The sequence below is a fragment of the Cannabis sativa genome, chromosome 8, assembly GCF_029168945.1.
Source record: "Cannabis sativa cultivar Pink pepper isolate KNU-18-1 chromosome 8, ASM2916894v1, whole genome shotgun sequence".
Taxonomy (NCBI): domain Eukaryota; kingdom Viridiplantae; phylum Streptophyta; class Magnoliopsida; order Rosales; family Cannabaceae; genus Cannabis; species Cannabis sativa.
Genome location: NC_083608.1, coordinates 22,444,359 through 22,588,537, shown reverse-complemented (window position 1 = coordinate 22,588,537; position 144,179 = coordinate 22,444,359). Strand labels below are relative to the sequence as shown.

Genomic DNA, 144,179 nt, shown 5'->3' with positions numbered 1-144,179 from the left:
GTGTGCACTTATACACGTGATATATTTATATTTGTACACTTAATATTATTATTTTAAAATTAAATAAAATTATAAAAATAAAAAGATATTTAAAAAATAAAAAATGTTATAATTTTTTATATATAATTTTTAAATAATAATATTATGTGTATCAATATAAACGTGTTATACATAAGCAATCTAAGTTGGCAGTTAACTGAGAAATATATGGATGACACCTTAAATTTGTTAATGGTTCTGTAATTTAGAAGATTTTACCACTAAAATTGAGTTTAAAAAATTAGGTACAAGTGAAGTAATAGTTGAGAGAATTTAACCGAAAAAATCTATAATGTAGTTAAAAAATCATATAGCACGGTATATATTTTCTCAACTTTCTCAGCAAACAAAGCAACCAAGTCTTCATTGTAAATTCATATATTTTAATTGTACTCATTCTTCTATTTTATGCTTGGAAAAACGCGGATGTGGTACTTCATGCATGATTATTTATTAAATCCGTGTTCTAACTGGTAAATAGTGCGATGAAATCAATGATTATTTAAAATCTAGAAAATGTAATTATGAATGGAGTAATTTGCCACGATAATCGTATGTGAATTTTTCTATAATTCATACTCATTTTTCTGGGATTTTGTTGAGTGTTCATACTCATTTTTCTGGGATCTTGTTGAGTGTTCATACTCATTCATTTTATTTTTTTCAATGCATAATCATTTTAAATTATTTTGATTTAATTTTTAAATAATTAAACAATTTTTTTATATAAAAAATCAAATAAATGAAGTGGATCAACTTAAACTACTATGTATACATCTATTTGGCATTTTACAGAAAACTGAACATAAAGTATAGATAGATATTTTTTTTTTTGAATTAAATGAAGAATTTATTAAGAAAAATTTGTTATTACCGAAACACTTAAAAATCAAGGACAAGTATTTGTCCAAACACAATCTCATAAACTAGTAACACAGATTGTCAGTGTATGAGCAACACCATTCGCTGATCGCGAAATGACATTGCAAAAACCACCACCAACAGCAACTAATAAAGAATACATATCTAATAAAATATTGAAAACTAAAATTAATGTAAAGCTTATTAATCCAACTAATTGCACAGTAGAATCAATATTAATAATGGAGATATTGAAACTAAATTGATGAGCAAGAACCAAGCCGAGACGAATGGCAAGCAGCTCCGCCACATTAGCAGAGAAATCACCTAGCACATGGATAGAAGGAAACCAATCAAACCAAGCTTGATTACATACAAAGCGATCTAACCGTTCTTGGACATGTGAACTACCTTGTTTTCTATTCACCCAAGTGAAAATCGGCCCTTCGTACCCTAGGTCATCTAGCATACACTCGTCGAGAGCATTTTAAAACTCACTCATCCCCATCACATCGCAGTCCGTCCCACCCTTTTTTTCATTCATAGATAGAATCTCATTGACATTCTCCCCACAGATCGATCATATTTTAAAAAAAAATTACATAATAGATTAATATAAATTTTAAAAAAAATTGCAAAAATATATTAACACGGAATTTTTTTTTATTTTTACTCTTTGAATTTTTTTATTTACAAAAATAGCTCTTCAGTCAAAATAATAAATTTTTTTTTGGGTTCTATTATAGTTTATTTATAGTTGTCATGAGGTTATTGTTTTTCTGGTTGTTTTTTGTTATTTTATAGTTTATTATAGTTGTCATGAGGTTTCTTGTTGTTTTTTATTTGTTTGTTTTTTATTTTTTCTTGAGCAAAGTATATTTTTATAATTTTAAAACTTTATAAGAATATTTTTGTAATTAAAATTTTAGGCCGTAAAATTAAAAATAAAACATAAAAAAATATATTTTGAAAATTATTATTATACTATTATATTTCAAAAGGTACACATTCTATGATTAATTTTTAAACAGGTTCTTGTTTTCTTACTTAAAACATTTAAAATATTTTGTAAGAACATGTTTCATAAATTGTTTTTATCTTTTAAAATGAGAATAAAAAATTTGAAAACAAAAATAAGTTACTTTCAAAATTTATTTAAATAGTATTTTTTCAATTAAAATCTACTTATATTCTCTTTTATTAATATACCTCAACTCCAGACGTGAATTTGAATCTCGTCTCATGACCTCAGATACAATCTTCTATGGGAGTCCAAACTGACATATATGATGTTCTTGATGATAACAAAGTCAAGGATTTTCTTTGAAGTTATAACTGCCAATGGTTCAGTCTCTGTCCACTTAGTGAAATAGTCAGCTGCAACAACAGCATATTGTACTACTCCTTTTCCATTAGGAAGTTTTTCAATCAAGTCTATCCCTTATATAGCAAAGGGCCAGGGAGACTGCATTTGTGTCAGCTCATTTGGTGGAGCTCTCGAGATCTTTGAGAATCTTTGGCACTTGTCACATTTCTCAACATAGTCCATTAAATCCTTGATCATGGTAGGCCAAAAGTACCCTTGTCTAAGTATCTTCTTGGATAGGCTTTGCCCCCTTAGCGTGATTTCCATAGAAACATTCATGCACTTCAATCAATAGCCTTTTATCTTCTTCCTTGGTGACACATCTTAGAAGTGGCATTGAGAAGCCATGTCTATACGTAACCCCGTTCAAGATGAGGTACCGAGCAACTTTATTCCTTATTTTTCTTGCTTCATTCCTGTCCTATTGGAGGACTCCTATTTGGAGGTATGCTGTTATTGGTGTCATCCATGTAGGACTGTCATCTAACATGTCTATTTCTTCTAAAATAGTGATGCTTGGGTCTTTTAGGAACTGAATGGGCACCAAGTTGGTCTTGTTTCTCAAGGTACTACTGGCTAGTTTGGTGAGTGCATCCATTGTTGCGTTATCTTCTCTAGGGACTTGCCGAATGGTGTAACCTTTGAGCTGACTTAACAAGTCTTGTATCTTTCTCAAGTACGCCATCATTCTTTCTCCTCCGTAAGTGTACTCACCTAGGACATGGTTGATGACCAATTGAGAGTTACTATATATGTTCAGGAAGTCTGGCCGCACTTCATGTGCAAGCTTTAGTCCGAAAATTAGAGCTTCATATTCCTCCTCATTATTGGAGGCTTTGAAACTGAACTTGATTGCACCGTGCAACTGTTGCCCCCCAAGTGTAATTAGGTCAATACCTGCACTGGACAAGCGGTCTGTACAGCTTCCATTAATGTGCAACTTCCAGGTTGAATTCTCTTGCTCTCGCTTCTTCTCTAACTCTTACTTTTCTCCTAAATATTGAGAGGTCTTAAGAGATATGTTTGTACATTCAGCCATAAAGTTAGCAAGAGTTTGGCGTTTTATCGCCACTCTTGGCTGGTAGGTGATTTCATATAGACCAAGTTCTATTGCCCACTTGAGTAACCATCCAGATGCTTCAAGTTTTTGAAGTATGCGCCACAAGGGTTGGTCGGTGTACACTCTTATTGGATGAGCTTAGAAGTAAGGTCTTAGCTTTCTCGGAGCTAGGAGGAAGTAGTATGTCAACTTTTAAATAAGTGGGTATCGACTTTTAGCATCAATAAGTCTTTTGTTGACATAGTATATTGGGTGCCCAATGCCATTTTCTTCTCTAATGAGAACTGTAGTACAACAAACTCTATGACTGTCAGGTATATTCCCAATTCTTTATTGTCTAGATGCTTTGATAGGATAGGAGGTTGAGCTAGTTGTTTCTTTAGCTCTTGGAAGGCAGCTTCACACTCCTCTGTCCATTCAAATTTTTTATTTCCTCTAAGTATGTTGAAGAAAGGGACACACTTGTCTGTGGACTTTGACACTAATCTGCTTAGTGTTGTTATGCGGCCGATTAAGCTTTGCACTTCTTTTATCTTTGTGGGTAACTTCATGTCTGAAACAGCTTAGATATTCTCGAGATTTGCTTCTATTTCCTGGGGATTCACTATGAAGCCAAGGAACTTGCCTAAGCTTACTCCGAAAGAACACTTGAGGGGATTGAGTTTCATGTTGTACTCTTGAAGAATCTTGAAGCATTCATTTAGATCTTCCATATGCCCCTGGGCCTTTTTGGACTTGACAAGCATGTCGTCCACATAGACTTCCATGTTCTGACCGATCAGGTCTTTGAACATTTTGTTTACAAGCCTTTGATAAGTAGCCTCTGCATTTTTTAGTCCAAAGGGCATAGTAGTACAGGCCAACGTCTATCAAGAAGCTTGTATGTTCTTAGCCTGGTGGATGCATTTTGATTTGATCATAACCTAAATAAGTGTCCATGAAGCTTAGGATCTCATGACCAATTGTAGCATCTACCAGATGGTCGATCATTGGTAGTGGGAAACAGTCCTTTGGATAAGCCTTATTCAGGTCAGTAAAATCCATGCACACTTGCTACTTGTAGTTTAGTTTGGGCACCAAGATAGGATTGGATACCCAGAGTGGGTAGAAAGCTTTAATGATAAAGTCATTAGCGCGCAACCTTGTGACTTCCTCTTTTAGAGCTTATGCTTGCTCTTTATCCAGCAACCTCCTTATTTACTGTACAGGCAGGAAGTTTGGATCTATGTTTAGGGCATGAAAAATTACTGATGGATCGGTCCCCTCCATATCTTCATGCGACCAAGCAAGGATATCACGGTTTGTGTTTAAAAATTTGATCAATGCGGATTTTATTTCTAGTGCTAAACCTTGCCTGATCTTTAATTTCCTGGTCGGTGAGATCAATTTCTAAATCTTATAATTCCTCTGCTGGTCCAAAGCTTTTTGTAGGATCCCCAAAGAGAGGATTTAAGTCTGCCTCTCCGCTTTGGGCTGAACTTCATTGCCCTTGGTCAGACTCTTGGTTAGAGATCTTGGAAAGCATCTTTTCTTTCTTAGCTTTGGACAAAGCCAAGTTGTAGAAGTGTTGCAGATTGTTGATCTCCCTTTAGGCACCCTACCCCATGGGTTGTTGGGAACTTTAGGCATAGGTGTTAAATTGACATCATTACTTTTAGGTCATACAGAGCTGGCTGACCTATCATTGCATTGAACGTTGATGGCACATCGATCACTATGAACTGAGCCATCGGCATCTTTGTTGTGGGACTTTCTCCAACTGTCAAAAGTAGCAAGATGTATCGGAAGGGTGCAAGACCTTAGCCAAAGAACCCGTACATCAGTTGTGTACAGGGTGCTAGATCTATTAATTGGAGCCCCATCTTTTCATAAGTTGACTTGAAAGGTATGTTTGAAGAGGCTCCATTGTCAATCATGCACCTAGCAACTGTCATGTTCCTTATTTGTGTTGTTATGACCAAGGGGTCATTATGAGGGAACTTGGCCTGAGCAGCATCTCCTTCTGTGAAGGATATGGCAGGCTCTCCAACCTTAAGTTGCTTGAAATCTCATTCCTCTATAGCTAGGACGTCGTTTTTTTTACTCATGATGAAGGGTCTGAGCATAGCGCTCCATAGCTTTGCTTATTTTACCCATTATATGGGATCTGCCAATTATGACCCCTAAGTGACCCACCACTGGTGGTGGTATTGTGTAATACCCGGAATTAAGGAAAATGATTAGCAAAGTCCTAACTAGATAATTATGAGTAATTTAGGAATTATATTATTATATAGTTCAATATATGTGAATTTATATGAATTTTAATATGTTGAAGACCCCGTTGGTGAGCCAGGGGCATTTTGGTAATTATGACCTGAGAAGGGTAAATTGATGAAATTAATTTAATTACGTGCTTAATAGAACTATATTATTATATAGTATGCCTGTGTTGTCTTTTTAGGTGTGTTCTGACAGGTTGGCGCGGTATAGTCACAACCGGGTATTTCGGGCTGAACGGGGTTCGGGCCCGAAATGCAATTTGAATTGAATTATTTGGCATTTTATTTGATAATATGAAATCTGAAATTTATTTGGAAATAAATGAGTGTGGAATGACATAAATACCCTTGTGTGGGTGAATAAGTGTGCATTAGCCCTAAGGGCACTTTGGTCATTTGACCTTTATTTTCTATGGTGGATAAAGATGATTTTTTGGAAAAAAAAAAATGGGATTAATTTCTGGTGTTATCCCTTTCTCTTACCCGACCCTCTCTCCCTCTCTTGCTCTCTTGATTTTCAATTTTAAGAATTGAAGAAAATTGCTTGGTGTTACTTGATTTTGGAGCTTGATTTGGAAGGATTTTAAGCTTGGGATTGAGGTAGTTTCTTGCTGAAATTATTTGAAATTGATTGTTGAATTCTTGCTGAAATTCTTGGGGTAAAAGCATGTTTTAAGTTTTGAATGTTCTATGTTGCATGTTAAGTGGATTAGTGTTAATCTTGTTAAAATTGAGCTTGTTGCTGTATGCTTCTTTGATGAGTTTGGGCAGAGATTTTATGGTATTTTCTAGCTTGAAATCATGTGTTTCTAAGATGTGTTATTGCTGGAAAATTATTTGAGTTGTTGAAGATGAAGCTCTTGTTCAAGAGCTTGAAGTTCTTTAGTTAAACATGATTTTGTGATATATATGCAATCTGGTTTTGGGGGTTTTATGTTGGAATTGATGCATGAAATATGTTATTTTGACCCCTTAATAATTGCTAGCAACCCTATATGTTGATTTGAGAGTTTGGTTGTGAATTGGGGTGATTTGGATGAATTTTGGGCATGAAAATCGTTGCTGGTTTTTGAGTTTTCTGGATTTTGAACCCAGGTGCCGCGGCATGGTATTTAGCATGCCGCGGCGCGCCCATTTCTTTCTGGGCAGACCCTTTTTGCAAACTTCTAATGGCCATAACTTTGTGATCCGGACTCTGATTTGGGAGTTCTATATACCGTTGGAAAGCTCTTTTTGAGCTCTATCTGAATATGTGAATTTTAAATGCCATGTGAATATTTTATGAAAATAAAATCAGGGGTTAACCCTATTTGTGAAATCCCGAATTGTGTGACTAGGATTATCGGCACCTGATCAGGAGCACCTGGGGATTTGGAATTTCTATCATTGCAGGACATCAGGTAAGACAGTGATTAGCACGTAAAGTATGCGCAGTGGCGCTTATGTTGTGAATGATATGCCTGAAAGTTTAGTAACCGGGATTAGGGTTATTACCCTAACATGAGCGGTTTAATAGCCTAGGGTTATTACCCTAGTGATATTTGTTGTATAAATACTATGTCATGCTGAATAAATGTATATATTGAGATTATGAATTATGCGCTTAAGGCATAATTAAGCTAGACTCGGTAGTTGGTACCTTGAGTTAATTTTAATGCGGTCTAGGGTTATTACCCTAGAATATTAAGAATCCAGTGAAAGCATGAGTTAGGGTTAACATTCTTAGTAAATGTTATCTGAATATATAGAAGTGTATTGTATGAGTGATTACTTGTTTGTAAGTTAGGGTTATTACCCTAAGATTATATATGTTGTAGTAAATGTTGAATACATGCATGTATGTTAAAAGTTATGTGAATGAGACATAACTGGATTAGACCTGGTATATATCACTAGGATAAACCATTGAAAGAACGTAATGTATGAATTACGTATATATAAGAATAGGGTTATGCGAGCAAGGCATAACCAGGTTAGGCTCGGTAATCAAAACTGAGGTAAACCCTACTAAGGCCTTATTGTATATAGACGTGTGAGAGCAACACGTAGGTCTACGCCACGTAGACAGAAATAGGCATGTGAGTGTAACATGCAAGTCTATAGCAAATTGACAAATAGCGCAGTGGCACTAATAATTATGTGTTTCACATATTGAAATTAAGGGTTATGCGTCAAGGCATAATCAAGTTTGACTCGGTAACCAGAACCCAGATGAACTATTCTAGGGCCTTATTGTAATTAGACGTGTGAGAGCAACACGTAGGTCTACGCCACGTAGATATAAAGAGATGTGTGAGCGCAACGCATAGGTCTACGCCACGTAGACATAAATAGGCATGTGAGTGTGACATGCAGGTCTATGACACACAGACATATATGAATGGCATCATTGTTTAAACAGTATGATGAGCATATTATTATTGTTATGTGATATACTGTCTTGCTGGGCTTGGCTCACGGGTGCTCTACTGTGCAGGAAAGGGTAAGGCATTAGCTGATCAGCCATGAGTTTCAGGATCAGGGCGAAGAATGTACATGTTCATGCCATTTCAGACCAAGCGGGTTGTGGGTCTATCAGTGTTGAATTTTTGTATTCTGTTTTGCCGCTTAGGTCGACTAGAAAGAAAAAAATGACTTGTAATAAAGTTTATAAATATTTTTGGGATCCCAACCGTTTAAAAGTTTAAATATATTACAAGTTTCATTTTCACTCCGTTTAATTTAAAAGTTTAAATTCTGCGCTATTATGATTAGTAATCCCGATTTTAGGGGATTAGGTTTCCATAACCATTTTGGGTAGCGTGCCTAATTATTTAGGGCGTTACATAATGGGTCTCTGTTTTGAGCACCTCTTGCTTGTGTTTAGTCGTCTTTCACATAATGACCTAGATGGGGATTATTTTTCCTGATCAAGAACTCAATTTCTATCTTTAAGTTCTTGCACTCATTGGTATCATGGCAAAAATCATAGTGAAATTGACAGAATTTACAGGTGTCCCTCTTACTCATTTCTTTCCTTATGGGAGGAGGCTTTCTGTGCGAAATTATTGACTCTATAGCCGAGTAAACTATTTCAAGAGTTGTTGTTAGGAGGGTAAAGCATGTAAAGCTCCTTTCCTTGTCCTTTGAGTCTTATGGCGTGGGGGAATTATTAAATTTCCCATTTTTGCCTTTTAATTGGCTAGAGTTGTTGTTGTCACACTTGCCTTCATTATTTCGGCCTTTAGGGGGCTGGCCGCCTATGCTGATAGGTGTGCTGGGCAGAACTGAGGGCTATCCACCACTCAAGGTCTGTCTAGCACCTGCATGTCTCCTACTTTGGGCTGTCAGTCAACTCCTTCAAGCTTGACAAAGCCTTTTGCCTAATCAAGGAAATCAGCCATGTTTTGAGTTGAGTGTCGGCGGATGACCATCCACAACTCACTCAAAGGTAGTATGCCACTCATGATTATTGTGTACCTTCCTTTTTCTGTCAGATTTTTGACCTTCGTAGCCTCAATCATGAGTCTTTAGAGAATGTCTTAAATAGGTTCAAATGGCCTCTGTTTGACCTCAATTAACTATTCCAGCCTATAAGGTAATTATTGGGAAAACAAAAATTGTTTGTAGAATTCTCTTGGGAAAGAGTTCTATGAATCGAACCTTCCGGCAGCAAGTTTGAAAAAATACTGCTGTGCGATTTCAGACCAGGTTTTGAGGAAGATTTAGCAACGGGTATCAACCTCAAAATTTTTCAAATCCATTTGGATTTCATAATATTTAATGTGAGCTAAGGGATCTTGTTTCCCTGTGTACATCCTCCAAGTAGGCATCTTAGACTTGGTAGGCAAAGGTAGTGTATTAATGCACGCAGAGAAAGGTGACCCTCAGGTCCTATTCAACTCTAAGTCAGACAACTTTGGGCCAAACATGCCTTGTATCATGTTCTTGAGTTGATATAGATGTGCTTGCACTAAAAGATCAACTTCAGCTTGTGTTTACCCAGTCAATTTTTGACCTGGCAGCACACGGCTGGCCACGCTGGCCAATGGATGGACAAGAAGTTGGTCGGCCCCCTGCTGGGTTGGTTGGGTTTTTTCTGTTCTTCCATGTTGGTCGAGTGTTCAGGGGTGGAATGTACCGATCTTGATCACTCCTTCTTCGGTTCAAGCCAACCCAAAGATCTACCCTGACATGAGGGCCCATTTTGGCAAACACAAATACTCTAGGCCTCGGGTCAGAATGTGTCTGACCATTCTAGGGAAAAACATCGTTTTTGTGCCCAGAACTTTGAGCTCTCCAATTAGTGCGCTTACCCCTTGGGTGACTAGTGGTACTATCATCATTAGGAATGAGGTAAGACTCTCCACTATAAGACCTGCTCTAGCCTTGCATTGGTGGGATGTCCTCCACTTCTATTTTTCCTCTAGGCAGGCCTTGAAATTGGCCAGCCCTGCCATATGATCTTTCAGGCAAGACCTGGCCATTATTAGGCTGATAAGATGGCCTTATTCAAGACACAATTGGCCCTCCTAGCCTTCAGGTCTGTCCATGATCCCTTGGGCACTGAGTTTCCTTTGGGACATAGGGACCTTTTCCCCGGTGAGGATCTTTTACGAGGGAGGACTCTTCAACTTGAGATAACTCTCTCGTTGAATGACCTAATCAGGTGGCTTCTTCCTTATTTTGGCGGTTCAGCTTTGCATGTTGGGCTTGGAGGATCGTGGCTTGCCAATCCATCCACTCCCAAAATTTGTGTCTCTGCTGGGTGAAAGCATCGCCCATAGTAGCACATGTTTCTTATTGGTCATGGTGCAGAAGATTAATATGACCTTGAACTTGACCTATAGCCTCTCTCAGCCTGGAAAGTTCTGTATCATCCCCCAAGTCAATGTGGGGTTTGTCAATGCTCGGGTCGCCGACCCTAGGTCCAGTCTCACCAGCATAAACTGAGGTCCCACTCCTATGCTAGGAATTTCAGTTGTGGGATGGACAGTGGGTCTAGCAGAGAATTGTTCTCCTGACCGAACTGTGGTGGAAGCTTTGGGAAGGTGGTCGAAATGCGCGTGGTGGCCTGCCACCCAAGGTTGGATTGGTCACGTTAAGTGGCACTTGGATATTAGGGTCCATGGCCATAAGGTCTCGTGATTCAGTCAAATTTCCATGCCTTGTGAAAGCCACTCTGAAGATGAGAGCTTCTTGAATGAGAATTTTAGACTCTCAATGAAAGCATCAAAATGTTGATTGTGGATTTATCCAACCGATGTGGAGTTTGACTAGGATTGTTGCTTATGACCACCACATGTAGAACGATAATAAATGTAAAGACACCAGAATTTATAGAGGTTAGGTCCCTTTTGTTTAGGTAATGACCTACTCCCCTTTTAGTTGTATTTACTCTTGAGATAATACCAAGCAGATTATAGGCTAAGACCTCAGAATTTTTGGCAAGACTCTCTTTAGTATTACAATGTGTTTTGCATGTGAGAAGTATGAGAAAAGAGAGAGGACTTATTGCTATAGTGCTTCTGAGTGCAAGTGAAAACTTAGAACATGAGCATGTCTATCTTGCCCTTTATATAGTTGTAAGGCTTACAAGTTGCACATAGAGATATCCTTGAAAAATAGGGAAGTTACGTACATTTGAAATACAAAGTAAATAATAATAATCCATAAAGAATAGGGTTATTATTTATTGATGGAGAGTTCCTATCTTTGTGGGTAGTTTGAACTGTTTTGAAGTCGTGGGAATACTGACGGTGAGTTGGAAGGCTCGTGAGAAAACACAAGTGCTCAAGTGTTTTTGCACCTTTGACCAGCCAACCTTGTTGAAGGCTGCTCGGTGCTTGGAAGTTAGCACTCCTAGCCAGCCAACTATAGGTCCGGCCAAGACCTTACTGGCAGGTTCATACATCCCATTCTTTTTGTGTGTACAGTGTAGCATGGAATCTCAAAGGTTGAGAGGCTGCTTGGCACTAATCTTGGTAGGTTAGTGTTGACCTGTCTTCAATGTATTTTCTACTTTTTGCCACGTCAAGTGAATAAAATTTAAGATAACATGTTTTATTGTTGATGAGGGTCCTGTTATTGGAGACATTCCGTTGTGGAAGATGTCATTCAAAATAATGATCAATAAATAGAAGATATTTTAAAAGCACCTCTTTAAGAAGATCTCAATGACAATAAGTAAATAAGGTGTGATGGTAATTTTATTTACCTTGGAAAAGAAGAATATGATATTAGTCATTTTGTGAATGCTCTCACTTATAGTGAAGCACTTAATAGTCCATATTTTTCAAAATGGATTAAAGCTATCGATGATGAGATTGAGTCTATGGAAAAAAATAATGTATGGGAGTTAGTTATATTTACCTTATGTTTTAAACCAATAGGCTGCAAGTAAATTTTTAAGAGCTAAAAAGGATAAAATGGGATAAATTGAAAGGTATAAAGCACATTTAGTGATAAAAGTCTTTACCCAAAGATAAGGTATTGATTATACCATAACTTTCTCGCTAGTTTCACTAAATATTCATTCAGACTTTTTATAGCTTCAATTGCACATTTTGTTTTAGAGTTACATCAAATGGATGTTAAAACTACTTTTCTAAGTGAAAAATTGAGAGAGTAAGTCTATATGTCAAAACCTGAAGGCTTCAAGCAAAATGGAGAAGGAAATTTGTTTGCAAATTGAAACGATTCATTTATGGTTTCAAACAGGAATCTCGCCAATGGTACTTGAAGTTTGATAATGTTGTGACATCGTTTGGTTTCTTGTCCTTTATGTGCGTGAAATTTTACTTACTAGTAGTGATTTGTCATTACAATATGTTATTCTTCCATATATGTGAATACAATGTTAGACTTTTATTTGGGCTTACATTAATTTTTATTGGTTTTAATAAAACTTGGGTTGCTTGTTTAGTTATTTGATGTGTTAGCCCATAATGTTGGTAATCAATAGTTAATGAGCATGGCATATGTATGTGTAAAGTCTAAGTGAAGCAAAGTGTGGATTTTTCTAGTTAACTAAAGCTTTTAATGAGCAAGCCCAGACCAGCTAGAGTTATGTAGCTAAGTCCGCTCCCTAACTCTATAAATACATATTGTCTCATCATAATTGTATACTCTTTTAATAATCAAATGAATAAAACTACTTCTTATTTAGAGATTTAGGGAGGAAGACTTAGTTAATAGTATTGCACTATGGATCAATTACGTACGCAAGCTTAATTATTATTTATTATTATTGTGTTCTATATTATTATTATGTGCAAACTTGTATCTTGAGTTTATTATTAATTTTTCTAACATACACTAGTACTAATTTACTTTATATTTTAGTGTAATAAGAAATATTATTTTGATTGTTTAAAGAAACATAAAATAACACATTGTGAATGATTATTCATGTACTTTATTTTGCTAAACCAATTATATGAACATGATGGTAGTTATGTAGAATAATGCATATACATATAAGAAAAATACAATAATAAAAAATAATAACAAATAATAGAATAATTGCCAATAATAAAATTTGTAAAATATATGTGAAAATATATAATTTTTGTCAAATAAAAATTAAACTAATAAACTAATTTAACAAGATAATAATATTATAAAAAAAAAAACACCCTTAAAATTATAGAGATTATAACTATTACTAAAAATGTGGCATAATTATATTTTTTTAACAAATTTATAGATAAGTGATCCTATATCATTAACTTTTTAAGAATAAAAAGTGATAAATAAAGAAAAAAAAATTCTTCTGATAATGCATAAAGTTATAAAAAAGATGATAATTATATAAGGTACTATTTTTTCTAAAAAATTATATTTTTATGTTTAAAGAATTGCTATTATATTTTTACAGTTTTTCATAGAAATAACACGAAAAGAACAATAAAACTACATAAAAGTAACATGAAAATAATATTAAAATAACAATAAAAAATATCATACAGATAACAGAAAATCAACAATAAATTAACAAGAGTATAACATAAAAAGACCGTATTTTATATAAATAAAATTATAAAAAATAATTAAAATCTCGTACAATTGTATTTTCTTGTAATTTATTTTTGTTATTTTTATGTATTTCTGAAATAATTCCAAGAAAAAAATCCATATTTTATATAATTTTCATTTTTTTAAGTAGTGGGCTGAAAAACAGTTATGGGCCTTAAAAAAAATAAGGAAACTTTTACCTTCACAATCTGACAAGTGGGGTCTAACTAACTCGTCCTACTTTTTCCAAGTTTCTAAATATAGTAAGTCTTCATTTGTGTTTGGGAACACTTCCCTAGGGCCTTTCTTTCAGCTGTAAACCACATCAAACTCATTATTGTATTTGTGGGGTTTTCATTCTGTTTTGCCTTGACTTGTTCCTTTTCTCTTACCCATGTTGTCTTCTGCCTTTCATTTTTCTTTACTTTTATTTTCACATTTGAACTATGAAATTCTAGTGGAGTAGTTTTACATGACACAAAATATGGTTGTCATGAATTGTATACACCAATTATTGTTCTAATTTATAAATTCAAGTACCTTGTATATATAACCAAAGTGGTTTTATTTATGTGGTATTGGACTAAGTAGACAAACTGGCAAAATTGAATGTAAATGTATTCATTAACTTATAAAGAAAAGAAAGCATAAACCGTCAAGTGTTTTCATTAATTTCTTGTATAGTTTCAATTCATTTGTTGAATATAGTTAATGACCACTACTAGGTAACAAGTATTATAAATTCAACTTCATACACCAAGTCAAGTCCTTTGTCATCTATCTCTCTGAATTTTTTGGGCTGTATATTACTTTTGAAAAGAAATTAAAATCAAAATATTGTGTGATAAAAAAAATTACCAAATTATTATTTATTTTGATGTTAACACTTGTACCACGTATAAACTAAAACCTATTCTTTCAACAGTTTAAAGTTTACTAATATGTAAATTGACTCATTCTCATTGTAAATTAAATTGTTTAATTAGGACACTAAGGGCTCGTTTGGAACGCCGTATTAGGTCGTATTGTATTGTATTGTATTATATTGAATTATATTTTATGCAATATTTTTATGTAAAACTATATGTGACATTAACTTTTATGGACACCTAAATATATAATATTTTAGTATAACTTAAAGTTTGACATAGTATTATATAAAAATATAATGTATAATCCAATTCAATATAATACAATACAATACAATACGATCTAATACGGCATTCCAAACGAGCTCAGTGTAGATTTAAAGCATAAGATCAATGCACCAAACAGCATAATTGGCCGAATGCAACCTCAACAACCTCCGCAAGTTACACCAGATACTCACATTAATATCTAATTATGTATAAACATCCCATTTAATAATGTAACATTGTCTCTCAATCACGATTAGACCTATCATCTAATATAACTCATTATGTAAACTTACAAATATAGGAGACTAAATATCTCATTATTTCACGCCTAATTTATTATTCTTACATTCTGCTAGTTTGCAATCTCTCTTTGAACCTTTAAGAAACTCATTTAAACGATGTTCTTGTCTTTTGTTTTAGACAAGTTATCAAAAACAACTAGAAGTGGAATATAGATGGTTACCACACATTGCAACTCAACCACAATAAATTCTTCTGTTGGTCATTTATTTTCAACTCTCTTCATTTATTATCATAAAAATATTTAAAATATCCAATAAAAAAAAATTAGATAACAAAATAAAGGAAAATAATAAAATTTAAATATTTGTAATAATTTAATTAAATAATATTTAATATTTTTTAAAAAAATAATATATGTATACTGAATATTTAAATGCACGAAATAATTGTGAATTTTCTAACAAAATTATTTGTAAAAACTATTGCAGACTTTGATCTTTGTTATAATAATAAAAATTAAATCAACTAGTACACTGAGACTCAACTAGAGCTAAAAATAATAATTTGATTTATCAATATGTATGTTTTATTTTATTTTTCTTATTACATTATCAACATATTTATTTTCATTGTTATAAAGCTTTTTCACATTTAAACTAAAAAGTTTAAAAAATACCTAATTTGTACTGTAAATAATCTTTTTCCTAACATTGCAAGCCTCGTCTTTGTCCGATTTCGTAAAAGAATATTAGACTCAATAATCTCCACTTGAATTATGGTATGTATCTACTTCTTTATATATTTCTTTAACTTTTTTTTAATTGATCGTTTTGTTTTGTTTTTCTCTTTTTTAAGTTTGGTCTCAATCATTTGTTGATTTTATAGTATTATAATATTATGTAAGCGATAGAAACATTTATTTAGATTATTATTGTACAGCATTTCAATAATCTCCATATATACATATATTAAATTTGAAATAAAAAGATAAAAATAAATATATTTACCTTTTGAAGTGAATCGGGATATCTTCGAATCTTTTCACAAGTTATATCCTAGACAGTACGTCAAACTCACACATTGCTCTTCCAAATCTACCACCACACACAAGGTTTAGTGTGAGCTAATAGGATATAAATATATAATGTATTCTTGAGTTTATCTCAACATACACTATAGGCAGAATTCACGACGGTCCCAAGGACATTTTTTTAAGGACCGACATCGCTATAAAAATTATCTGAGTAGTGAAAACCGTCGCCTATAGTATACTACTGGCACGGTTTTCAACACTAATATAGATTAGGCGTCGGTTTATAAGTGTGCATTAAAACTTAAAAAAAAATGCACTATTTTTGACAATTTAGAACCGTCAAGAATCGTGGCCCATTATAAAACCTCAATTTGACCGAGTCAAAAAGAGAAAAATATATATGTCTATATAAAAAAAAAAACTCCTTGTGTATCCTCTCTCTCTCTCTCTCTCTCTCTCTCTCTCTCTCTCTCTCTCTCTCTCTCTCTCTCTCTCTCTCTCTCTCTCTCTCTCTCTCTCTCTCTCTCTCTCTCTCTCTCTCTCTCTCTCTCTCTCTCTCTCTCTCTCTCTCTCTCTCTCTCTCTCTATCGTGGCCCATTATAAAACCTCAATTTGACCGAGTCAAAAAGAAAAAAATATATATGTCTATATGAAAAAAAAACTCCTTGTGTATCCTCTCTCTCTCTCTCTCTCTCTCTCTCTCTCTCTCTCTCTCTCTCTCTCTCTCTCTCTCTCTCTCTCTCTCTCTCTCTCTCTCTCTCTCTCTCTCTCTCTCTCTCTCTCTCTCTCTAGACCACAAGAGAAAACCACAAACCCATCACCGGCGTAGCTTTGGCGACCATTCTCCAGCCACCGTCCAGCCCCACATGCCAGACCATTCGAATCCCTAGGTGTCGGCGACCTCAACCCCCAAGCGGTGGCGCTCCTTTCGCCGTCGTTAGCCCGGGATTGTAAGTCAAAGTTTGGAGATTCAAACTTTGAGCGGATTTTCCTGCCACCTCTGGTGTCTGTTTGACGAGTCGTCTTCACCAGTAAACTCAGCTTGTCGAGGAGAACAACATAAACTAAGCCATTTTGCCCAGCCCACTACTTTTTCCAGTAACGATTTTGTAGCTTTGCCTCTTTCCAGCGACTTTCTAAGGATGTTGTGTACTACTTTGACAAACAGTTGGCATGGTTGTGATCCATTCGTTGAGGTGGTCGTTTTGATATATACTACCCCTATTTTTGGCGGTGTTTTCAGTACACTAATTTTTACCCCCACCGATAGTTATTGTGCACTGCTTAGGTGAGGTTTCGAAACTCCAAACTTTAAATATATATAGTCATATCATATGTCGTTGGATTCGGTTTTGAATGTAGAATGCAATGATGATAATTTAGCTATTTGATGGTATAGGTGAGAGTAATATCTAAGATTGGACAAAACAATTGGAGCTTGGGACTTGAAAGCTTAAGATCATCTTTTGAAAAAAGTTTAACGACTTGGGAGAGGTAGGGACTCAACTTGATTATTGGACTTCACTTTTATATGTGTTGAATAACATTAGACATATTTCAAGTTTTTTATGATTTGCAAATTGTTTGAAAAATTAAAAAAACTTAATCTGCATATTTTTTTGGACAGTTCTAGGACATTGAGTGCCAAATATATTTGTGTACAAATAATTATACAGGTTATAATTTTTGGATTTATTCAAAATATAGCCATTATGCTGTCGAATTTTTTAGAAAAATAAAAAGGGAATATGTTCATTTGTTATTCTTATTACTTTGCGACGTGCTTTTGGTTATATTGATGAGAGCCATGTTGATCATGATTTGTGCATATTGTTGTTCCACGACCTAGTCTATGTGTCATCATATATAGATTAGTTGTGCACTCACCTGTAGGTGAAAGACCTAGATCTGTACAGGGAGTGAATTGAATCTGAGCCCCGGTATAATGGTGGTTATCAGGTGTGACTAAACCCAGTTTTGGATGTCATTTTCTATGATTGGTATCGAGAGCTAAGGGTCTAGTGGACGGTGTGATATGCATTTGAGCTTGATTTTGTGATTATTTGTGGTCTTTCTACTTTGTTTATAAATTTTGATAATGGTGATGAGATATTTTATTTTTAAAAGCTAACCATGCAAGAATTTTATTGAACCAATGGTCCTTTGATATTAGTTGTTTTCCTATTGGGCTTTATAAGCTCACCCCTTATTTTCTCCCATTCTAGGAACTCAGTTTGATACTAGTGGATGAAGATGATACCGTTGAGGAAGAAAGTCGATCGTTATTAGTTTAGTCTTGTTCTACTTATTAAACTTCCAATGAAACTTATTTTGTATTTAAGCTGGAATGAATGGTCTGGATGACTTAAATTAGCTTTGTTCTAGTTAGAAATGAGGAGTGATGGATGCTAGACATTATTTTGGTATTTTATTGACTTATTAAATCTATCTATTCGGTGACTACATAACTGTGGGGATATTATTGTTCTTTTATATGAATGAGTGGTCCTGATTTTATTACTAATATTTTCTTATCGATATAGGAGTTAAATCTATTATTTTTAAATAAGTATTTTGTGATATAAATTAAAAGATCATTTATAAGCGTCATCTTCCTACAAGGGTCAAAGTGTGACTTTTGACCGCCCAAGTTATGGATATTACATATCTGCTACGGCCTAGGGCTCGGGTCGTGACAGAAATATAGTATCAGAGCACCGGGTTTAATTACCTCGAAGTGTGTCACCAAATAGTTTAGATTTATTTTAAATGATGATAGTAATAAGTATCTTGATATATATGTATAAGACATATTATATTATTAGCATCCAACTCTTACTAATTGATTAGCCTTTGGTTCTCAAACCTAAGAAAATGCCTCCAAAAGGAAGGAAGACAAGGAGAACGGTTGGAGAAGATGCCCCTCCAGCTAATGTCTAACCTCCACAAGCTGAATTCCCTAGGAACGCTCTTCTCGAGGCCTTAAGAGCAGTTCCTGCTCAACAGATGGATCCTGCCACTCGATAGAGTCATCATTTTCAGATCTTTCATCGGATCCAAGTGCCTGAGTTTGAGGGTGGACAAGATTACATGGTAGATGAAAGGTGGTTGAGGCGAATAAAGAAAATTTTCAACACAATAGGAACACTTGAGGAATATTAAGTTATTTTTGTTGTGTCCAAGTTAGATGATGGTGTAGTAGATTGGTGGGAGACCTTGTCCAGGACAATGAAAACTGATGGGATGACTTGGTGAGATTTTGATAAGTTTTCAGGGAGCAATATTTTAGTCTATCTCACATGAGGGCTCTAATTAGAGTATTATATGATTTAAGACAAGGGGATATGACTGTGAATGAGTTTCACATGAAGTTTGTAGAGTTATCTCCTCTTATGCATATCCTGGTGTTGTTGGCCAACCCTTGGTGATTGAACAATTCATGCGTCGTTTAAGGCCTGCGATACGTGGTTCAATAGCCCCTTTCACCTTTAACAACCTAACTGAGTGTGTGACAGCAGCCTTGCAAACTGAGGCTCATTTAAAAGGGAATGAGAAGAAGAACACAAGCAGAGAAAAAGGAAATGACCGAAAGATGACCAAGAAGAATCAAGGGCAGTGGTCCCAAGGACAACAATTTAGTGGGGGTAGCACTAGTAGTGGTTCATCTAGAAATGCTCGTAGTGGACCATACGGGTGTTTCAATTGTGGTCAATAAGGTCATAAGAAGAAAGATTGCCCACAATGACAATAAAGATTTCAAGCATTTCACGGAGGACACATAGGGAGCTATGTAGGGTCTACTCATTTTCATGGACAGCCCAAGACCAACCAGTCTCGGTCTTCCTCCTACTGTTTCACACCCCAATTAGGCCAACAGTCTCAGTATCAATATCATTTTAGGCCACAAGGTTCAGGGTTCAACATGGGGTACTCACAATGTTTCTAAACTCCTACTCCTAGTGGGAGTCAAAGAAGGTACTGTTGGGTTGTCTACCCTAAATAAAATCCATTTCAATATGATCAGATTTACTAATTAATAAAATATCAGAAATCATTTATGTTGCATGGTTCACATGATTTATTTCATGATTATATGGGGATGTATAAATTCTATTAAGTCCAAAACATATATATTTGCTCATGATTATAGTGTCGTTAGCATAGTGAAATATAATCATGATTATATGTTCAAAAGTTTAATTCTCATGATTTTTCAGTTCACTGAATTTAGACTAACATGATAATCGGCAATAAGGTATACACATTGAATAAGTGTTATGTCCTTTCCAAGACATTGGTAAAGTTTACCAGTATTGGATGTATGGAGTATACATTAGAAGGGACCGATATTGAACTTGGATAAGATATCATAAACTTATTGTTATATCTTTCTAAGTCAATATCACTGGTTGATCTTAGGTCTATGAATCTTAATCCTGATATGGTTAGGTTCAGCTTAGTTGTATTATTTATGTTCTTCAAGTTGTTCGTGAAAGCTAACTAATGGTTCTGGTAGATATTTACATCTTGGGAACATGATAGTTCAATTGAGTGGGAACGCTGATCATAGATATGGAATCTATAGCTTCTATAAGTATTTAGAAGTGAAACGATAATTTCCTTTGAGCTTGGCTTAATAGAGATAAATGCTTGGGGCCTCATTTCAGTAACTATATTAGTTTACTGAAATATCATCTATAAGTAGCTAAGTGTTTAAAGGATAAAATACATTGAAGGGTGGAGCAGTAAATTTGTCCCTATTCAGTGTAGATCGTCTATAGATGATCTTTGACTATTAGGATTGTAACAATGGATAATTATAATGTATCTATATCTTCGTACATATAGAGCATTCTATATAATTAAGAGTGATATTCAATTCAAAATCTATAGTGGCACAAGGCAGAATTAATAAGTTAGGGAATTTACTTGATAAATTCTAGATCTACTTATTGGAAGCTCGGGTATATAGGCCCATGGTCCCCTCACTAGTTGAGATAATACGCTTGCAGACTCAGTTAATTGATTTTAATTAATCAATTAAAATTCTAAAATTAGACTATATCTTATTTATGAATTTTCACTTAACAAGGGCTTAATTGTGAAGAAAAGAGGTTTTGGGGTCTATTTATTAATTAAGAGACTTTGTATGGTCTAATTAATAAATAATATAAATGGTAATTTTATTTGATAATTAATTATAATTATTAAATAAATAATTTTGGCATTTATAGGATTGAATTAGAAAATATGGTATTATTGAAAGAAGAATAAGTGGTTGAAATAAAGTGGCAAAATTGTAACTAGAGATTGGTCCATTATATGGCCGGCCTTAATGTGAATTTTTGCCCAATATTTTATTCTTTTTAATCCATATAATTCAACCCTAAGTCCTAGTTGAAACACTATAAAAGGAACATGATGCTCTCATATCATCCAACACTTGACTTTTCAATCTACCAAATCTAGTTTTCATTCTTTGACAGACTCCGTAAAGCCTGTAGGAGTACTGAAGAATTATAGTGAGTTGTGGTTGGTTGTTGACCAACGGAAAGATGCACAAACAAAAAAGGCCAACTTCACCTTTCTCCAAGATTGAAGTTGTAATGCCCTGATCTGCCATGCCACTGCCACTGAACCGGTGAAGACCCATTACTATTCACCGAAGGTTAAGGCTTTTTTAGAGAAGGCGGGCCGTTGAAATGATGACTTCTGGTGTAACCAAGTTTGAAGGGCGAAATGCTAACGAATCGGGGCTACAGCACCTGTTTATCCCGAATCCTCCGAATCAGATGTGGGGAAAGGATGAAACATCTGGACGGGGTTTGAATTCGAAGGTGGGTTGGACCCTTTACTGGAGAAAGGAATGGTTTTCTCACTCTGGGAAAAAAGAGATTGCATTCCTTCCCACTAATAGATGAGAGACACCTTCTATAGTGATTTTTGAGCCTCTTTCATTGTTCTTCGTAGTCAGCCTATAGTGATGGAGTGTCATGCCCACACATAGCAAGTCAAGTACTCAATCATAGTGGGTAAGACAATGGTAACCAAACCCGAAGAAGAGATAGAGATCAAGGCTTAAATCTTGATAATACTCTACGATGGAAAGGAACAAGGGTTAGAGATCTGAGTGGAAAGAGTCATATTATTCCGCTGCAATCAATGTAAGGTTTTCTAAACTTTTATGTGATTAATTTCATTATTTTAGAGATATTCATATTTACAATGTTAATCAACATACTTGTTAGTAAATCTAGATCCTGGTAAAATATTCCGAACAACTGGCCTCAAAGCCATGGTAATGATTTACTTTCATGAAATATGGATTTAAAACGATGAATATTGTTTATTGTGTTGATTTGGATGTGTTCATGATGGTTTATGTCTTATTTGATGAATGTATGTGATTTACGAAATTTTTCCATGAAAATAATTTATTTAGATTTCGTGTTAAAAATTAAGTAATTTTGATTTTTACGAAACTCCATTCCGATAAAAATTGAAGGAGATATGTTGATTTGAAAAATCGGGTCCAAGTGGTTCGAGCATGGTGCTCGCACGCACCAGAAACTCGGACAAGAAGGGAGCTTGTGCGCGCGGACTGGGACAAAACCGTGTATGAAGACACGGTATCACCCGTTCAAACAGGAGAGCCTCGCCTAGGAGGTTACAACTCGTGCACGTAAACCCTGTAGGCGCCGAGAAATGCCGGCCATCCCACCCTGCTGCTTCTCTAGGCGCAGACAGGGCTGCATGCAGCCTGTCGCTCGGCCAAGGGTGATTTTTTCATCCAAATTCGATTTTTGTGATATTTTTTTCACAAATTTCGAATTTTTATTTTTCAAATCAATGAATATCAATATAAAATATTATTTTTATATTTAAACCAAAATATCAATATTTTAAATTAATAATATTTAATTTTTAATAGATTATTATTAATTTCTGATATTTTGAGGTTTAAATTTAAAAATTTGATTATTTTATTTTTTAAATTATGGTCAGATTTTAAAATTTATTAATTTTTTTAATATTTATATATTATTTAATTATAAGGTTAGATATTTTAATATTAGGTATATTTTAAATTAAAAGATATCATTATCTTTTTAATTTAAAATATTATATTAAAATTATCTTATATTGAATTTGTATTTTGTAAGGGAAAAGATGTGCAAAGGTCCAAACTGTTGTCAAGCATGTTCACTCACACGATTGATTTGCATATAGAATTGCAGATATATTCACAAAGGCTCTGTCTAGTACTCAGTTTCTTCTAATCATGAGCCAACTTAGAGTTCAGCTTCACTCTCCTATAAGTTTGAAAGGGGATGTTAGGACATAGTTAGTTATTAGTGCCTAATGTGATTGGCTCCTCAGTGTATATATGTTGAGCTAAGCTCATTAATCAATAATATAACAGATTTATTTCTTTATCTAAATTCTCTCAATTTTATTTTTCAAATTAGAGCACTCACAATAGGGTCCTTTAAAATTAGAGATCTTTTAAAAAAAATAGCTAAAAAGAGAAGAGTATGTGAGTTTATTGTGGGTGAGAGTGAGGAAGAAGCAAATGGTGTATTGGGATTTGGGTGGACAGATTGAGATAGAGAGTATATGTAATTTTGAAGTGATAAGTGAAATTTATCGCTCTTTGTAGGTTTGGTAGTTTCAGCAAACTGAGTAAATTGTTTTACTTTGTTTCTTTGTTATTTCACCGTGCTTGAAGTTTATCGTTTTTCTCAACAAGTGGTATCAAAGCCAAAGGTTTAGAAACACTGGGATAGTGAGATGCATTTGTGATGTGTGGAAGAAGCTCTCAATGTGATGACCTTGCGATTGAAGATCTCATGGTGCCTTGTATCGAAAGTCTACTTAATATTAAGGTAGTCAAGTGGCGTGTTTCGTTAATGATTACGGCGGTATAAGATGGAGATCGGTGTTAGAACTTGTGTCGAAAGTCCTCCTTATAAAGGTGATAATCAGGTGACGAGTTCTGTTGGTGATAGTAGCGGCATAAGGTGTGGTTTCGCTGGAGGGGAGGCCACGAGTATGTGTTCTTTGATTTGAGGAGAGGATTGTTGGAGTATCAACCCAAGTCCCATATTAGAAGAATACAATAGTTGTCTTGGATATAAGTGTTCCATCTACTTCATTTGTATGAGGCTTTTTGGGAAGGTGTCCAAAAATAAAATCGTAAGAGCTTAGGCCCAAAGTGAATAATATCATACTAATGTGGGAGTCAAGGTGAGGTAGCGGGCCGACAAAGTGAAAGAATAGAGCCCAACAAATACCTTCGATCAACTTCTCTAGATTGCATATCTCATATATAATACATATGCACTACTAAAACCAATACAACTTGATTTAAATATAGAGAATCAATAGTTGTTACTCTAAATTTATTTTAATTATATATATAATATTTATTTATTTGTATTATATATGTGTTAGCAAATTATTATTTTAATTGTGTAGAAAATAAAAATAATATAATTTTAATGATATAGAAAAAAAAATATAAAAAAATTGATATATAGTATAATGTAAAATAAAATAGAGTAAAAATTTAATGATATATTTTAAAAGAAGGAGAAGAGTTGGGAGTGCTCAATAAAATATACGTTAATTAGGATTTTTTTTTCCCCGAACTTTGACGGGTACCAAATCATGTCCCCTAAACTTTTTTGGTCGTTAAAAATTTCCCTTCAACTATTGAGATTGTTAGATTTAAGGACTTTTATATAATTTCATTCAATATTATTGTTTCATTGATTGTTTATGTACTAAACCATGCTCCCCAGACTTTAATATTTACTAAATTATGTCCCTCGAACTTTGATATGTACTAAATCATGCCCTCTGAACTTTCATCCATGTTAGAATTGTTTTACTAAAATTGGACAAAAGTCCTTAAATTTAACAATCTCAATAGTTGAGGGAGAATTTTTAACGACTAAAAAAGTTGAGAGGGCATGATTTGGTACATGTCAAAGTTCAGGAGGAAAAATCTTAATTAGCCTATAATATATTCAATAGTTTATTTATACTAATGTACTTAACAATTTTTTTATTTTTTCTTTATATAATTTTTATTTTTATTCATTCATCATGGATATATTTATATCATACTTTTATGTGTTATGTGTTATTGACTTTTGCATATAAATAAATATACAATATTTGAATATAAATTAAAGTATTATCCTCAAGGATAAAAATTGAAACAAGTTCAAAAAAATAAAATAAAATAAAAGGCAACTTCTTGTTTGTGTCACTGTCCAAATACCCACCCACACGAATCCCCTAGCATTCAATGAAGCATGAGTTAGTTAAGTAACATACTATCAAATCACTCTCTTTCATCCCAAAATAAAAAATAAAAGAAATCACTGTCACCAAATTATACATGAACATTGTCATATAATAAATAACAGGTCACATTAGATCACACTGAGAGGTAACCAACATAGAAGAAATTAAATGAAGAGCTTTAGAGTAGCTGAAAATATAGTTTTGGTGGTTTATCAGTTTCAAGAATAAGCACAATAATGAATAATGTGAGAATAAATATATATATATCATCTCTTATTTATATTTAATATAATTTAATATAAATTAGGCAAAATTATGTGCATCTTTAATTTAATCTAAATAAACAAGTGAAGCCTCAATAAATTAATAACACTAGGACAGTGAAAATAATTATTAATTTATTAATTTATAATAAAATATTGATAAAATTGAAAAGAGGAGTGCTAATCACACCCTATTTTACACTCTCTTTTGCACTCTCTCTATATTCTAATGACAAGTGTCATTTTTTAAGCAATGTTTATTTATAGCTAATATTTAGTCATATTATTATAACTTTATTACATTTGTGCCATTTTAATTAAACTACTCTACTAGTTAAATAATTTGTTCATTTATAGAACAATAAATATTTTTAAATGAAATAATATTTACACCCTAAAATATATAAATACATTTGGCATAAAATACATATATATATATCAATATATTTAATTCATACTTCTTTTTTTCTTTCCCACGTTATAAAAAATAAAACAGAATATATTTTGAATATTAATACGAAAAAATTAGAAAATAATATAGAAAAATATTAGAGTAAAAATAAAATAAAGTTATTATTTTAAAAAATATATGAAAATAAAATTTAAAAAATTACTAAAAATTAACGTAGAACAAATATATATAAAAAGTAATAAGTGTAAATTTAAAAATAATTTAAGTTGATTTATTCTATTGGGGTGTGTAAATAAATTTTTGGAGTATATATATATAAAGTTTTTTAGTTTATTTTAGTTCTCCCATTTTAAATTAAATAAAATTATTTATCACTATATATTCTTGTTTAACATTAACAAATTATTCATATGATACATACAATTAAAGTAAAATTAATTTTAACTCAATATATAAATATCTTAGAACTTATTTTTGTTTATAAGTAATGACTAAAAATTTAATTAGTTCAATAAATATTAATTTATTATTATAACATTATAATGAAAATAATTTGATTATTTTCTTTAATTAGCTCAATTAACACAATATATAATTGTGAATAAAAAATAAAAACTTAAAATTATTTATCTTCTCGAAAATAGTTCTAATCTATTAGTAAATCAAAAATAATAAATTATTAAATTCAATGTTAAGAAAGAATAAGATCATTAATTAATTGAAATAATTTACATAACGAAAATTAAAGTATTCATAAAAATATAATAAAATTTATTAATTAATTAAAAAATGAAAAGAAAAACAATAATATATATACTAACACCATTATAATATTAGTAACTTTAAATTTAAAAGAGTATTAATATAAAACATTAAGAAAAAAAATTGCATGTACTCGTGTTATAACTCTCCTACAAATGATATGCAAACTTTATAAAAATTATAATTTACAAGAATACATAATTATAATCATAGTTTTTGTTTAAATGATGAAAAAACTAAACAATTAAAAATATATTTATTCTCCTATAGAGAACAAATTGCTAAATTAGTAGAATAGTAGACAATTTAATTAGAATGGCACAAATGTAATTAAATTATAATGTTAAGACTAATTATTAGGCATAAGTAAGCATTGCTTATAAAGTGACACTTGTCATTAAAATATAAAGAGAGTGCAAAAGAGAGTGTAAAATAGAGTGTGATTAGCACTCCTCAATTGAAAATAATTAATAGTTTGGTAAAATTTTGCTTATCAAGATTCAAAGAGTAATAATTGTGAAAATGCATTGATAGCGTGCATTATAAAATAATAATGATACAAATTAATTGTCCCACAAACTAAAAGGGAGATAAACATTTTAAGACAAAACAAGTAATATTAAAATTATCTATTAACCGAGACATGTGATTTATTATTTAAAATATGGGTTCTTTTATTTTTACATTTCAAAACAGTTCTTTTTATTTTATTTTTTTTACATTTTTACGAAATTGTACATAAAAACTCCTATTGCAACTAGCACTGTAACTTAAATTGCAACAAAAAATTGTATAGAAACCCCTATTGCAACTAGGGCTGCAACCACTTAGAAACTCAAACTGTAAATTTGAAAAAAAAAAAAAATTAAAAAAATAGTATATGAAATAGGGAAATTCTACAATACACCCCCTTAAAATAGATATATTGATGCACCCTTATCTGTTTTAGCACCCGAAATAATTTTTTAGTCATTTTTTTTCATGGTCATACACGTTATAGTTATTTAAGACATCCAGCAAAATTTTAAGAAATTTGGAAAAGTTTAACATGTCAAAAAATATGTTCAAACAGTGTGTTGCACGCGTGACTACTTTATTTTATACGCGTGTAAAATAGACAGTTTGAACATTATTTTCTATATTGTAAATTATTCAGAATTTTTCAAAATTTTGTAAGTTATCTTCAATAGCTATAACGTACACGAATATGAAAAAAATTAAACTAAAATATTTTTCTGGATGCCGAAATAAGTCAAGGGTGCATCAGTACATCTCTTTTAAGAGAGTGCATTGTAGAATCACCCTATGAAATAATTCCCCTTTAAAATATTAATATCATTAATCTACACGTTAAAAAGCTACTAGTATGGAGTTTTCTACTATGTATCACCCAACTTTTCTAATCGTTAAAAATTTCCCTGAACCAATGAGATTATCAAATTTAAGGACTTTTGTCCAATTTCATTCAATTGTACTAATTTAGTGATTATTTATGTACTAAATCATGCTCTCCAAATTTTAATTTCTACCAAATCACGCTCTTCGAACTTTGACATGTGTCAAATCATACCTCCTAAACTTTTATCCATGTTATACTTTTCTTATTAAAATTGAACAAAAGTCCCTAAATCTAACAATCTCAATAGTTCAACAAGAATTTTTAACGACAAAAATTCAGAGAGCATAATTTAGTACATGTTAAAGTTCATAAGCAAAAATCCTAATTAGCCAAAATTAAATAAGGTTAACTTATATGTAAAAGAGAATCTAAATAAAGATCACAAATAGATGGAATGTGGATTGTAGACCAGGTTTTATATCACATGGTACAGAACTCAAAAAAGGTTCAAATAATCATTCTGAAGAAAACTTTGTCAAAATCTAATTAAGCACATAGAGATTCAGAATAAACTAATTCCAATCACAGCCTACAAGATTACAAATAACATAAATAATTAACATAATAAGGTCAAGTCCAAAAACGAAAAAGGAAGGAAGGGGGCAAAAGAAAAATCATGCAGCTGACATGATGAACTGAAAATTCATGGAAAAAACTACTACCTTCAAGTGAAGGGTCCATACATCATCAGCTGCTAAAACACTGGGAATAAATAAGCTCTTTTTGTTTCTGCTCCTTCCATGATTGTTAAACATTGAAAATAAACAAAGGTTTATATATTACTAGATCTTCTTCACTTTTGTCACCACAATGGAGAAGGTTCTTGTGACAGAAAACTCAATGGCAATTTGCAGTGAACTGGCCCTGATCACAACATGCAGTCAGTTCTTGCAGGCAACCTCCTGAAGAAATTCAGAGGCACAGCAGGAAGCTTATGACGGAATCTCGGATGTCTCAAAACGTAGAATCCAGTGAGAAGTGCCACAACTTGGAATGGTGTAACATACAGGACAATGGCAGCAATCAGACAGAAGAGCACAAATAGAGCAGTTGCTCTTGGGTCCCTCCAGCTCAAGAGAGATTGCAGCCTCTCCCCTTGAGTGGCCAAGTCGCCAACCACTGTTTGGATTCTCCCGGCAATACTCCTCAACCGATCGTATCTCATCCTTACAATGTCGGTAGGTCGGGAAGTTGGGAATGTGTCAAATTCTTCATCGAGTTCATCGGGGTGTGCAGAGTCAGCATGTGAGAGCCGAGTGTCCATGTGAGGAGGATGCCTCGGCCTCCATCTATAGTACCAGACTCCAATCAAGAAGAGGTAGAGGAAAATTGTAGGCAATATAAGCTCAGGGTACATAACCAATATTATAAACAGGATATGAATCAGAACAGTTGTAATGGGGTTTTTCCAGTTGCAGATCTGATCGAACCATTTTCCAACAGCAATAAGTCCACTCAAGACTCCCATAATTCGGAAAAAGTTGGCTTTGCTTCTCCTCATACTCCACATGTGAGAGCCCACATCAAGCATAAATTCAACCACTTCTTTCCTCAAGGGTGGTTCAGCCCTGCTCAATCTCATTGATACAATTTGAGTAGCCTGGTGCCTCAAGCTATCAAGTTGGCTAACTGTTAATGGATGAATATAATGCATTTTTGGTAACAGCGGTTGAGAGTACATGTGCATCATATTGAGCAAAGAAGAACAAGTGAACCTCACAGCCAAATGAATTTCACCCATCTTCTTCACCCCATTTGGGTGTAGAACAAGAAGAGGATACGAGTGTGTGTAAACCCTATCTGTTTCAAGGGTGGAAAGACGAATCCTTACCTTACCAATCCTAGAATCCTTTGCCCCACCACCCTTGTCTCCACCTTGCAAATGACAGTTATCAAAAACCCCAATTGTAATAACTGTACAGGGATCAGAGACTTCCCACGTATACTGCTCATTCCACTTGGGAGTAAAGCTATCAATAATAGTTCTGGTCCGAACCCACTTCTGCCCATATTTGGCCACACAATAAGCATCAGTAGTTCCCCTTCCATCTTTCGTCTTCATTGGCATCAATCCCTGAGCATTCAGAATTCCCACCTCAAGAACTCCTATGCTAGTCTTCCACAGCTGTTTTGCAGTAGGTCGGAGGTCACTACTATAATGTGTTGATTCATCAAGAACATGGTAACCACCTTCAAGACAGATCCTCATATGAATCCTGCTAGCAAACTTAATATCCTTCTTTTTTTCTCCGTCTATGATCACATGCTTTTCAAGATTAAACCACCTTGTATTTACAGGTTTATGATCTAACCTCCTGTCCACATACTGCAAAGGAATTCCACACCTTCCCAGAACTTCCTCCTTGTTTGGTGCAACTCTGTCCTCCACACTTAAAATCAAGGGCTCATCAAAAGGTTCTGATGCTACAAACATCAAATCTTCATTCCACATGGGATTGATACCCCTGTTTTGAGAAATTCTGGTCCTCAAAGCCTGATTTCCAAGTGTAGCCTTCACAAAAACTTCGGGATATCTACCCTTGTCGGTCGGTATCAAGTCCTGAGCTTCAATTACATTAACCCTCAAATACCAAAGCTTTGGAGAAAGATATACCTTTGACCGCATATTTGCAAGACCATCAGCCCCACTCACTGCTGCAGCATCAGAATGCCATGCTTCAGGGAAGGCTTCGTCAGCTTGGGTTCCCATCCAAACAGCTAACATAAGCTCTCCCTTAACCTTAACCCCATTTCTATCCTCTAACCTATACCATTGTGGAGCAAGAGGACTATCAGGTGGAACTCGTTTCGGAATCTCATTCATGTCGAAAAGAACACGACCCATGAAATCATCCTTCACAAAATCCTTGTCCTTGACAGTAACCTCAAGAACAGAAGACTGAATCCGATCTTTCGAGAAAGCAAACACCCGATTCCACTCTGGATTAGGTTTCTTCTCGAAATGTGGAGTTGTACCCTTATAGTTTCCGAGTTTAACTTCAACATAAGGGTCACAACTGCCAGTCACATCTTTTCCAGGTAAATCCTTGGCCTTAACGACTCGGACATAGAGATACTGCATTTGCTCAACGAGATCATAGGTGCTCGTAAGCTTGTCTCCAGTGATCTTTCCCCCACCAAGATGTGGGTTTGTCTCCTTCAAGGAGAAATCTTCCGGCGGAGGCCTCTGCATCTTTTTGGTTCAAACCAAAGATGCCCAGATGGCAAAATCCGATGTGGATGACGAACGGTAGGAAAATATCAACAAGGGAACTGAATTTGAATAAATTCAAAGGTTCCCAGAAACCTAGAAAATCGAAAGAAATAAAAACATGGTCAAGTAGCCGTTACCACACATATCAAAATAAAGCTATCTAAATATTCGCAAATTTATAACTATAAAAAGAATAAAGCGGATATACCTAAGACAAACAAGAATATATGCAACCGTTTAAAAAGGAAAACAAAACCATTATATGCAAGGATGGTAATCGAAACGACATGCTAATGTTAACAAAACGCAAACTACAAAAAACTATGGATGAGAAAAATCGTTGCAGGGAAAACCTAGATCATGAAGAATTTAAATGTAAGTACGAGAATGACCTTTAACAAAATATCATCTGAGAATTGAGAAACCCAAGCTTCAGATCTGAATGCTGAAAGCACTGAAAAGACTGAAATGGTAAAATTACAAAGTTAGTAAGGCAGAAAAGCTACCATCTGAGAAACCCAAGTAGCTTTAACACAAACATGTACATTGAAAAATTATGCAAAACTCGTTCGCCTGTTTGGTAACTGAGAAAATGTGGAGAAATAAATGGCTTAGTCACAAGAGGAAAACACTTCTTTTTCTTTTGTTTATGAGAACTTCGGTGACAATATGCAGACCAAAAAGAAGAACATCTAACGAGTAAACTTATTTTCATAATCCATAACATATAAATTCTCTTTCCAACCCTTTATTGAGTTTAGTTTCCTTAGTTTTACCAGAAACCAAACAGACCCAGCCAAAATATATGTGTTTATATATAAAATAAATAAAAAAAAAAGTAAAGGAGAGGATAAATATGGAGAAAAGTAAGTTGAATCTGACCTCAGAAACAAGGACACTGATAGATTTTAAACCCTCAGAGAAACCCTAATGAAGTCGGTGCAAAAGCCAGACCAGAGTAATGCAAAGCGGTGCATTAAGGAAAAAAAAAATCTTTAGAAACCGACGAACTTCCCAAATGATTTCACTAGAAACAATCCTAAACCCACTTTTGTCGTCCGCAAAACAGAACGAAAAAGCCGAAGATTGAACTCATACAAGAATGAGTTTCAATGGGTTTGTAGAAACACTGAACTGGAGAAAGAAAAACAAAAGTAAGGGTAGTAATATTAATGAAAGAAGAGGAACAAACAGAAACCCTTCTCAAAATAGAACCAGGAAAAAAAAAGTAAGAAACTGAGAAAAATGGAGAGAGATGTGGATGTTTTTGCTTTTAGGGTGGGATCTGATGAATCTGAGAGAAATATACAGAGAAGAAGCTCTTTTTCTTTTTGCTTTATTCCACCTTCTCTTTCTTTCTTTCTTTTCTTTCTGTTGGTGTACAGTGGTAGTGTGGGGTGAGGCGTAGAGTAATGGGGCCCGAGTCAAGCGTGTCAACGACTCTGGTCGGAACTCACACATGTGACCTCACAGAATTATCTGTTGTTATTCAGAGGAAGTTTGTAAGTTGTAACGCTCTCTTACCCAAAATTTCATTTCTTTATTATTTACAATATTTTTAGTTTATTTTATTTATTTATTTAGTATATTCACCATGGAGAATAATATCCACTAGTATAATAGTATACTATTTTATTCGATCTAGCTTTGTAATATTAATTTAATGTTTAATTTCGTCTTCGTTTTTAAAATTCACTAATTAATTTATATTTTAATTTCAATCATTCTTTTCAGATGTGAAACAATACATACAGTATAGTTCTCCGTATTAAATGGAAGTATATATGTACTGTATTGCCAATATTAAATTAAGGGTAATTAAGATTTTTGCCCTGAATTTTGATATGTATTAAATTATGTCTCTTAAACTTTTAAGGTGGTTAAAAATATCCTAAATGAGTGAGATTATTGGATTTAAGGACTTTTGTCTAATTTCATTCAATTTTACTATTTCATTGTTTATGTACTAAACTATGATCCTCAAACTTTGATATCTACCAAATCATGCCCTTCGAACTTTGACATGTACTAAATTATATCTTTTGAATTTTCATCCATGTTAAACTTTTTTACTAAAATTAGAAAAAAAGTCTTTAAATTCAATAATCTTAATAGTTCAAGGGCATTTTAATGACTTTAAAAATTCAGAGAGCATGATTTGATACATGTGAATGTTCAGAGGGCGAAAATCTTAATTAGCCTTAATTAAATTCTTAAGCACTGTAACCCATTAAAATTTTATTTTCGGCTCACCTTATGTTTTGTTTTTTAATTTTTTTTTGGGTGTTACATGATTCTTCCAGTTGCAGTGTTTGAGTGAATGAAAATTACGAAAATAACCTTGTGTACCAAAACTTTAGTGAAATGCATACCCATTGTTTTGTAGTAAAAATATCACTGGAATCGAAAACAATTTTATTGTAGGGGTGGGTGGAGGCGTGGAGCTGAGATGTCTTTTCAGAGTCTTTGGATTCTTCTTCTTTAGTTGGCATTGGCAAATAGGGTCCAGTTCAGAAGGAGGGTGTTTGTTTTGGACCATATTCATATTGATTTTCCTTAAATTTCATTTAAGTTTATTTTTGTTTTTCTTTATTTATAAATAAAAGCTAGTTTTGAATGAAGACAACTCCTTCAATGGGGCTTAACAGTAGAGAAGTACAAGCAAATGAATTTTTTGTTAATAGTTTCTTTACCCAAACAAGTTTTGTGTTTGAAAACAAATTAAAATTCTATGGTTTTAGTTGGTTTTGGGTGGACACATGCATTCAATTCATGTTTTTATCTTATACAAAGTTTTTTTTTTTACAGCAAATAAAGTTTGTTATTTCTATAAAGTTTAAATTAGATAAATAAATGAATGGTATGAGATTTGTTATGATAAAGTGTAGGAAGGTAGGTCATGATATTTCAATATTAGCATAAAACAAATTATTTATGCGATTTAACTTTTACAGATGTGTGATCACTTTATTTTATTGAATGGACAATGAAAATGTGATTTTGATGGTGTGCTATTTACAATAATGATATTATCTAAAGTCTTTTTAAAAAATGATATTAATAAGAGTAAAATAACATAGGATTATTTTCAAAAATATGAAAAAAAAAAGTTATTAAGGTTATTATAAATATGCCATATAAAGTAAATGTCACTAAATATGGCATTATCTAACCACTAAATATGCCATATAAAGAAAATTTGAATTTAAGATTTATAAAAAATAAATACTAAATTGAAGTACTATAAAAAATATTAAAATTCTCTTTATATTTATTTAAAAAAAAAAATAAAACAAATGAAACTACAGTGATCGCCGAAGTTGTCACTCGTATCAGAGAAGTCACCGGCGTTTGCTGCCGGCACCAGAAAAGTCGTAGGAGTAGCTGCCGGTGCTGGAAAAGTCACCGAAATTGTCGTTGGCACCAAAAAAATCGTCGAAATTAACATTGTTGCTGGAAAAATCACCAAGAAACTTATTTCTTTATTAAGAAACCAGTTTCTTGATGATTTTTCTGGCGACAATGCTAATTCCGATAACTATTTCGGAGTTTGCTGTCTGTGCCGAAAAAGTCGTCAAAGTAGCTGTCGGTGTCGGAAAAGTCGTCGGAGTTACTGCCGACGTCAAAAAAATCGTCATAATTGGCATTGTCGCCAGCAAAATTACCAAAAAAATCACCAAGAATGTGGTTTCTTCATCAAGAAACTAGTTTCGTCATACAACAATAATAAAAATTATGAAAACAAAACAAAAATGATATACAATGAAAAGAATTGAAACCAGTTTCATCAATCAACCAAACTGAGAAAAAAAAAACACAAAAATACTCATAAATATAAACAAAACAACACACAATGCACAACAATAATCTAAAACAAAATATAAGTGCGAAAACCATTTTCAAACCTAGAAACAAAATAATAAAAAGAAACTTAAAATAAAAAATATACAATAACATTATAAAATGGAGCAACCTCATTACAGAACCCTTAAAACTTGTAAAACCAGTTTCAAGCTTATGAACCCTGTGAAACCAAATTCGACACTATAAAAAATCATAACGAAATATAAATGCTAAACAATAAAGTTAACTAAAAAAGTCATCGAAATTGATATAGTCGCCGAATTTGTTGTTGGCATCGGGAAAGTCACTGAAGTTGCTGCCGGCGTCGAAAAAGTCATCGAAATCTGCATTATCGTTGGAATTGGGAAATTCCAGCGATAATGCCAATTCCGACGAATTTTCCAGAATTTGCTGTCGGTACCGAAAAAGCCACTGGAGTAGCTGCTGGTGTCAGAAAAGTCGTCGGAGTTGCTGTCAGCGCTAGAAAAGTTGTCAGAATTGGCATTGTCGTCAGAAAATCACCGGAAAAATCATCAAGAAACTGGTTTCTTCATCAAGTAACTGGTTTCTTCATCAAGAAACCAGTATCTTGGTAATTTTTTCGGCGACTATGCCAATTCCGACGACTTTTTCAAAGTTTGCTGTCGGTGCCGAAAAAATCGTTGGAGTAGCTGCCAGTGCCAGAAAAGTCGTCAGATTTGGCATTGTCATCGGAAAAATCACCAAGAAAGTGGTTTCTTCTTAGTTTCTTGGTGATTTTTTCAGTGATTTTTCCTGCGACAATGCCAATTCCGATGAATTTTCCGGCGTCGGTAGCAACTCCGACGACTTTTTCAGCACTGACCGCTACTCTAGTGATTTTTTCAGCACTGACAACAAACTCTAGCGACTTTTCCGGTATCAGTGACAAATAAAACTACCTAAACAAATGAAAACATTAAATATGAGATTTAAAAACCTAATTTACATATATATGATATATTAAATACCATAAAAAGACCTAAAAACAAAAAAAGAATACCATATAAATTAGTCAAACTTAAATGTGCCATATTTATCATAAGAACTTTTAAAATCTCATAATAAATGTAATTTCCTCATTACATAAATATATACATCCATGGAAAAGCTAGATTGAATTACCATTAGCAATTTAATTGATAAGAGTTTTTTTTTTTCATAGTTAGGGAAATTGTATTTACACCCTACAAAATAATTAATACACTCTAATATTTAAAAAAAATAAACTTAAGATAATTTTTAAAAAATCACTTAAAAATATTTTTTATTTTTTTTTCAAATTTTGATACTTATTTTAATTTATTTTCATAATTTTTAGTGACTCTACGGGGCTCAAGGCTAATAAATATAAATCTTTAGCCTACTTTGTGGTGTGAATAACTCTTATAAAGAATTCATTTTGGGGCTGATACAAATGAAGGAGGGTTCTTTTTCTCTCAACTATTTGGGAGTCTATCTAAGATGAACCAAATGGCAAGCCTCAGATTGTGGCATTATTCTTGATAAAATCCATAAGAACCTCCATAACTAGACTAGTAGGAACTTATCTTTTGTTGGAAGAGCGCAATTAATCCACTCTATACTGTTAGGGATAAGAAACTTCGCAATGAATATGTTTATTCTTCCTAAAAAAATAACTGTAGCTATTGATAAATGTTGTAGGTAGGTAATCAAAGCAAATTTCACCTCTCTTCTTGAAAGAAAGTGTGTCTTCCTAAGAATCTAGGTGGTTTATGCTTTCAGGATGGTAAGATATGGAACATTACTCTAATGGCCAAATTCATTTGGGCCATATCAAAAAAACAAGACACTCTGTGGGTAAGATGGGTTAATGCTACTTACTTGAAGAGGCAGGATTTTTGGCTTGTTGCTTTTAAGAACAATGCTAGTTGGTACTTCAAAAAGCTTTTAAGACTTAGAAGCACCATTGACAAAGAAGGGCTGCACACTGCAACTAAAAAGGATAAGTTCAAGGCTAAAAGCTTCTATTCTCATCTTGTTACTGCAGAGAAAGTGGAGTATGATGCTAGAGTGTGGCATAAAATGGTCATCCTGAAGCATAGATTCATTTGTTGGTAAGCAATTAACAGCCAATTGCTAACCAGAGACCATCTCAATAAGGTGTTTCCTCTCTCTTCTGTCAACTGCCCAGTTTGTGACAGCGATCAAGAATCGCATGGCTATCTTTTTGTGGATTGTCCTTTTACAAAGCAAGTCTTTGTTGAAATCAGCAAGTGGCTAGGAGTTTTTGAGTAGTCGAAGAGTTACAAAGATTGGATTGACTTGTTTTCGAACCCCCTCAGATCGATACAAGATAAAGTCATGAATGCAGTAGTCTCGACAACTATTTATAACAGCTGGATGAATAGAAATTACTGTGTCCTTGATTGTAATTATAAAACAGCGTGTTATATCAGTAAAAAATATTAAAAATGGTGTGAAGTATATAATCATGAGTTGTATGGGTGTTAGTAAGAACAGTCTTGAGACTCAAATTTGTAATGTATATCCAGGTAGTAGAGTTTTTAAGCCCCTGTTGGGTTGAGAAGCGGTTGTTTGTATTGGATTCTTGTAGGTTGCTTTCATTGGTTTTTTGAATAAAGTTTTTCTTTTTCAAAAAAAAAAGAAATTATTAAAGTCTAAACATCATAACATATATATTAATCATCAAATCATTATATTTGCTTATCTCTAAAAATTAATGTAATATACACATACATTACATATATTTGTTCTTATATTAAAGAAAGAATAAAAATCCTATTGAAAAAATAGTAACTTTGTAATATATAGTGCAATGTTGTTTAAACCGCAATTATTAAATTTGACACTGCCAACTGCACCGCACCGTGCGGTTTGGCAAAAATGCAAACTACAACCGCACCGCAAAAGATTTCAAACCGCATTTTTAAGCGGTGTGGACAGTTTGATGAACACCTCTAATGCACACATCACATAGTGACTATATTGGGCAAATACCAAAGTGACCCTAGTATGGATACTTAGGCAACCAAATGGGTCGTGAAGTAATTATAAAGAATAAATGATTATATGCTCACTTATCGGAGGTCAGAAAATTTGAAGATCATTTAGTATTCTGACACTAATGTTGTGGGTTGCCAAAAAAACTAAGAGATCCACTTCTGGTTATGTCTACTTGTTGTCTGGAGGAGCTATATCATGAAAAAGTACTAAGTAGACATTCATAGCTCATCCATCATGGCAACATAATTCATAGCTTGTTATGATACAACCAATAATACAATATGGCTGCGATATTTTATCACTTGACTGCAGGTTGTGTAAAGAATTAAAAGATCGCTAAAGGTATATTATGACAATCTATTAACAGTTCTATATTTAGATGACAATAGAAGCTTATCAAAGTCTAAACACATAGGCATTAAAGTTTATAGTTGTTAAAGATATAGTTCGGAGTAAGATAATGTCTATTGAGTACATAAGATCAAACTTATTGCTAGTAGACCCACTAACTAAACTTTTGACACCCAAGGTCTTTCATGAGCATATTGCTTACAGAGGTATTATTTTATTTGATAATGTTTTGTTTTAGTGGGAGTTTATTTTCAATATTAGTTATTTTATTGATTGACACTATTACACTACTTTAAGTAGATTCAGTTTTCTACAGAATAAAGTTGATGGTTTTATTATCTTTATTGCTCTGAATGTGTTATCTTCCAATTGTGGTTGACATAAAATTTGAAAGACTAAGGATTGATCTCACTAAGGAATAAAGGACCAATTGGAAATAGACATGATTAAGATCACATTGCATATAATTTCCAGTTACACATCCATATTTGATTTATGTCATTGAATATATTTGACATGGTGATCGTTGATGGGTCTAGTTACGATAAATGTAACGAAGGCTGCTTTGGTCTCATATTTGTATAGGAGATGGACTGGATTGTCTAAAGGAGATGTTTTGAGAATAATTAGGAAGTTTGTGCACACATCAGGTTATCAAATGTAATTACCATTGGTATTAATTTGTAGCCCAAGTGGGAGATTATTGTATTATTTTTTTAATAATTCAATATGCTGGTTTACAAATTAAGATAATTTATTTAAGTTAATATTCTAAATTGGGCTAAATAAGTGGTCTAAATAAATTAGTCCAATAAACATCTTATTTGGTATGAGCTTCATAATGTGTAGTACTTAATAGTAAACCTAATTATAGTTTATGAGACTTGAACATAAAGGTTTGGTCCCAAGACTAATCTCAACCACTTTTTTTTTCTATATTCTCATCAATTGAGTGAGAATCCATACTCGTATCTAATATCATGTAATCAGGTGTGTTTTCCATCTTATTAATTCATAAAATAATCTTGATTATTTGACATGAGTTTAAGATTAATGTGTATTTGTAGATTTAATTTCTAACGGAATATCCAACATAATGAAAAATATACTTGTAAAATTATGCGGTCATAACATTCATAGATCTAAATCTAAGTGACAACCAAGAAGATTTATGTGGTCATTACACTTAATTAGGGAATTTCAATGGTTTATAACACGAACTGATAGTTGAAGGTTAGATAGTTAGGTGAAGTGGGTTTCACATGAAATGGACAATATTCTTTTCTCACATAATTATATGTTGAAACTTCCTTTTCCAAAGTTTGTTTTGATACTTTTTATTTCTCGTAGAAGAACAAAAACTCACATGTGACTTTCTTTGTTTCTCATTCTACTTACTTTTCATATATGTAGATGACTAAACACTATATCGATTATACTATTAATAATCATCATTATATAAAATTTGACATCATTACTCTTGGTCAAGAGCTTATCAAGGAAAACTCAAAATCTATTATTCTTATTATAATTCAGTAAAATTATGGTTGAATGTTTTTTTCTTAGGGTAGAATGTGGCCTTTTTTCTTTTGGTAGGGAGGGTCGAAGTGGCTTTGATTACTTACCCAAATGATCCAAAGAAGTTGCTTTTGTAATTTTATATTTTATTTTCTGTTTACTTTTTATAAAGGTGCTAAAGGAGGTTACAATAATTTATGGGGAAATTATGACTTCTAAACAAAGCAAGCGAATTACTCTTAGATGATATTAGCAACGAATTGAGTTGCCTATAAATTCTTTTTTCCTTCTATTCATTCATAATTGAGATTCTTTTGTAATCAAATAATAATAATTAACAATTATTTAAGATCAATGAATCCAACGTAGAATAACGAAAATCAATCATTTATAATGGACAACAAGGCCCACTCAAACATGGTTTTATCTATTGGGCATATTGGAGGAACAAGTAGGAGGACAACACAAAAATGCTACCATGTAGTACTAATACTCACTATGAATACAGCTAATAATATGGCTGTAAATTAATGCAATTTCTTTTTCATCTAAATTTTAATCATTTTGGTTGAGTAAATTAGTGGATACTGGATAATATCACAGATCCGTACAAATGTAATGCCGTATGTTAGGATAATTAATTTAATATGGGACATTTTATCAAGTAAAACATTAGAAGTGAGGCTTAGTGTTCTCATTAGTTTCATTAAAAAAAAAAACAATTGCTTTTATAGTTAGGGCTTATGAATTAATGGTTGTATTAACATTTTTGTTCAGTGAATTTGTTGAAAATTGTTAATACATTTATTAAAATAGTTGCAAATTGACATTAAATTCTTACAGCAGTAAAAGAAATGTGTCAAGTGAACAAATTTATTGTTCAAGATGACTACGTAGATTATGTCTATAATTTTGCTTATTCAGCACATATTTTAGTGTATTTGACACAATTGTTTTAGTTCACTTGGTAGTACTAAAATAAAACATGTGTAGTTGACTACACCATATTCAAAACCTAAATTCTTATTGTGCTATGTAAAATATCAAAACTAAATAACATTGATTTAAGAAAGAACCGGTCGGGTTCATTCCTTTATGTATTTATAATAATAAAAAATAATAGAATGTCAAAATTATTGGCACTCGTACAAGTCCTAGATGATATAATCACACTTATTTGTTTGTTAATTAGTCTCCTTAGAATCGAATGTGTCCCGTTCATACAACTAGACAACTTACTCCAAAACTAATTTCAGGGAAATGTTAAGGGCTTGTTCGTGTAAATAAATGGGCTTTCGCCTCACTTATCTTGCAAATAAAATGGCCCAAAGATTGTGGTATATTTGTAGAAGGGGATTTTTTATGGGGTTATGGATTTTTTTTATATACTAGTGAGTTTCCACGTGCAATTGCACGTGTTAAACTTTTCATTTGAATTTTTTATCTTCATTTTTAATGCCTAATTAATTGTGATAAAATATAAAATGTGAAATTAAAATTTAATATTTTTAAATGAAGTTAAAAAGTGTAAATATATATTATATTATACAATAATAATTATAAGCTAGTTACTTAATGCTAAGCGTTTTAATTACATATATAACGTGTCCTACATAAGATGTTTATTATTTAAATATATTTTACATAGTATTTATAATATTTGTACATAATTTATATATTTATTTATATTATTTTGCAGATACTTCAAGTATCATTCGTAGTATTTGAAGTGCTTGATTCACTATCACTTTCGAGCAGTGAGATAACATTGTATTTGGTTTGACTTCCACCACTATATGCATCCGCTCTTGCTTTTAAGTAAATAAAAAATTTACTCACTGTAGAAAGCCTTGCAACCGATGATATGTTTTGATCCTGTTATTAATAATATCATTGAGAAAGATAATAATATTAATGTACGTTAATGAAGTAAATGAATTTAAGTAGTACAAATTACACTTGGGATGTGAATAAGCTCTTGTGCGGTACAATTTAACATCTTTTCTGCATTTTCGCCGAAGAACGTTGCTATTAGTGAGCCTGTGTGGTCTGTTAGTTGAGCTTGAAAGCGGCACCTAATAAATTCAAATACAAATAAATTTATTTAAATCACAAATTATGATAGTAAGATTTGTGCTTAATTGAGTTAATATGAACCTTGGAATTGTCTCAACAGATGATTCGTTGCAGTTGTAGCAGTTAAAACATGATGTTTGATTGTCAAGATCTGCTTTCTGGCGGCATTTTATGCAAGTCATGTACCAGAAGGGTTGTCTTAAATTCTTGATGGAGATTGATGCATTTATCCAAAAAGTAGTTTGCTAATAAAGCATAATATAGTTATTGAAATAAAGTATATAATATTATGTAAAGCCAAAAATAATTATAAGCACTATAAATACCGAGAAAAGAAACTAATTAGTTAATTAAAAGTTAAATAAAAATATTGTACGTACCTCTTGTGGAAGATTTTGAATGCCATTAATAGTAATGATATTATTATATTGAGGAGTTCTTAGAATAGTTTGACTTGGGAAGAGTCTTTTCTCATTGATAATGGCAAGAATGTATTCTTCATTGTTAATGCTCCTATTAATTTATAGGATTAAATTATCAGATATATAAGAATTATTTATAGATAGGTGTAATAAAGAATAATTTATAAAAAATAAGTATGAATTAGTTTACCATTGACGAAGCTCATTTATTTGTGGAATATTTGTAAGATTAATAATAAATGAACTTTGTTGTTTGGATGATAAAGATATACCTATTGAATTGTTAAAAAAAATATATTATAAGATGTCTTTTAATAATACTAAATAATTAGTTGAAATAATTCTAACCGTTGTGTGAAACAACTTTCAGGCGTGTTCCTATTATAATAGGATTTTGTGGAAGAATTTCACATATTGTTTTTCCAACGGTCTCAGTTAGTTCATCCCACATAGTTAAAGTTTTGGGTTGTAAGCTGCACAAATATATTTTGTTAAAAATTAACATAACATATGCAGTAATTTTTTAAAACTATAAAACATATTAGTTTTAAACCTTTGATCAACAAGGAGAAATTCTTGAATATTTGCAGGTCCAGACTTTGTGTGGATTTTTTTATTGGATCAGCACTTAATACAACTGCAACAATATCTGTAATTAACATTGAAAACAATATCATTAGTAATTTGACAATAATAATGATTATGAAAAATTAAAATTATATAAATATTACCAACAGAAGTTTTTGTATCAACGTAGGCATCTAGTTGATCAAGATAATACAAGCTGTAGAGATCTTCAAAATTCCATTGGTTTTCGTCAGTAGTTTCCTCAATTGATGTAGAAGTATTGAGGCTCCATTCAAATTGGTTGTCAACAATTCTAAACTCTTCTTGTACTGGCTTTATATAAGCATTGGAAATTAAGTAGACTTGTGAAACATTTAAGGTATCTCCGAAATGATGGATTGCATTGCCATACAAAGTAGCTTGTATACGATTTTTCTATTTATAATGAATCAGAAATATAGAGAATGATGTCAGAAAGTATTTTTTGTAGAGATTTTATAGCTAATTAATTAATAATCTTATATAGCTGAAACAAAATTTACATTCAATTTATATAGCTTATATAGATTTATGAGTTCTAATAAATATACCTCTGTTGGATATTATTTTACCAGGATCTTAGATCTACTCACAAGTATGTTTATTAACATCCTAAATATGAACTTTCTAAAACGATAAAATAAACACATATAAAGTTAAGAAAACCTTACATTGATGCAGCGGAATAAATGTCTCCTTCCACTCAGATCTCTAACCCTTGATTCCTTTCTGTAGTAGAGTATAATCAAGATCTGAGCCCGAATCCCCTTCTTCTTCAAGCTTTGATCCTTCACAGTCTTCCAATCTATGATTGAGTTACTGCTTACTGTGTGTGGGCACTTACTCTTTCACTAGGGTCACGAAAAAGATGAAGGAAAAGAGGGAGAGAGGTTTCGGCCAAGGTAGAGAGTGAGGGAAGGCTCAGTTTTTCTGAAGAGAGAAATTTCTGTCAGAAAGGCTTATGAAAACTTGTGATTTGACTGAGCCATCACTTTCTATTTATAGGCAACTTACTAGGTTTAAGTTTAGAATTATTTGGCATTAAAATAATAAAATAATAATTTGAAAAATCCTTTTAAATGGCCGGCCATAGGTGTTGTAATGGGCCCCACTTAATTTTGCAATTTTATCAAATTTTATCTCTATTTTCTCAAAAATGCCAATTTTCCAATTCTAACCTTTTAAATGCCAAAACTAATTATTTAATAATTAAAATACATTATTAAATAATATTGTCATTTAATTTAATTATTAATTAGACATATAAAGTCCATTAATAAATAAATAAACCCAGAAAACTCTTTTCCTTACAATTTCACCCCTGAATAGTGAAAATTCATAAAATCAGACATAGTCTAACTTTAGAATTATAATTGATCAATCACGAATCAATTAATGAGTCTTATAAGCAGAATGTTCTCAACTAGAATGGGGACCATGGATCTATATGCTGAGCTTCCAATAAGTGAACCAAATTTACCAAGTAAATTCCTACTTATTAATTCTTCGTTGAATCCACTCTTAGAACTTAGAATTGCACTCTCAGACTTATATAGAGCATATTGTATGTTTCACGATACCAGTATACTATCTCATTTAACCATTGTTATAATCTTATTGTGATTTAAAGATCCTCTATATAGATGATTTACATCGAGATGGGATTTCTTTACCGTTCTCACCCCTCAATGTATTTTGCCCCTTAAAACACTTAGCTACCTGTAAATGGTGTTTAGTGATCTAATAATTAGTCAGTTAAACAAGAGCTCATCCATTTACTTCTATTTGCTAAGCTCGAAGGGAATCATCACTTAACTTCTATACACCAGTAGAAGCTATAGATTCCATATTTATGTTCAGCACTCCCACTCAATCATACTATCATGTTCCCAAAATATACGTATCACCCTGACCCAAAAGTAGGCTTAACTAATAAATCAAAGAACATGATTAGCACTCCTGAGTTGAGCCCAAGCATATCAGGATTTAGATTCTTTTCAATCTTAAGATCAACTACTGATATTGACTTGGAAAGATATGTATAACGGTAAGTTTGTAATATCTTAACTTAGTTGCAATATCGGTCCAGTCCAATGTATACTCCATACATTCGAAACTAGTATACTTTGCTAATGTCCTGGAAAGAACATAACACTTACTCCAAGTGTAAGTACACATCATCGCTGATTATCACATTAGTGTAAATCCAATAACACTGATGAAACAGGGACCAAAACTTTTGATTCATATGATCACAATCACATTCCACTGTGTTGACGATACTGTAATTGTGAATAAACATATGATCTGGATTTAACTGATTTTGTGTGTATGAATGTAATAAACACATTAAACATATTAAACCATTAGCATGTAAAATTCATGCAAACATCAATCACTTCAAATTTCTTATATTGATAACTAATCAGATTGTAAAGAGTTTTATTTAGGGCATAAAACCTAACAACCTCAATATCAGCAAGAATTATACGTTGGTACAATACTCCATTGCGAGAGATACGTGGGATAAGTTTTTCAATAACAGTAACTTTTGCTATCCATCCTCTAGTAGATGGTGTAATTTCTCGTAGTAATTTATACTGAGGATTCATCTTTGATCTGTAAAAAGAAATAACAGTAATAAGTTAAATTAAAATATATAATCAATATTGATAATAAACAGTGAAAAGATGTATAAGAAGAGAATCATACATAAGAACTTTTATATAGTATTGCTTAATAATAAGATTTCTTCATAAACAATGTTCAAGGTATGATTATTGTCAGCTTCGTTGCCTGATGGTGGTCTAATGAGAACTCTTAAAGCTGATAAAGTTTTTGCTCTAGATAGAGCAACATATAATTGTCCATGAGAGAAAACAGGCTCTGGTAAGAATACACCAACAGAATCTAACGTTTGTCCTTGAACTTTGTTAATAGTCATAGCAAAACTTAATCTAATGGGAAACTGAGTGCGTTTAAATGGGAATATATTTTTTTCATTTTCCAATGGAGTAAAAGGTATTCTGGGTAAAAAAATTCTCTTTCCACAATGATCACCAGTAACTATTTCAGCATCAATAATATTAGAGCCAAATTGTCGACATATTAGACGTGTTCCATTACATAATCCTTCAGAAGTATTAATATTACGAAGTAATATAATTGGACAATTTAATTTTAGTGTTAATTCATGGGCAGGGAATCCACTTGGTGTTAAGCTATTCATGAAGTCTTCTTGTACTCCCTGTTCATTTTTATCTACGGTTTCATCAAAACTATAATATTTTATGGAGTTACCCGGAAATCGATTAATGAGAATTTTATTAATATGGTCAACATACTCGTTTTTCGGAGTTAAAATCACGCGATTGAGTATTGTATTCATATTTTCTGTGTAGTTATTAATATCTGGAAATACGAAATCTATTAAGTTATTTAGCGAAGTATCATCATCCTCATAAGGTAAAATCATCGATGAGAGTAGCTGTATCTTTCCATCTATAGTTGGCTCGGTTCCATTGCCAATATTTAATAAATAATTGCTAAATAAGGGATCTTGTTTGGCCCGCATATTGTCTGTTAATGTAATTTTAGTAAATAAGGGCCATAACTCAGATTTTACTAAACTTGCATTAATCATTTGTTCTCTTGTACCTTTAGGAACAACAGGTAATACTTGACGGAAATCACCTCCAAAAACTATAACTTTACCACCAAAAGGAAGAGTGGAATTATTTATGTCTTTTAACATATAGTTTAAAGCTTCAATAGCTTCTTTGTTTGACATTGGTGCCTCATCCCAAATAATAAGTTTTGTTAGTTGTAATAATTTACTTAAACCTGATTGTTTACTAACTGAACAAGAACTATAATTATCTAAGTGAAGGGGTATTTTAAATAGAGAATGAGCTGTTCGACCACCAGGTAAAATAGAAGCTGCAATACCTGAAGATGCAACAGCTAAAGCTATTATTTTTTTTGAACGAACTGCAGCCAAAATAGTCTTATATAAGAAAGTTTTTCCCGTTCCTCCAGGGCCATCAATGAAGAAAAGGCCAGTTTGATTGTTGAAAATTGTATTTAATATTAAGTCGAATGCATTTTTCTGTTTCAAATTTAATAAATTAGCAGCTAATATATCTTCTTTGCTAACAACAATTGCTAATTGTTCATTAATCTCTTTATATTGTTTATCAATTTCGTTATCAGTTATGTAATTATCAACTAAGTTATAATCATTGATATCTTTTCCCATTGATTCTAGAATAAATTTAATGTGATTTAGAACATGAGTTCTGATTGTAGATGGAGTGTTCGTTATAGTATAATAATCTTCAGACATTGGTTGTTCAAATTTTTCCCACAACTCTTTAGGGTTAGTAGGTTTACAGTATACTAAGATGGTAGCAAACAAACGACGTAAGCTATAGGGCATATTAAATGATGAGGCTTCTGATAAACATTGTTCTAGATTTGTGTCAGCCTCTAATAATCCACTAAGTAAAGCAGCTTCTCGAAAAGAGGTTACCTGTTTACCTTTAACTGTCTTTAAATAGTGAAATGAGGTTGGCCCACGAACATGATTTAATAATAAACGTAAAAAATACCTCTCACCTTCTATTGGGTTAACTGTAACAAGCCTACCAAAAGTTTCGAATCGCTTTCTAATGGTCCAAATTTTATATTGTTGGTTCCAAACAAAGTGTTCTGGAAACTCTCTGTAAAGTAATGTTTTAGCTTTTTCATCAATTTTATTCATTTTAAAAAATTCTGTCAACATAGATTTCGATATGTTATTATCACTTATAACATTATTTAAATAAGCTGTATCTTTAAAAGTAACAGATTGTTTATTTTCAAGATGAACTTGTAACACTTGTACATGTGGGTGCATCTCATTTAATGTAAATGCATATATTCTCCATGTAGCTTCAGGAGGAGAGACCCATCTACCAAGTTGGTAGAGATCTATTTCATTAATATCATTTTGATCATTTTCTCGAATTAATGTGGACAAAGAATACGATCATGTCCTTTATAGACATATTTGTATAAATATTTGACAGCTTTAATAGTTGAACAAATTTCTACATTAAGATGACAGTTATATTTTGCAAGTAGATAAGGATTATAAGGGATGACCCAACGATTATCTAGATTGCTACCTCGTATTTTAACTGATATGTTATTGTCTCTTCTTCTATAATTTGGATAAGAATCATTTCCATAAGTTGTTTGAGGGTAAAACGATTTCGAATAACGATTTCGACATTTTTTATTTTTCATCATGCATACATTTGTTGGATTAAGTTGACCACAAGGACCATGCATCATATGTTTAATGACAATGGAGAAAAGATATTGATTTATATTTTTATCGGGTAATTCAGCACAGACAAATCTGTCGAATGATTCTGGCGCTATAATTTTTGATTGTGGTTTTAAGATAATTAGAAAATGTGCATGTGGTAAGCCCCTTTTTTGAAATTCTATGACATAAATATAGGCAGCTACAAGTCCAAAAATTTGTCGTTTAAATAGATCTATTTTTAATTCTTCTAATTTTGCTCTAAAGATCCTTGCAACTAAATCTGGTCTATTTTGTACTTCTTCATTTGGAAGTAATTCTTCTTTAATTTCGGCCGCTTTGAATTACATGTTATTGTTAAAAAAATATCTGGTTTCCCAAATCTTTGAACTAATGACATTGCATCGACATATCGTTTTCTCATATCTCTAGGTCCACCTATAAAGGAAGCTGGTAAAATAATTCGTTTGCCAATTTGTGAACCTCGATTTTCTCCAAGTTGTATACTATCAATTACACCTTGATATAGTTCACACCTAATTTGATCTTGTTTTTTGCGAAGAAAATCTAGTCTAGACGTTTCAAGCTTCACATACATATCTACAACATATTGTTGTAACAGTCGACCTGCATGAAGTAGTATCCCTTTGTCGGTTGTTCGAATTTGTAATTTATAGCAATAGTATTCTCTACAAGAAACAACCAATCCTTTTTTATTCTTATTAGTTAATTTTTTCTCTTTTTCTAACAATTGTTCAGCAGAGGTGGCTCTAGTTGGATCAATAACTATTTCACTATCATGAGAAGTTTGATTTCTATTTTTATCAGCTCGATTAATTTTCTCATGCCAACCAGTTTCTCCATAAGGAAATAACAAAGGATATTGTAATGGATCGTAACAACCGTAATAATACTGTACTTTATGACTAAAGCCTGCATGGCTAAATACAACAATCTCACGATCTGTTGTTTCTCTAGAGGAGTTATCATCGATCCATACTGCAGCTACTTGTGAAGCTAAAGGAGCGTTGTATACTCTTTGATCTAATCCTACATTAGACTGTATGTGAATTGTGTAGTTCTGTAAGTTAGGAATGTTTCTTAGACTTCGGAAAAATAAAGAATAAGGATTCATATTTATGATTTCTATAAGTTTTGAAACTATTGTTTGATTCATTTTTGATGATATATTGATTCGGTTTTCTATTTCATGCTCTGTATCATAGAAGTACAATTGTAAAAAAGATGGTCGGCCATCGTGTGGAAGTAGTTCATTAATATAATGATAAACTTGTCCTTGTACTCTAAACGTGTATATTCCTTTGTTTCTTTTGCCTAAAGTTTTGTCATTTTTAGCGCCGAAAGAAGTGAAAGCAAAATGATTATTATAAGTGCGAACATACTTTCTAAAGTGTTCAGATTCTACTGTTGAAGATGTAAATAATTCATAAAGTGTAGTCGGACAATCATTTGATTTTAATGAGACTTTACCATCCAGGCAACAAAAGCCATTAGGTTCATGGGTAAATCGCTTTGCTTGGCAATGTTTGCAAGTAGAAGGTTGCGGTAATAATGCTGGTTCATTTGGTATGTCATTTAGAGTTTGGTGTATAATCAGATTGGTGTGTATTTTTGGTCCATTGTAAGATCTATTCTGTTCTTGTTGCAAAGAAGTAGATCCTATAATAGTTTATTTATTAAGTTAATATTTTTTGCAGATACATAAAAATTGAGTAAGAGATAAGGGTATATATAACTAACCGACTTCAAATACGGTATTCCTATATTGGTCACGATCATCAATTGTTGGTGTTTTATCTGAAAATAGGATTTTCAATTTAGCAGGGGTAACTTAGATTTTTTTTTTCTTCTATTTATTGATTGTGTAATATGAATTTTTTCAGAATATAAACTAACCTATTTGGTAACCACGAGCTTCTGTTTGTTTGAGTTTTTTTGTTCGATATGCAATTCGGTTTTTCTCATTTATTTCTTTTTTCCTAGCTTCCGATAGATTTGAGCGCCATTTTTTTGTAGCTAAATTTGCCCGTTTCCTTTTCTCTTCCTTATCGAGTGGCATGGTTATCTATTATTTTTAAGAGTATAGCAATAATATAATAAGTTTATGAATTTATTATAATTAAAAAGCAGAATACTATTTTATAATCGTGAATTATATATATACAGGTTTTTAAAAAAATAAACATTGTTGTAGTAAAAAAATAGGAAAAAAAAGTTAATTGATTATTTATGTAAATAATAAAAAGGCATACCTTTATTGAAGTTGAAATTGAAGAAACAGTAGAGAGTAAATATGTAGCTGGTTTTTTTTTCTTGTAATATCTACAAAAGGAAAATAAAATGTGATATTGATATTAATATATACACTAATGAAAAAATACCAATTTGAATATATACACTATTAGAGAATTGTAATAGATACACTGTTAGAGAATTGCACTAATAAAAGATAATTAATTATGTGTTTGTGTTGTTTTTTTAAAAAAAGCATAAATCACAATGATGCTATGCAGTTTGAAAATAGAGAAAATGAAGCATATATCCACCGTCCAAACCAAACTTATTTAAATATAATCATAATTCTAAGTTTTTAACAAACATAAAAAAACAATAAGAACGTTCCTAAAATTGTAAATAACCGAAATCATAACTATTGGGATAAATTTTAAAACTTAGAAATAGTAGTTGAAACTGATAAGTCAATCTTAGTTAATGTATATTTACAGAAAAGTTATTCATGCAAGCAGAAACTTATTCAGAGTTGAGACAGTTAAAGATATAACATCACAGTACATTATTATGTAAGGTTTAATTAAAAGATGATAATAATCTTTCGATGCTATAAATTCTAATATAATTTTGAGAAGATAAGTTACAGATTGAACAAAATACAATTTTTCTATTATTGTTATGGCTTTTATTCTATGTTTACTGTATCACTTGAATTTGATTTTTATTTATAACAGTATTTACTTTTGTTGCAAAATGTATTCTGTTTCTATATATCGATGCTATATTTTGTTGGTTTATCACTTATGAAATAATTTCATAATACACATAAAAGAATTTTTCGTAATACATAAATCTATAGTTTATCAATTGAATTTGATTTTTATCTAGAACATCATTTACTTTTCTTATAAAATGTATTCTGTTGGTACATATGCATGCTATATTTTTTTTGGCTTATCACTTATGAAAAAACATTCATCATGCACATAAAAGAATTTTTTGTAATACATATATCTATAAGACCTTGAAAATTAGTAAAGAACAACAATATTTAATCAAATTTTCCAATATGATGAATGTGTTTTTTTATGTGTAAAGATTCTATAGTCAGATTGTACTTTTTCTAATTTTCTATGTCTCTTACATAGACAAAGATATCTTCAGGTTTATGAAGCAAAAATTTTGGTCTGAAATGTTTATTAAAGTTAATAAAGTGCATGTTTCTCTCTCTCTCTGTCTCTCTCTCTCTCTCTCTTAGTCAAAAGATAATCTTGGACCTAAAGATCTCACAGGAAAGAACAGCTATCGGATGAGGCAGAGCTATAAAACATGGTTAATTCTCTCAGTTTCAGCTTAGAGGTTAATTCTCTCAGTTTTCCTAAACATGGTTATTTTAAAACATATACATATATGTATTTATATGATATTTGTATCATCCGTACACTTTAGGGATTTTGTTTTAATTGCAAACAGGCCAATATCTTTCGCTGTTACAATTAATAATTGTTTGAGAAAAATAACCAATAAAGAATAAAGAGATACAATTAATAAGAATTTGTATAAATAATTATTTTAACACCATCCTTAAAACTGATGGTAATGCTACAAGAAGCATTAAGCATTATGAGTTTATTTGAAAGAAAACGAAAACAAAAAATTGTATATTATTATTGTGTACCCTATACATCCACACTCTAACATCAAAAACAAGTACTGACTTTAAAAAAAAAAAAAAAATCAGCCAATAATTAAAAAAAATAATAAAAAAGAGAATTTTTTTTAAAGCTTTAAAAGTAAAAAATAGTAAAAAAAAAAATAGGTAGAGAAAGTATATATGTTAAAATTTTCTTTAATGATAAATTAAAATTTGGGAAAAAAAATTAATGTTTAATGTAAATATTTATTTTTATAAGCATTTCCTTTAAAAATTGAGAATGTTATTAACTACAGAAATCTATACTTGCTATAATAAGCTACAATCCATCTTTATTTTTCTTTAAAAGAATTTATTTTTTCATCAATAAGGCAGGTCTATAAGCAATCCTAATAGTGCAAGATCCTTAGCAACTACTAAAATCTTGAATTATTAGCAACTGCTTAATGTGCTTTATCTATGACAGTCAATGAAAAATTCACAATCAATTATTCTGATCCTTGTTAGAGAGATCCTAATGTCCTTTATCATTTTATGGTTTCATGTCATCTGAAAAACACTTTTTTTAATTTTTACTTGGTGACAGAAATAACTACAGGACATCCATGAATATGTATATAATAAAAATTTAGAACCCAATTAATTACAAAGTTATTTGGATGATAGCAGAGCAAACTAACAAAATAAATAAATGAACCCCTTAAAACAAAAATTTGAAATCTTTACCAATAATTGAAATAAAACAAGAACATCAGTTACTGTAAATATATTTTACAATTCAAAGAATTAACCTTTAAAGGTATGAGAGAATTTTGTAATACAAATCCACCAAAACAGAATTAGAACATGCCTGCAAAAGAGAAAAAGGAAACAGAGAGAGAGATGTTTAGCCTCATATGCAACTACACGAGTATATAAATAAGAAAAAATTCACAAAGATTCAATCACAAACTGAAAACATACACATATAATACTCATCAAAGCATAAAACTTAAATACATAATAATAAATTTCACCAAATAAAATCATATATACATGAAAGCATGATTTAAGTATACATCAAAACAAGTCTATATAATGATTCACTAAACCAAACCTGAGAGTTTGAAGAAGCAAACTTCTATTTCTTAAAACAATTTATTTGATAAGTTTGATCATGTTAGAATAGCATATTTATACTAACTTTTAAAGAGAGAGTAACTTTCACTCATATAACACGTATGTATAATGACTAAGCAGTGATATACCAATTAGCTCAACACGTAGCAAAATGTAAGATAAAACCCAAGATTTATCTTCAAATATTTTAAAAACTCTACCAACAGATAATCAGAAAAGTAAAAACTTGATATTATAAAAAATCAAAAATTTAATATTGTAACACGTATTTGATGAGTAAGCTAATAGTTGTATATTTTTTCTTTTTCTTTTTAAAGAAAAAAGAATAAAAAACGTTATCTAAATTTTTTTTAACTTTTTCTTTTAAGGGCAAAATTATCCATGCATCAGTCCAAGAAATTTGAAAACAAAAAAACTTACATTAAAGCAGATAAATTTCATCATATGTGACATTTATATCTACAGATAGAGAGAAAAAGGGGTAAAAAATTAGGGATTGGAAGAAAAAAGTGAGAAATACAAATAAAAAAATTAGGGATTTTATATTTTTGTGTGCAAATGGAGACAAAGAACGGTAAAAAACATTAGAGATTTTGAAATGAATAAACATACCTGGTGGAGGTCTGCATGTCGACAATATTGACCGCCGTGATGAATTCGGTGGTGCTGGTGGTGGTTGCTGCCATCGCAAGCCTTCTCTTGTCATTGATCTAATGGACGTTGTTATTTGTTGTCTTCATCATTTCCCAACTATACACAGTAATTGCAGAGAAACTGAGAGAGAGAAGAAGAGGAAGAGATAAATATTTAAAAGGAAACTTCCAGAAATATCAAAAGAGGATTAATATATTCACCTTCAAAATATTAGGAGAAAGAATTAAATATAATATAATATTAGAAAATAGGAATATGTGAGCTGTTAATATAATCTAATATTGACTCTTACACTTTTTTTACCTTGAAAATCTTAATTAAAAGCATTAAATATACCTTTACGCTTTGCTATCAATTGTTACACTTTTTGAATCTAATATTGACTCTTACACTTTTTTTACCTTGAAAATCTTAATTGAAAATCTTAATTAAAAGCATTAAATATACCTTTACGCTTTGCTGTCAATTGTTACACTTTTTGAGCTTTTGAATTTCTTAAAGGGTAAAATGGAAAATATTTAATATATTAAAAGCATTACATTAACCAAAACATGAGCTGTCAAATGACTATTACACTTTTTGAGATGAGTTGTCAATTAAGACAGATAATTATTAAAAGCATTACATTAACCAAAACATTAGCTGTCAATTGACTATTACACTTTTTGAGATGAGTTGTCAATTAAGACACAGAATTAAATAAAGGTGAAAAGGCAAAATTGTTAATATTGAATTTCTTAAAGGGTAAAATGGTCTTCAAACTATCACCTCATTACAACACTTTTATAATAGTAAGATATATTTATACGGACTTTTTTATGCCAATTACACTACATACAGAAATTTTTAACTTTTTTACGTGGAATTTTATTCAAAAATATTGTATTTTTTTTATAGAAATACTGTGTACTGTGTTAAGTTTTCACTATTGTTCTACGGTTGTTTTTTAATTGTTCTACTGTTGTTTTAATTGCTCTGTTTTGTGTTCCACTGTTATTTTATAAAAACACAGTATTTTTGAAAAGATTTTCGTGTGATAGTATTTTTGTAAAAATTAACCTAAATTCTAGTATTTTTATAAATTTCCCTATTTTTATATATTAAAAAAAAATATGGAAATTCTATATTTGTAAAAAATAATAAATTTCGCCGGAAGAGTCATCGGAAAAGTCACCGGTACTGAAATAGTCGCCGAAAAAGTTAGTGTCATCAGAAAAGTCACTGTCACCGAAAATGTCATCGTCAGCGGAAAAGTCACCGTCCCCGAAATTTTTTACTTGAAAAGTCACCAGAAGTAGATGTCTCAAATATAAACAAAAATATAACCGGTTCTATAACATAATGAATAAAAACAAATAACACAAAATAACTCAAACCGGTTATAACTGAAATATAACCGGTTCTGTAACATAATGAAAAATAACACAAAATAACTCAAAATCAGTTATAATTAAAATAGAATTTGTTCTATAACAATGTTATAATGAATAAAAACAAATAACATGAAATAACTCAAACCAGTTATAACTAAAATAGAACCGGTTATATAACATAATGAATGAGTATTTTTTGGGTAAATATGATATGTGTGTAATTATTTGGTGGGTTGGAGCATGTTGAATGGATGTTTTTATTTGAGTTATTATATTTAACTGATTTTTGTGTGTGAGATTTTATCTTAGTTGCTTTACGGAACTATTTTTTTATCTTAAATTTTAACTAGTTGATAAATATAACCAGTTTCTTTATATTATATTTGAGTTATTGTGTGTTATTATTTGTGTTTATTTATTTTGTTATGCAACCGATTCTTTTCATATTTATGCCTCAATATTTTTTAGAATTGATCTCCATTTTTTTTAAAAAAAAATTACAATCAGTTTTATGAGGTATTTTGTTGTGAAACTAGTTTTATTTTTATTTTATGTTTCAATGTTCTAGAAAACTGATTTCCTCTTTATTTTTTTAATTGTAATCAGTTTGAGTTATTGCGTGTTACTTGTTTGTATTTATTATATTATATAACCGGTTCTATTTTAGTTATAATCGGTTTGAGTTATCTCTTGTTATTTGTTTTTATTCATTATAACATTGTTATAGAACTGGTTCAATTTTAATTATAACTGGTTTGAGTTATTTTGTGTTATTTATTTTTATTCATTTTGTTATAGAACCGGTTATATTTCAATTATAACTGGTTTGAATTGTTTGTTTTTATTATGTTATAGAACCAGTTCTATTTTTAGTTATATTTGAGATATCTATTTCTGGTGATTAATCCGGCGATAGTGACTTTTCCGGTGATATTTTCGGCGGCTGTGACTTTTCCAGTGACAATAAGTTTTTCAGCACCGATGACTTTTTCGGCGTCTTCTCCGACACCGATAACTTTTCTGGTGAAACTTATTATTGTTTTACAAATACGAAATTTCTACTTTTTTTACAAAAATATGGCATAAAAAACTCATATAAATATAAAAAAATAATAAAAAAAACTCATAACCCCATGGTATTATTTATTTATGCCATATAAAATAAACTATACTATATTTTTCCATATTTATGAAAAAACCCCTTTTTCGTATGAAAAAAAAATTTAAAGTTTACTTTTACATGTCAAAGTCACCGGAGTTAGATATTTCAGATAAAAATTAAAATAGAACATCTTATATAGTATAAAATAAAAATAAGTAACACACAACAACTCAAACCAGTTATAATTAAAAAAACAAAGAAAAAATCAATTCTTAAAATACTAAAACATAAATTAAAAATAAAATTAGTTACACAATAAAATGAGTAAAAGTGAATAACACATAATACCTCATAAACCAGTTATAACTTTTATCTAAAAATGGTGGGGATCAATTCTAAAAACACGGAAGCATAAATCTAAACAAAGCCGGTTCCATGACAAAATAAATAAAAACAAGGAGAATTATCTTATATACCATTTTTTAAACTTTTTTTTTCTTTTCAAATTTATGGTTTTAATGTAGAAATTATAATAAATGTTCATTTGATTTGTCTTGAAGATGTTACATATAGAGGTACTCATAGAGATACCTTAATGTTATAAAGTATTAATAATTTAAAAATGATAATTGTGATGGAAACGGTACTCTAAAAGAGACTTCATATAGAAGTTAGAGATAACATATTTGATCATAATTGAATATTTGAAGTGATTCTATATAAGTACCTATAAATGATATAAAAAAAATATGTAACTTAAAGAGATCTCTATAAGTTATGTTAATATGGGAGGAAATTATCATATAATAAAATTTTTGTCGACAATAGATGTAAAATGTTTGCATATGCAATAAACTAACATGAGATAGAAAGGATCATGATATTAGATTTGTCAAAAAAATATGGACATACATTTTATTTTTTGCCAAAATATTATGACGCAGTCCACACAAGTTTACTCACATAAAGTGAAATAAGACATGTAGAGTATAAAAATAAATATTTCTAATGACAAATTTGCATACATGTATTTTTACACAAAATTAATTGTTGTATAAAATTTGCATAGACATGATATTGATTGAATAATGCTTAAATATTGAAAAAATATAATCATGATTTGATTATAGCCTGAAATATATATTATGAGGATTTATAAGTGTCACATAAATGTTGCAACAAAATATTATTAAAAAATTCTAGAAGAATTTAATACATGTCTTAAGTGATATAAATTCAAAGTCGGCGCACTATATGATAAAGATCTTTGTATGAAATAAAGACATATAAATAAAATATTATTTGAAAAACATGTATAGTTGTATATGCAATATAAATTCGTAAATTATACATTGTGATAGACTCTTAAAGAGTTTTTTATTCTATTATAAATGATTGAATAACAAACTTTTATTTCTTTTTGTATATTAAATGTATATAGTTTGTTCATAAGTATTAGTAGAAAAGTCCTGAAGTACTTTATATACATCAAGAATATATGGTATTGGAGTACTATCATTATTGTAAATAAAAATTTATGTAATCATTAATGTGTTATGTTCATATTACTTAAAATTTCAAACTTTGCTACGAACAACATTGTATATACACACAAATAATTCAATAAGTTGGATAAATGTTTACGTTTCAAGAACCACTCATCCATAATTTAGAAGTCCAACATACTCTAGAAGAGTTATAGTAGATATATGGTTATAGATAATATACGTTGATATTTTAAAAGTGATAACAATAATCTTATGAGGTATATTATCACCAAAATAATTATAGATCATATGTGCATAAGGGGAGACATATTCATGTTGCATTCTTTTTCTATTAGCTCAGGTTTTGTCTCACTGAGTTTTTCAGACAATGTTTTTAACGAGACACCTTGCAAATATCTATGAATATGAAATATATATATTGTACTCTTTTTCTCTTAGCTCAAGTTTTGTTCCACTGGGTTTTTCTGACAAAGTTTTTAACGAAGTAACTTGCAAATATTTATGAATATGAAATATATACATTGCAATCTTTTTTCCTTACCTCAAGTTTTGTCCCACTGGGTTTTTTGATAATATTTTTAACGAGGCAACTTTAAATCATGTTAACATACCTGCACTTTATGAATAAAGAATGTGTGGGAGTGAAATCATTGACATAACATGTTCAGAAAACATATAGATTACACTTAATAAAGCGATATCAACATTAACAATTCTTTATGAAGATAACTCGAAATGCATTGCTCAACTAAAGCTATAATAAAGGAGATAGAACCAAAGATATTTTCACCAAGTTTTTCTCACTACACGATCTTTAAGAAAATGACTATATTAGTGTCCAACATATTAAATCAAGTGTCAATCATGCATACTTATTCACAAAGTTATTATAGCATCAACATTTGAGAAGACGATATATATCATAGGAATTTGTCGATTAGATCTCCGCGAATGCCTAAATGAGGGAGAATTATTCACACGGCACTCTTTTTTCCTTGACTTAGTTTTTGTCCTACTAGTTTTTCTAGCAAGATTTTAATGATGCAGTTATTGTGGACATCCAAGGAGGAGTGTTATAAAATATTATTAATGTATATCTAAAATATCATTGTGGGAAATTTATGACTAACAATGCAGAATCAAATCAACTAAACTTTAAATAATTAAACAATTAGCAATGACAAGATTTAACAAATACAAACATTATTCGGAGAAAAATAGGGATGAACAGAGTATGAAAAATCCAAAACAATAACTACAGAAAATAAAGAAATCAATACCAAGATATATATTGGTTCAAGTTCGATAGATTGATGTGATCTATGACTCTACTCTAGTTCTGGAGCACCACCGAAATCCTCTTTATTGATTGAGCAAGAACATGTACATTACAGTCGAGACTGATTCTCTTTTGAGTTCTCTCGAAGTGTTTCAACTCTCACACTCTTACCCAAGAATCTTCTTCATCTATAGAAGATACAAATCCAAACCCAATCTCTGACTTTTCTCAATACCTCTCAATCTTTTCTCTCTCTAACTCTCAATCTCAATCTGGACCATATGAACTTCGACCTCTTGAAAATGCTTAAGTGTAGGTGGTATTTATAGGCTTAGGATTAAGATCTTAAAGCCGGTGGCTACAATAAACGAAGTTGTTTAGTTAGTTAGGAAATAACTCACTTAACCAACTCTCCTTTAAGCGAGATCTCCACGTCAACATAAGTCTTAGTGCATCCAGGAATGTATATGCACTTCCAGGATCAGGGACCAAAGGCACTCGCTAAAGAAGCTTCCAAATAGGATAGAGCTTGTTGGAATCGAATATTCAAAACTTCCTTTCCAAGAGGAATAACTAGCCAACTGAAACTCCATCCCAAATAGAGGCTAGTTATTCCTGAAGCCCTTTTCCGGAAGGACAAGGGAGCCTTCCAAGAAGAACAATTAGCTCTTCGAAACTCCCTTCCAAGAAGAACAACTAGCTTTCCTGAAGACCCTTTCCGGAAGGACAAGAAAGCTTTCTAGGATTGGCTTCCGCAAGTGAACAATTTTTCAAGAATGATATTAGAGACATTTTCATTTAGAAAAACTATACCACAATCACCAAATTAATCCATTGGAATACACGGTAAAAATTCTCATTCACCCTCTTATTTTCATTGTCTTTTGTCTTTTCTCATTTTTCATTTCTTTCTCTATTCTATATTATTTCTTTTAATTTTTTTCCTTTCTTTTTAACGCTTATTAAATAATTGCCACTTATCCAATATTTCTTAATATCATAAATAGCAATTAATGATCCGAAAGGGTAAAAAAATAAAAAAAAACCTTCTTGAAAGAAAATTACCCTTTTTCAAAACAATAAAAAATAAAGAAACAGGAGCTATTTTTCACGGATTTCAGGTGAAGCCTCTACATAAGAAATTCAGAAGAGCCAAAGCATCGAATACAATTCGGCCACGTAGTCAACTTCGATGGGTTCAATTACACCGGATTCCTCCCCAACTTCCTCTTCCTCCCTTCTCCTCTTTTTCTCATTATTCTTTCTGGAAGATCTGTAACTCACACAAATCATTTCTCTCTCTAAGCCAAAACTCCATAGAGTCTCTCTCTAGAAGCCATGAGCGACCTCGTTGAGGCCTCTACTACGACGTCGATTCCGAAGGACCCGACCTCTCTGATTCACCCGCGGCGGGAGCCATTCGAGCATGGCCTTCTCCCAATCCCCAAGCTGATCTTCACTGACCCGACCCAAACCCTAATCCCACTCAAACAAAAGCTCATCGAACAATCCTCGCCCGGCCACCGTGTTGGCTCGTCCGCCATATCCGAGGCTTTTCAGATCTCCATTGACCACGCCCGGCTCGTCCTTGACACACTCGGGTCGATTCTCCACTCCGACTCTGACCCGCTCGTAAAGGCCAATCCGGACGAGATTGACGCCGTCGGGGCTGATATCCATGATCTGGTTTTGTTCCTCTACATACAATCCTACAAGAGATTGCTTCCCAGGACGCACAAGGACTCAGCTGCTGTGGCTGATGTTTGGCCTTCCACCTCAGCTTTCGATGGGTACTTATCGGCTCTCTCGCCATTGCAGGTAATTTCATTTTGTTTAGGCTTTTCGTTTTACTCGTTGATGGGTTTGCATTAGTTTGAAATTTGTTTTTTTTAATCAGTGCTATTATTATTAGTTTTGAATTTTGCTTGGTCGGTTGGTAATTTTGAAGAATTTTCCAATTTGGTTAATTACGAAGATAGGATATATGTGTTTTTATGAAAAATTGACGCTCTGTTTCTAAATTTTGAAATGGTTCTCTTCCAATAAATTAACAAATAAATAAATAATTTTTTGAAATAGTAATTGGCTGGTTTGACAATGTGCTATGTATATTGCTATTGTAACTTGGAATTATGGATCTCTCTAGGGTCGTATTGCTAAGAACTTGGTTTGTTGAATTGATTTATGTAAAATATCATGTCTTGGGGATTCTAAACTTTAGTTGAACAATTTATTACTTGTGCTTCGTTCATTTTTATTTTCTATGAAGTAAATTTCGAAGTGTAATAGGTCTGGTTTTTCAAACATGGCAGCTTGTGCGTAGCAACAGCCGTCGGTTTGTGCCATCACAGGCTGATGAAGAGGCACATCAGTTATCCTATTTGCAGAAGCATTTGGCAAATATTCTCTCTCTGTTAGCGGAACCTGTGGAGGGGGAAGGAGAAGAATCCCTGGTTTGTGAATTTCTAGTTATTCTATACCTGCTCTTTGTATAATGATGTTCCGAGCTTTTTTACGTTTCCTTTCTTTTTGTACCAAGTAAATAGAAGATTTATTGTTTTCTGTTATATGAGTAATGGATGATGATAATAATAATTTCTCTTTTTCAAAAAGAAAAAAAGATGATAATAATAATTCCCTTGTAATTTTTAGTTTTCTGATATAATGCTGCTGCTGTAGGTTCTGACCATGGATAGGTTTGAGCATCTTGGATTTTTGATTCAATTTGGTGATAAGGGATCTGAGGAAAGCAACTTGAGCCAATCTGCTCCATTCTTTGCAAATTCAGATCCCGATATGCCTGCTGTTCCTGTTCCTGCTGCTCAAGTCCATGACTGGATTTTGCAGAATATAGCTTCTACCTTGGAACATATTTCAGAGAGGAATAATATGAAAGATAATGGACCCAGCAATGCCTCAGATCCAGATGTTGCCATGACTGATGCTTGCGCAAGTTCAGTCAAGGCCTCAGCAAATACCAGAGGTCCTAGTTTTATTGAAGGAATCTCTAAAACATCTCTTGTCAAGCAAGCATCTGATTTAAAAGGTTCATCTGTAAAGGTTTGTTTGTCTCACTGTTTTCTCATTTGATTACAGCATAATCTGTTGTCTGTTAAAAATATAGTTGTGCTTTTATCTATCTATATATATATGTTGTCATGTCATTGTCTTTTTCATGGGTATGATGATAACATGATTTTCATGACAATCCAATTTATACACCGTAACTGTTTGATGATCTGCATTATGTTAGTAACTCAATATACAACATTTGATAAATTAGCTTAAGACCGGGGAAGAGTCACATAGGATTCTATTTCTATTTCGTATGTAATTTGTTATTTGGATGATCCAAGAGGCATGTTGACAATGAGAGATAAGACCAAGGGTTTCTAAGTGGGATTTTAGCTTGAATGCCCCCTAAACTCTATTTTGAACTCTATTTTGGCAATTCAGTCCCTGAGAAGTTGGCAACGAAGTCCTTAACTTTTGAAAAACAGTAGCAATTCTTAAAAAAGTTAGGGATAAGTTTAATCTTTTTTTTTTTTTTTTAAAGAAATATCATACACCTCCAAATACTTTTACATTTTATATTGTATTGAATAATCTAAAAGTATTCATTCAATAACAAGGTTTTAAAAAATGGAATCGAGGTGTTTTCCTTTAGTCCTGCGAAGCGTAAATCGAGGTGTATGCCTCAACAATAAGAAGAAAAATGTCATAAAATAGGTTTACTCCTCAAAAATTAGAAGGAAGCTTTCATAAAATTCATAACAAACAACACAATCCATAACACAGTCATAGAATTTATGAAAAGTACTAATTAGGTCTTCAAATGATAATTTTTATTGTTTTCCTTTAGCCCCGTGAAGCGTAAATCGAGGTGTATGCCTCAACAATAAGAAGAAAAACTTCATAAAATAGGTTTACACCTCAAAAATTAGAAGAAAACCTTCATAAAATTCATAACAAACAACACATAATCCATAGTAAAGTCATAAAATTTATGAAAAGTACTAATTAGGTCTTCGAATGATAATTTTTATTCATAAAAAGGTTAGATTGCTTATGAAAATAGTAAAAGTTCTAAACATATATTGAAACATATTGCTCATTCCAACTCAAATGTCAAAGAAGTCATAATGATCATCATTGTTTTCATGATCATCATTATCTTCTTCTGAATGAGAGAGAGGAGGAAGGAGAGAGAGGGCTGCGTGAGATTGGGGGAAAGAGGAGTCGGAGAAGAAGAGAGCTTCTTAGGGTTTATTTTTTAGATCTATCTACTCTATTAAAATTATGTTAGAAAAGGCCCAAAATAACGCCCATAAAGTTAATTACAAATCAATAGAAGCTATTAAACAAGTCAGCCCAAAACAAACCCTAAAAGCACACTAACTAATTGTTAGCATCAACACGAATCGCCTCAGAGGCGTACACATCAAGACCGCCTCATCAGGGCAAAGCATATGTCTCAAGTCCAGCAGCTGAAAAACTGCAAAATCCGTTTTTTCACTGCCTCGCCTTGAGGCGCACCTCAAGGCGTACGCCTCAACTGATCAAACAATGTTCAATAACTAATTGAAATGCCTTAATTGCTACTGTTTCTAAAACTCAAGGACTTGAGTGCCAAATTTTTTTAGGGACTTAAATGCAAAACAAAGTAAAACGACATAAAAACCCTTTCTAAGCCGTTGAATTTGTGCTTTCGCCCTCGCATGATTGAAAAATTTAATTTCTCTTAACAGTGATAGAACACACTAATCAAGGTTATGCTTCCATGTGAGCTTATTTAATTAGTTTTTCAAATGATATGTAACAAGTGTAAGTGCATCTTCTATTGACACTGGTCAACATGTTGTGCCCTATGTATATAAATGTAAAATCATTCTCTTTTAGCTTTGTCTAATATATGTTACATACCCTTGCAGGTATTAAATTGTCATGATTCTGTCATTTATGTCTTAGCACCATTGAGATATGCCACCATCTATGGTTGCTCTGATGCTACTATAGTTATTGGAGCTGTTGGGAAGGTAAAATATATATTTTCTTTAGTCTTTCATGAATGATTATTAAAGTCGTGCATGGATAGATTGAGAAACCAGTGCATTCTCGTGAGCCCTTTTCAATTTTGGGAAGTGTCACTGATATGCTGTTCATGATTCTCTCAACTGACCACTCTTTAATTTATCTTACTTAGATGAATTTGAAGTTACCAAAATATATTTTGATTGGATGGTTCCCTTGGTGTTCTACAGGCTGTAAGAGTTGAGCACTGTGAGAGAGTTCATGTGATAACAGCTTCTAAACGGGTCTGCATTGCTAACTGTCGTGAGTGTGTATTCTTTCTTGGGGTGAACCAGCGACCACTTATGGTTGGTGATAACCATAAGTTACAGGTCAGTGTTACTGTTCTTGGCTATTGGTTATATAACTAGTTAATGTCTGAAGTTTCTAATATTTCAAAATTACTATTTTTTTTTTAATTTTCGAATGTATAACTGCAGAGCCCCTGAACCACAATGTTATTTGTAATTAACTTTTAAAAGTTTGGGTGTGCCATTCAATAAGCCTTGGCTCTCTTGTTTCTTTCCTTGCACCAGTGAACTTTTGTTTTTGGTTGAGTTAAACAAATTAGGTTTTCATTCTCAATGTTTGGTTACATTGTATCATGTAATGTGTCCTAAATTCAACTCAAATAGAATTTTATTCTTTGAAAGCTATCATTAAATGTTGGCATCTTATTTTGCAGTATATCATTAAATTAGGTTTTCATTCTCAATGATAGGTTCATTGAATTATGAAATCTGTGTTAAATTCAACTCCTTATGAAGTTGAAATGGAAATATGATTTTATTCTTCAAAAGCTATCATGAAGTGTTGGCATCTTATTTAGCAGTATATTTGTTTTGTTGTGATCAAATTGGGTATCATCATTCGTTTTAACTCTTGATTTTTATCAGGTAGCCCCATACAATACATTTTACTCTCAATTGGAGGAGCACATGTCTCAAGTTGGTATTGAGGCTACTATTAATCGATGGGACGAGCCTTTGGCCCTTGGAGTGGTTGATCCACATGATTCATTATCTCATCCAGCAGGTGTTTCTGATGCTCAGGCTGAGTCAGCAACACGCATAGACCCTGATCAGTTCACAAATTTTTTGGTATACTATTAGTTTTCAGCAGTGTGTAATGTGTTTGTTTTTGGTAAAGGTTGAAAGAGTAAAATATCTTCTAAACTAATAAACTATATTTTCTTTTGGGTTGTGGTGAGGGAATAGTTCTGGCTGCTGAGATTTTTGGTTATTTAAATTGAAATCCTATATCATAATATACCCTTGTTCTTTGATAAGCAGATTCCGCGCTGGTTTGGTGGTGAATCCCCGGGTTCCACGAAAGACAACCCATTTCCTTTACCAGATCCTTATTTGTCATCTCAGAGTAGAAATGTATGCCAGCTCAACATACTGAACCTTGTTGGATTATAATTTGTTGGAATTAGGTTGCATATTAACATTGTGGCAACAACTCTCCTCACAGTTTAACCTATTTCTTGAAAATTGTATTTTAAGTGTAAATTCTTCATGCACTTGCAGCTAAAGAATTTAGCAGAGATAAAGCAACAACTGAGAGAAGCACCTCTTGAAGAAAACCGGAAACGTGAATTGTCATGTGCACTCCATGTGTATTTTAAAGACTGGTTATACGGTAATGACTAATTACCATGATCGTCCTTGTATTGTTATTATTTCATTTAGATAGGAGATCTTATAAGTGGAAGATAGAAGTAAACACTGGTCTGTTCACTCTTGACTACGTATTTTTATTTTGTAGTAGATGTTATCTTCTGATTAGGATTTAGAGCTTGTGGTTTGTGGCTAATCTCCATACTTTAGACAAATCAATTAACTTATTATATATATATATATATGTATATTTATATATATTGTTGATATTTTCAGACCAAGCTGAGGAAATTTAACTAATTTTCTTGATATTTCAGCATCTGGAAATATTCGCCAGCTTTACTGCTTACAAGGAGACTAATAGGATTCAATGGCGGTGACACAGCTAGGATGGTACAGAAGTTTTCTGGTTTCATCTTTTTAGTCTCTTCTTAAAGTCGATCTTTCGCCGTAGCGCATTTAGATGAAAACCAACAACACATTTCAGAATGGTGCCATCTTTTAAAGCATTTGCAGTATTGCAACTTGCACAGAGTGGAATTAGAAGTACATTTCCTAATCTCGTTGTAATAATTTTTGGAAGAAGGTAATATACAGTAGTAATATGTTGTTAATTAATATTGATTCACAGCCTTGTGAAATTAATTTTTTTTTCTTTCTTTTTTTGGGGTCTAGAATGTTGGTTTTCAACTCTTGACTCTCCTCCACATTTGCGAGGTTTTATTCAAGTTAATATCCATGAGTACATTACTTTAAGATGTCATGAAAGGTTTGTTTGGTCTTTTTGAGGAAGAGTAACCTGATTAGGATTAGGAGCAAAAATCATAACTTTAAGACCACCTGCATTTTGTATGCTGAAATGAATTTTGTTTGTACATTATTAAATGTATTTTTTAAAATCACACTTCGCATAGCTATTTCAATGCAACAATTGATTTGGGATTCATTTATATGTTCAAAATGATTATCCATTAATCAGTAAAGATTTCTTCCCCACATATGATTATCATTATTTTTTACAAAGTAAGACGTGTACTTTGTTATGGAAACGCAACTAGGGATCTTCCTGTCACCAAATACCAATAAGAGCTACACTGTAATTTAAATTTTCTAATGAATGAGCCAAGCCACGACATTCTACTCTTCAGTCTTCATTTATGAGAAAACAATCGAGGATAAATGCACATTAACAAGAACAATTTAAGAGGGGAATTTAACTATTTTTATAAACAAGAACATTCTCAGATTTTCTTTGGTCGATGTTCAAAAAATCCAACTTCATGTCATTTGTCAGAGTGAGAAGATATCCTATACTAAAACACCTCAGCTTGATGGGGGAAAGAGTTTCTCTGCTTGATCTGGGAAGAATGTTATAAAAAGATATGCACCTGAGATTTGATTAAAGGAACAAGTAAGATTGAGAAAAACAAACGACCAGTCGTTTACAAAACTTAAAACATATAATTCTATACCGCTCTGGTTTAAAAGGACTTACAAACAAGTACAGTTCCAAGTACAGCTGAGATTTTGCCTTGAATAGTGATTAAACCAGCTTTACCAGCATCTTGCAACTCAGTGGTACCAACAGTATCAAATGTTCCTACAAGGCAAGAACTTATATCATTTCTAATGATTTTTACTAACATCAACACAGTTTAAACAAAATCGGTCGATCTAATTCTTACCCGGTTTGACAGTTTGAAGGCCGGATATTATGCATGCCACATTTTCAAACCCGGCTTGCTCTAGCTTATTAGCAGCAGCAGTAGACCTTGACATCAAAAACAAACAGTATCCTGTGTCAAATTCGGTTCCAAATTAGGCATAAAGACTACTAGTCATTTAGAAGAAATAAAAAGTAATTCAATTGTTTTCAAAATGAAAGACACAATACATGAAAATTTTCATGCCTACTTAACTACATCAGGAATGAATTCATTTTTTTTTGTCAAAATTGCTACCACTTATTTTGTTCTGCTTATTCATGAATCAAATTATCTAACATTGTACAGTAGTTTTTTTTTTGTCCTCTACTCTCTTTCCTGCTCATCAGGCAACAATTTTGTATCTCACAAAACACTCATTGGTATCTTTTTTCATTATTTCTATACATCAAGCATAAGAACTTATTATGGGCTAAATATTATATTTCAGAATTACAAGAAAAAGGAAGAGAATCAACATTTTCTTACCTCAATCCTTCTTGACACACTAACAAGAGTTTATTTCCAGGTTGAAATTTGCTTTTGACAGATTGCACAAACTCAGAATTGGGTTTAGTAAATGGTAACCCAAAGAAGAGACCTGAAAAGTTGTTGTGCAAAGTTCTTTTCACAATTGTACCTGCAAAAAAAAAAAAAAGAAGAAGCAGATTGTAATAACAAGTAATCTTTTAATATTATTTTAAGATACATAAAGGATACCAAGTGGAAAATATACCCAAGTCATTGTCTTTGTTTTCAATAAATAGAGGCACATGATAACATGATTTGATATGAGCTCTATCAAATTGAGACTTGTCTCGGACATCAAGGACTGTATATCCCTCAACTGCAATGAGTTTCTTAGCTTCATCAGCATTGACATAACTCACTTCTGCTCTAATCCTCAAAGCTCTTCGGCGAATCGGTTTCCCTAAGAAGATTCCTCCTCGAATAGTAAGAGACTCAAATTCCAATGGAGATGTCCTGAAACTGTCACATTCATTAATGTTAACCCAATATCAATCTCTATTGAACACATTTGAATGGCAAGTTTATAGTTCCAAATGAGAGCTACCAAATATTGTCCTAAAGCTTCAGTTTGAGAACTTTAAAAGACAAGGAAACATGACATTTTTCCAGTTTCGGGCAGCTAACACATAATTGTAAATGAATGTTCTTTGTCAAAGCTCAACAACCCTTTATTCTACTGAAAAAAGTTAGCTAATTGAAATAAGAACTTAGCTAGTTAGACTCAAAACCAAACCCCATCAATAACAACAGTGTTTCCAGATACTTAAATTAATTTTCTTCTTTAAAAGAGGCAGACTATATACAAGGCTGGAATTAAACAGAAAATAAACATTTGAAAACAGTTTACCTTGTGGAAGAAAGAGTTGTACAACAAGTGCCGATTCCTGCCATACTCAACTTGAAGTTTCTCTCTTTTTCTCTCACTCTCTGTGTCATTGTTGATATATAGCCACAAAGAATGGGCCCGGTAATTTGGAAGAGGGAATAGGTTTATGCCACGTGGCAATACAAGTGGATATATTTCTAGAATATGTTATTACTTGATACTGATCCTCATGTGGCATTTCAAAAAAATGTAAGAAAGTAATTGACTCTAATTTAGGATGAAAATTAAATGACATTTAAATGAATCCTTATGTATAGATAAAGAGATTAAAAATAGAAAATAAATACATAATTAAACAACTATTTGTATTTATATATATAAAAAGATATTACTTTAAATACAGTCCAAATATAAAAGGAAGACATTAACAAAGAAAAAAATATTTAATAAAACAATATATTAATTTAAAGAAAAAATAATTTCTTATAAATTTTTTTTTTTTGGCAAATTAGTTGACAAAATATTTATTAATTAATTTGTGCTTTTTTAGCAATTAAATTGATTTTAGTGTGTTAAATTTGTGCTTATAATTGCTCATTTCTTTTATAATTTTTTTTTTTCTCAGCTTGTTGCATTTGTTTGATAATCGTTTCTTGCTAGAGAAGAAATTCTTTTTATGAAAAATTGTCTATTTTTAAGAAACTTGAATTTTCTTTATTCTAATTAATGATTTTAATTTTGCCATGATTTTAGTAGATCAAATAATCTTTATTTGGCAGTTATTGAAGACCAAATCATAATCTTGGTTATTTTTGAGAAGTTTCCTTTTTGGTCTTAATCTGATGCAGCATAGTCCGATTTTGATGATGTAAATCAGGGAAATTTTAGGAAAATTTTGTATAGCTAGGAAATCGTGTTTGTGACTATCTCTAGGGTTGCTATGTTCTATAAATAAGACTTAGAGAGCAGCCAAACGATTCTCACCTCTTCTAGCTTTATTTTTCATATTTTCATCTTTGTGAAAAAAAATTTTCAAGTCTCATTTCGGGAGGAAGTGAGCATATATATTCGGGAGAAGATTTGTTTAAGCCTTACTTTGAGAAGAAGTAGACACACATTAATAGTTGGAGGGATTTCACTACTTAGTGTGGTTCAGAGATCAGATTAGCAAGGTGGATTGCAAAGGGTTGCGATAAATCACTAAAAGAGTCTAAATTTGTTTATGTTAATTGCTTTTATAATCTTTGATGCTTTATTAATTGATTTCATTCTCTGGGCGTGGCCCCGTGGACTAAGAGTGTTTGAAAGAACACTGATACCACGTATAATTCTCTTGTGTCAAGTTTTTAATTTTTGAACTATTTATTTTTGATTCCGTTTTGATTATGCGAATCTGTGTTCTGTTGTGACAGGATTCCAATTTGTTGCTATACATCGTTACTGCTGTTTTTTAATTACAAAAATTTAGTGGCATTTGCAAAAGCACAAATTTTCAATTGGTATCAAAATGGGACACTAAACTCTTAGTGTAGTCTTTTAACGTTTTCTTATATTTTTGCAATATGTTTCCCTTTACAGAAGGAAGTTATTGTTCCTCCACACTCTCCAATGATTCTAACTATCCTTATTGGAATGTTAGAATGAAAGCATTTATCAAGTCTCAAGATGAGAAAGCATGGAGAATAATTCTTTCAAGATGGTCCCATCCTGTTTTGGTAGATTCTAAAGGTAATTCTAAGTTAAAACCTGAATTTGAATGGTCTACTGAAGATGATAAGCTATCTACTTACAATAGTAAAATTTTACATGCTATATTTAATGGAATAGGTGAAGGATGTATTAAACTTATATCTTCTTGTGAATCTGCTAAAGATGCTTGACAAATTCCTCAAACCCAATTTGAAGGAACAACTAATGTTAAGCGATCTAAATTTATAATGCTTCAAACTAGGTTTGATGATCTTAGAATATATGATAACGAATCTTTGTTTGAATTTTATGAAAAATTATCTAATATTGCTACCAAATTTTGTATCTAGGGAGAAAAACTTGATGAATTAGTGATAGTGAGAAAAATTGTGAGAGTCCTTCCTAACAATTTTATTTCTTATTCTTTATATTTTGTTTAATTATTGATCATAATTGATTTTTAAGATCTTAATTATTTTTTTTTTTGAGAGATCTTGATTTAATTGCTTATTTGTTTACTTTTTATTGTATTTTTCGTGTGCTAAATAAGGGGGGGGGGGGGGGGGGGGGTGTTCTTTTCTAAAAAGGTTGGTTATTTATTTTAGTTTTCTTTTTTCAATTTCAAATTGGTTTCCTTTTATCTCATCAGTTATACCAATTTGTTTTCTCTTTATTTATTTCTCTTTTTGTGTTTTGTTAAACTTGCCTTGGTTAATTTTTTTTTTTTTGGCCCTTATAGATAAACAAAAAGGGAGAGTAATTTTGGTTTTAATTTGGATTGTATACTCAACTGTTCAAGGGGAGTTGAGATTTGTGTTTGTGTTAAACTTTGGTTAAAGTTAACTTTTATTTTGGTTTAATGTTGTACTTCTCATGGGGAGTTTATATGTTTTTTTTGCTAATTTTGTTTTGCAGGTTCTTGTTAATTAAAAATATTTTAATTATCTAAAATACTAAATAGGGAGATTGTAAAGTCTTTTTTTGACAAATTAGTTGATAAAATATTTATTAATTAATTTGTGTTTTTTTAGCAATTAAATTGATTTTAGTGTGTTAAATTTGTGCCTATAATTGCTCATTTCTTTAATGAAAAATTCTTTTCTCAGCTGGTTGCATTTGTTTGGGAATCTTTTCTTGTAAGAGAAGAAATTTTCTTTATAGAAAGTTGCCTATTTTTAGAAAATTTAACTTTCTCTTTTTCTAATTGATGATTTCAGTTTTGCCATGATTTTAGCAGATCAAATAATCTTGATTTGGTAGGCATTGAAGACCTAATCATAATCTTGGTCATTTTTGGAAAGTTTCTTTTATAGTTCTGATCTGATGCAGAGTTCGATTTAGATGCTGCAAATTAGAGAATTTTTTAGGAAAGTTTTGTACAATTGGGAAATTGCGTTTGTGGTTGTCTAGGGTTTCTATGTTCTATAAATAGGACCTAGAGAGCAGCCAAATAAATCTCACATCTTCTAGCTTCATTTTTCATATTTTCATCTTTGTTAGGAGATAGTTTCTTTTGTGAAAACCTAGAGTGTTCAACTAGGTTTTAGTGTTTATTTTGTTCTTATACTGTTCGTAGAATTTGTTGAAGAACTTGTTTAAACAAGCTTGGGTCTTGCCGACAACTTGCTAAGATTCCCTAAATTTTTTAACTTTAATAAACACCTACTGATGGACCACACCTACTTTTATTCTTGATCAACTAACCCACCACCAACCAAGATTATCATATAAAAGGGATCATTATTCTCCAACAGAAAACCCTAAAAATCAAAAGTAGGAGGAGTTAAGATAAACACTTACTGTAATCATGAGGTACATCATCCTTGTTCCGCCTTGTAAATTGGTTATTTATTTTAGTTTTCTTTTCTAAAGTTTCAAATTGGTTTCCTTTTATCTCATTATTTATACCAATTTGTTTTCTCTTTATTTATTTCTCTTTTTGTGTTTTGTTGAACTTGCCTTGGTTTATTTTAATCTTTGGCCATTATAGATAAACAAAAAGAGAGAGTAATTTTGGTTTTAATGTGGATTGTATACTCAACTGTTCAAGGGGAGTTGAGATTTGTGTTTGTGTTAAACTTTGGTTAAAGTTAACTTTTATTTTGGTTTAATATTGTACTTCTCATGGGGAGTTTATATGTTTTTTTTGCTATTTTTTTTTTTTACAGGTTGTTGTTAATTAAAAATATTTTAATTATCTAAAGTACTAAATAGAGAGATTGTAAAGTCCTTTTTTTGACAAATTAGTTGACAAAATATTTATTAATTAATTTGTGTTTTTTTAGCAATTAAATTGATTTTAGTGTGTTAAATTTGTGCCTATAATTGCTCATTTCTTTAATGAAAAATTCTTTTCTCAGCTAGTTGCATTTGTTTGGGAATCTTTTCTTGTAAGAGAAGAATTTTTCTTTATAGAAAGTTGCCTATTTTTAGAAAATTTAACTTTCTCTTTTTCTAATTGATGATTTCAGTTTTGCCATGATTTTAGCAAATCAAATAATCTTGATTTGGTAGGCATTGAAGACCTAATCATAATCTGGGTCATTTTTGGAAAGTTTCTTTTATAGTCCTGATTTGATGCAGAGTTCGATTTAGATGCTACAAATTAGAGAATTTTTTAGGAAAGTTTTGTACAATTGGGAAATTGCGTTTGTGGTTGTCTAGGGTTTCTATGTTCTATAAATAGGACCTAGAGAGCAGCCAAATAAATCTCACATCTTCTAGCTTCATTTTTCATATTTTCATCTTTGTTAGGAGATAGTTTCTTTTGTGAAAACCTAGAGTGTTCAACTAGGTTTTAGTGTTTATTTTGTTCTTATACTGTTCGTAGAATTTGTTGAAGAACTTGTTTAAACAAGCTTGGGTCTTGCCGACAACTTGCTAAGATTCCCTAAATTTTTTAACTTTAATAAACACCTACTGATGGACCACACCTACTTTTATTCTTGATCAACTAACCCACCACCAACCAAGATTATCATATAAAAGGGATCATTATTCTCCAACAGAAAACCCTAAAAATCAAAAGTAGGAGGAGTTAAGATGAACACTTACTGTAATCATGAGGTACATCATCCTTGTTCCGCCTTCGAAATGCCATTTCATCCCCCTTCCAGCTAGTTTCAAGCTTCGACCCTCACTCTCTCTTCCTCTCCTCTTCGTCTCGACTGTCTTCTTCTTCGTCTTTGGTTTCTTGCTTCTGATCTCCCAAACCTTCTTCTTTTCCTCGTTCGTCTCCTTCTTCTAATTATTTCATTTTGATTTGTGATTTTGAGTTTCACTTCTATTTTTTTAGTTTTAAGTTTTATTTATGAATTATGTTAATTAGATTTTTAGAGAAGAGTATCTAATTTATAATTTTTATTTATTTTAAGTATTTATTTTTTATTTTTATATATTACTTGCTAAATGTGGCCACATTGGCCAATAACTGGATAATTTGTCATTGCCACGTAGGCAAAATAGAGAGTTAACGAGGTTGGACAAACGACACCTTCAAAATACAAACGGAACAGTACTTTAAAAAATTTTCCCACCAAAATTTGAAGTTGGATAGTTATTTGTAAATGGTCTTTTTACACCACACACCAAAATTTAGTTAAACTTTACAATTATATTAGCAGAAAAAAAACTTTTACATTTACACTTTCTCATTTTTTCTTTTATACCTTTTTAAATTTTAACAATTACAAAAATACTGACATGCACATTTTTTTAGCTTTTAATTTCAGCCCCTCCTTCCTTCTCCTTCATTATCCAAAGAAAAAAAAAACTCCATTCCCTCCTTTGTCGAAGCTTCCTCGTCGTCTCTAGCACCTATTTGCCGAACGGAGATCATTGATTCCAGCCATTGCCATCGCACGCCTACAATATGAGTTCCTAACAGTTATTTACCCTCTTGTTTAACTATCTCTCTCTTTTCAAATTTTTTTTCTACTATTTTTGTTTGAGTAAGTTAACATTCTAAATTATTCTTCTTGAATTATATACTGTAAAATTTATAGGTAATTGATCAATTTGTAATAATATATATATAGGTGAAGTTGGTTGATGAAAATTTGAAAGATGCATCGTAAGGTATTTGGCAGATAACTTGACCAACAACTATTACCTTTGTGGAAGTGTGCTAGGACCTCATCCATGTCCAACGATGGTGAGAGAGTATTGGTTTCAAATTCCCCTCAACAATGGTGGGTAAATACTGATTTCTTGAAAATTATATTTCTTTCAAATTCCTATCCCTCTTTAAAATTGTTACATTTTATAGTATTGGTTGTGAGTTCAATGATGGATTGATTGATTAGATTTTAGTGTTCATCTTTGCGTCATTGTAAGTATGGAGAAATTAAAGAAACATAGAGACATTAATATAAGTTTGGATCTGAATATTTTTGCACAATTATTATGTTTGTTTTTTTTATTCTTTAAGTTGATTTTTGTGTATATGGATATAAAGAAATGCATGCCATGTGTTTGATATAATGCCCAAAAGAAAGATGACACCTTCAATTGTTTTTTTTTTTTTTCATCTTTAAGCTAAGCTTCTTCATGATATTATTATTATCTTTAGTTTGTTGATCTAAGTTTTATGAATTAGTAATTTTGTCTTCAGATCTTAAATAAATATGTTAATTTATTGTTGTTTATAAGTTATTTTTGTTGGGTTTTATGCCCTAAATAAACTCATTTCAATATAATCAGATTTACTTATTAATATAGATCAGAAATAACATTTAATGTTGCATGGTTCACATGATTTATTTCATGATTATATGTACATAATATATAAATTCATCTGAAACCCTTTTCACATACTTGATCCTGTTTATTGTGCCGTCAACACATTGGAAAGTAAACATGACTATGTGAATAAAGTTTCCTAGATTTATCAGACATAGGGTTTTACTGATATGATAATCTACAACAAGAGTTTACTTGCATTTGGAGAAATGCTATGTTCTTTCCAGAGCATTGGTTAAAGTAAAGCTCAGGTTGGATGCATGGAGTATGCATCGGAAGGGACCGATATTGAACTTTGACTTAGATTTATTAAACTTACCGTAATATCTATTCAAGTCAATATCGCCTAGTTGATCCTAGATCAAATGTTCTTAATCTTGTTATGATTAGGCTCAATCTTGAAAGGCTATTCGTGTTCTTTGATTTGTTAGTTAAGCCTACTTTTAGGTCAGGGTGATACGTACATTTTGGGAACACTAAAAGAAGGTAACTGAGTGTGAGCGCTAGCATAAACATGGAATCTATAGCTTCTATCTGGCGAATAGTAAGCAAAGGATGATCTCCTTCGAGCTTGACCAAACGAACATAAATGGTGGAGTACTCATTTCACATAAGCTGAAATATCATTTATGCGGGGTCAAGTGTTTTAAGGAATAAATACATTGTAGGGTGTAACGGTAATTTAATCCCTTTACAGTGTAGATCATTCATATAGAGGATCATTGATCACATTAGGATTATAACAATGGATAACTAATGATGTGTCTATATGGTGGAACATATAGAGCATTCTATATACTGAGAGTGCAATTCTAAGTTCTATGCGTGGATTCAACGAAGAATTAATAAGTTAGTGAATTTTAGTGCTAAATTCTTGATCTACTTATGGAAGCTCGGTTATATAGACCCATGGTCCCCGCACTAGTTGAGATAATATTGCTTGTAAGACTCATATAATTGGTTTTGATTAATCAATTAGAATTCTCAAATTAGACTATGTCTATTTGTGAATTTTTCACTAAGTAAGGGCGAAATTGTAAAGAAAGAGTTTATAGGGGCATATTTGTTAATTATGATACTTTGTATGGTTCAATTAATAAATATGATAAATGACAATATTATTTAATAATTATTTATAGTTATTAAATAGTTAGAATTGGCATTTAAATGGTTGAATTAGAAAATTGGCGTTTTTGAGAAAATCAGATGCAGAAAAGATAAAACTGCAAAATTGCAAAAAGTGAGGCCCAAATCCACTTGTATAGGGCCAACCACTTTTGTACAAAATTTAAACTGATTTTTTCATTATTTTAATGCCAAATAATTCAAACCTAACCCTAGTGGAATGCTATAAATAGATAGTGAAGGCTTCAGGAAAATTACACTTTTCTTCTGACACTTTCTGAATCAGAAAAACCTGAGCCTTCTCTCTCCCTATCTGGCTGACCACTCCCTCTCTTCTTTTCTTCTTCAATATTTCGAAATCCTTAGTGTATGAGTAGTGCCCACACACAGCAAGTGATACCTCAATCATAGTGAGGAAGATCGTGAAGAAAGACTTTCTGCAAGAAGGAGTTTCAACATCAAAGATTCAGAGAAAGAGATCCAGGTTCAGATATTGATAATGCTCTGCTACAGAAAGGAATCAAGGGCTAGATATCTGAACGGAAGGAGTCATTATGTTCCGCTGCACCCAATGTAAGGTTTCCTAAACTTTATATGTGTTTAATTTATCGTTTTAGAAAGTTCATATTTAGGGTGTTAATAAACATACTTGTGAGTAGATCTAAGATCCTGGTAAAATAATTTCCAACAGTTTTATAGTTGCTTTCATCTTTTAATTTATTTTGTTGTTGTTGTTGTTGTATTTCAATTGATTTATTTTTATTGGTGAAGTTCAAATCTAAATCTCAAGTATAAAACTTAAATTTAGAGTTTTATTATTCAATAATCTCTTTTGGATTTGGTTTTCTATCTTTTTTTTTTTTCCAATGATCTCAACTTCGAAATCTAATATTTCTTTAACTGTTAATAACCATTTAGCAACGATATAAAAACTTAAAAACAATTGTATATATAATTTAAGAAATCTACAAATTTTAATTATTAAAATTCAACATACAAACAACATGAAAGCAACATGTTTAAAAAGTATCGAAATTAAACGTGTTTACAACTTTAAAACAACTGTAAAACAACAAATAATGTTATCACTAAATATAATTTATTTTTCTTCATATTTACAATCTCTTTCTATCAATTCCCCCACTTGATTCAAAATCAACATAATATGTGTTCTCTTTTTATTTTCCATGTTTGAATGTAAGAGATAAGTTTTTGTTTTAATATATAAATTTAACTATGTCCCTTTAATTGTTGAACAACTAGTGTAGTGTATAAACAATTCATAACAAAGTTTACAACAACATGAAAATAACTTGAAGCTATTTTCAAGTTGAAATAAGATGTTGCAAAAACAATACAAATGAAGCTTCACAATAACATGAAAACAACTTAATTATTCTTTTGTAGATATTGCGTAGTTTTGTTTTTATCATTTTAAACTAAAACAATATCAATTGATGAAGAAATAATTATAGAATTTTTTAATATACAACTTCTTTGTGGGTTTACTTTTGGTTGTTTTCTTGTTGTTGTATAGTTGATTCTGTTGTCAAAGTGTTAGTATCAACCAAAATAACATTTTTTGAAACTGATCTCCTCCTTGGAACAGATAAAAGTTGTTAAGTTGTTGTTGTTGTGTTTTTGTCAGGTTGTTGCGCATCTGAGTGCACTGAGTGATTGTCACTTTCTGTCATTATCACATTGTTGCACACCATTGTTTGGGTAGCTGCCAAAAAGGATTGTGTTACTGTGTTGTTGAATGTGTTCACACACATTGGATACCGCGTGAAATCAGTTTCCTTGGTTAATAACTTTATGTAAAATAACAGACTTTTGTCATCCTTGATTTGAAGTGGTTGGCAGTCTTCCTTCAGTTGGCATTTCAATTGTATTTGAGTTGTTTCATTGTTTCATTGTAGTATCTTCATCATTATATGCACTAGTTTAGCAAAAGTGCAATTTTTTTATATTAATTCTCCACTTGATTCGTAATCAACATAGTGCTTGTTGTCATCTCAATTATTATTGCTCTGTACTAAAATTTGCAAAGGTTTCATGCCTGAAACTAGTGTATTAGTTTTTTTTTTATATTGTTAAGCAACCATTTTAATACATGAAAACAACGTATAAACAACTATTACATGACAGTAATCAGTAAATGACCTCAAATGAATTATTTTTTTTTTCAAATTTGAATTATTTGCACCAATTTATTCAAATCAACTAATTTTTCAGTATGAATTTGCTTTGATATACTTCAGAAACACTAAATAACAACCTGATTACAAAGAAAAATATTTAAAGTATTAGTACCTTGTATGTTTATTTATCAAATTTTTCCGAGTTGTGTTTAATTTTTCGTTTAAAAGTAAGGAAAAGTTCATCATACTGTTGAAGATAATTATTTTTTTATTCCATTATTTATTGTTCTAAATAATAAAGTGATATTCCTCATTATTTTATTGTTGTTATTGTGTTATTTATACATTTGTTATTTCACGATCATGGACAACAACAAAAAGAAAACATGAAAACAACGCTAAAACAACATACTTTTATTTTGAAATTTTAACACACACTCAATATTCTCATTATACTACTTAAAAAATTTAGTTCACTAGTTTTCATTCCAGATTTTCGAAAACACCAAAAAATACTAAGAATATATTAACAAAAACAACAAATATGTATATATTAATCAACTCAACAACATTAAAAAATATTTAAAGCAAATACAATTAATAATATCAGATTTATTATTTTTCTAAAAAGAAAAAAGAAAATAAAAAAAACTCACATTTTTAGGTATATGTTCATGGACATCTCCTCTCAGTCATTGATCTTCTTTCGTTGGCTTTTCATGGAGATCTTTGATCGTTGATCGCGGTGCCATAATTGAATATCGAAGCAAAGTTTCTTGTCGGCGTTCATGGTGATCAACAAAAAGTTTCCCGCCGGCGTTCATGGTGTTCGGTAAAAACTTCTACATCGTTGGTGGTGTTGTTTGAAGAAGCTACGCCGATTATGAAAGAGATCTAGCATTTTCTGGAGGTGATCAATGTTCATGTTGATTTCAGATCTAGAATTTTTGGAAGAAACCATTTTAGGAAGGTCTCATGTAGAGACTGTATTTTTGAAAAAAAGAAAGTCAGGTTTTCCATTTTAATTTAGTTTTATACTTGAGATATAAAAGTAAAGTTTAGATGTAATAAAGCTATAAGAGAAAAAAACCCTTTGTAAATAAATTGATAGTTTGAAAGATTTTACCGCCAATTACTCATTAAAAAAATTGATACTTGTCATTTTATTAGTATTTAAAATAATCTATTAAAATTGGGTACAAGAGAAATAAAAAATTTAGCCTTGAGGACTATTAACACCAATTTTTGGGAAGCAATTTTCTAAAATTAAATCTACAACTTCTAAAAAAAACTCTTATCTTATATATGAACTATGAAGAGCTCACATTATTTTTTACAAACTTTCGGCTTTACTCAGTTGCCTACATAATCTTCTTCAAAAGTAAGCATTTGTAATAAAGTGACAAAGAATATCATATATTAGTGGTCATCTTCTTCAATTCCAGGACAATTGGACAAGAGAGCCTCCATTGATTCATACTGGAAGAAGAATTGGCAAAATTCAATCAGTACACTTTCTAAAAAGCAAAAAAATATTATGCAAATAAAAAAAATTTCCCCAATAAGAAGATTAACAATTTTTCTAGTAAAATAGAGATTTTAAACCAAAAAAAAAAAAAAGACAAACTCACCTGGAATCCGCAAAAAAGGCAATATCTGTGCTCATCTCTTAGTTTCATTAATATGTTCAGCAAATCCTGCATTGACCCAAAACCAAAATTATTCACCTAATAAATATTTCCTAGTTTAAGCTAAATAAAACAAACAAATAAATAAAAGAAAACCCATGTCTGAATGATTACCATTTACCAATAATAGTTCAATATGAACTATATTAAAACTTCAAAGCTTCAATTATCAAATTTTTTTAACCAATTCATTTGTTACATAATAGAGTTTCAGGTTTAACTATTGGAAAAGTACAACCAATATGCCCACCCAAATGCATATTTTGAAATCTCTACTTCATCCAAAAGGAAAACACACAAAATTTAAAAGCATAAATGAAGTATTTCAAAGCTAGGTATATATATACAAATATATTTATATATGTATACCTCTTCTGTTATCTCTTCTTCCTCTTCTTCATCATCTAGGTCTTGTTCTTCCTCCTCCTCATCCTCATCTTTCTTTGGCACCATAATTTCCTTGTTCTCCAATTGATCCAAAGCTCCTTTTGCCTTGTTAAAATTAACAAACACTCTTCTAATCCTCCACTGAGACTTCTTCCTACACCCAAATTCCTCCATTAATGCAGCTTCATTCCTCATCTCCTTCTCTGCCTTCCTCTCCTCTCTCTTCCTCTTCTCCTCCCTCGGGTCAACCCGCCCGATCCCGGCTCGTGACCGCCGAATCTCCAGCCCCACCGGTTCAGCCCGACCCGTACCCTCTTTCCCTAGGGCTGAACCGGGAGTGTACCCCATTTGCTTCAACAATTTGAACCCTATATTGGATTGTGGAATCGGGTCCTCTATTCTCGCCAGGATTTCCTCGTCTTCTTTTATCTGCTTCCTCTCTCTTTCGAGCTTTCTGTGCTCCTGCCAATTTTGGGTTTTGGCCTTCTTCTTTGAGGATTGAACGACTAGGGGTTCGGAATGGGAAACCTGATAAAGGTTCATAAAGAAATCATTTCACTGTTTGGATACTGACAAACTTAAAGGAAAATGTATGAGAAACCATCAAAAAAGTCAATGGTTTTACCTTGGATGAAGAAGGTTTTGGAAGGATTGATGTTTCTTGAGGAAGAAACTGAGAGAGGTCCCCCATGTAATCATCGTTTTCTTCACCTTCCGCCATAGCTCATGAGCTTCAGAACAGAGAGAGAAGAAAATGAGAAACTAATTAAAATGGCCCATAATTTGGGCCACTAACCAAGTCGAAAGCCCACTATCAGTGGTCCAAGGCCCACTTATGCTTTCAGGGAAAGAAGCCAAAATGTAAGTACCGTGTGGACGAGAGCAGAGGATTACTTGGAATCCTATAACGACTAACGGTTTTTGATGACGTGGAGTCCAGGTCAGTGAGAATTGCTACTACTACTTCTTCTTCTTCTTCCTCTATTGTTTCGGCCTCTGTAAAAATAACCTCAGTACTTCCTCTCTTTCCCTACCAATTTACAAATTGCACTTTGTCAAAGATTTGTTTTCTCATTACTTATTCTATTCAAGATAACATTTTGGTCTCTATTTTTTCTCCGACTAGTTTGGTTCCCAAGAAAATGCATGAGGGAGAAAGAAAATGCTGAATTCATGTAGTCTTTCTCTAATCTTTGTATTTCCAGAAATCTCAGGGAGTAGTTTAGTGCGTAATTGACTTGTTTGATCAGTAAGAAAATGAGAAAGCAGAGTGCATCCATGTGGTCGACTGTAATTGTCTTCTCGGCAATTATGGCTTCACAAACTTTGGCATTTACCAATCCTTCCGAAGGTAATCTCTGATCGATTTTTTTATTGTTTCTTGTTTCTTTTACTCTTTTACTCTTTTTTTCTTTGTTCTTTAGATATATTTTGATTTGGAGAAATAAAATCATGTAAGAAAATGATTTTCGGATTTGATTTTCTTTTTGTTTCCCTGCTTTTCTGGGAAAACAAACAAAAAGTGACGCTGATTTCTCTTTGTGTAGAATTAAAATATGCTTCTGTATCTTTCGGTAGTGGAGGGAAAAGGGGTTCAATTCAAATAGTAGATGTTTCATATGAATTGTTGTATTTAGGATTAGTGGGTCTCTTGAGCTTATAAGATGTTTGATGTCGTTTTTCTAATTATGATTGCTTTCTAATCAGTATCGTGTTAAGATTATTGTTCTTTCTAATGTTCGTTTTAAAAAACGGTTGCCTGTTTCTTCTTTAAGGTTTCTTTTTGAGCTACTCTCTTTTATCACTGCTTAAAAGTAGGCAAAATTTCTTTATTTTTCCATGCAGTCACAGCTCTTCAAGATCTTTACTGGAATCTCAACCTTCCATCAGAGCTGAGGGGATGGAGAACGGAGGGTGGAGATCCATGTGATGAATCATGGGCAGGAGTCTCATGTTATGAGTCATCTATTATATATCTGTAACTATTGTAACTTTGTTTTGGTGTTATTAGCTAACCTCATGTAATAGTTAAAAAATATTAATGGATTACATTTCTTTTGCAGTAAACTTCGTGGATTAAACCTTACAGGTTTTCTTGGACACCAGCTTTCTAGTCTTTGTAACTTGAAGCAAATGTAAATGACTTTTATATTGTTTATTTGTTATTTAGTCAATTTATGTAGAAGCTCAATCAACAGATGTTTAATTTTTCCTCTTTTTTTAGGGACATAAGCTTCAACAAGATTTGGGGTCCAATTCCAGATGAATTACCTCCCAATGCCACTCATATGTAAACATGATTCTTGTTTTAATTTGTTCCATTTCTATAAGCTCTTATTAATTTACATTTTACTATTGCAAGTGCAACTAACTCAATATCCATTTTCTTGATTATTTAGAAATTTGGCACGCAACAATTTGACCTATAACATTCCCAACTCTCTATCAAACTTGAAATATCTCCGGCATTTGTGAGTTCTTTGTCTACGAGAAAACAGTTTTGCTAACTATTATATTTTAATTCAGTTATAATTTATTATTTTTCTGATGCAGGAACCTCAGCCATAATTTCTTATCTGGACCTGTGGGTAATGTTTTCACAGGCTTGAGTAATCTTAGAGAGATGTATGTTCTTGTCTTGTTACTTGTACTTGTTTTAAAAAATTTATTTCAACTTTGAAGAGAAAGAAATTGGAAGATTGGGATAAAAAAGTGAACCAATTTACTAAATTGCTTAAGTTGGTATTGTAAAATAAGAACATTATTATATTGAAACTTTAGAATCATTCCCAAACAAAGGACTATCTACTGCTAATGATTTGAGCTGTATTAATTTCAGTGAAATGGTGTTTTATCAACTAATGCACTTTTTGCTGATTGAATGGCATAATTTTGTAACAGACCTATTTAATCTGACTGATATGTCAAACAATAATTTTATGGTACAGGGACTTGTCATTTAATAATTTCACTGGAGATTTACCGAGTTCATTTGGATCGCTGAAAAATCTTACTGGACTGTGAGTTGTTTCCTTAAGTGCTTGGAGAGTCTTTTTTGGTTGTATATTCTGAGATTATTATGTGAATGTATATGTGCAGATATTTGCAGAATAACAAGTTCACTGGATCGGTCACATACCTATCTGGACTTCCACTACTTGACCTGTAAGTTTTGCTCCACGACTTCATTTTCAATTGCAGTAGATATGTTTCTTTAGTTCCCTGCTAAGACCTATCTCTTGCAGTAATATCGGAAATAATTATTTCAGTGGCATCATTCCTGATCATTTTTCTACAATACCAAATTTATGGTAAGCTATAAATCTCTTCTTGCTATTATTCTCTTCCTAAATGAATCAAACATTCATATCTTAAGTAACTAGCATTCAAGATTATTTTTCTTCATTTACTGTTTATAGGATGGGCGGCAATAATTTCCATTCAGGTGATTCTCCACCTTGGCATTTCCCATTGGAAACAGTGCCCATTGAACAAAATATCAGTAGGCCCCCAACAACTGAGTCGAGCGCAATTGAGAGCTATCCTATTGTTGAAACATTTATAACAAAAAAGAAAAGTATGGGTCCTGGAGGAATAGCTTTTATAGTTGGTGGAGGGACTCTGGTAGCATCGTGTATTGTAATCTACATGTCCATTCGGATCAACCAATACCGTGCAAGAAGGCTTCAACGCTCAGGTTTGAACAACAATACAACACATTCGCTTCCAGTCACTGCAGTAAGAGGTGAACACAACTTTTATTTCAAATTTGGTGTTTAGATAAAAATATAATCTCTCATTAAGCACGATTGAAATTCTTACAAGTTTTTCCTTAAGATCTGATGTATATTCTTATCTTAAGACCGAGTAGTGATTTTCTGGGTGATGTATCATATCATAAGAATGAACAACTCAATCCTGTGCAAGAATCTTTACTTGTTTTGCATCATGCAATACAATGTTTTCAGTATTTAGTGGTTAGAAATATTTCGAATGCTGTTAAGCTGATTTTTATACCTTCTGGTTTTAGTCTATTATCTGTATCAATTAGTAGTGTTCTGAGTTTGTATGAAACACTAAAGAATGATGGCATAAGTTCTTTTCCCCCTCTTCTTCGATTTTATCATTTTCACTTTCTATTTTCTTAGTTATAAACAGGTCTTCTAACCTTGTATGAAACATTTAGTGAAGCCATTGTCATTTTTTCTTTTTCTTTTTATTTTTCAATCTCAATTTTCACTTTTATTTTTCATGGTTGTAAACTTGTAGACAGTTCTCCTGCTGAAGTTGAAGAAAGCCCACAGATGTTGACTTTTAGGTCACCGATCCTTGGTCCAAGGAGGATGCCTCCAATTTACAATAGCAGAACTCAAAAGACATCTAAAAGAAAAAGTGTCACGAGGAAACATGGATTCCCTATGAGAGCAAAATTCTTCACTATTGCCGACCTTCAATCAGCTACAAATAGCTTTAGTGAAACTAATCTTCTTGGGGAGGGATCACTAGGCTCAGTGTACAAAGCAGAGTTTCCAGATGGCCAAGTATAAAACCGAAACATTGTAGGCTTCTTAGTATCTTTTTACATTTTGTTTGTTTTTTGGTATCTAACAAGAATTATTGCTATCCAGGTTATGGCAGTGAAGAACATCAACATGGTAACACTGACTTTCAAAGAAGAAGAACAGTTTTTGGATGTAGTTTGGACTGTTTCAAGATTGAAGCATCCGAATATTGTACCACTTATAGGTTATTGTGCAGAGCACGGGCAACATCTGCTCATATACAACTATATCAGAAGTGTGCCCCTTGATGAGGCCCTGCACTACAGTGGTTACAAGTCTCTGTCTTGGGGCCTCAGGCTCCAGATAGCGATAGGCGTTGCTCAGACTTTGGAGTAAGTATGATCTAGCAATATAGGTTTATATCTCTTGGATAAAATTTTATTTTCAAGTTCTGCATGTTAGTAGTTTTGTTTATATATTTCTTTCTTTCTTGGGAGATACTTTGCTAGTTGTCATGCTCTTTTAATCCAGGAAAATATGGTTAAACAAAGCTTTTATGGAGAAGCCCTTTTTTTTTTTCAAGTTCTGCATGTAACTATTATTCAAATTATTTTTCAGCTATCTTCACTCCACTGTCTCGCCTCCTCTTGCTCACAGCAACCTAAAATCAGCTAACATCTTACTTGATGAAGAACTTATGCCTCATGTCTGCGACTGTGGGCTAGCAATTTTGAGGCCACTTACAAGTAACAGAGTCAAAATCAAGGTGCATGCTTTGTTAGTTGATATAATTTTCTTTTTTGGCTGTGAATTTTAGTTGATATAATTGAAAGTTGAAACTTGTTGTCATTTGTCAACTTTACTATGCAAACTAATTTCTTTTACATATATTATTTATTTGGGATTTATTCGAGTTCATTTATAGCTAGTTTGGTATAAGCAACACTGATGTAGTAGCCTAAAATATGAAGTAGTATTTGGAATGAGGCTGGTTAGTTAGAAAGAAAATAAAGGAACACAAATAAATTATTGCTGTTTTGCTGACAACAGGCTTCGGAAATTGCTATTGGTGACACTGGCTATGTTGCACCAGAACATGGTCAATCAGGTGTTGATAGCAGAAAAAGTGACATTTATGCCTTTGGAGTGTTGCTTTTGGAGCTATTAACAGGGAGGAAACCTTTTGACAAGTACATTTCTGCTCTATTCTGTTTAGTTATCAACAACCTTGATTTTATGACTTTGATTATCAATCATTTTTTATTCAGTTCAAGACAAAGGGAAGAGCAATGTCTGGTGAAATGGGCTTCGTCACGGCTTCATGACAGTGAGAGTTTGGAACAGATGGTTGATCCAGGCATTAAAAGAACATTTTCTTTCAGAATTCTATCTCGATTTGCTGATGTAGTCTCCCTATGCATACAGGTATGCACCTGATGAAGGCTTGAGTATATGATTTCTTTTTATTGGCTGTAAGTTGTTTATGAACAAAACATAATGAGCTTGACTGAAACTTGAACAGCCTGTGAAGGAATTTAGACCACCAATGTCTGAAGTTGTGGAATCACTTAAATGTCTGATCGAAAAGGTAAATATGGAGCAAAGCAGTGGAGCAGATGGTCCCCGTCCCGGTCCTGGTCCTGGTCCTGGTCCTGGTCCCGAAATGGATGAGAAGTCTTTCCTTTCAACCAACACTCGCTTCTTATTATCACCTGATTTAACCAATTCGTCCGTTGATGAAGGCTAATCACTGAGCTGGATGTTGAACAACTGACATTTTGAGACTCTTTGTTGTTGAAGTTCAAGTAGAACTTTTCAACTTGAACTTGAGGTAGATTTGTATCTGTAGGAGTTGTTGTGATCTGTACAATGGTGTACAGTCTGACAAGAAAAAACTCAACTGTTTTACTTGCTTAGTAAAAATTAGCAAAAAGTTGGTGTACATTTCACACAATCATTTGGGCTTAGATAATAGATATCACAAAGAACACCATTTTAAGGGATTTTGATATTCGTGTCTTCAAACGTTTGTTCATACAGATAACAATAAAATGTCCATAAAGTAAAATAATATTAATATTAATAACTCGCTCTTTGTTATTGCTGGTCCATTTGGTTGGAATGATTATTCCTCCAAAAAAAAAATGTTATTGCTCGTCCATTTGGTTGGAACTTGGAATTAAGTAATAAAAATATAAGAATAAGAATAAGAAGGGAAATGAGAAATGAAATTTTGATATAAACAACAACAAAAAAATATACTTTTGTCATCCTAAGTGTAGAGATATTGAATTTTAGGTAGAAGACTATGTTTTCTTGCAGGTTTCACCAATGAAAAGTATAAGACGCTTTGGAAGAAGGGAAAGTTGAGCCTTAAGTTCATAGGGCCATTCGAGATACTCGAGAAGGTCGGGTAGGTAGCTTATCGGCTAGTCTTACCACCATCATTATTAGTTGTACATAATATATTACGTATTTCAATGTTGAGGAAATATATGTCAGACTCGACTCATGTCTTGAGTTACGGAACCCTAGAACTACAATCAGATATGTTTTATGAGAAACAACCAGTTCAAATCCTCGATAGAAAGGAAAAAGTTATTCGAAATAAGACCATCGTGTTGGTCAAGGTACTCTGGAGGAATAGCAAGGTGGAGGAAGCCACCTGGGAGTTAGAGTCCGACATAAGAACTTAATATTCAGAGTTATTCAGGTTAGATTTCGAGGGCGATAATTATAATGAACGCATGATTAAATTATGGATTAGTAAAAACAATTAGCATTAATAATTGACATCATATAATTATATATGATTTTATATTTATTGTGGTCCTATTTTCAAAAATGGGCAGTAGGGTTATAATTTTCTAATTTTAGAGATTTTATTAAATTCTGAGTTATTTATGTCATATGCAAGATTTACGATTCTTATAATTTTTGTTCGGTGATGATAAAATATGCGACGGATGACCGATTTAGTCACATGGGTTAGCTTAGAACCCTTTTATTTAGCAGGGAATCTATATGTTGATTTTTGGAATATCTAGATTAGGCGGAATTATGGTGTTGACCTATTTTATCCTTAACCTATTTTATAAATTAAGCATTTAAGTGAGGGTAAAATGGGCATCTTAGTTTTGAGGATAGGTGGCTTTCTCTCTTGATGACAGCTGGCCACTACTTTAATTAGTAGACTAAGTTTTAATTGTTTGATTTACCTAAGTTAGGTCATGAGCAAAGAAAAAGACAAAAAAATTATAGAGAGTTTGCAAAGATACTAAAATACATAAGAGGAATGAGCTAACAATTGATTTTGAGATGAACACAGGCATCAATTCTAATGAGGTGTTCCTTTATGCTTCATTAACTGTCGACACCATCTGGCGGGCCAGGAATGAAAAGGTACATAATAAATGTCCGGTTGATGTGATTAAGAGTATTGATAGTATCCGCTCTTCTTTTGCTGTTCATCATGCTTCGTTGCTCCCTTGCTCGATTTCGAGTTTGGCAGAAACCTCGCGCCCTCCCCCCAAGACTGGGTTAAACTGAACTGTGATGTTAAGGTGATGTTGGACACTATGTGCAATGTTGTTGTTGCAAGGGATCATCTTGGTAAAGTGATTTGGGTTCATACTTCTAAATTGGATTTTGCTGACGCGTTATGTGGTGAAGCGGCGGCTTGCTGCATTGTGCTGGACGTTGCGAAGACTTATAACTTTAAGTTTATTATTGTTGAAAGTGATTCGAGGGTAGTTATCAACGCTCTTAACCGGACTGAGTCTAGGTGGGAGCTTGAAGAACTATGTCTCATCTTGTATTAGATCCTCTTCCTTTTTCTTTACTTGTATTTTCTCTAATATTAGTAGGAATTGTAATTTTGCTGCCTGTAATGTGGCTAAGTGGGCGTTTACCCACCAGAGATTTGAATTTATTCCTATTCCCTGGATCCCTAAACACCTTGTTTGTAATGACCGCAAGGTTTAGTTATCGTTTTATCTAATATATGAGCGCTTTTCTTAAAAAAAAAAAAAAAAAAAAAAAAAAAACATTTTGAGATGAACACCATTCAATCTCAAATTCTAACAACCAGCGATTGGAAGCCCAGAGTGAGAGTGTGTCCCTGAGCATCGATTGAATCCACCTCATTTTACACCTTCTACAAATACAATATCTATCTCCCGCTCAACACAACCTCTCTCTCTCTCTCTCTCTCTCTCTAATATATATATATATGTAAATATAATAATCTACTTTTTAACTCTACTGCCTCCCTAGACCTCTCCATAGAATTTTGGCTGCGCCGGAGATTTCTTCCTTTCGCGCTGCCTCGCTCAACGACCACGCGTAAGCTGACCCCGTCAATTCAATTATCTTCTTACTATACCTTCTCTCCACTGAATTTATTCTTTCTTCTTTTTCAATCTTTGTTTCTGGAGCAGGTGGGAGTTAATAGATTGCTTTGTAACTTCAGCTCACTCTACTTAATCGAGTATTGGGTTTTTCCACCTGAAAAGCAATCATGGACGGTATGTTAAAAACTACTTTTCATAGTTATGCTTTTCCAAAACAATCAATTATGGTGTGTGTAAAACAACAAAATGTGTATATAGTTTTTTTTCACTTATTTTTGGTGAGTTCCAAATTTTTGTCCAGAATTTTTTGTATATTGCTGTGCCTAAAAATCCGTACTTAGTTTTAAGATAGTGAGCTATTTTGCTTAAGATTGTAACAGTGCAGCTTTTTTCTTGAATCTATGTTTTAGTTTTTAAATCAATGTACAATATAGTGATATACTTGTGCATTGCTACTGTTTTTGGAGTTCAGTTGATTCACAGCAAACTATGGAGGAAACTATTTTGGTTGGTGATGATCTGATGACGGGACCACCCTCACCTGTCATTCCACCAGAGATTGCTTCTCATGTCCTTGAAGGTGTTGAATTGTGTGACGGGCTATTGAGAAATCTATTCTTGTGTAAGTTCTGAGTTTTGTAATTCATTGTTTAAAATTGACTCTTACTTTGGTGATGAACTTATAGGCTATAGTTCCTATTTCAAATTGTTAAATGTCAGTCTTTGCTTTGTTAGACAATCAGCAAATTGAGTTGCTTACTATGTAGCTAGGAAGCTTGATTTCTTTCTGATGGTAGCATTCTTAGTCATAATGTTCCGGCTGATTTACAAACCCTTCTGTATTCCGAATGCTAAATTTCAATGAAGTTGCTAATTGCTATTTCATTTTCAAAGAAAAAAGAAAAAACTTATAGGCTATAGTTCCTATTTCAAATTGTAGTTGTACAATCATTTGTTGTGGCGGGTTAACCTGTCACTAAAGAACATTTGACATGATTAATTGGATTATGTCAAAGTGTTTCACATACATGAACACTGGAGAAAAAATTACTTTGTAAATAGGCTAAAATGCATAATGTGAGAGTGAGACTACTAAGTTGTGTGCAGTAGAAGTTCATTTGAATTCTAAAAACACTTATCTTCTTCCACTTTTTATTTAAAAGAAAGGAAAAATGTGAATAAGATGCTGCGTGATGATTGTAGTAGCTTGTAGATAATCAACAGCTTCGAAGACACCTCCCATTGGCATGGGATTGTTTAGTTGAAACTTAATTGTTACTTTCATGTTTCTAAATAATGTGTCACAGTAATTGATGTATATTTGTAGGCTTGCAAATCAACGACATTGAACCGTTTTGTCAGGATGAGATTGCATTGTATCGGGAATGTGCTGAAAAAAGGGTGAGATGTTTTTCATATAGTCAATTTCTCCTTGACATGAGTTTATAAAAGTATGGTTTTCAATTTAATTCGTGCTCGGATAGAAATCTGGATTCCATATAAAGAAGGTGTTCTTTATAAAAGTATCAAGTGTTGACTTTTTATTATGCAGTTTTCAAAGAATGTGTCTCTAGATAGGAATAGGATGAAATTATGGCTTCAGTTTATGCCAAGTGATTGTAAAGATGTTCTTGTCTCTGTAATTATCTTTTAGTTGGACTAGATTTTTGTGGTTTTGTTCTCTGTGTTTTTTCCTTTTGTTTTCTTTCTCTACTTCCTTAAATTACTAAAATTACATAGATAAAAATGTTTTTTTTTTCTAAAAAAATTCAGGATAAAGAACTAAGGAAACGACTTGAGGAGAGTGAGCACAAATTGGGATTATCAATGCCTTTAGAGCAAGCAAAGGAAAGGGCTATCCAGCTTGAATCAGAGATCACATCATTAGAGAGGTATATTCTGATGAGTTTACTGTATTTTTGTGCTGTTATTGTTGCTTCTGGTGCCGTATTCATTCACAGTTCCTTGTATTATTATCTCATCACTTCAATATCTTTTTCACGGTTATACATTATTATAGTGATGTGCGAAATTTAATTCAAGTAATGTTTGTTGCTCTAATGAAAGATGAAACCAGAAATAGATGAGAATTCAAAGACAAGAGAGATAAGTATAATAGATAGAAGGCTAATTAGGATTTTTGCCCCCTGAACTTTGACATGTATCAAATCATGTCCCCTGAATTTTTAAGGTCGTTAAAAATGCCTCATGAACTATTGAGATTGTTGGATTTAAGGACTTTTGTCCAATTTTAGTAAAAAAATTTAACATGGATGAAAGTTCAGGGGACATGATTTAGTACATGTCAAAAGTTTGAGGAGTATGATTTGGTAGATATCAAAGTTTGGGGAACATGATTTAGTACATAAACAATCACTTAAATAGTAAAATTGAATGAAATTAGACAAAAGTTCTTAAATCTAACAATCTCAATAGTTCAGGAGGTATTTTTAACGACCTTAAAAGTTCAGGGGGCATAATTTAGTACATATCAAAGTTCGGGGGCAAAAATCATAATTAGCCTAGATAGAAATGTGAGGAATAGGAATATAAGAAAGGAAAAAAAAAGGATAATGAATTGGTGTCTGAAAGGTAAAGAAACCAGTATAGAGATAAATCACAATGATTTATGCTATATATCGTGCTCACGGCCCAACTATTCCCATATTTTTGCTTAACTTTTGCAAAAACTATAATTTTATCTTGGGTACATCTTATTTTACTGCATGAGTTAGGAACTTTTTACCCCTACCAAAATCAAAGCACATCAAATCGTTTCCAATTGTTGGCCTTTAATAAGTTCATTATGAATTTCAAATTAGAAGGGATCCAAACATGGTTTTTGAGCAAGTCTAATGGAATTTAAGAATCACCTTTATAAACTTTTTCTTAACTCCGTTGCTTAGGGTGTCATGATTAGAAAACGTTGCAGCGTATATCATGTCACATCTGCATTTTAATATTAAGCAACAACATGTTGGTCATTCGGAAACATTCTTACATACAGTTACTAATTATGTAAATCATTTAGGCATCTTTGAGAATTATTTTCATGTGCCATTACTTCAATTTCAGGCACTTCATTCTTGCAAGTGGAGCTGAAGGGGTGGAAGGTTTTCGCCAGAGATGGAGTTTGCATGGCCGTCTTACAGATACCAAGTACGTAATTAAGTAGATAAATAAATAAATGCACAGAACATATCCTTGTATGTTCATTAATCTACTTATTGAACTTATCTGATTTCTAGAAATAAACCATTGTTGCTACTTTTTAATACATTGGTTTGTTAGAGAAGTATCTCTGCTTCAGTCTGTTGCTATATGTAAACTATGAAAAGGGTGATTTATTTTAATAGAACAGCACACCTATTCATCTCCAGAATAACACAGATATGAATGGCCTCAAGAAAACAACAACAACAACAATGATATAATAAAAAATTAAAATAGAGATTGTCTTTAATTTTTATTAAGGGAAAGAGAAAAGAATTACTTTTATTCTCATTACATATTTTATGGGTAATAATAGCGAATTAATTGTTTTAAAACCTCAAAAGTTTAGTGCCATACTGAAAAATCTGATTTCTTTGCAGGAAGAGATTGGAATCCTTGAAGGTAGGAATGGAGAGTAGGAAAAAAGATGAGCCAATTGTGAATTCTAGCACCAAACGAAGATGGTTCTTTTGGTGATGAATCTCCCAATGTATCCATGGAGGAACATCATTGCAGGAATATTCTTAAAATCAATTTCAAATAATAGATAGGAGACGATGAAGGGATTAAGTTAGAGAGAAACAGAGGAAAATATAGTTGGGGTATTTGTTGGAACAATGGTAATGATTTGCATAAAATTGTGATGTATTGTTTGAGATTTTTTTCGAATTACCACACGAAACTAAAAATTCAAATTTCTCAATTATAACAGCAAATTTTTGTTATAGACATTTTACTAATTTTTGAAAAATTAAAAATAATGTAGTGTCGAAAATAGAGTTTAAATATTAAGTTGAAGGTGTTATGTTTGAGTTGCCTATTAATAAAAATTCAACTCTCTCTCTCTCTCAAAAAAAAAAAAAAAAAAAAAGACAAGTACGTAATTGGCTATTTTTTTTCAGGGAAAGTTGAAATCTTCATTTAACAATTAAAACTAAGGACAAAGTCTATTACAACGCTTATGGATAAGCAAACATAAATTATTTCTAAAGGGGCGAGCAAACTCCAACGAGGCCAATAGACTTGACATACTGAGGCATACATGCCCGTAATTATGGTACTTGTAGTAATTGACTATTTTTAAAATTTAATTTTAACATCATAAATTATTCGAAAAAAAAAATTGATAAAATACCTACTATAATAACAATGGATAATTAGGTATTATTATTTAGATTGTTCTATTAAAACAATTATAATTTCTTTATGTTGACCGTTTTGATATTTCCCTTATTTACTATTTGAATAATGAGGTTGGTGTCTTTTTTTTTTTTTTTTTTAAAAAAAAATAAATATTAGAAGACCATTGTCTATAATCATGACTTATGAGTAAGTAAATTCTGTTTCATTATTAGTAGCTTATTGGACCCTTAGTTAAAATAGCTATTACAGTTTCTTCCATTTTATTATAATTGGTTTGGTGCGCCTAACATTGTTGATTTGGTTTTATGAGCTATATGTTTATGTAATTTGTCCAATTTGCAATAACATTGATATTTATGCTTTTCTTTAAAACAACAACAAAAATGACAATTCTATCTTTATAAATTCAACCAACACTATTGATGATAAATTTTAGACTTCACAAAAAAATCAAAGGATCAAAGTCTCAAAACATCTCTATATACGTTAATCAAAACACAGTATCCCATATTCACTAAGCCGATTTGAGCATTACACCAAGTGTTGGGTATAGAACGTGACAAAATGCCACTTGTTCATTTCATTGTTATTACCATTCCTATAGCTACACACCAAGGCTACTAGTTAAGAGAGTATTTATCTCCCCAATAATATGAACAGGTCTTCCATCAAACATCGACGAAAGTGTGTTCTCACATAGCTTCTTCAGCTCCCTAGTTTTTGTAAGAGCTGCTTCCTGCAATTAACACAACACCACCAGTAATATTTAGATACACTCCCATTTTCTAAGGCAGTCAATCAAATTATCTCATCGTTTATATTTACACAAAAGTAGCTTTATCTTCATTTAAGAAACTTTACACATACATCATTTGCCCAGAACATAGTTACACCAGTTTTAAACTAGAAACACCTTAACATATAGTAGAAAAATTATTACCTGTTTCGGCCAGGTGGAAGATAGTGAATTTTGCAACTCCATGCGTTTTGTAGCCATATCTTTCAAACCCTCTTTTAACTTCACCTCATGATGCTTCTTCTCCTCCAGTGTACTCACTAGTCTGTCTAGAAATCTGAAATGAAGATCATCATAATATGTCTAAGATCTAAGAATTAAAGCATAGCTTCCAAAAATACGTGATTACCAAATCACCATGCGTAACTGCAGGTGGAAAAGGATACATTCCTGAAACATACCGAAAAAATACAAAATAAAAGAGGAAAAAAACCCAAAACCGGCTTATACCTTTTGGAATTGAGAATCATGATCAAATCTCGTGTTTTCCTGTTTGTGAGCAAGGAAATGGCTGATGAAACATCTGATAACATTGTTTCAATGGCGTCAGGGGCATACTGTTGAAGTACAAAAGGAGCAACAGCCTGTACTTGATGTTGTAAAGATAAGGTTTCTTCACTCTTTAATTCAACTAACCGCTGATGTAAGAATGATTTGACCTGATAAGATTAGAAAACAAAAATCAAATGGCGAATGAATAAATGTACTACTGTACAAACACTTCAGAGAACATATCATCATTATTTTAGCCAGAGTACGAGAGAGAAAGTAAATTAGGATAAAAAGAGCATACAGATAAAAGTACAATGAAGAACCATGTACCTCATTCAGATCATCAAGAATCTTATTCCTGTACTCTGTCTCCAAAAGCTGGCTCCTTTCTTCCTTGGTTTCAGTTGCTTGATTTAAATTTTCATATGTGTGACTTTCTGACCCAACATTTGGCAAACTAACATCATCAATTACGTCCACTTGAGGAGTTTCAACACTAATATCCCAAGATATATCTGACACAGTAATCTCTGGGGCTGGATTAACATCTTCATCTAATGGGACTTGAATGGATTCCATTGCTTCATTTGGCAAAGAAACCTGCGGAATGTCACTGGCATTTACCATTTCATAAGGGCCTAAACCATTACCAGTATCATCAGTTTCCTCTACAATACCAATATCCCAATCAATTTGAGAACTATCAACAGAAATATCCCAATCAATATTATCCACATTAACACCAGTGTCTTTATTTAATTCATCACAGCTTGATAGGATGTTCATTGAGTCAGCAATCTCAGAGGCTACAGAGACATTCAGAGATGGTGGATGTTCACGTACGTCCTTCAAGTTCAACAAGACAGCCACAGATTTCTGAAAGTACATTCCCAAACACATGAATTAGTTTAAAGTATCCTTCATCAGTATCCGCAGATAACAAAAGAAACCTACCTATAACAAATTGTGAGATAATATAAAGCAATCATGAGATTTATAACTAACAATGTGTGCCTTACGTCCTTTTCTGTGTGGATATCTCTAACAAAGTTAGAATAGTACTCCATAGCCTTTATCACTGAATCACTGTTTAACACTTCCAAAATGCTGCTAAATGTTCCTGGAAGTGATTTTGCAGTCTCTAGAAGTTCACACCTCACATTTTTCCCCTGGACAATAAAAACATTCCAATTGTAAAAACACTTATGAGAAAAGTAAACCAAACCACCTCAGCAAAACGACCAGTTTAGGGATTCTCAATGAAAACCTGCAAACCAAGCTCTTGACAAGCCTCTACATACTTAGATGCTGATAGAGCTGCATTTCTTTTGATATCAGCCTCCTTGCGCTCAAGTTCTGCTAGTTGGTGCTGTATCTTTTGCACATGTTTTTTCTGATATGGGCTTCACAACAAAAAGTGGAATCAATACAAACTGAACACAAAGGAAACTTCCATGATTGATCCATCTCATCACAAAGCAGATGCAAAATGTAGATCCTTACATCTCATAATTCACATTTTGGACCATTATTTGAGCTGCCTCACCAAGATAAATGTAATCCTTTTCAAAAGAACGCACAATTGCTTCCCATACCCCCTGCCAAAAGAACAAAACGATTACTTGTACAGTAGCATGAGAACACATGGTTATGCGCTAAAGAGAGGGGAGAGATAACTGTCTTACAGCAGCGCCTGATAGCCGACCAAATATATTCCGGCTTTCGGGAGTGCACTTGAGAAGAATCTCATATATTTTTTTGGCCTCTAAGTAACTTATTCCTGACAATGTAGAATAGACCCATATTTAATACAATTATCAAATCATAATAAGATTGAATAGTAGATTTCTTCTCTTAGTGGCCAAAATAGCAGAGTTAAGCAGCTCAACAAGACAAGCTCCATAGTAAACCTCCTCGTGTTCATTCATAGAAATTTCATTATACAATATAAAATCCCCAAACTCAACGAGGAAAGCAGCTCATACTGGTTTAAACATCAATCCTCGAACTTCAAAATGAATTACAAATAATGTTTAAAACTAAAGGTGACCTTCACAGTATCTCCTTTGTTTTCCATTTTTGTAAGCTAAGCTGAGAGTAATCGAACAAAATTTCAACAATTTCCCTCGAAGCTAATTCTTCTGACAAAATTAAAATCAAGTCCCAAAGTAAACCCAGTTCCCATATAATTTATTGTAATCGACGACGACTAGAACAACACACCACATGCAAATCATATCAGGAAAACTAACCTTCAGAGTCTAAGGTCTGGAAATAGGGATCAATATCCTTAGGAAGTGAAGCAAACTCTTTAGCTATGAGAACTCTAATGGCAGCCAATCGCTTCCGCCAATCATTGGGTATCCTCTTGCGATCAACCAGCCACTCTTCAAATTCAATAACAACCCAAAAAGGAAAGCACAACAATTAATCGACACACACACACACACATATACTAATAGGTCAGTTTCATTTGGTCAGGATTTCAGAGAGCAAAGGAGAAAAGTGGCGTTACCTCCAAGACGAGAAAACGTAATGTCTATGGGTAGATTACGAATATCATCGGAATTCTGCATTTTTGTTTCTAGTTTTCCAGGAAAATTTCTGATTCCAGTAGAATAATAATTGAGTAACAAGTTGCAACAGCAATGTGAGTCGTCGTCCTATCTGTGCTTTCCTCCGATCTTCTTCTCGGAGTTTCACCTATGGATCCTCCCATTGCCAATGCCATTCATTCAGACAATTTTGACTGATGCGTTGGGCTTTTCTGACCTCTTCTCTTTCGGGCCTTAATTTAGAATTTTACCATTTTCAAACTATGACTTTAAAAATAACATATAATCACTAGAATTTCTTTATAAATTTCTCTTCTTATATATCATAAAAAACACATAGATTTACTTTAATGCAAAAAAGAAATACTAATAAATTTCCAGATTAAAGTTGAAAAGATTCCATATTATATGTAGTATTTTAAATAATTAAGTTTTAGAAATAGTAATAATTATTTTAATATAAAGCAATGTGAAAACAACAGTCATATTTTTGTAAAAAAAATTGAAAAAACTGTAGATTCATAATTTTATAATTTTGTTTTTATTTTAGATTATTTATACTACACAATGAAATTTCTAACTTTTATACTATTTTACTGTGTAGCAGAATTTTTTTTAAAAATATTGAGTACTGTGTTAAGTTTTTACTGTTGTTCTGCAGTTGTTTTTTTAGTTGTTCTACTGCTGTTTTTAGTTGTTCTGTTTTATGTTATGCTATTGTTTTATAAAAATACAATATTTTTGAAAAAATTTCTATGTGACAGTATTTTTGTAAAAACTAACCTAAATTTTAGTATTTTTGTAACTTTTCCTTTATTTTTTTTTTTTGGTATTTATGAAAATATGCGAATAATAAAATAGTTGGAGATGGGCCATTGAGAATGTTATAGGCACAAGGCTATTAACGTAAGTCAGCCGAGGTGCAGATGAAATCGGAGTGAGACTTTCGACGGCTTCCCCAGCGGCAACAGCAACAGCTACAACAGCCTCTTCTTAGTTCTGCTTGCATATTCTCTGTTTCATCTCTATAGGTACTCTTTTTCCCTATTTCCCTTGCAATATCTCCTATTTCATACATATTATATTATATAATTTTTGCAGGGTTTCAAATCATCCGATATATAAATTCGTTTTACGATTCCTCACGATTTGATCTGTTATTTATTTATTTTTTATTTCACGAGTCTCTGTGTACGAGAACCAATATGATTTTGGTGCATTTTTTCTTTAATCCGAATTACCAAAAAAAAAATGTTAGATGTATTGGTTTTTCATAGAATTGGGATTTTTGTTTTTCACTGTATTTGTCTATGCTATATTTCTATTCAAAAACGCACTATCGAATAGATAAATTTAAGTTATAATATGTTGGGGAAAATGCTCAATTTGTTTGTGTCAATTACGGAAAGTGAAATTTGGGTCTTGTCAAGTTGATAGTTTATTAGATCATGAAATAACCTTAATCGTTAGAAATAAGATTAATGAATAGTTTTTCAATGGTTTGATATAGAGAAGTATGGATATTTTTTGGTGTAATGATTATTCCCTTTGGGAAATTACTAAGCATTTGTCTTTTGTAATATATTGCAGTTTGGTTAAGTACCCATTTAGTTAAGAGCCATGGACCCAGCTGAGCGCAGGTATTTGGAGGATGAAGATTCACCAGTTGTGAAAACAATGAAAGGTGCTACTACAGGTTTTGTCACTGGAACTATTTTTGGAACCATTGTTGCTACTTGGTATGATGTGCCTCGTGTCGAAAGAAGTGTTGCTCTCCCTGGGCTGATTAGGACCTTGAAGATGATGGGTAACTATGGGGCCACATTTGCCGCCATTGGGGGAGTTTACATTGGTGTTGAGCAGCTCATGCAGAACTATAGGAAAAAGAGAGACTTTGTCAATGGAGCTGTTGGTGGTTTTGTTGCTGGGTCAACTATTCTTGGTTACAGAGGTTAGCATTTCATTAGATTGAATGACTAATTGCTTTAATGTCTTGCTGTAAGGAGTGGAAAATTAGATTTTATTTGGTTTCGTAGTTGATGTACTAGTATAAAATTTAGTTTCTTTCAAATCATCACATATAGGTGGTATCAATGCTTTAGCTGCAATTTTCATTGGAAGAACAATAAGGGTTGAGGGGTTAATGCAGCTGATTCTTGTCTAGAGATTGAACATTTTATATGCCAGCTTATTAGAATGAAACAGCTTTGGCTTGATATCCTTATGTCTGTTCCCATAACTAAATAGGAATAGTTCTGATTTTTCTGGATTCAAATGTCTTAGTATATGATCCTTGGTTATTACTTACCGATCTGATACAACCACTTAGGTTGAGTTAGGAGGATATGCCGGTAGTTATATACTACTCTCATACATGGTTAATGCGGGATCCTAACAATACACCCCCTTGTGGAGCCAATGTATACGGCGACCCACTCTACGGTGGCCTACTCTGGGCCTAATACACAAGTCTCTCGTTTTGTGACGTCAATCCCACTTGGGAGTGCATGGGTTTGATACAACTGCCTGGGTAGAATTTACTCCTAAAAGCTAGCTTAAGAGAGGAAGGTGCCAAGTATTTATATTCTACTAACCAATCTCGTACTTGGTCAATGTGGGATGCTAACACTATCACAAGCTTCATAACTCCTACCAGAAACTGAGTGCTCAACTGTTCTTGATTTTTTTTTTTCCCATTACAGGCTTAAGTGGGAAATACAGTGTGTGAGTGTGACAATAAAGTTGCTCTACTCTCCTAATCTGCATATTTCTTTTAACACTGTACATTTTTTTTCTCGCTAATTATAATCTGATTCTGCTGCATCAAATCCATGCGTATGTTTCATTGTCCATTGGTCTGAAATTTCAAAATCAAATAGTAGAATTTAAAAAATAAAAATAATATTACTACTTTCCAAAAAAAAAAAGAGTAGAATTTCACAGATTTTACTCATTGCTATGTTTAAAATACTCTAAACTTGTGCATTGATTTATTTTTCAATAAGCCAAATGGAGATGATTTGCCTCCCCTTTTCCAAGATAATCTTGAATCATGCAGTCTGCATGTAGCTATTAGTCATAGGAGATATCTGTTAAGCCATAATTTTGTTAAGCTTTCATTCCTTAATTCATGGACAGTTTAGATTGGTGGAGAGTTTAAAACATTCAATTGCAGTTAATTTCAAAACAAATGTCTACTTATGGATTGGCTTTGTTTTCTGTGTTATAGGAAGAAGCATCTCAACAGCAATTTCTGCTGGAGCAGCATTGGCAGTCACATCTGCTGCTATTGATGCTGGAGGTCAGACCACAAGAATTGACAACGGCAAGGAGTACTACCCATATACCACCAAGAAACGATCTGCAGTTGACTCGTAATCTATGGAGGCTGCTGTTGAAGAGGACATATTGTCATTTAATGGGAGAGAATGAGTTGCTGTATTAAAGTAGCTGAATTTTCAGAGATGTAATCATACTCACTTTTTCTCTCTTTCTATGCTTTTGGAATTTAGAGCTCGAGTGTATGTGTTAATTTTGAATAAATTCTCTTCATCATTGCATACTAATAATGTGCGATAGCTTGAAATGAGAAAGGTCGAAACATTTTGATTGAGAGAACTTAATTAGCAGTAGAAAAAGGTATCTTATAAGTAATATGTTTGTTGAACAAATTCTGGATATTTGACTAACAACTCATTCTCTACAGTGAACATTAATTAGACAAGCCATGTATTATTCATTTTGAAATTCTAAGATAGGACACAATTGTGAACCCTAGCTATGGTACATTCTTCTCTTACATCAGTTCTTAGCACTGAAAATGTACATGATGTATGCCTTTTTAGGCATGTGATATGTAAATATCTACTACTTCACATTATGATACTAGTGCACATTATAAGAGAGAAAGATAAAGTAATGTCTGCTTAACTTTATTATGAGAATTAGCATATAATTAGAACTTATTGTTAGAAATAGACTTTTAATTATTATTTTTGCAATTATAGAGATATATTTTAATTCTAGGTGTATAATGTATGTTATATATGAAATTTTATATTTTCATATTTTATACCTGACAACAGTAGAATGCGACGATTTGACTATTAGAGTCACTTAGATACGGATGAATATTTTAGATTTAGCAGAGAAACTTAGTTAGACATTTAGAATGTTAGGATTACTCGGGAAAGTTCGATACAACATTTGGCATATTTCTAGACATGGAATAATTGCTTATGTGAATTTGTTATATCATAGATGCAATTGCCAAACAATAAAGAATCTTGTACCTTAAGAGGGGCAACTTAGTTAGACATTTAGAATGTTGGGATTACTAGGGAAAGTTCGATACAGAATCTAGCATATTTCCAAACATGGAATAATTGCTAGTGTGAATTCGCTATAACACAAATGCAATTACCAAACAATAAAGAATCCTGTACCCTAAGAGGAGTAAAATATATAGATGAGAAATACACAAATTCACGCACTTTGTGACTAAGGAAAACACGATGGTGGAAAAGGTTGATACTAAATACAATCTATTAGATCCTATTACATAGTTTATGCTAAATGCTACATTTGATTAGGTCATCAAGTATATGAGATTAACTTGAAATGTACTTATAGATTTATATTAGTGCAAGTGGGAGTTTGTTGAGATTTTATACCCTAAATAAGACCCAATTTTCTTATGTACTTTTAATAAAGATCAAAAAATGCTTTGTTCACATATTTTATATGTGATTATATGTTTAATATATAAGTTCTATTAAATCCCGAACATGTAGTTATTTATAATTATAGTGATGTTATCACAATGAAAAGTAACTGTAATTATATGCTTCAAACTATTTGGTCCTACGATTTATCAGTGCACTGAATTTATACTGATGTGATAATCAGCGATAAGGTTTACTTACACTTGAATAAGTGGAATGTCTTTTTCAAGACATTAGTATACTAAACTTGTATCAGATGTATTGGCTATCCTTCAGATTGGACTGATTTTCATAATGAAAAAGATATCATAAACTAACCATAATATCTTTTCCAAGTCAATATCAAAAAGTTGATCTTAGATCAATAATCTCAATCCTGAGATGGTTATCAACTAGCTTAAATGTATTGCTTGTATTCTTTGACTTGTTTGTTACAACTGACCATTAAGATTGACCTAATACTTACATCTTGGAAACACGATAGTGCAATTGAGTGAGAGCGCTAATCATAAATATGAAATCTATAACTTCTATAAATACTTAGAAGTGAAATGATGGTTTCCTTAGAGCTTGGCTAAATGAGTTTAAATGGTGGAGTACTCATTTCGATAATTATATTAGTTTCCTGAAATATCATTTACAAGTAGCCTAGTATTTAACGGATAAAATACATCGAAGGATAAAATAGTAATTTAGTCCCTACTCGATGTAAATCATTTATAGAGGATCTTTGATTGTTTAGATTGAAATAATAGATAATTCATAGCGTATCTATTCTTGGTGAATTAAGTATTCTATATAATCAAGAGTACATTTTCGAATCTATAGTGGAGTTAGGAGGAATTAATTAATAAGATAGAGAATTAAATCGGTAAATTCTAGAACTACTTATTGAAATCTTGATTATACAAGCCCATGATCCCTAAACTATATGAGATAATGTTGTCTTCTATACTCAACTAATTGGTTTAATTAATTAATTTAAATTCTAAGTAAGACTATGTCTTAATTATGAGTTCCACTAAGGAAGAGCAAATTGAGAAGAAAATAAAATTTAGGGTTTATTTATTAAAGAAATTTTAAAAGTCTCATTAATAAATTAGTTAAATGGTAATTTTATTTGATAGTTTATCATAATTATCAAATAGCCAAAATTAACATTTAAAAGCTTAAAACTTGAAAATAGTATTGTTGAGAAAAGATAAGTTTTGATATAAAATAGCATTTTTGAAACCCATGGACGTTTATGGAATTCAGCTATGGTGTTTTATTAAAGGCAATTTTTTATCTTTTTTGATCCATTTTAAGAGTCTAAATCTAATCCTAAGAATAATACTATAAATTGAATGATATAGCTCTTACCTAATAGCAATAACAATATATATACATTTTATATTCTCTTACTATATACACAATACAATATATGATATATAGCTACATGCCTATATACATATATATATATATACTAGTAAAAAGTTACGTGCGAGACATGTATACTAAATTTTATGCTAGTTTTTTTCTACGTTATTAAAAAGTGATACAATTAAAAATTAAAAAAAAATATTATTAGTTATTAGGTTCAACATCATTATGCTGTGTTCATTTTGAAGGAAAAAAAATATTTATGAAATAATAATTTGTTGCAACGCGAGTATAGGAAAAATTCAGAAAATATAGCATTTATTAGTAGAGTATTGACAATTTCAACAGTAAATTAACTGATTGTATACTTTTTTGTCTGCTAACATTAAACTTTTGATATTTGAGTGGTGAACTCTTATTTGTCCGCTTTTCAAATTTTTCTAACACTCTCATTTTATTCTTCCAACTTTCTGTAGTTGGAGTGATGTCCTTAATTGTTGTATATAGTGTAGTCATTTATTCACCTATTTTCAAATAAAACAATAGATATACAAAATAAAATTAAATATAACTAAGCTCATATTAAAATCAATCTCACCTTTCAATATAGTAAAAGGTTTTTAAATTGATTCATTCTCACTTAATAATAATTGTGACAGACCTAACGAATAATAATATTATGTTACCTAATAACAAAATAGGAATCCACCAAACAACATTATGAAAATTTATTCCAGGTATAATTATATAAATCTATTATTACTCATTGAAGTCTATAAGAAACTCTAAAAAGCTCACAATACAAAATTTCACATCAAAAATCTAAAAATGATCAACTATGTAGCAGGAATAATAATACAATAACCAAAATTGCCTAGTCATATACAGTCTTAAAACTTAAAAGAGTGGCATTATTCATTCAAGTTTCGACTAAGTGTTTCCGAGTTTGAGTTATATTATTTTGTCCTGTGTTTATGTCCAAATATTATGTGTCTCTGGCTAATCTAGTGAAGAAGATTGAAGTTTTGAGTCTCAATAAATAGAATGAATATAAGTGTATACTTTGTAGTAGGTCATTATTGTGTCATTTTTAAGTTAATGTGTCAACTTAAAAATAATTCATTTGATAAACAGAATGGAGTCAATCTACAAATATTTTTCTACCTTAATAAGTAGAGCTATAGAAAACAAACTCAGTAACTTTTTGAGTGTTAAAAAATTGTAAATGGTTATAAATTCAGAGTAAGTAAGTTGTGTGTGGCAGCTGGTTAAAGAAGCCAAAATTGAGGTTTATGATTAGAAAGTAGAAGCACCGCTAGAACTTTCCTTTGTTTGAAGTAATAGTATAATAACTAATATTTTTTATTACATATTAATAATTAATTCAAGATAAACTTTTCAAAGTATTTTTGAAACATCGTGGGATATATAAATGCAATACTTTTGCATCTTTAGCAATATATATATATATATATATATAATATATAAATAGTAGTAAATTCTTATTTAATTTTTAATTGTATCATGGCATAAAATTTAATATATAGCTTTTTACTTACCATGCATGGTCGACACCTCAATTGAATAGAGTCCTATTCAATTAGTTTCTGTTTTTCGTGTCTTGATTTCAGATTATAAGAAATTATTATTTTTCTTTGGACCTTGACCACTTAATCTATGATCGTATAGTTTTAGAATAAAATTCTTATATGATCGTAGATGTATATTTATGGTATTGTTTATTAATAATTAAGATATCAAATTAAATATTTTAAACCGTGAATTTCTCATAAACCATTTTATTTTTATTAATAAATCATTTTATTTTTAATATAAATATACATCTACGATCATAAATTATATTCGGTTCCCTACTCATCCTTTCAACCTCAATTATCTCTTTGTGATTTACAACCAATTTTGTCATTTTTTTCACGTACAAAATTAAATTTATTTTAAAATCCACCCCATATATATCTATTATCAAACTGTACATATATACAAAGGCTTGATTAGTTTAAAATTCAAAAAAGTTTTATGTTTCTGAAAATTTAAAAGATGAGTCCACACGAAAATTTTTGATTGGTTGGTAGTTTTAAAAAATCTGTTTGGTTTGGTTTTGTTTTTACTTTTTAATTTTTAAAATTGTATTTTCAAAATTAATAAACCATTTTATTTTTATTAATAAATTATTTTATTTTTAATATAAATAAAATGTCACCCATGAATTTCTCATAAACCAAGAATTCTGTTATATAGACATACTTTATATAGAATATAAATAATTATATAATATTCTTCGCTTTTATTTATTTATATATATCACAATTGGTATTCTTTTTTTTTTTCCTCTCTCAATGCGATTCTTTGAGTGTGTTTACTGAGAATATTTAATGCTTAATAATCTCTTCTCATTCTTTCTTAGTTTACTATGATTTTGAACTACATTTGTGTTTTTGCCACTTTTTCTGTTCATTGTGATCTTGAACTACAATGAATTCTTCTAAATAATATAAATAAAATGGACGATTATTTTATATATATATATATATTTTTAATTTCTAGAGTTATAGTTGTGATTATATATAGAGTTGAAATATGCTAAATATCAATTTAAATATTAATAGGATTTGTTTTATTATTATTTTATTATATATAAATAATATTTTATTATTTTATTAAATAAAAATAAAAAGTCACCCATAAATTTCTCATAAACCAAGAATTTCAGTTATATAGGCACACTTTATATAGAATAGATATACATGTTCATATACTGTGTATAACATAGAGAGAATTCTCACTCTCCTTATGAGAAAAGTGAAACTAAGACCTATTACTATTTTATATCATTATAGTTTTAAAATCTCTTATTGTCTTCTTCTATATTTTTGAGTGCTATAAGTGTTGAGTATATGCCCATACATATTAAGGCAATACTCAAGTTAGCGTGGAAGACTATGTAGTCTTTCACATCCTGAAGGAGAATTGAGGTTCAGTTCTTAATTACACTCTACGACATAAATGATCAAAGGTAAGAGAATTAAATGGAAAGAGACATTAATTTCTGTTGCAATCATTGTAAGATTTTCTTAAACTCATGTTTATTACAATTTCTTTTAGTATCCATGTTAGGTTGTTAAATTAGATATAATTTAACATACTTGAATAGTAAATAAGGTCTTGGTTAAATAAACTTCCAACAACAATTTAGTTTAAAGTAGTGGCTTTATTTTGAAGTTAGAATAGACCTTTTATGTACTAAGTCTCTAAAAACTTGATTTCACTTTAAAGACTTGTACTTTTTGATTTTTTCTTTACATTTTCAGACAAATCTTTCAATTTATAAGATAAATTTGAATGTGCTGGAAATTGTATTTTATTATGGGGTTTACTCTAATAATTTACAAAATAATACAACTCATGATACTATGTATGTTCACGTTGGTACTAAAAAATGTGTTATGAATGAGAATTCATGTACTTTATGGCACCAAAGATTGTGACATATCTCCATTAATAAAAACAAAAGGTTAGTAAAAGATGGGGTACCCACACTAATTTTGTTTTACTTTTCTTTTGTAGATCCAAAGTTAGTGGGATCGAAGCTCAAAGAATCAATAGCTAGAAGTATTTCAGTTCTTTCATCGCATGTACAATTTTGACATGCTTACAATTCATTCTGCATCTTTATATCATTCATAATGCTTCATATTTTACATTATAATTTCTTACACAAAAAGAGATTTTATTAGCTGATCAAATCATTTTATTAACTGGTCAAATCAATGCTTAAAGCAGCCTACTTCAATGAATTGATTTTTATATCTTAATTTAGAAATATTTGCTTCATTACAATCAAATGATTACATATACATTGTCTTTATTTTTTTTTGGCTACAAATCTCAATATGACATTAATAATGGAAGAAGGTCATTACTTATCATTATATTTTATATAAATTCAAAACAAAATTCTAGTGACCCTATTGTGATTGGCTTAAGAATTAAGATGATAAGAGTTGTCTGACATTCATTGGTGAAATGAAAGTAGTGTCACCATCAAGAAGATGGTTTGCTATGATGACATTAGAAGCATCAGAAGGATGATATGGATCCCAGAACACATATTTGGACCTGTCCAAACACACTTTTGATGGAGGACCACATGGAATCAGACCTCCAAACCTCCCGGCAAGGTAGCAGCAAGAAGAGTTTGGATATTCAAAACCTGATTTTAAAAAACAAAAGAAATAAAATAAAATAAAATTTTATAGCAAAGTTCAAATAGTTGAACATTACACATCTAAAAATCTTAAGAAAATACAATATTATAACAAACCATATTTTATGTAGTTCTCAAGAATATCTTCAACAACTTGGTAAACATCTGCATACACAAACTTTGACCCTTTGAGATTGGCATTGAGCTCTGGAACAAGGCTCCTTAATTGGGTGTTGAATGACTGAGCTAGCTCATTAGGCAATGCTACACAATTGTCCCCTGATTTAGGATTCATATCTCTCTCAAATGGTATGCACCCAATAGGTCCCACATTAGCCACCACAATCTTCCTAGCTCCTAAGTTGTGAAGTCTCTACAATATGTGACAAATATAAGTGAGATATAATGGGTCAAAATGTTTTTTTATTTTTTTGAAAAAAAAAAATAGAAAAAATGTGATGAAAATAAGAAAAGGGGTATTTTTGTTCTGTTACATTAAGTTGTAGTCTCAATCTTGAAATCATAGCTCCCACAAACTTGTCTGGAGACATTAACTTCTGCTCAGGAATAGAGAGAATTGGTGTTAAGTAATTATTGATGAAGTCATTTGAGCCAATGGTAACTGAGAAGAGAGACTTTTCAAACAATTGCATGGTAGCTGGGAGACCAATTTGGGAAATAATATCTTGCTTCGTATTTGCAAAGTTATCAATCTGTGCATCAAGATTTATTCTTCCTCCCTATAAATCACATTTGAATCATCCAATTATTGAAACAAAAAAAACTTGTCAAACTTACTAAACAAGACCACGTTTGATTGCTCAACAATCAACAACAAATTAGTTGAGCTTTACAAATGTCTTACAAATATTTTCCCAGTTTCATTAAGTATTCCACCTCCACCAGAAGCATAATTTACACCATCAAGAACTATTGGTCCAGAAGTTGTGGGAGCTAAATAAGGTGGAGTGAAATGTTTGAAACCCAATTCTTGACCTGTTAAAACAAAATCAAAATCTTAGCTGTAGCACCTATGAGAAGGAGGAAAAACACACAAACAAACAAAAGCTTAAAAGAAGAACCTTGCCTATAATGTCAATTATTGTTCTTCCATTTGTGTATCTACCACTTGGTGAACCGAAATCGATTCCATTCGGAACACAGTTAGCCTTTGATAAGGAAACAATGTAGTTGTTGTTTCCAGCATCAACCAGAGAATCACCAAAAATAAAATTAGCAGGAAAACTTTGTCCCAAGCAAATTCCTAAAAATGCTAAACTTGTGTGCATGCAGAGTGCCAAGGCTACAAAGTTTACTCTCTTTGAGTAAATATCCATTAAAACAATCAAAAGATAGACCTTAAAATTTTGTAACAATTTTAAAGTTGTATAGGATTTGGAGTTTTAATGACCAAACAGACAACAAAGGATAGGATCAATAAAAGTATGATGATGCTTGAAATGAACTTGTGCAAAAAATTGTTTATAAATTTCTGATAAGAAAATAATCATGAAAATTATATCTTGTGGTATAGTGTATCAATAATTGAAGAAAGTTAGTGGTAGGTAACTCAAATCAAGTACTAAGCCAGTTGTTGGAAATGACTTCTCCAAAATAACCAAATAATCAGTAGAAGAAAATAACAAAGCAAACAAATTTCACAATGTATGGACTAGGCAAACTAACTTACAATTTTGACATGGTCCACTACTTGTGGAAATGAAAAAAACCTACTACAAAAATAGAGTACAACTTAAGAAAACACAAGTGAGGAAAAGGAGCAATAACAATGTTACACCTTTTGCATATGAAAACCCTTCAAAAACTTTCACTAGCTTAAAGCTAAATAGGGTAAAAAAGAACATGCACATTAGTTGGAGCTTGAAGCCAAAGACATATGCCCTTTTTATAAACAAATAAACAAGTGTTTTTTAAATGGTAACATTAATTCTTCAGCTAAAAAGAAAAAAAAAAATATTAATTGCTCCTGCAAATTCTAAACCAACCTCGTGGAGTTTCAATGTAGCAGGAAAATAATTATAAAAGAAGAGAAAAAAATAACAGTCAAGGTATGGGAATTTTTATGTAATATTTTCTACTTTTATGAAAATATCCAAGAAAGTTTTTAAAAACAACATAGTCGAAAATTGTTAAGAAAAAAAAAACATAGTTGAAAATTTTATGGATCAGATATATAAAACACTACAAAAAATTACTACTTTCAGTGATAATTTTTCAGTCACAACATAATTTTTTTGTGACTAAATGTGACTTTTAGTCACAACAAAATATTATTTGTGACTAAAATATAGTATTTAGTTACAAGTTGTCACTAATTTAGTTTTAGTCACAACAAGTATTGTGACTAAAAATACATTTAGTCACAACAAATTGTAATTTTTGTGACTAATACTTTTAGCCACGGACCTTTTAGTCACAACATAGGAATAATAATTTATAATTAGTCACAATTTTTTCACTTTTAGTCACAAGTTTTGTTGTGACTAAAAGTAAAAAATTTTGTAGAAGAAGAACCTCGTATTGGTTCAAAGTTAATTTCTCGTTGTTTTGTAATTGCTTTCTTACATTTCGTTGAGAAAAATATATTTTTATAATTTTAAACTTTACAAACGTATTTTATAAATAAAAATTTTAAATCGTAAAATTATAAATAAAACATTAAAAATAGATATTTTTGAAAATTCTCTCTAAATTATTATGTTAAATTGTGTGAGACGAAATTACAATAATATTACAAATTGACTGATGTTAAGTACTACTTGTGTTGGGACGGATCCATTAATATTAATGTGGGGTTATAATCCTACTAATAAAAATATATTTTTAAAAAAATTAAATGTAAATTTTTTAATTTGATAATTGTAGACTAAAATAATAAAAAAATATTCCTACAAAATTAAATAAATCTAATAAAAGTGATTATTTAATATAAGTATATATATATATTTTTATGTTAAATAAGCCGTGTATTGTAAAAATATTTCACTACAACATTCAACAATAATAGCGGCGGACCTTTCCGCCGCTATTAGTGTCCTTTCTGGCCGCTAAAGGGCAATAGCGGCGGACCTCGGCCGCTATTGGTCCGCCGCTATTGCTTGGCCGCTATTAATAGTATTAGCGGCCAACAAAGGGGTCCGCCGCTAATACTATTAATAGCGGCAGAGCAATAGCGGCGGGACCCCGCCGCTAATGCCCTTTATCAGTTTCGTGTTTCGAGACTGACAAAGGGCAATAGCGGCGGGGTCCCGCCGCTATTGCTCCGCCGCTATTACCCCTTAGAATAAAAAAAAATAATAAAAATTTATTTATATATTAATCTTATATATAAATAAATAATTAATTATTTATAGGAATATTTAATAAATAAAATCTAATTAATATAATTAAAACAATTTAATAAAATTTATTAATAATTTAAAATTGTCTCCAAAGTAATTAACTTTAACATATTAATCCTAATAAAATATTGTCTCAAAATTAAACTAAATTATTACAAAACATAAATAAATTATTCATTAACATCTTCATTCAGGTCTCTAATTATGAAGTCTTGATCTGGATTATTTTCGGTACGAGTCCCCGAAGCCCGTGGCGGAGAAGGCACATACGCTTGGTCTGATGATAAACCCAGCGTTAAATTACCGAGCTCAGCTTGGTTGAAAATGGGAGTTGAATAAAATTGGTTCTCCTGCGATGAACTCCCAAATAATCCAAAATCAGCAAAGTTTGAGCCGAGCGGAGGAGACTCTGATGGTGTTCGGTACAAGAACTGATTTCCCAATGGCGGAGCAGACTGTTGTTGCTGCTGAGGAAACTGCTGAGGAAAAGATTGAGGTTGCTGCTGCAAAAAATTTTCAAATTGCTGCTGTGACAAACTTTGGAATGGTTGTTGCGAAGTCGGCTGTTGTGGTTGAGGAGGTTGTTGTTGCTGTTCCGGAGGAGCGGCATAACTCTGAGAAGACGAACCACCAGGCGACTGCGACTGACTATACGTTTGAATAAAATTGTCAAAACGTGGATTAAATATTTGAGCACGTTGTTCAGGCGTCAAATTACCCCCCAAGTGGCACGCATAGCTGAGAATATTTCTGCTACAGTGCTCATCATTTCAGTAGTTGGTTGGGGACCGTTGATTGAGTTTGAGGGATTGGTTTCTTTCCTTTGCCCTTGAGCCTTTTACCCACGCCTCTTTGATAGTCAGATCTTTGGCCTAGAACTGTTTCCATAACGTCAAACTGATAACCAGTATCAGATTCAGATTCAGTCCCAGTATCGCTCTGGGATTGTCGTTCCAGTCGCTTCCTATCAAGCTCCTTGATCAGTTCCTCCTATTTAAATCAAAATTATTAGAATATGTAATTAATATAAAATATAAATTTTAATAATAAATCATTTTAATCACTTACATAATCTTTTGCAGCTAATTCATTAACGAAAGTTCCAGACGGTTTTTTCACATGGATCTCCTTCCATGCTTCAACTACATGCTCTCCAGGAGGACCCCCCTATACAAATATAAACAATTAAATTAGTTTATTATAAGAAAAAAATATTATTAACTATTAAATAATTTTTTTTTTATGAAACATTTAACAATTAAAGAATTAATACATACCATTCCGTGGCGTATGGACGCCAACGATTTTGTGCCTTGCGTTGTTGGATATTTCATTAGTTGCCGATTCGATTTATTTTTAGTTGAACGATTCAAAAATGCCTCGCTAACGAACAATTCGCAAACCGGTTTCCAAGTCTCGGTATTCAAGTAGTCAGGGGGGAATTTGAGAACTGTGTCCCAATCTTCTGGTTTTTTGTAATGTTGTTTGAAATGCTTGTGTCTGAGTGTCTTTCGCTCACTATACCGCTCCGCCATCACCGAATATAAAGTCCCCATAAGTAGGTCTCGATGGGGATTCCCATCGATATCAAAGTAGTACTATGTAATAAAAGTAATTTAAAATTATGTTAATTTATAAATGAAGACATAAAATTATTACAACTTTTAATAATTAAAAATCACTCACTCTAATTCGATTGAGCACTTGATCCTTGTATTGTTGGGGTACATCAGAAAAATTTAGATGACCACCCGGGCACAACATGCTTACTTGTTGGCCAAGAAATCGAACATAATTGCTTGCTTCAGTGCCAACAACTTTGCCTGTTTCAAGATCTACCTCCACCGGTAAGGGCTTACTAGCTTCTCTCCTTTTTTTTTCGAGGTTAGCGTTTGCAGCAACCCCACGACCCTTTCTAACCGGAGGTGGAACTATATATTCGAGGGAAAAATAATTTTATTAGTAAATCATACATTCACTATTTATATTCAGAACAATGTTTGATTTGAAAAAAAAATGAAAACCTGATTCGCAGGACGATCGTACCCTAGAAGGATCAGGGGGATCCCTGCCATCACCATCCCCACCATGGTGTGTCGCTAACGTAGCTGACATTTTATTTTACTTTGAAGACGGAGAAAATGTAAGAATTCACAAAATGTGAAACACGTAATTTAAAGTTCACACAAATGTTAATGAGAAAGAAATTAAAAAATCATTTAATTGTAAAAAATTTTAGTAACAAATGTTTACAAAATAAAAGTTACAGTGACGAATCACTATCATTTCCATCATTCACTAAGTTCACATTTTCATCCTCCACATGTTCAACTAGTAAATCATCTACTTCTTCAGCAACATAATTTTCATCAAGTTCATTATTCTCTATCTCAGAATCCACTAACTGATCGGACGATTCAACAATTACTGGAGGTTCATTCGATTGCATACTCGTAGAAAATACTTTTTTTTCCTCCAATTACAATTTTCTGCAAGTCTTCTACGTTTCACGCCCCCAAAATTTTCATGATGTCCGGGAATTTGGGGTTCGAGAGCATTAACTTGTGATAATATCTCTTCACAAGTAAATCGTCTTGGAGGAGGTCTTCTTTCAATTTTACCATCAAATCGAGTATCCCTTCTCATTGCATGGTTACTTGGCAAGAACCTTCGATGACCAACATATGATGTCTTCCCGATCACTTGAATGGACGTCGTGTCTTCATTACAAGTAGGGCAAGCTTTATAACCTTGACCACTCCACCCAGACAAGCTACTACGAGCAGGAAAATCATTCACTGTCCATAAAAGCGCAGCGCACATGGTGAACATCGAGTTGGTCGAACTATCTCTCGTTGGTACCCCATTATTCCACAACTCCTTTAATTCATCCACCAAAGGTCTTAAAAATATATCCATGTCTTTTCCTGGAGATTTTGCACCAGGAATTAGGGTAGATAGCAAAAAATAATTATCTTTCATACATAACCAAGGTGGTAGATTATAGTTAGCCAACACCACTGGCCACATGCTGTATGCAAGACTCATGTTGCCAAATGGATTAAATCCATCAGCAGCTAACCCAAGTCGAACATTTCTTGGGTCCCTTGCAAACTCGGGATGTTTTGCATCAAAGTCTTTCCAAGCTAAACCGTCAACCAGGTGTCGCAAAACCCCATCATCTTTTGATTTTCCAGTATGATGCCATATCATGCTCTTCGCTGTAATCCTCGAACTATATAATCTTTTAAGCCGAGGTGTCAACGGAAAGTATCGCATGACTTTGCAAGGAACTTTTTTTGCTTTAGAGTTCTCGGAAGTAACCCAACGACTAGTTCCGCAAACTGGACAAGCCTCCTTGGATGCATTCTCCTTATAAAATAGGCAACAATTATACAAACAGACATGGATAGATTCATAACCCAAGCCTAATTTCTTCAATCTCTTTTTTGCCTCGTAGTAAGTTGGTGGAATATTATTTTCCTTTGGAAATGCAAACTTTAAAAGCTTCAACAATTCTTCAAAGATGTTATTAGGAATTTTTCCTCTAACTTTTAAATGCAATAGCTTTGCTAAAAAGTTGAGAGACGAAATCCAATCACAACTGGGATACAATTCAGCTTCAATTTCCTCAAATAAATCATCAAACTGAAGGTTTGTGGTTGGTTGTTCATCTTCTCCTTGTACATCCTCTGTTGTTGGGGGAAAGAAGTCTTCAAGAATAGGAATCATTTCATCCTCTGATTCAACATCGGCAACTGCTACATCATCAACAACATCCTCAGGCTCGCCGTGATAAATCCACTTCTCATATCCTTGCATGAAACCCCGATCAAATACGTGTGCTCTAACCCTATCTATTTTTTCAAACCTACTATTTATACATCTCACACAAGGACATCGAATTCTTCCATCACAATCCTTATGTTCTGATGCCATTGCTAAAAAGGCTTGTAGACCATTCCAAAATTCATGGCAACCACGATTTCTGATTTTGGTCCAAGACTTATCGATTGTTGCCATCTACAATTTCGGCGACAAATGAAGTATTAAAAATTTGAATGTTTTATTAAGTGTTATGAAATATAACAAAGCTATGGTATATATTTATAAGTATACCAAAGCATTGACATATTCTTTTCAACATTAATAAAATTTTATGAATATTTTATGAATTAGACACATTAAAATAAATTTTTTTTTATTAAATTATAATTAAAACTTAAATTTAAAAAATGAACAAATTACTCTTTAATAACATTTAATTTTTATGTTATTTATTAATTTATATAAAAAAACTCCTAAATTTGGTTTCTAGATTTAAATATTTATTTTTTAAAACAACTTATTAAAAGTTACCAAACTTATCTATTTTCCCTAATAAACTTATTTAAAAATTTATATAATTTATTACAATTTAAATTAATTTTTTATTTAGTTTATAAAATTAAAAGTTTATCTTTATCAAATAAATTTATATTAAATTATAATTTTTCAATTCTATATTTATTCTCAATTTTTATAATAATAAAATTATAAAAACATAAAATTCCATTAACATATTTTTTCTTAAAAACTTACATAAAAATTTAATAATTTAATTACAATTTTTATTAAAATTAAAAAAATTATTTTTATTTAACTTTTTAATTTTTAATATTCAAATTTTTATGTTATATTTACTTTTTTAATTTATTTCATTATTTTTATTTTTCTTTATTTAAAAAATAATAAATTACAAAACTTAACACCTAAAATTATAGCAAATAATTTTTTAACTATCCTAATTTTATTATGATAATACTACATATTAAACATACCCGATAAATAAATTAAATCAAATAAAAATTATAATATAACAACAAAAATAACAAAAATAAATACTTTCAATTCCACAAAATAAATTAAAAAAGTAAAAAAAATTACAACAATAAAATAAATATATAAATTTTACAAAATATATTTATTTAGTATATACACTCACTAAAATTATATATATTAAATTTACATATATATAAACATAAAAAACATATATTATATATATAATATACAAAAAAAAAATACATTATATTTTAAAAATATAACTCCTTAATATATACATATATATATATACAGTGAAAATATATACTAATATAAAACAATTAATATACAAATAAAATATATTTATCCCCAAATAAAACATAAAAAATATATATATACAGTGAATATATATATATATACAGAAATATATATATACAGTTAATATATAAACAAATAAAATAATAAATACCCAAATAAATTATATAAATACACAGAAAATATATATATCAATATCAAATAATAAATATCCAAATAAAATATATATATACAAAAAATAAAAAATTAATACCCAAATAATGTATACATATACACATATTATTAATTATACACCCAAATACACAATATACATATACAGATCTATCACAAAAACAAAAAAAATCCGATCTAAACATAAATATATACCCAGATTATAAAGATATGCATACAACAATAAAATCTGAATACAAATCTATAACCTAAAATTATATAATATCAAATGTAAAATTAAAAGAAAAAAACTTACTAAAAAGCCGGTGGTGCGTCGGGATGGTGCTGGTGGTGCGTCGGGAGTGCGTCGGGGTGGTGGTGCGCCGGGGTGGTGGTGCGCCGAGTGGACTGCTTCGGGGTGGGGCTGATGGGGAAGGCTCGGACTTGGGGGTAAGAGGGGTTAAAGGATTTTTGAATTTTGAAAGGGAAAGTAAAATTGGAGAAGTGGGGCTGATGGGGGTATTTATAAATGGTGTAGCGGCGGACTATTAGCGGCGGGGGTCCGCCGCTAATAGTATTAAAATTATTAAAAAAATAAAATAAAGACTATTAGCGGCGGACCCCCGTCGCTAATAGTTTGAAATGCATGAGCGGGAATTATCCCGCCCATTTAATAGCGGCGGAGTATTAGCGGCGGGGTCCGCCGCTAATACTAATAGCGGCGGAGCAATAGCGGCGGGCCCGCCGCTACTAGTATTAGCGGCGGAGCAATTGCGGCGGACTGCCCGCCGCTAATACTATTCAAAAAAAAAAACTGCCCACTATTAGCGGCGGACCCCACTCTCTGCCGCTAATACCCCTGTTATTAGCGGCGGAGGGTGCCCGCCGCTAATAAGGCCGCCGCTAATGTGTTTAATTGTTGTAGTGTTTGTTACATTCCTCATAAAAATATTTATAAAGAAATGCTAAAAGACACCAGTAGTGCCAATCACTATCCTACGTGTTTATATCGCTATTGATCTAATTTAATATCGGATCACATATAGTTTAATATAACTTTTTTAGGGAGTATCGCTAGCCAATCGCAAAACGACACGTCTTAAGGGTGTTAGGCACCACTGATACCCAATTAAAAGTGTTAGGTACCACTGATACCCAATAGCAATACTGATACTTATATTACAAATGATGTTGACAGCGTTAGCATCTCTTGGCTTAAGAAGAAGCCTATATAGGTCTATAATCAATTACCTATTTTTGCTAACCCTTGAGCTGGCTGGGCTTAAAATAGTAAGTCGTGCCAAACCAAACAAATCTAATTACCAAATATAGATGGAAAAATGGAAAATACAAGAAAAAGATACATCTACTATTTATAAGGCTGTTGAATTTTGTGACATTTGAGTTGTGGCTGCCCATAGTTCGTGACATTTACAATATTATTTTTTATTTGCATGTGCATGTATTCATTAATCCATCATATTTTTTAAGAGATATATCTCTGTACTAATTCAATGCATGTATGAGTTAGCCAAAAAAAAAAAAATCAATGCATGTATGGGTTCTTACTCTTAGCCACTATAAATGAATTATGAATATATGAAATTTGTTTCTATGAAATAAAGCACCCTATAATAAACATATCTTACGTACATTATTTCTCAATCTCAAAAATATACTAATGATTCATCTTCTACCCATAATACACATCTCTCTCCTTCGAACTTATTTATGAGTTTATATTCAAAAACTATCATCTAATATTTTTTTTTAAATATCTATGGGTATTATATTCTTTTGGACAAATCTCCACAAATAACTTAATAGAGAAAAAAATGAGGGGAAACGAAGAGGAAAGAGAGAAAAATAGAAGATCGAAAAACTATAAAGAAAAAATTAATGACATCTAGGTGGGTATGGTGGTTGTTATCCCATCCTCCATATGACAAGATGGAGAGAGAAAATTGGGTGAAAAGGAGTGAATAGTTGTGAGTTGAAAACTTTTGGTAGAAGGTAATGTTAGACTTTTTTTATTTAGGTTTTTATTAATTTTTATTAGTTTTATTAAAATATTGATTTTAGATAATTTTTTGCTGTTGTTGATTTCAAAAAATGATCAATTGGCAGCGGAGTTGTATAGATCTGATACTTGTCACGTGTTACACAAACAAAATGAAAGAGTACAGCACACAGATTTATTATAAAAGTTTGCCCCCTTGTGATAGCAGATAATGACTATAAAGACCGCTTAATTTAATATAAAAAATAGTAGATAATTAGGGTTTAATTCAGAAATTAGACGGAGTATAATGCTTCACATTTTGAGGAACATTTGCTACCAGTCGGTAGGTGGATTAGCATTATTCACCTCCGCATTATCCCCCAGATTCTGTGGAGGCGCAGGCGGTGTCGGTAGATTGGTTTGGTCATTACCAGGCTCTACGTGCTCGCCTTGTGGTCTAAATGATTGTGTAGGGTCTATTTCTTTTCAAATAGCCCTGAAATCAACAACCCCAGCAAGTTAGGCACCAACTCCACACTTACGCACTTATTGTCTTAACCCTAACTTATACTTACTATTTCTCTTTTATAATAAACATTTATCAAATTATACACTAGTCGTGCTTTTCATATAACATTCATTTTTAGATGCTCATATACTACCTAAAATGAAAAGCGGTAAATAATTAATCACAAAAGTAGTTAGGGTGCGTTTGGAAAGCCACAATGTAATTGGATTTGTGTGTAATTGGAGGTAATTACACAATTTGACATGTTTGTCTGACCATGTAATTACACTGTAACTGTGTAATTAGAAGTAATTGAGGGGTTCCAATTACACTCTCCAATTCTCATGGCCCCCCATGAGAATTGAATGTAATTACACTGTGTAATTACAAAAAACTTTCCATATTAAACATTAGCTACTAAAAGAATATTATTTTCCCATGTAATTACTAACTATTTTGCCAAACAAGATATTAGGAATTCATATGTAATTACCACCTCATATCCAAACACACATTACATTTTAAAATATAGTGTAATTACTACACTGTGTAATTACCACCCTAGAAATGCCCTACTTAGTAATTACACAGTTACTTCCAAACGCACCCTTAAGTATTTACTCTCAACACTTACTGCATCACGAGTTGAGCTTATCTCTGACGATGATTGTACATGTTCAGCAGGTCTACAGGAAATTTAAAAACCTTGGTGCTCTGATACCAAATTGTAATGCCCTAATAATAAGAACACCACGAACAGTGACTAAACATAAGCTAATCCCGCTAAACTAGGATTACAAGAGCTAAGAGCAGAAATTTAAACTTTAAATCAAATACAGAATAAAAACATAACCTGTAATTATTTAACTTTACAAATATTCCAAAAGATTATATTTGTATCGGGATCCCGTAAAAACTTTTGCAAAATATTACAAGTTATCTTTACACACCGATCTAAGTGGTAAAAGCTGGAATACAAAATATTTCTTCAGGTAGACCCAACCCTCGTGGTCTAGTATGGCCCGAACATGTACAATACACTGCCAAACCCTCAAACTCATGGCTAATCAATAATAGATTTACCTTCTCCTGCACAGTAGAGCATCTGTGAGCTAAGCCCAGCAAGACAGTATAAATATTAATATACAATATAATCAGAAATCACATAATATTTGATGCCACCACATCTATCGTCTATTTGACATAGACTTACGTGTTACGCTCACATGTCTAATTACAATAAGGCCTTAGTATGATTTATCTCGGTTCTAGTCACTGAGTCTAACCTAATTATGCCTTGCGCGCATTATCTTTATCTTAACATACATCATATAATATTGCATTCACAATCACTTAGGTTAATAACCTTAGACCATTTAACTGCTAAGTTTAGGGTAATAACCCTAATCTCGGTTCTCGCATAACATACACAAATAGCATATATGAGCGCCACCACTCTAAACTCTAAGTGCTAGTTTACTATCTTACCTGGTATCCCAAGTATGTGGAGATTCTAAATCCCTGGGTATTCTTGAGCAAGCATCGGTAATCCTAGTCTCACGATCCCGAGATTTCACAAATAAGGTTAATCCCAAATTCAATTTTACATATTCACATAATTTGCATTCCAATTATATATTAACATTTAGAGCTCAAAACGAGCTTTCCAACAATATTAAGAACGTCCCAAACGGAGTCCCAAGTTAAAAGTTATGGAAAAACAAGAAACTGAAAAATTCCCGAGAAAATTAGGGCCTCGCTGCGGCGAGCAAGGCCGCGGCCGCGGCGATAACATCCAGGTTGCCCACGCCGCAGCGAGCCCAGTCATGGCCGTGGCGAGGGCCCTGAAAACCCCCCAAAATGCCATTTTCTCGTACTTCGAAAATCAACCCAAAATTTCATACCAAACTCATCCAAATCATGCATAACCTCAAATTTAAATCAACATCAACTCATCTTAATTTTAGAGCCCAAAAGAGTACCACATCAAACTCAAAATAACCAATAAACTCATCACTAAGCATGAGATATAAAAGGATTTATATTGTACAAACATGATAATATAGATGCTCAAAAAAACTCAAGTCTAAACCCAGAATTTTAAAGCCAAAACTCAAAAATTAAACATTAAATCTCAGTCCTAAAATCCCCCACAACATCCTAGATGCAATTTACATACTCCCATAAGCTTAAATACACCAAAATCATCAACAATCCACAAAAATTACAACAACATGCAAGTTCATCCCAAGAACATCAAGAACACCAACAATTAAACACAAAACTTCATAAATTCACATAAGCAAAACAGATTAGGAGTATTACCACAAATTCCTTAAGCTTAAGCAAGAGAAACACTCAATTCACACCAAAAACCTAGCTCCTTCTTCAAAATTGGTTGAATTGAAAAACAAAGGTAAGAAAGAGAGAAAAAGGGGATCGACTATGGGGTTGAGAAAAAAAAAACTAGAAAATGCTTTTCCAATTTTACAAAATTTAATTTTGTTGAAAAATGTAATATGTGGTCAAATGACCAAAATGTCCCGAAGGCGTAAATAATGACATAACATATAACAAGGGTAATATTGTCAATTCAATCATACATACATAACACATTAATTCAAATTTTCTCATTTATCATATCAATGCCATAAATAAATCTCGAAAATGTATTTTGGGCCCCAAACCTAGTTCAACCCAAAATACTCGATTGTGACTATACCATCCGACTTGTTAGAAAATACTTGCCAATAGACAGAATAAACATAATATACTATAATACAGTCTATAAGCACGATATATCATAAAATTACAATTTTACCTTTCTCGAGTCAAAATTACGAAAATACCCTTAACACACAAATAGAGTCTTAAAATGTAATTTATCAATATAGTTTCACATATTAAATTATATAATAATATAATTTACTATTAATACATAATTAATCTAGTTAGGGTTGCTAATCTAATTATTAAACCTCAAGGTATTACAAGTTAGTACTTGGTCTAAAGTAAAACAGTGAAACTTGAGGGGAATGATAGAATAACATAAGTTAGAAATATAAATTCGTTAGCTTCCCTTCTATGTTATTCAAATGTATTCAATTGCCTTAGTTTGTTATTTTTTAGCTTGTAAATCCTGAGTATAAATTAAAAGCTTCGCCAATCAGTTAGAGATTAAGCAAATCATTTTCACATTTCCATTCTCTCTTGCTCAAGAATCTGGTTTCAGATTCCTTTAGCAACCTACTTCAATGATTTGACTTTATATCATAACTAGGGAACTAAGCCGCGCTTCGCGCGGGTTTGACCCTATTTTTTTATACAATTTATAGCAACAATATAAGTTCATTATGATTATTATAACTATCAATTATTATTATTATTATTATTATTATTATTATTATTATTATTATTATTATTATTATTATTGAAACAGTAATTGACACAAATTTTCATAATTAGAAATAAGTTGAAAAGAAAATGATTTAATCCCTAAAGAGAGCACATATATACACATCTTAAATGTTACATCGTGTAATATTAATATAATATTATTACATACACAACTAAAAATATACTATCAACTATTTTTAAAAAAAAAAATCACAACATCAATAAATCTTATTTATGAACTTAAATAAAATTTAATGTAATATAAAATTATATATATCAATATAAATTATAAAACACAATTAACTATTATAGATTCAGTATTAACATTATTACATGCTAACTTTAAATTTTTTTAAACAATTCTAAACACTTTTACATAATTAAAATCCAATATATATATATTTAGAAATATATATTATTTTTTCTCAAATAAAATAAATATATGTCAAAAAAAATATCAAGACATCAAGTGTCGAATATCAACGAAATATATGAAAAAATATATTTTTTTTTTTATTTTCAAGAAATGTATGACCTCTTTTACTGGATGACAACATGAAAACTATATATATATATATAAATTTATATATATTACTTAATTGCAATATCTTAAATTTTACATAAAATTTAAAACTAAGAACAAAACTCTTCCATTATACACCAAAACATACCAATATAAATTTATCTTGATTCAACATTGACCATTATCATCTCCATAGTTGTTAGTTCGTCTTCCCAATTAGTTAGAAGATAATCTACTGGCAACACATACTAATTAACAAAAGATGATTTTTTTTTTCTAATTTTTTTTTTTTGCAAGAAATTAGATGATGAGAACCTATATATATATATAGGAAAAAATTAGTGATAGTGAGAAGTTAAATAGCTTAAAAGATGGTTCATATTCTATTATCACCAATTCAATTGTTATCAACATATTATTATTGTAATTTATTTATTTATTTTCAAGTATATCAAAAGTCACTTAAAAAAGATGAGTAAAAATGAAATTATTAAATTCTTTTTTTCTTAATTAAACATTAAAATTCTTATTTATTAATTAATTATATATAAGAAGATAAAAAGACTTGAATTAATGGAGAATGTTACATTATTAATAATAGGAGTTATAAAACTAAATTAAGTTTGAAAAAAATTGAAAAACTAAGAAAATAAAAATGATGAAGGAGAACTCATATAGACCTCCACATCATTATGTTTGTGCTTTCCTTTATATATAGATATAAATTCGTAGAAATAACGTTTTGCTTCATTATCATCAAATGATTACATGTACATTGTCTTTATTTCTTCTATAACTGAAGAAGGTAAAAAAAATAATAATGACCTTTTGTAGTAATTATGTTATTTATTATTTATTAACAAATAATGGGAGAAGGTCATATTATTTATTATTATATTTTATTAAAAAATTTTGGTGATCCTTTTGTGGTTGGTTTAAGAATTAAGATGAGAATAGTTTTCTAATATTCATTGGTGAAATGAAAGTAGTGTCACCATCTAGAAAATGGTTTGCTATGATGACATTAGAAGCATCAGAAGGATGATATGCATCCCAAAACACATATTTGGACCTGTCCAAACACACTTTTGATGAAGGACCACATGGAATCAGACCTCCAAACCTCCCAGCAAGGTAACAGCAGCAAGAAGAGTTTTGGTATTCAAAACCTGTTTTTAAAAAACAAAAGAAATAAAATACAACAAAATCATAAAGCATAGTTCAAATAGTTGAGCATACATCAAAACATCTTGAGAAAAAATAATAATAAAACAGACCATATTTTATGTAGTTGTCAAGGATATCTTTCATAACATGGTAAGCATTTGCATACACAAACTTTGACCCTTTGAGATTGGCATTAAGCTCTAGAACAAGGCTTCTCAATTGGGTGTTGAATGACTGAGCTAGCTCATTAGGCAATGCTGCACAATTGTCCCCTAATTTGAAATTAATATCTCTCTGATATGGTATGCACCCAATAGTTCCCACACTAACCACAACAATCTTCCTAGCTCCCAAGTTGTAAAGTCTCTACAATATGTGACAAATATAAGTGAGATATAATAGTTCAAAGTGTTTTTTTTCTTTGCAAAAAGAAAAAAATGTGATGAAAACAATAAGTGGGTTATTTTTGTTTGTTACATTAAGTTGTGATTTCAATCTTGAAATCATAGCTCTCACAAATTTGTCTGGAGACACCAACATCTGTTTTGGTCCCAAGTAATTATTGGTGAAGTCATTTGAGCCAATTGTAACTGAGAAGAGAGATTTTTCAAACAATTGCATGGTAGCCAGGAGACCAATTTGGGAGATAATGTCTTGCTTTGTATTTACAAAGTTATCAATCTGTGCATCAAAATTTATTCTCCCTCCCTATAAATTAAAATTGAATCATCTAATTATTGACACAATAATAATAATAATAATAATAATAATAATAATAATAATAATAATAATAATAAGGGTAAATACTGTTTTGGATCTTGTGTTTTACAAAAGTTACCAATTGAATCATTTGTTTTGTTAAATGACAAAATGGACCCTATATTTTCTAAAATGGTAAAAAATAGGACCCTGAGCTTAATTTTCAACAATTTTATTTTTTAATATGACCAATTTTAAGATAGTTTTTAATACGAATAGATACAGAAAATGTAACCAGTTTTGTCATAACATCTCTAGATCAAATTATTATTAAATTTTATTTTGACAAAAAATCAGTTTAGGGTCTTATTTGTATAATTTTAGAAAATACAGGGTCCATTTTATCATTTAACAAAACAGAGAGTCTAATTGGTAACTTTTGTTAAACACAGGATCCAAAATAGTATTTACTCTAATAATAATAATACTTGTAAAACTTACTAAACAACACCAAACTAGATTGTTCAACAATCAATAACAAGTACTTAGTAGAGCTTACAAATATTATTCCAGTTTCATTAAATATTCCACTTCCACCAGAAGCGTAATTTACACCATCAAGAACTATTGGTCCAGAAGTTGTGGGAGCTAAGTAAGGTGGAGCGAAATGTTTGAAACCCAATTCTTGACCTGTTAAAATAAAATCAAAATCTTAGTTGTAGCACTTATGAGGAGGAGAAACAAACAAACAAACAAAATCTTAAAAGAAGAATGTTGCCTATAATGTCAATGACTGTTCTTCCATTTGTGAATCTCCCAGTTGGTGAACCGAAATCGATTCCATTCGGAACATAGTTAGCCTTTGATAAGGAAACAATGTAGTTGTTGTTTCCAGTGTCAACCAGAGAATCACCAAAAATAAAGTTAGCAGGAAAACTTTGTCCCAAGCAGATTCCAAATAATGTTAAACTTGTGTATATGTGGAGTGCCAAGGTTACAAAATTTACTGTCTTTGAGTAAATATCCATTAAAACAATCAAAAGATAGACCTTAAAATTTTGTAATAATTTTAAAGCTATATAGGATTTGGAGGTTTTTAATAACTAAACGGACAACAAAGCATATATAGGATCAATAAAAGTATGAGGGTTTCGAGAACTTGTCCAAAAAATTGTCTATAAATTTGTGATAAGAAAATAATCATGAAAGTTATATCTTGACATGGTCTACTACAAATAGAGTACAACCATTTTTATTTATTTTGAAAGCAAATAGAGTACAACTTAAGAAAACACAAGTGAAGAAAAGGAGCAATAACAATGTGACAGTTTTTTGCATATCAAAACCCTTCAAAAACTTTCACCAACTTAAAGCCAAATAGAGTAAAAGAACATGCACATTTGTTGGAGCTTGAAGCCAAAAATATATGGCCTTTTATAAGTACATAAACAAGTGCTTTTCTTAACACTTAATTGGTAACATTAATTCTTTTGCCAAAAAGGAAATATTAATTGCTCCTCCAAATTCTACACCAACCTTGTGGAATTTCAATGTAGCAAAAAAAATATTATAAAAGAGGTGAAACAAATAGGGGAAATTACCATAAATATACTTCTTTTTTTTTTTTTTTTTTTCAACTTTATGCACTTTTATGGGATTTAATTTTTTCTTTTTATTCTTAAAAGTTAATGATATGGGGTCATTTTCTCATATATTTATAAAAGAAACATAATTATGCTACATTTTAATAATAGTTATAGTTTCTATGATTTTAAAGATTAATTTTTAATTTTATTAACTTTTTTAATTAATTTATTATTTTATTTTATTGACTAAAATTACAGATTTTCACATGTATTTTACAGATTTTACTATTACATAATTATTTTATTATTTGTTATCATTTGTTATTATTTTTATTATTGTATTTCTTATTTATATGTGTGGGTGCACTCTTAATGGGTATTAACCATTAGTGGGTAATATTAGAAAAAATTGAGTTTTTTTTATTAATTTTTCTATTTAATTAGAAAAAAAATTTCATTTTTACATTATATGGGTTGGAATTGTTCCATGTGCTGAAAAAAAAAATAATTAAAAAAAAACTCAGCAAAAAAGTTATAAAAAAGTTGAGTTTGACTTAAAATATTTTTCCTATAAATATAATTTTGATAAAGTGTAAAAAGATGTATTTTTTGATATTTTTTTTTTAATTAAGTAGCTAAATTAAGCATAGAAATTTAAATTTCTCTTTTATTATTAGCTATTGGACCAAAATCTAATAGTTTAATATTTTTAAAATTAATATTTATAGTTAAATTTGTTTAGTACCTATCAATAGATAATACCCATTAAAAAGTGTTGGTTATATGTATATATGCATTGTAAAGAAACTATGGTCATATTCATATAATTAGTTTAGCATAATAAAATACCTGAACAAGCATTCACGACTTTACATTAAGATGTGCCATTTTGTGTTTCTTTAAACAACTAAAGTGATATTCATTCTCACACTAAAATATAAAATTAATATTTATTGTTAAATTTATTTAGTAACTATTTATGAGTAATAACTATTGAGAAGTATTCCATGAATATATATAGAGCAAGACTATGGTAGGATCTAACAAAAGTTTCTTACCAATAGAGAACTTTTTTTGACCATTGATTTTAGATCATGTGGTTATTATGATGTAAGGTGTATACTCTTACGATAGAACTGCTTGTATACGATTAAAATTTTATACTTATTATAATAATATTTAATTATATTTATTTTTTTAAAAAATAATATTAATAATTAAAAATTTTATTAATTTTTATTTTTAATTATTTTTTAAATTATTTTGAATTATTTTTATATTGGTATTTATTTTTAAAAAAGAATTATTTTTTCTAAACTCAATTTTTTGGCTTCTTATTTTTTGGCTTTTCATAATTTACCGATGGTTTTTTTTTTTTATGTTTACACCTAGTCTTTTCTTTGTTTTGCTTTTAGGCTGTGCGTGATTCTAGTGTTATTGACTGTTTTTTTCAGTAGTTTTTATCTTGTTATTTGGCTACTCTATTGAGACGCCACTTATATATAAAAAAAATTAATTAATTCGGTTTGATATTATTTTTTCTGCTAAAAAAATTGAGTTTAAGAGAAGCAAGTTGGTACGGTTCCAATTAAAGAGCATATAAAATCATTCAAGCGATCCGATATCAGAAGAATTTTTGAAAATAAATATCAATATAAAAATAATTTAAATTAATTTTAGAAAATAATAATAATTAAAAAATAAAAATTAATAATTTTTTTTAATTATTAATATTATTTTATTTTTTAAAATAAATATAATATTATAATATGTATAAAGTTTTAATTGTATACAAGCAGTCCTATAGTAAGAGTATATACCTTACATCATAATAACCACAAGATCTAAAATCAACGGTTAAAAAAAAAGTTCCCTACCGATAGAGAATTTTTGCTAGGTCCTACCATAATATTACCCTATATATATCACTTTATAGTTTTCTAGTAGAGGTATTTAAAGTTAGATTACGAATTACATTATATCAATTTTTTATAAGATTATTTAAAGTAAAGTAAATATATTTTTTTTGGTAATATTCTCGTCACACAAAATAATATAGGGATATGATTTTGTCCCGTGATGTACTTTCACGGAATGTATTCTGTAGTACATTAGATGGGTCTCAGGGTACATTAAATGAGTGTCAAGGTACGTTTCTACTTTTTAACCCTAATTACCCCTAGATCAATCTCAGCCGTCAGATCAAATAACTCCCTCATCTGACGGCTGCCGTACATCACGGATTGTAATCCGTGAAAGTACAATAAGTACAATAACAGGGCAAAATCATATCCCAAATAATATATTATCGTCTGTAACAAATTACGATTATAAATAGTGCTTTATATTTTTGTAACAAATTGTTATCTCGGGAAACTAGATACTTATATTATAAATAATTAATTACTTATACTTTAGATATTCAAGTACTTATATTTTGGGTAACCAGGTAGGTACTATTTTAGGTAACCAATTATATATATTTTAGGTAACCAGGTAATTATATTTTGGGTAACTAGGTACTTATATTTTAGGTAACTATCAACTTATATTTTGGGTAACTAAGTACTCTTGGGTATAATAATCTATTTATATTTTGAGTAGCCAGATATTATCTGGAGTAACCATCTACTTATATTGTGGGTAACCAATCACTTAGTTTTGGTAACTAAGTTTGGTAACGCTTTGGGTAACCACATATTAACTTGGGTAACCATCTCCTAGTATTTAGGGTAACTTGGTACTCTCTTGGACAACAATCTACTTATATTTTGAGTAATTAGATATAATCTTAGGTAACCATCTACTTATATTTCGGGAAACCAGATACTTATATGGGTAAGCAATCACTTATATTTTCGGTAACTAAGTATTTATATTTTGGGTAACTAGGTACTTATATTAACCATGTACTTATATTTTTTGTAATAAGTACTATCTTGGATAACCATTTACTTATATTTTGAGTAATCAAGTACTTATACTTTGAATAATTATAGGTACTTATATTTCGAGTAACAAATACTTAAAATTTTAGGTAACTATGAACTTATACTTCGGATAATAAGATATTTATATCTTTGGTAACTATACTATCTTTTTTTTTTTTTGATGCAAAGTAACTATACTATCTTAATTAATCGATTATTTATATTTTGGGTAACCAGTTATTATGTTTGGAGGATGAAGCTCTTATGATGAGTGAATGAGAATAGCTACAAATACACCCCTAATTATAATTTAGCAATTGTAAAAAAAAAAAATACAATAATAAAAATAAATTTTAATATAACTATGTAATGTTAAATATGTGAAAAAAAAAATAAACGAAAAATAAATAAATAAAAAAAGCTAGAGAGGATAAAAGATTAAAAAAATCCGAGAAAAACCAAAATGGAAAGAATAAATGTTGTAAGAAAAAAGAAAAGAAAAATACATGAAAATGGAGACAAAAGAAAATAAATAAAGCAAAAGAGAAAATATATATATATATACATATATATATACAAAAAATAAAATGATAATATTAATAATAGCTACACAAATAGAAAAAGAAAATAAATAAACCAAAGAAAACAATAAAAAAGAAAGAAAAAAAATTAAAATAATAAGAGAAATAAAAAGTAGATAGAAAAAAAAGGTAAAAATAATATAAAGAACATTAATTTCTAAAAAAATAAAAAAATCCATAAAAAAATTAAATTATATATAAAAAAAGCTATAGAAAAATGTTAAACTCAAATATTTTTATAAACTATTAATATAAAAGCCATGTTTTTTGAAATCCCAACAAAAAAAATAACAGTCAAGATATGGAAATTTTTATGTATTGTTTTCTACTTTTTGAGCTCGTTTGGAACGTCGTATTAAGTCGTATTAAGTCGTATTGTATTATATTAAATTGGATTATATATCATATTTTTATTTAAAACTATACCACATATAGTTTTACATAAAAATATTATATAAAATACAATTAAATATAATACAATATAATGCGATCTAATACGACATTCCAAACGAGACCTTTATGAAATTATCCAAAAACTTTTGCTGAAAGTTTAAAAAAATCATGTAGTTGAAAATTTTATGGACCATCAAGAAGAAGTAACCTACTGGTCACTCCCTTCCATAATAGGTCGGCTATACATATGGGTATAAATTTATACCTATAATATTAATAACATTTATATAAAGTTCAACCAACACCTTAGATTGTGATTTAGGGTTTAGGGTTGGTGAAGCTTAAGTTGAAAGCAAAAAAGAGTTAGTAACTTAGAATACACAATAATTTTGCTGTACTATTCTTTAAAATATTATATATTTTTATTATTTTACAATGAGTAAATACTATTTTGGACCCTGTGTTTTGCAAAAGTTACAGATTGGACCTTGTGTTTTGTTAAATGACAAAATAGACACTGTATTTTTTAAAATAGTAAAAATAAGACCCTGAGCTTAATTTTTGACAATTTTTTTTTTAATACAACCAACTTGAAGACAATGCTTAATACGAATAGATACAAAAAATGTAAACAGTTTTGTCATAGCACTTTTAGATCGGATTATAATTAAACTTTATTTTGACAAATAATCAATTCAGGGTCCTATTTGTACTATTTTAGAAAATACAGGGTCCATTTTGTCATTTAACAAAACACAGGGTCCAATTGGTAACTTTTGTAAAACAGAAGGTCCAAAATGATATTTACCCTTTTACGACACACTTTTACGCCCACATCGCATATGATCTTTTTTTTTTTTTTTTTCTATGTCTTGTTTATATTATTTAAATAATATATTTTTTTAATATGTATATAATACATATAGAGACTATTTAGTAATATTTTTATTTTTTAATTTTTTAATCGTAAAAATGAAAATAAAATTTGTGTTTCTTAAACTTATTTTAAAAAAAATAAAAATATGTTCTATAACCACTTTTATTTTTTAATTTTAAAAATACAAAACATAAGTGTGTACTATAACTTTTATTTTCATTTTTATTTTTTAATTTTATTTAAATCGGGTCTAGGTTCGTGTCTGACCGCAATCAGAGTCCAAAACTGGGACCAGGGTCGGAGTCTGGGTCCCAAGGTGCAGGTTGGCGTCGGAGTCCAAAATATTAATTAAGAAAAAAAAACTTTTTAAAAATTGTGAAAGTAATTTATTTTTGTTTTTAAAATTTTTAAATTTTAATTCTCAATTAAAAAAAAAAAAAACAGTTTTATAGACATGTTTCTGGAAAATATTTTTACTTTTATAATTAGAAAATGAAGGCTAATTAGTAATTTTTCCCCTCGAACTTTGACATATACCAAATCATACCCCCTGAACTTTTTTGGCCGTTAAAAATTCCCCCTGAACTATTGAGATTGTTAAATTTAAGGACTTTTGTCTAATTTCATTCAATTTTACTGTTTCAGTGATTGTTTATGTACTAAAACATGCTTCCCAGACTTTGATATCTACCAAATTATGTCCCTCAAATTTTGATATGTACTAAATCATGCCCCCTGAACTTTCATCCATGTTAGAAGTTTTTACTAAAATTAGACAAAAGTTCTTAAATTTAACAATCTTAATAGTTCAGGGAAAATTTTTAACGGCCAAAAAAGTTGAGGGAGCATAATTTAGTACATGTCAAAGTTCGGGAGAAAAAATTACTAATTAGCTAAAAATAAAAATCTAATTAAAAAAGTGTTACTAAACGCATCCATAAAGAAGCATTTGAATTAAATAAAAATACTTTAAAATAGAGAAATTTACATTATTTGTTGGAACGTAATTTTGCTCCTTTTTTCTTAAAATTTTTTAAAAAATCTTTATTTTAAGAGAGGTATTGGGAGTGCTAGTGTGTACTTGAGTTTAAATTCTAAGAATGATAGTGAGATATTAGTTTTCTTTTCATTTCTAAAGAATGTATTAGTATAATTATTTTTAACAAATGTTCTAATAAATTGATGCTCACTTTTTTAATTTTGAATTTTGGTATGTTTTAAAAAATATATTTATAGATAATTAAAAAGTTTACGGTATAAATACTTATTTTATTTGTGACAAAAATACTTATTTTCAAAAATATTTGTATGAATATTTCTTTAATATTATATATATAAGAATATTTGTAAAAGTTATGTATCAAATGTAAATTATTGGGTAAATATAATTTTAGATCCTGTATTTTGCAAAAGTTATTGATTGGACTCTTTATTTTGTTAAGGGTAAATGGCGGCAAAACCTCAAATACTTTCGTTTGGTTTCACTAAATCCCCAAAATCGAAATTTCTGCGGGTAAACCCCCGAAACCAGGAAACTGTTAGCAATTTAACACTTCTATCCAAATTTAACTGTTAACTGCCAGGTTGGATTGTCCACGTGGACACAATAAACACGTGGCACAATTTTATTGGTCCACGTAAATAATTTAAAAAAAAATAAAAAATTAATTATTTTAAAAATAAAAAAAAAATCTTTTTCTTTTTTTTTTCTTTCATCTTTTTTCCTTTCTTTCTTTTTCTTTTTTTTTTTTTTTTTTTTTGTCCTTTCTTTTTTTTTTTCTTTTTCTTTGACTATGAACCCTAAACCTAAATCCTTCCCAGCCACCCACCCACCACTCACCACGATTCCTTCCTTACAAGTTACCACCTCCACCACCATCTTCTTTTTCTTCATCTTCTTCAGTCATCTGCTACCACCACAACCATCCAAGTCACAAAAAAAAAAAAAAAAAACAACAACAAAACCAAGCTCAAACCAATTCAAACAAATTCCATATATATATACGAAATCTTAACCCCAAAATTAATATTTGAAAACCCTAATTTTTTCCCCACAACTATTTGAAAACCCTAAATATAAAGAGAAAGAGAAGAGATCGGGAAAGAGAGAGAGAGGAGATCGATCCGAGCTAGCTTGGTGGTTCCCGACGTCCTCCTTCACAACCACGTCGAAGCTACATATTTGTTCGCCGGCTTTAATGGAGGATCTGAGATGGAGGAGATGGTGGGTGGTGGCTTTATAATGGCTTCGAAGTCGGCGGAGGAGGGCGACGCTGGAGGAGGACGACGCCGGAGGAGGTTGGGCTGCCTACTGGTGGTCTTGGATGCCTGTTGCCTCACTGCAGCTACAATGGGTTGAAGATGATATGGTGGTGGGCTTGCGTACCTGCGAGAGAGAGAAAGAGAAGAGGGTATATGTGTTTGAGAAAAGAAAAAAAAAGAAAGAAAAAAAAAGAAGGAAAAAGAAAGAAAGAAAAAAAAAAGAAAAAAAATTATTTTTTTAATTTTTTTTTAAATAATTTTTTACGTGGACCAATAAAATTGTGCCACATGTTTATTGTGTCCACGTGGACAATCCAACCTGGCAGTTAACAGCTAAATTTGGACGAAAGTGTTAAATTGCTAACAGTTTCCTGGTTTTGGGGGTTTACCCGTAGAAATTTCGGTTTTGGGGATTTTGTCGCCATTTACCCTTTTGTTAAATGACAAAATAGACCTTGTATTTTTTAAAATGGTACAAATAAGACCTTGAACTGATTTTTCGTTAAAATAAAACTTAATTATAATTCGATCTAAAGATGTTACGGCAAAACTGGTTACATTTTCTGTATCTGTTCGTGCTATAAATTGTCTTTAAATTGGTTATATTAAAAAAATATAATTGTCAAAAATTGAGATTAGGGTCCTATGTTTATAATTTTAGAAAATATAGGGTCTATTTTGTCATTTAACAAAACATAGGGTCTAATTGGTAACTTTTTTCAAATCACAGGGTCTAAAATAGTATTTTCCCTAAATTATTTTAATATATTTAGAAGAACAACAACAATCTTCCTCTTTGGATAATCATAGGTGTTATACCCGAAATTTGGCTATCAACCAAAAGCTGACACGTGTACTACAAAGGAATATGAATCAACTCAATGATTATAATATTAAATTGCATTATTAAATGCGACTTAAATAACTCGTTTAAATTAATTATAGTTGATAGAAATATTCAAACTCGCTGCCACATAAGCATATGCAAGATAAGAATAATAACTATTAATAGATGTAACTGACGAGACAAATATGTCTTTCTCAGGATAGACAAAGTATATAATAGAAGTGTTCAAGACAAGATATCAATGCTTGCAGCTCATTGACCCACATACTTAGGAGTAATAGCTTACAAGTCATTGACCCACATACTTAGGAGTAAGAGCTTGCAACTTATTGACCCACATATTTGTACATGGAAAAAGTAACTACATTAATCATCCATCTCGCCCTCTACAACGACTAAATAACCACCTCTCTAATATTATTATAATACTAGAACACTACGAGGAGAAGCATATTTATACTTAGTATTTTTTCCTATAAAAACGGTGAAGAAGGACATCTCACACTTAGCGAGAAACAACCTTCATAGTCAACATAACCGTTTAAGGATAAACACAAAAGAGCGGTTGAGTAGTTATTAAATATTATCCCATTTGCATAAAAATGAAACGTGAAGAATAACCATGTTTCATGAACATTTGTAAATTACCATAACTAAGTGAATCAGTGCAGTATATTTGAAAATTATTATGAGAACTGGTTTTTTTTTTTCGAAACAAGTAGATTTAGTTTTCGATATTAAGAATATTAAGTTTTAAAATAAAAAAAAAAAATAAATGTAATGCATCTGGACTCTCCACGTGTTCATATTTATGAGTTAACGAAAGTGGTAGTAACGGGTGTAAGAGAATTGTAACATTGGGTATTTTTGCCTCCAAAAATAAAAATAAAGTATTTAAGTATATAAAATATAAAATATTAAGTATTTATGCCACAATTTACCCTACTCATAATATAATTGTTATATACTATTTAACAGGGCTGGCCCAAGCATTGGGCAGCTTGGGCCATTGCACAAGATTCTCATTTTTTTAAGGCCCATTATTTTTTAAAGAAAATGCCTATTTTTTTTTTCCTATTATATATACATAAATAAAAAAATTTATAATCAAAAAATTATGTACAAGGCCCCCAAAATGCTTGGACCGGCCTGCTATTTAATTATAAGTATGTATATATGTTTACTAATAAAATTACAATATAATAAACCTATAAAAAAATAACTAATATCTATGTATATATTGATAAAAAATAAAAATTTACATGGTATAATATATTACAAAAATTGTATTTTTCTATACAAAAATTTGACTATATTGCATATTAATCATAATATAATTGTTATGCTTTTTTTTTTAATGAAACTTTTGACAGTAATATTATTCTACAATCACATTATTTTAGTATATTTATATATATGTTAAATAAATAATAATATTTGAAAAATGGTGATTCCTTTGTTGATTCCTCTCGTCAAAGTGTTCTTCATTAAGTGTTGATTCTTTTGGAGAAAATATTGTTTCCTATGATACTCAAAGCGAGTCAATACTCACTTATAATGATCTACATATAATTTTTATGAAAGCTTATTATCACCTATATAGGGTAACTTGTTATGTACTTTTTTCTATGGTTTGCCTCTCCTCAAGTTTCAAATCTATGAACTTGCAACTTACAATAATCACTAGTTTACTTCAAAATTTTATATATAGATAAAGTGATAAAAATAATCAATACTACAATCATTATTTTTAAAGGACTCTTGACTTTCTATTTTCCTATTCATATTACTAACATTAATATTACTTGAATTCACTTTATTACGTACAATCAAATGTTATTATTTATGACTACTGGGACGGGATCATGATTGTATAGTTTATATAGTCTATTAGAAAAATGATGTAAAATTACAAACTACAAAAGCTAAGAAATGAGATAAAAGTTAAAATAAGCTCATAGAAAGCGGTCACGTCACCGACTTAGCTTTCTGCTTTATATAAATATATAGATAGATTGTGATTATTTAGTAGCGGTAAATGTAATAGTTCAAAAATACGATTTTATTGGATAATTGTTCAAAAGAAAAAAAAAATACTAACTTATATAATAACTATAAAGTTAACTATAAATTTAAATAGTAGTAAAATGATTTTAAATAATAATAATGATACCAGGACATTGTAGTCTCAAGTATAGTTATATATGTATTTTAATAATAACTATGTAATTATTTTTGTGCCCGAGTGGGGTTTTTGCTCTGTAACAGTTTAGCAATTTCTTAACCGTTTTCTTCCCTTGTTCTTCGTCATCTTCGCCTGCTTAAGCCATGATCTCCGATAACCACCATCCTTTTCCACCAAATACTCTCTACGTTTTCCAGTCTCTCAAACTCAAATGCTGTTCTTTATCTCCTATTTATTCCTCTTATCAAAGCATCTTTACCTTATTCCTTCGTTTCTTGTACTCTCTCTGATTTCTTTTTGTTTATGGAATCACTAATTGGTGATATGTCTTCCAAAATTGTCTTATCTGAAAAAGAACGGGCTGCTCATGTCCTCACAGAGTCTGATCTTCAAGTTGCAAACACTCACCCTCAATTTTTCCTTGTTGCCCGATGTCTCTCTAATGCTTTTAATCCAAAAACTTTTATGACTCGAATGGGAGAGTTTTAGTCTAAGAAATGCTGTTTTGACGTTACTGTATCTGAGATGCATTCTGAACTTTACTTACTTACTCTTGGCTGTGCAGGTGATAAACTTAGACTTATGGAGGGTGAACCTTGGCATTACAACAACTTTCTCATAGTCTTACACTCACTAACTGTTCTACACAATGTCTCAAAGGAGGATCTCAACAAAGTTCAAATTCGGGTCCAAGTTCATCGTCTTTCTTTCCTTAGTAAGTCCCGCGCTCTTGCTTGTAAGATTGGTGAATGGATTGGTGAATACATTGATGTCCATGAAGATTCGCTCCATGAGAGGTGGGGTTCTTTTCTTAGAGTTCGTGTTCGGTTGGACATCCACCAGCCTTTGATGCGTGGTAAATTGGTGAAACTCCCGCATATTCGTGATGAACATTGGTTGGAATTTCGCTATGAAAATCTCCCAACTTTCTGCTTCCATTGTGGTTGTTTGGGCCATCCTTTTAAAAGGTGTGTTGGTTTTCTTGAGATGGTTGATGAAGGAATTGAACCTGAGTTGCCTTATAGTCCTGAATTATTGGGTGACAAACTTCCAAAATCTGGTTATGAAAGGTATAGGAATGATTTTTCCAAAGCCAATGCATACCCGTTCTTAACTCGCCTAACCTGAAAATCTATCAATTCTATCTATCCTAAACACTTATCTCAGAAACACCTTTCTCTTGGTTCTGCTACTCACCCGACTCTTCTCACAATTACTGAATCTTCATCTCAGTCCACTCCTGAGAAACACTTAACCAGTACTCCCCTTGAACTCCCTTCTCCATTCCCATCTTTTTTTCAACCTTCCTTACCTATAAATACAAATGGTCCTAGTGTTGAAAACTTTGCTGGTAATACCTCTAACACATCTACTCATATAACAGCTGCCATGCCTTTTGTACACTCCACACATGTGGCCATGTATCCCCCATCTCCACTCACAATCAACCTCACTGCCAAACACTCACCTTTTACTGCCAGCATTCTCACCACTGATGCCACATCCATAACCACAAAAGCTAAAGGAAAAGCAAATATGATTAAGGATGATCTCACGGCCCAGGGGTCTCCCCAAAGAGTTTACAAAAGGCAAGTTAAACCTGAAAATATGCGAAGTGTTCTCAAAAGATGTAGAAACAATATTCAATCTGAAATTAATTCTGAAGGCTCTCCAACACAATTGTTTTCTTCACTAGCGCAAGATTCCTCTGAGCTGCAGTCTTCCTTTCCAGCAGGTGTTGTTGACAAACAACCCCGCGAGCAGCCATGAATCTTATAAGTTGGAATGCCTGGGGTTGGGTAACCCGAGTGCATTCTGTCGCTTGCGGCTGTTAGTTCGTAAGTACAACCCTCAGCTTTTGTTTCTCATGGAAACCAAAGCTACTGATGGTTCTCTTGTTCGCTTTAAACAATCTTTAAATTTCTGTAATGGTTTGGAAGTAGCTCGTGTTGGTTTAAAGGGGGGGATTATATTGTTATGGAAGGAAAATGTAAATGTATCACTACTTTCAATGAATACAAATCATTTCGATTGCTTTGTGTCTTATGATGATGGCCCAAGATGGCATTTTTCTGCTGTATATGGTTTTCCTGAATCTGTCAACATAAAAATTACTTGGGAACTTATCAATAGACTTGCTGATGTTTCTCCTTTGGACCCGTGGTTACTAATTGGTGATTTAAATGAAATTTTTTCCCACACTCATAAGAATGGAGGTCCTTTAAGGCATGATAACCAAATGGCTGCTTTTAGAACTACTTTGGATAGATGTTTTTTGCAAGATTTTCCATTTGATGGTGATGAATTTACTTGGGCTAAGAATAGGAAAATCCTACAGCTTTAAAAGAAAGGTTGGATTGGTGCCTTATCAATAAGAAATGGACAGACAGGTTAATTCTTCCAAAGCTTACTCATCTTGATTATTTTGGTTCTGATCACCGTGCTCTCTTAGTCAATATTTTATTCTCAGCCACAACCGATTCTATCCAACAAAGAAGGTCTCGTTTTCGATTTGAAAAAATGTGGTTAACTGATGCTGAGTGTGCTGAGATAATTTCTAATAACTAGCTGCTGCAACCCGACAGTGATATTTCCTCTAATCTTCAATCCAATCTGCAGAATGTTGCAGAAAACTTGCAGAGTTGGCACTCCTGAAAATTTGGGAAGTTAAAGCATGATATTTTACAAGCTCAATCTCGTGTGAATTGTATCAACTCATCACCTGCCGCAACCTTGTTACATTCTCACAATCTCAACACTGCTGAATCAATTCTTGATGATCTCCTAGCAAAAGAAGAGCAATATTGGCAGCAAAGGTCACGTATTGATTGGCTACAGTCGGGCGACCGCAACACCAAATTTTTCCATGCAAAAGCCAGTGCTAGAAACTCCACAAATAAAATTAAATCATTGAAGGATGCTGATGGTAATACTGTTACTGATCGAGATGGGATTTCAAACATCATTTCTCATTATTTCCAAGAACTATTTACTGCAAAAGAGGAAGATCATTGGGCTCTCTCTCATGTACTATCTACTATCCCTACTACGATAAATGATGATCACAATGAGTTTCTTCTTCGTGACTTTACTAAGGAAGATGTCTATTTTGCTCTAAAATCTACGGCTTCTGATAAAAGTCCGGGGTTAGATGGTATGTCGGCTATGTTTTACCACCATCATTGGCACATTGTTGGGAATCTTGTCTCTTCAGTAGTCCTACATATCCTTAATAAAAATGGAGACCCTACTATTTTCAACAAAACTCTTCTTACTTTGATCCCAAAAGTTAAGAAGCCAAACTCTATGAAGGACTTTCACCCTATTAGCCTCTGCAATGTTGTTTACAAACTTGTGTCCAAAATGATTTTCTTCAGGTTTAAGGATGTGCTTCCATTTGTTATCTCTGAAACACAGAGTGCCTTTCTTCCAAATCGTTTGATCACAGACAATGTTTTGTTACTTTTGAGATGATTCATTCACTTAAACATCGCAAGAAAGGTTCTAAGGGCTATGCTGCTATTAAGTTGGATATGAGCAAAGCTTTTGACTGTGTTGAATGGTCTTTATTGGCTGCGGTGATGGGTAAGATGGGTTTCAATATTCGATGGATTTCCCTCATTATGAGATGTTTGCATACTACTTCCTTTTTCCTTCAATCTCAATGGTTCAGTGGTTGGTTCCATTACTCCTCAGCGTGGTCTTCGTCAAGGTGATCCACTTTCCCCATATATCTTTCTTATATGTTCTGAAGGCTTGTCTCGATTATTACAATATGAGGAAAGAATTGGTCAACTGAAAGGATATGCTGTCTCTCGAAGAGCCCCTATGATAACTCATTTGTTTTTTGCGGATGATAGCCTCCTCTTTTGTCAAGTTGATGGTCGATCTTGTGGGTCTATAAAACGTGCTTTAGACATCTATCATTGTGCTTCGGGTCAAGAACTCAACTTGGACAAATCGGTTATGTCTTTTTCTCCCAATACTCCTCCCATTGTTCAGAACTCTTTTCAAAATATTCTTGGAATGTCTATTAGTGATTGTCATGAAAAATACTTGGGTTTGCCAGCTTACTCTGAAAGGGACAAGAAGTAACTGTTTAGTGATATTAAAGAACGCATTTGGAAATTGATGAACTCTTGGAATGACAAACTTTTCTCTATTGGTGGGAAAGAAGTTCTTCTAAAAGCGGTGGTGCAGTCGATACCTGCTTATGTTATGAGTTGTTTTAAGCTGCAATCTACTTTCAGTCACCAACTAGAGCAAATGATGGCTAACTTTTGGTGGGGTTCAGACAAAGATAAGAAAAAGACTCATTGGAGAAAATGGAAACTTCTTTGCAAAACTAAAATGGATGGAGGAATGGGGTTTCGTTCTTTTATACATTTCAATCAAGCTTTGTTAGCTAAACAAGCTTGGAGGATCATTCAATATCCCAATTCTCTTCTTAGCCGTGTCTTAAAAGGCAGGTATTTTTCACATAATGATTTTTTGCAAGCTCAAAAAACCGGTTGCTCATCACTAACTTGGCAAGGTATTTGTTGGGGTCGCGATCTTCTTGTGAAAGGCTTAAGGCTAAAAATTGGTGATGGTTCTAGTGTCAAATGCATCTCAGATCCATGGATTCCTCGACAGTCTGAATTCACACCTATTCACTATTTGGGAGACACACAGAATTTGGTTTCTTTCTACATCTCTGATGACAAAGAATGGAACCTCCAATTACTCACTCGTGACTTCTCAGCTGTAGACATTGACTATATTCTCTCAATTCCTCTAGCTTCATCACCTGTCCCTGACCAATGGATATGGCATTTTACTAATTCAAATGAGTACACTGTTCAAACGGGTTATCACCTTGCTAATGACCTTGAAGACTCCGAGCTTTCTAAACCTTCCAATAATCAACATACATGGTGGAAATACTTTTGGAATTTGAAACTAGCATCCAAGGTTAAAATATTTGTTTGGAAAGCTTTTCATCGAGCCATTCCTACTGCTGCTTCTTTGTGCAATCGGAAAATTATTGATTATGCAGCATGTAGTCTCTGCTCGAATGCATGGGAGTCGGTAGAACATGCTTTGTTCCTCTGCAAACATGCCAAAAAAGTTTGGCATTCTGCTGGTATCCCTCTTGATTATGATATGGTTTCAAGAATGAAATTTGATGATTGTCTGGTGTTGCTATCTACCCTTAAAACCACCTCTGAAATGGAACAAATACTGTGCACTATGTGGTTTTTATGGACTGACGGGAACAATTTTTTAAATAGCAAACCAGTCCTCTCTCCAGCACAAATCTAGGCAAAATCAGTTGCATATTAATGCAATTTTCAGCAGCATTCTACTGCTCAGAACTCAATCAAAGATTCCACAGGTGCGGCTGCTAATTCTAAATGGTTCCACCCACCTTTGAATGAATTAAAAATGAATGTTGATGCAGCTTGTGATGTTTCCCGTAACAAAATTGGTGTTGGTATCATCATTCGAAATTCTTCTGGTCAAGTTGTTGCGGCTTACTCGAAGCCTCTCATAGGTAGATACAAGTCGCAAGAAATGGAAGCTAAAGCTTTACTTACGGGATTAGATTGGGCTGCTCATTGCAATTTATCGGTCAATCACTTGGAATCTGATTCCCTGGTTTTAGTTAACTCCATTAACAGTAAATCTACGACTATTTCTTCTTTTGATTTAAATTATCCCTTAATTATTTAATTTTTTTATTTAAATATTTAAAAAGTAAAAAGTGAAATAAGTTGAAGGATTTTTTAGAAAAAAAAAATGGCTGCACTTGTTATCGATTGATTAGCTTGAGACCTCATACTTAGTTCATCTACTTGTAACAAAATAATTAAATATCATTTAAAAATAATTAATTATTTAAAAATTTATTATAAGAAGAGAATTTTAATTTGTGTCAAAAGAAGTTTATTTTTTGCACAAAAAATAAATTTTATTGTAAATATTATAATTAATTGGCTTAATTATTAAAATAATTAAAGTAAGGATTTAAATATAAATATTAATTGCTAAAAGAGGTCTTGTTAAATATTTAATTAATTATTTTAAGAAAATAGTTAATTATAATTAATTAATTCTAAAAAATGAATGTTTACTTATGAGTAACCTGCTATTACAAGTCAAAGAAAATTGTAACCATATGGTTACAATAAAAATGTAACCATTGAATAGTCACCCATATACTAGTAAAAAGCTACGTGCGAGGCACGTATACTAAATTTTATGTTAATTTTTTTCTAAGTTATTTAAAAGTAATACAATTAAAAATTAAAAGAATAATAGTATTAGTTATTAGGTGAGATTATTATTATGTGTATCTAAATATTATAGTTTATAATTTTGACAATTAAAAGTAAATACCGGATGTAATATATTAGTGTTTAAGAAAGCTTGATAATTTAAATATGTTCTAAGGTTAATTCAAAAATAAACTAAGATTATTTTTTCCACAATATCTGTGAACATGACCGCAGATATGCTCTTTGTATTGTCATCAAGTTCAACATATGCGAGCACTGTAAAATGCATAATAAGATTGTTAGTATCTTTTTTAATTTTAACTTGATTTCAATATAGTGAAAGGTTTCCATTCTCACTTAATAATTGTATCAGACTTAACGAATAAATAATATTATGTTATCTAATAAAAAAAATAAGAATCCACCAAACAACAACATCAAAATTTATTCCAAATATAATTATACCAATCTATCACTCATTGAAGTCTATTAGAAACTCTAAAAAGCATACAATACGAAATTTCACATCATAAAGCTAAAAATGATCAACTGTGTAGAATCAATGATAATACAATAACCAAAGTTGCTTAGCCATATACAACTTTAAAACTTAAAAGAGTGGCATTATTGATGATTCAATTTTTGACTAAGTGTTTCTGAGTTTGAGTTATAATATTGTGTCATGTGTTTATGTCCAAATATTGTGTGTGTGGCTAATCTAGTGAAGAAGATTAAAGTTTTGATTCTCAATAAATAGAATGAATATAAGTGTATACTTTGTAGTAAGTCATTATTGTGTCATTTTTAAGTTAATGTGTCAACTTGAAAATAATTCATTTAATAAACGGAATAGATGAGTCAATCTAAAAATATTTTACCACCTTAATTAGTAGAGCTATAGAAAACAAACTCGATAACTTTTTGAATGTTAAAAAATTGTAAATAGTTATATTTATACAAGAGCATAATAATAGGTTGTTATAATATGAAGATATTTTAGTTTTTTTAACTTG

The 144,179-nt window shown here is 31.4% G+C and overlaps 13 protein-coding genes and 2 long non-coding RNA genes across 21 annotated transcripts; 5 read left to right on the top strand and 10 right to left on the bottom strand.

The window, feature by feature from the left end:
* Positions 1-28,545: 28,545 nt before the first annotated feature.
* On the bottom strand, positions 28,546-32,789 carry LOC115701382 (FT-interacting protein 3). 2 transcript variants are annotated; one of them, XM_030629164.2, is made up of 3 exons: positions 32,245-32,789; positions 31,755-31,825; positions 28,546-31,455 (listed from the first exon to the last, which is right to left on the bottom strand). In XM_030629164.2, exon 3 carries the CDS (start codon positions 31,339-31,341, stop codon positions 29,017-29,019), a length of 2,325 nt encoding a protein of 774 aa, XP_030485024.1. In that variant the 5' UTR covers positions 31,342-31,455; positions 31,755-31,825; positions 32,245-32,789; the 3' UTR covers positions 28,546-29,016. The 2 variants fall into 2 exon arrangements, with proteins under 2 accessions (XP_030485024.1, XP_030485025.1); XM_030629165.2 differs by lacking the exon at positions 31,755-31,825 and having other exon boundaries at positions 32,245-32,773.
* Positions 32,790-45,906: 13,117 nt separating this feature from the next.
* LOC133030481 (ATP-dependent DNA helicase RRM3-like) lies at positions 45,907-47,442 on the bottom strand. Its single transcript, XM_061103235.1, has one exon. The coding sequence runs from the start codon at positions 47,440-47,442 to the stop codon at positions 45,907-45,909; it is 1,536 nt and encodes a 511-aa protein (XP_060959218.1).
* Positions 47,443-53,102: 5,660 nt separating this feature from the next.
* LOC133030049 (uncharacterized) lies at positions 53,103-54,491 on the bottom strand. The gene is made up of 2 exons (XR_009683952.1): positions 54,134-54,491; positions 53,103-53,252 (listed from the first exon to the last, which is right to left on the bottom strand). It is a non-coding gene; the product is annotated as an uncharacterized LOC133030049 (long non-coding RNA).
* A 6,057-nt stretch (positions 54,492-60,548) lies between these two features.
* LOC115698824 (uncharacterized) lies at positions 60,549-66,892 on the top strand. The gene is made up of 9 exons (XM_030626015.2): positions 60,549-61,255; positions 61,750-61,890; positions 62,117-62,497; positions 64,369-64,473; positions 64,699-64,839; positions 65,404-65,607; positions 65,800-65,892; positions 66,040-66,151; positions 66,447-66,892. Exons 1-9 carry the CDS (start codon positions 60,776-60,778, stop codon positions 66,488-66,490), a joined length of 1,701 nt encoding a protein of 566 aa, XP_030481875.1. The 5' UTR covers positions 60,549-60,775; the 3' UTR covers positions 66,491-66,892.
* A 355-nt stretch (positions 66,893-67,247) lies between these two features.
* LOC115698825 (rhodanese-like domain-containing protein 9, chloroplastic) lies at positions 67,248-69,330 on the bottom strand. Of its 2 annotated transcripts, none has more exons than XM_030626016.2 (6): positions 69,211-69,330; positions 68,569-68,822; positions 68,322-68,472; positions 67,815-67,900; positions 67,625-67,729; positions 67,248-67,517 (listed from the first exon to the last, which is right to left on the bottom strand). In XM_030626016.2, the coding sequence occupies exons 1-6, from the start codon at positions 69,297-69,299 to the stop codon at positions 67,453-67,455; spliced, it is 750 nt and encodes a 249-aa protein (XP_030481876.2). In that variant the 5' UTR covers positions 69,300-69,330; the 3' UTR covers positions 67,248-67,452. The 2 variants fall into 2 exon arrangements, with proteins under 2 accessions (XP_030481876.2, XP_030481877.2); XM_030626017.2 differs by having other exon boundaries at positions 68,569-68,816; positions 69,211-69,325.
* A 5,295-nt stretch (positions 69,331-74,625) lies between these two features.
* On the top strand, positions 74,626-75,401 carry LOC133030048 (uncharacterized). 2 transcript variants are annotated; one of them, XR_009683951.1, is made up of 2 exons: positions 74,626-74,763; positions 74,916-75,401. It is a non-coding gene; the product is annotated as an uncharacterized LOC133030048 (long non-coding RNA). The 2 variants fall into 2 exon arrangements; XR_009683950.1 differs by having other exon boundaries at positions 74,647-74,828.
* Positions 75,402-80,023: 4,622 nt separating this feature from the next.
* Positions 80,024-81,720, bottom strand: LOC115700629 (uncharacterized). Its single transcript, XM_030628238.2, has 4 exons — positions 81,585-81,720; positions 80,942-81,487; positions 80,516-80,581; positions 80,024-80,363 (listed from the first exon to the last, which is right to left on the bottom strand). Exons 1-4 carry the CDS (start codon positions 81,678-81,680, stop codon positions 80,304-80,306), a joined length of 768 nt encoding a protein of 255 aa, XP_030484098.2. The 5' UTR covers positions 81,681-81,720; the 3' UTR covers positions 80,024-80,303.
* Positions 81,721-81,757: 37 nt separating this feature from the next.
* On the top strand, positions 81,758-87,486 carry LOC115700628 (protein STRUBBELIG-RECEPTOR FAMILY 2). 3 transcript variants are annotated; one of them, XM_030628236.2, is made up of 17 exons: positions 81,758-81,899; positions 82,165-82,310; positions 82,805-82,937; positions 83,023-83,094; positions 83,184-83,249; positions 83,359-83,430; positions 83,513-83,584; positions 83,908-83,979; positions 84,059-84,124; positions 84,205-84,270; positions 84,379-84,704; positions 85,229-85,500; positions 85,588-85,853; positions 86,080-86,227; positions 86,512-86,651; positions 86,730-86,886; positions 86,984-87,486. In XM_030628236.2, the coding sequence occupies exons 2-17, from the start codon at positions 82,217-82,219 to the stop codon at positions 87,206-87,208; spliced, it is 2,247 nt and encodes a 748-aa protein (XP_030484096.2). In that variant the 5' UTR covers positions 81,758-81,899; positions 82,165-82,216; the 3' UTR covers positions 87,209-87,486. The 3 variants fall into 3 exon arrangements, with proteins under 3 accessions (XP_030484096.2, XP_060958572.1, XP_030484097.2); XM_061102589.1 differs by having other exon boundaries at positions 81,785-82,310; positions 82,805-82,912; XM_030628237.2 differs by having other exon boundaries at positions 81,785-82,310; positions 84,229-84,270.
* A 1,956-nt stretch (positions 87,487-89,442) lies between these two features.
* On the top strand, positions 89,443-93,682 carry LOC115701563 (uncharacterized). 2 transcript variants are annotated; one of them, XM_030629381.2, is made up of 7 exons: positions 89,443-89,805; positions 89,901-89,987; positions 90,286-90,435; positions 91,141-91,214; positions 91,587-91,705; positions 92,889-92,972; positions 93,407-93,682. In XM_030629381.2, the coding sequence occupies exons 2-7, from the start codon at positions 89,981-89,983 to the stop codon at positions 93,501-93,503; spliced, it is 531 nt and encodes a 176-aa protein (XP_030485241.1). In that variant the 5' UTR covers positions 89,443-89,805; positions 89,901-89,980; the 3' UTR covers positions 93,504-93,682. The 2 variants fall into 2 exon arrangements, with proteins under 2 accessions (XP_030485241.1, XP_030485242.1); XM_030629382.2 differs by having other exon boundaries at positions 89,487-89,805; positions 89,898-89,987.
* A 909-nt stretch (positions 93,683-94,591) lies between these two features.
* LOC115700483 (CDK5RAP3-like protein) lies at positions 94,592-98,303 on the bottom strand. Its single transcript, XM_030628025.2, has 10 exons — positions 97,973-98,303; positions 97,710-97,844; positions 97,143-97,237; positions 96,961-97,055; positions 96,725-96,860; positions 96,477-96,626; positions 95,788-96,333; positions 95,416-95,624; positions 95,110-95,242; positions 94,592-94,905 (listed from the first exon to the last, which is right to left on the bottom strand). The coding sequence occupies exons 1-10, from the start codon at positions 98,031-98,033 to the stop codon at positions 94,774-94,776; spliced, it is 1,692 nt and encodes a 563-aa protein (XP_030483885.2). The 5' UTR covers positions 98,034-98,303; the 3' UTR covers positions 94,592-94,773.
* Positions 98,304-98,866: 563 nt separating this feature from the next.
* On the top strand, positions 98,867-101,717 carry LOC115699591 (outer envelope pore protein 16-3, chloroplastic/mitochondrial). Its single transcript, XM_030627079.2, has 3 exons — positions 98,867-99,043; positions 99,603-99,963; positions 101,242-101,717. The coding sequence occupies exons 2-3, from the start codon at positions 99,633-99,635 to the stop codon at positions 101,388-101,390; spliced, it is 480 nt and encodes a 159-aa protein (XP_030482939.1). The 5' UTR covers positions 98,867-99,043; positions 99,603-99,632; the 3' UTR covers positions 101,391-101,717.
* A 6,200-nt stretch (positions 101,718-107,917) lies between these two features.
* On the bottom strand, positions 107,918-110,391 carry LOC115698959 (GDSL esterase/lipase At4g16230). Its single transcript, XM_030626173.2, has 5 exons — positions 109,411-110,391; positions 109,189-109,319; positions 108,818-109,063; positions 108,441-108,696; positions 107,918-108,329 (listed from the first exon to the last, which is right to left on the bottom strand). Exons 1-5 carry the CDS (start codon positions 109,658-109,660, stop codon positions 108,106-108,108), a joined length of 1,107 nt encoding a protein of 368 aa, XP_030482033.2. The 5' UTR covers positions 109,661-110,391; the 3' UTR covers positions 107,918-108,105.
* A 2,059-nt stretch (positions 110,392-112,450) lies between these two features.
* LOC133030480 (uncharacterized) lies at positions 112,451-113,727 on the bottom strand. Its single transcript, XM_061103234.1, has 4 exons — positions 113,372-113,727; positions 112,963-113,283; positions 112,754-112,852; positions 112,451-112,675 (listed from the first exon to the last, which is right to left on the bottom strand). The coding sequence occupies exons 1-4, from the start codon at positions 113,447-113,449 to the stop codon at positions 112,451-112,453; spliced, it is 723 nt and encodes a 240-aa protein (XP_060959217.1). The 5' UTR covers positions 113,450-113,727.
* Positions 113,728-113,948: 221 nt separating this feature from the next.
* LOC133030479 (uncharacterized) lies at positions 113,949-115,624 on the bottom strand. The gene is made up of 2 exons (XM_061103233.1): positions 114,169-115,624; positions 113,949-114,112 (listed from the first exon to the last, which is right to left on the bottom strand). The coding sequence occupies exons 1-2, from the start codon at positions 115,622-115,624 to the stop codon at positions 113,949-113,951; spliced, it is 1,620 nt and encodes a 539-aa protein (XP_060959216.1).
* An 8,480-nt stretch (positions 115,625-124,104) lies between these two features.
* On the bottom strand, positions 124,105-126,818 carry LOC115701380 (GDSL esterase/lipase At4g16230-like). The gene is made up of 5 exons (XM_061102272.1): positions 126,024-126,818; positions 125,805-125,935; positions 125,024-125,254; positions 124,657-124,912; positions 124,105-124,548 (listed from the first exon to the last, which is right to left on the bottom strand). Exons 1-5 carry the CDS (start codon positions 126,271-126,273, stop codon positions 124,322-124,324), a joined length of 1,095 nt encoding a protein of 364 aa, XP_060958255.1. The 5' UTR covers positions 126,274-126,818; the 3' UTR covers positions 124,105-124,321.
* Between the last annotated feature and the right edge of the window lie 17,361 nt (positions 126,819-144,179).

Coding starts and splice junctions, on each gene's coding strand:
- LOC115701382 (XM_030629164.2), bottom strand. CDS start 31,341: ATGCAGAGGCCTCCGCCGGAAGATTTCTCCTTGAAGGAGACAAACCCA.
- LOC115701380 (XM_061102272.1), bottom strand. CDS start 126,273: ATGGATATTTACTCAAAGACAGTAAATTTTGTAACCTTGGCACTCCAC. Junction 125,936..126,023: donor AACAGTCATTGACATTATAG/GCAACATTCTTC, acceptor TTATTTTAACAG/GTCAAGAATTGGGTTTCAAA. Junction 124,549..124,656: donor TGACAACTACATAAAATATG/GTCTGTTTTATT, acceptor TTTTAAAAACAG/GTTTTGAATACCAAAACTCT.
- LOC133030481 (XM_061103235.1), bottom strand. CDS start 47,442: ATGGGAAAAGATATCAATGATTATAACTTAGTTGATAATTACATAACT.
- LOC115701563 (XM_030629381.2), top strand. Junction 90,436..91,140: donor ATTGAGAAATCTATTCTTGT/GTAAGTTCTGAG, acceptor GTATATTTGTAG/GCTTGCAAATCAACGACATT. Junction 91,706..92,888: donor GAGATCACATCATTAGAGAG/GTATATTCTGAT, acceptor CTTCAATTTCAG/GCACTTCATTCTTGCAAGTG.
- LOC115699591 (XM_030627079.2), top strand. CDS start 99,633: ATGGACCCAGCTGAGCGCAGGTATTTGGAGGATGAAGATTCACCAGTT. Junction 99,964..101,241: donor AACTATTCTTGGTTACAGAG/GTTAGCATTTCA, acceptor TCTGTGTTATAG/GAAGAAGCATCTCAACAGCA.
- LOC115700483 (XM_030628025.2), bottom strand. CDS start 98,033: ATGCAGAATTCCGATGATATTCGTAATCTACCCATAGACATTACGTTT. Junction 97,056..97,142: donor GTCGGCTATCAGGCGCTGCT/GTAAGACAGTTA, acceptor TTCTTTTGGCAG/GGGGTATGGGAAGCAATTGT. Junction 96,861..96,960: donor CAAAATGTGAATTATGAGAT/GTAAGGATCTAC, acceptor TTTGTTGTGAAG/CCCATATCAGAAAAAACATG.
- LOC115700629 (XM_030628238.2), bottom strand. CDS start 81,680: ATGGCGGAAGGTGAAGAAAACGATGATTACATGGGGGACCTCTCTCAG. Junction 81,488..81,584: donor CAAAACCTTCTTCATCCAAG/GTAAAACCATTG, acceptor AACCTTTATCAG/GTTTCCCATTCCGAACCCCT. Junction 80,582..80,941: donor AAGAAGAGATAACAGAAGAG/GTATACATATAT, acceptor GGGTCAATGCAG/GATTTGCTGAACATATTAAT.
- LOC133030479 (XM_061103233.1), bottom strand. CDS start 115,624: ATGGCATCAGAACATAAGGATTGTGATGGAAGAATTCGATGTCCTTGT. Junction 114,113..114,168: donor TAGAAGACTTGCAGAAAATT/GTAATTGGAGGA, acceptor ATGAACCTCCAG/TAATTGTTGAATCGTCCGAT.
- LOC115700628 (XM_030628236.2), top strand. CDS start 82,217: ATGAGAAAGCAGAGTGCATCCATGTGGTCGACTGTAATTGTCTTCTCG. Junction 84,271..84,378: donor TCTACAATACCAAATTTATG/GTAAGCTATAAA, acceptor TACTGTTTATAG/GATGGGCGGCAATAATTTCC. Junction 84,705..85,228: donor TCCAGTCACTGCAGTAAGAG/GTGAACACAACT, acceptor GTAAACTTGTAG/ACAGTTCTCCTGCTGAAGTT.
- LOC115698825 (XM_030626016.2), bottom strand. CDS start 69,299: ATGACACAGAGAGTGAGAGAAAAAGAGAGAAACTTCAAGTTGAGTATG. Junction 68,823..69,210: donor ACAACTCTTTCTTCCACAAG/GTAAACTGTTTT, acceptor TGAATGTGACAG/TTTCAGGACATCTCCATTGG. Junction 67,730..67,814: donor CCTTCAAACTGTCAAACCGG/GTAAGAATTAGA, acceptor CTTGCCTTGTAG/GAACATTTGATACTGTTGGT.
- LOC115698959 (XM_030626173.2), bottom strand. CDS start 109,660: ATGGATATTTACTCAAAGAGAGTAAACTTTGTAGCCTTGGCACTCTGC. Junction 109,320..109,410: donor AACAATAATTGACATTATAG/GCAAGGTTCTTC, acceptor TTGTTTTAACAG/GTCAAGAATTGGGTTTCAAA. Junction 109,064..109,188: donor ATGAAACTGGGAAAATATTT/GTAAGACATTTG, acceptor TGTGATTTATAG/GGAGGAAGAATAAATCTTGA.
- LOC115698824 (XM_030626015.2), top strand. CDS start 60,776: ATGAGCGACCTCGTTGAGGCCTCTACTACGACGTCGATTCCGAAGGAC. Junction 61,256..61,749: donor CGGCTCTCTCGCCATTGCAG/GTAATTTCATTT, acceptor CAAACATGGCAG/CTTGTGCGTAGCAACAGCCG. Junction 65,893..66,039: donor TGTCATCTCAGAGTAGAAAT/GTATGCCAGCTC, acceptor ATGCACTTGCAG/CTAAAGAATTTAGCAGAGAT.
- LOC133030480 (XM_061103234.1), bottom strand. CDS start 113,449: ATGTTGTGCCCGGGTGGTCATCTAAATTTTTCTGATGTACCCCAACAA. Junction 112,853..112,962: donor CGTCCATACGCCACGGAATG/GTATGTATTAAT, acceptor ATATTTGTATAG/GGGGGTCCTCCTGGAGAGCA. Junction 112,676..112,753: donor AATTAGCTGCAAAAGATTAT/GTAAGTGATTAA, acceptor TGATTTAAATAG/GAGGAACTGATCAAGGAGCT.